The sequence below is a fragment of the Malurus melanocephalus genome, unplaced genomic scaffold (assembly GCF_030028575.1).
Source record: "Malurus melanocephalus ecotype Western Australia unplaced genomic scaffold, MMel_1.1 scaffold_40, whole genome shotgun sequence".
NCBI lineage: Eukaryota > Metazoa > Chordata > Aves > Passeriformes > Maluridae > Malurus > Malurus melanocephalus.
This window is the reverse complement of record NW_026623272.1, coordinates 799,677-943,855: the sequence shown is the minus strand read 5'-3', so window position 1 is coordinate 943,855 and position 144,179 is coordinate 799,677. Positions and strand designations below refer to the sequence as shown.

The following is a 144,179-nucleotide window of genomic DNA, read 5'->3' as shown; positions in this document are numbered from 1 at the left end:
TTATTGCTCTATTTCTTASATCATCGTCTAGCAAATGAGATGCACTTTGAAAGAACAAAACATAGCTGAGATACCAGTGTGACAGCACATCAAATGCACAACCATAGAARCTTCCAGAAGGTATCAGAATCATGTTCTCTGTTTGTGTCTGCAAGAAGCACTACTCCTACATGGTGGGACAGAGAGGCATCGTGTACGTAATGTAATGCCTGGCGTGTCATTCTGTTCAAAAAGAAACATTTTCTRACCACTGAGTAAACTCATGCATATATAAAAGGGAAAGTTACATAAACCTTTAGACTGACAAGACTACTTAATTCACTGAGTAGTTGTCATGGGATGAATTATAGCCCCTGGGCATCTCCACAGCATGTCCACTATGAGCAATGTCTAATGAATTCTTAGGTTGTTATGCRCCACATGCCTTTGCCTATATTGTGCAAATGGAATGTAGAAAGGGGCTACACTGATAAGAATTCATTCACTTGGTCATTGAGGGTATCTTAGAGAAACACAGATAAGGTTAAGGTGTAGGCATAGTGATTGCGACTTTTTGTCTGATAGTCTTCTAACATCCAGTGTTTCATTATTCTGCAAGTTATTCTGTGATAAAAATAATGGAGGTATGAGGCACTTTTTTCTTTGTTTTAAAATTTAAGCTGCTATTTTTCCTTTATATAAAAATGAATCAACTAAGATGATGACTGTTAAGGTAATTTATTTTAAAACTTTTTCCAATTCTGACCATTCTTTGGCTTTTCTACTGAAATTGATAATGAAGATATCAGAGTGAAAATGAAATTTAGCCCATTCTGTCCTTAATGTGACTCTGGTCAGATTGACAAAGCTGTTGTTATATATTTTCACTTGACAGTGTTTTGAGGAGTACAGTATATATAACTTTTCCTTATGAGGTTGGTTTTTTTTTTTTTTTTAATCTAAGATGCGCTTCTGCTCTTTCCTCATGCAGGATTGGTTGTATTTTCATATAAACTCCCTCTTCTTTTTTCCCCCAAATAAGCAGTGTTATCAGTCTAAATTTACCTGATCCTGAAGCTAAAAAACTCGTATGACTGCTAATAGGAAAAAAAGGAAAGACATAGAGCCTRCAGTTACCATGCCAACACTGTTCCCTGGGGTGTAGCAACGCAGAGATGGATGCTGTGAAATTAAAATCTGTGTGATAGGTAGGAGGAACCTTTGCATGTGACTGTGCACTACTTGAAGCTTTCATGTACATTATATTTTACCATTTGTATTTTTAATGTTATGCCCTAATCCGATCCTTGTTTTTCCCTTCACTCTCTGTGTGCACATTATTGTTTCTTATTTTTGTGGAATGAGGGAATTTCGTGTTTCAAAACATACAGTGTATACAGTAAGTTCCATGAAAAATGAGTAAAAAAATGGGTAAGATTTGATGAAGAAAGAATGGCTTCTGACTTGAATTCTACCTACCATTAAATTGTCTCTATAAAGCTCTTAGAGTTGTACTCTACTCTCACCTCAGATGTGTACCGTCTATTTGTAGTGTTAATATGGGGATAAGCAAAATATTTCACAAGAGGACCACTAACAAAACTCACACATGAGACTGGTGCAAGACGCAATTTACTTTGTATTTCTCTGCCTATATGTGATTTTTTTTCTGTGTTTGCTTAGAGCTGATCTTTAGGTACTTGTCAAATATCAAAGACAAGCCTCCTTTTTCTTAATGTACTTGATGTGTTTACCTAATGCTGCATTGTTTCTTATTATATAAGTACTCCTTCATTAGATTCMAGAAAAGGGCTCTGTTCCATATTCTCTCTCCCATTCTGTGCTTTCTGGGTTGAGGGGATGGCAAGAGATTAGGGAGTATAATTCCAAGCCAATATTTAAGAAGGTCGTAAACTAAGACCTTGATTAGAATTATATCTTACAATTCTACAGTATTGTCCCATTTGAATGTTTTCAGTTACTCCTTTGAAAAGCACTTTTTAATACCTTCACACACTTACTTCTTGAAGCAAAACCTTTCTGAGTTAAACATCTCAATTTGTTTTCTTTTTCCCCTCCTGCTTTATTTGTTTCTCCATCCTCCAGTCACAAATGCATGCAAAGCAGAGGCAGAGCTGTTTATAACATGGTGAGCTTGCCAGGTTGGTTTACTTGAACTTTTTTTGAAGACTGTGGATTGGTTATGTAAGTAGAAATTCTGTGGGATATTTTACTAACACTTTTTCAAGTCTCTGAGAGGTTACTTTGTGCACTAGAAATGCCAGTCTTGAAAACTGAGACCAAAAGCAGCAGAAAGCTCATCAGCTCCTAAATTTAAAGTCTGTTTAGATTATTTTGTGGGCCATATTAAAGATAACAGTCTTTAACTCAATAGCAGCTAATTAAAAGTATTTAAATGGCAATATTTCTGCATACTGATTTTTGCTGAGGTTATGAAGCACAAAGTGAAATTCATGGTAACTGCACTTAYATAATGTCCCAATGAGGTTTCCTTCCTTCCAGGCCACAGCTACACTAAGAAATGCTCAGCACAGCTGCAAGTGCACTTTGTCAGTGTTAATAATTAACATTCAGAAAGCAGCTAAAACAAGAACTCAGCCAGAAAGGTAACTAAATCTATTACTGTTAGTTATGTGGAAATATAAAAGGGATTAAYATATGTTGCAATGACATTTAAAAAGCTGGTCTGCTACTGGACAGAAATGTATCAAACCAAAATATGTGGCTTGTGGTTTAGATCTACTGGGTGTAGCTGTGTATACCTGGGGGCCTAGAAATTAAAATGTAAAAGTAACCAAGATAGTAACACATCTGAGTCCTGTCAATCAGTGATTCCTTCTGGGAGTGTTTTTTTCTGAGGTGGCAGCAAAAGCTTCACATATTTAATCCTTTATATTGAACGAGGCTCAATGAAGCTGTTCTTGACATCTGCAAGCATCGTGTTAATGAGGCTAAAGTATAGAAAGGTGGATGAGAGCAGAAAAACTAATTAGGAGCTGCTGTATAACAGCTGTTACATCAAAACATAGCACAGACACAGAAACAATACACAGATGAGGGACACTAATTTTGGATAATAAATGTATATTTTGTGTGTGATGCACATAACTGTTTGTCTCGCATATATGTCTGTCTCAGATTGCCTTATTTGCATAGTAAACCACTTCTCTGTGATGCCATATGAAGAAGGAATTCCTTGAGCATTTGAGGTTGGCTCCTTATTTGTCTACAAAATTTGACTGAAAGCCATGGGAGTTGTAATTCTGACAACAAATATTTTCATAGCCTCRATCCTTTCCTGTAAAATCTATGAATTAATTAAGCTGAGGGGTAAGATCTGGAGTTGTAAGTTACGAAAACTTACTCTTTTCATATTTTTAGAGAATTCCATAGAACTGATTATATTTTTCAGGTCGTAGCCTGTAGGTCCTGTGTATTGAACAAATGTGTAAATGTAATGAACTTTTCCCTTGAAAATATCCATAATCATGTATCAACTCAGCAGACTTTTTCTGGTAAGCAAAGAAATCTTTACCTCTAGTCTTACATCCTCAGTTCTGGATTTCTRTAGGTCTTTTAGCAACTGAATTGCATAATGCCAAATTCTGCAGCTGGAAGTTAAATAAACCTTCTGTTGCCACACAGAATGACCACTTGACATTGTTCTTGAATGCCTGCTGATATTATATTAAAAAGAACTCTGCCATTATGTTTGTGACCCAGCTTGGGGGAAAACTGTTTTTCAAAATACTCATATTAGCTAATGGCTCATATTAGCTAATGAACTGAACAGGCCTCAAATGTAATACGTTTGTAAAACAGTATGTATAAATTTACTTTCTGTGGAGTGTAATGCCACTTTTGCAGCTATTTTAATGGGAAGAGCCAGGCAACAGTTAGATGTGACAGCTAGATGAGTCCTATGCACCTGAAATTAAACTGAAATCTTTAGCCCTAACTAGTGGTTAAAGTGAAGCTTTTTGGTTGTGAATCACAGGAAATCAGCTCACAGAGGATACTTTAATTATGCATTGTCAGGCAGAGCACCTGGAAACATGATTTTAGTAGTAGCTCTATGTACTGCATCTACCTACCTTGCACTGCACAGGAAATGAGCTTGGTATGCTGATGCMTAAGTGAGGACATGCCTCTGAATTAAACCCATCAGGTTGTCTGAATGCGGAAATGAACCACCTGATTGAAARTGTGCTTCATAAATATTAACTCTAACTGCATTGTGAAAATAGAAAGCAGGTTACAGCATCTAGTTAATAAACAGATGCCTTCTCTTTAGCATGTGTTACCCCTTATCCACTTCCAYTTTCTTCAGTAATGTTTTCAAAGATTGGCACTTGACTTTTTCAGTAGTGGATTAGTTTGTCAAATAAAGACGAGAAGCCTGGAGTTTGCAGCTCGATCGTAGCGTGTGCTCGTACACTAATCTTTATAAGCTGAGCTGCTTTCCGGCTTCAGTCCTGAAAGATGTACTTAAAATGGAGATTGTACCTTCCCAAATAAGCCTTGATTTGCAGAGTGAAAGGGAAAATCGCAGTCAAAGAATGGGCTAAAAAGGAGCTGGGCACAGTTGATCATAATCCAGGGCTGGCAGCAGGGATTATAGTAAAAATGTTACCAGCTGTATAAAACTGGCAATGGAGGTCTCTCAGAGGAATMTCTTTGGATATTTAAAGTCAGTGCAGCAGAGTTGTGTGATTAGGACTTCCCAAGATGATAGTGAAGTCTGTTGAATATCTCCATGCAATTCTAAAATCTAAGAATAAAATTAACCTTGCTTAATTACTATCTAAGCAAAAAAGCTACAGTTGAACAGTATGAATTTAAGTATTAATTAAGGACCTCTATAATATGATTATAATTCAGTTATCTGGGGAAAATGATTTTGAGTTTTGTTGTGATGCTGCCTGACAGGGCTTCGTTTCCTTGCTTTTGCTATTAGGAAAACTGTTAGGGTCAGCCCTCCTAGCAGTTCTTGACAAAAACGAAAAATTCCTGAACTCTATAACTTATGTTGATCTTGATATTGGTAAGGAGGTAGCTGTACTTAATGAAGTACCAAATGGTTCAAATTGTTTCTTTTTAAGAAGCATTGTCTTAATGCCAGTGCTTAAAATTTCATTTTGKTAATGTTGGTTGTCAGAGTACTTGGAAATTTTATATAATTGTCACTCTTTCATGCTGTTGAACATGGTTAGCTGTGAAGAGTGTCGTGACTATTAAAAAAATTAAAATAATGGTAATGCAGCTCATCCTGAAAAAATTGATATACAACAGTCACAACATAAGCCATTGACACACTGGGTAGGTTTGGTCCTAACRTACTAGTATTTCATTGTGTTTGATATTGATAGACTTGTTTATAACATAAATTTATTACATTGGAGTTTTATGTAACAACCTATGAAAATATACATCAGCAGCTAAACTAAATATGAATTATTGTAGTGGAGAAAGAAGCAAAAAAAAAAATAAAATAGTGACAGTGAAAGTAATATTAAATTTGGATGAGTTGGGAGAGCTGATAAGTTAAAAGAATGTAGAACATAAGGTGATGAAGTTAARGAGATGAGCAGTTTTAGTGCAAATACATACAGTGCCATAAAAAGAATGCAAATACATAAGAGATGTTATTAGCCATTGTCTGCTTTGTTCAGGGATTTTCTAAAACACTTCATCATGAATGCACAGAAAATGGAAGTCTATGCTGGTGCCCTTTGCAAAAAAAAAAAAAAAAAATAGTAATAACATTTGATCTGAAAACTCTTCTCAGAAGGTTTTGTTTTGCTGTTATGGTGTGAACTACCAAGGGTCTCTTCTGCTGCTGTGTTTTTCCCCTTTGTGTTGCAATTTTTTTCTTATACTCTCGTAGTTCTATTTTCCTTGGASCTTATGCTGTGCAAGTGTTTGCAGGTACAAATGGGCATCCAGGCATGCAGGGTTCAGAAATAACAAATAATAACAGCGTTTTACCTCTTTTKTCTGTACTCTGATGGCAACATGTGTTCCATTAGCACGCTGATTGCAGTGCTCTTGTCAAAATTCCTGGTTTTTGCTGCTGGATTCTGAAAGCACTTGATCAATTGATCTTGGAAAGTGCTGAGCTTTATCCCAAAGTCTTTCATACTTGCTRTCAGCAGGTGAAATTTCTAGCAGTTTGATTCTGTCTGTAAATAGAGGTGAATGAAGCAATAAATGTTGACAGATTTTTACTGAACTAGAGAATCAGGAATATATGTGTAAAAGAAAGTTCCTCTTTCTTCCTGCTTTATCTGAAAAATTAGATGAATAATACAAGGATCTCAATAGGACAGTGGGTGTTTTCCTTGCAGTCAGTTACTAAAAGTATATTTTTTTACCTTCTGGAAAACTTCCTTTACTGTATGCCCTTCACTCACTCAATYTTTAAACTTGTATATGGAAGGAGGATTGTACAATGTACAATGTTTATTTCTTTGTATTTTAACAGTTTGTCTTTTAAATATGTTTGTAATAATAATTTTTTACAATATATAACCAATTTTTTATAATATATAACYTGATTCTACTTATAGCACTGCCTTAATATTGAAATATTGAAAAGGAGAACAAATATGATGGAAAAAGCCAGTGAATTTCTGAAATTTCCTACTAAGCATGGGAAAGGCTATTAGTAAATGGTGTGAGCCCCTGGTGCAAATCTCGAGTTGCAACGTGACAGTGCCAAACTTAGCAGCTGGTGCTTATCTGTATTTCTGACAGAGCAAAGCTTGGATTTCAGTAACACATACCCTAATAATTCAAGTGTTATGTAGTTTATATATGCATTAACAAAGACCCTTTGCAGTTGGAGTCATTACTTTGCAATCCTTTTAAGGAGAACTGTGAGCTTGCTGGTTCTGTGATCTTTATCCTACCCCAGCCTATTAGGGTAAGAGTGGTTGGGTCATTGACGGCAAAAACCTGCTGACAGCTTTAAATAAGAATGACCACAATATAAACAGAGAAAAGTTGTGACAAGGGTGTATTTTAGAGAACCCTGTTATWCCTTTGTTCAGTTTTGCTGAAGTTCGGGGGGGATAGGAAGCAGGGACATCCCATCTTCACTAAGCTGCTGCTTTAGTAAACTCTTTATCCAAAATTGGGGATTTTGCTTCCTCCTTGCCTATTTCTCAGAGTGATTTTACTATCTTCAGCTGTGTTTTGGAATTGTTCAGGCTAATATTCTCTGGGCAGTGCTGTATACTGGGCAGGTTCGGGTTAAAATTTCCTTGATCCTGTAAAGGACAAAAARCTAACTGATCATGTTGATAGATGAGTGAGGGAATAGAGAAAGCAAACAAATCATTAGATAAATGACTGTTGTAGGCTGATACAAGAGGATTTAAATAAGAGATGCTTAGAAGAGATCATTTGAAAAGATAACGATGGAAGCTCTGTGAACCCTGCAAAGCAAAGATGRAGTCTTATTTGAGCTACTGACTTCTAAGGAGATCAGAAAATCCCCCTTTCAATGCTTTGTGTGGGGGGAATTCTTAATTACAAGCAACTTGTTGCTCTTTCTGTAGAGGAGAAACAAAGGACTGATTTGTAGTGTTGGAAAAGTCAGCTGTGTCACTAACTCACTTCCCTGGTGGTTTTCTATCAAAGACATTTTTAAAGGCATTTGAACACCAATCTGTTCTTTGTGTCTTTCAAAAATCCCTTGCAAGAGAGCATCGGTTATTTAGAAAGGTTTATCWTTTGGAAAATCTTTGATAACACTTCATACTGGTTTCACAATTTCAGGACAAACAATCTTAATTAATTCTTAATAGTGACCTGCTTACAAATTCACTCATGCTTTCTCAAATGCATCCTTAGTAATGAGAAGGCCATACTGAATGTTTGGATACCTGATGTGGATCCCTGAAAAGGATGAGTTTTGAGCAGTGTACCCTGAAAGAGGTGCCTAGCAAAGAGGAGTGCTTCAGATTCTTGTTGACTGTTACACAAATGTGTGTTACATTTTCCAGAGTGCCTCTCCATATTTATTGCAAACTGGCTTTGGTGCTGATGCTTTTCTCCATGTTTCCTTACTAGCTTATTCCTACTATCTAAACCATGTTGGCTTGGATCCTTGCTGAAGTTATTTGTTTTCTTGGCATCACGTCTTAGTGGTCGTTTTGTGTAGTCAGGRTTGTCTATCAGACTGTAGATCTGGGTGAGAGATGCTGCATTTATGCCTTTGTTTAATGGTAAAACTAGCTTAATTTTCTGATTTCAGAGCTTGTTAACACAAACTGCGTTTGAAAAATAATGATTTTCTTTTAGTGAAACTGCATTAATAGGGCTAAAACTTGCTTGGTAGCTGCATGACATTTTAAAGAACTTTGTGATTTTTGTGTGCCATGTGGCATCAGTTTACAGTACTCAGTGTCCTTTTTAAGGAATGCAAGACTAGAAGGGACCATCTGGGTTATCAAATACAAAGCCCTTACAATTTCAGACAAACAGAGAGAAACAGACCTGGTGCAGAAAGGTCCACAGAATAGTTTTCTTTCAARTATCCTCCCTTGCCAAAGACGATAAAGTCATTCCTAAAGCCTTACAACAAAGCAAAAAATATTTATTAATTGAGAAGAAAGAAAATTACTGTGTCAGGTTTTATCAAGGCCAAGAAGAAAGGCTGAAGTGTAATGAATTGCATACAAGTTGGGACAAAAGAGAGAGCGCTTACAATTAACTGAGAACAGGATTCAGAAGACTTGCAAATTTTTTTCAGTTTACTTATTGCCAACTGCATTTCTAAAGGCAAAAATGAGCACTACTTGGCACCAGGTTGTGTATAAAGCTCTTACCAGTTTGGAAGGGACACCAAAGCCATTGAAGAATGTCTGTCCAAAGCACAACTATGATTCCAAGCTACAAGGAACATTTCATTTTATGCTACAAATTATCTTTATCTTGGCGAGGAATATGAACTAACAATTATGAAAAGATAGTCCACTAATGCAGCTWTTCATTGTAAGCAATTTTTAATGGGTTGATTTCAAGTTAATTTTGAAAAACAATATCTTTTGTTCAGAGAAAGGAACTGCATGTGTTACCATAACATTATGCAGATCAGCTCCCATTACWGTAGCATTTATTTTAATAGGATGAGGTTTTCCTGCCGTGAGTGGGACAGTCAATTCCTTTAAGAGTCCAAAGAGTATAAYTCTTGTTTCTGTCTCAGTGTCTCTTGAAAGATATATCTTTTTTTCTGTATCTGTGAGACAATGAACAGGTGTATCTATACTTAATGTATTTGGAGTTTCTTAATCCACGGGGGCATGTACTGTATTGAATTAATCTCCAGAATAGATTTACACAAGGGAAATTCCTCTTCCTGGCCCTTTCTCCTTTTCTATACACAGAAGAGAGAGATATTCCTACTGAGTATTAAATATTTTTTATTCTTTGCATATTATCTATGATTACTTTAAATCCTTTTTTGTTTGTTTTAGGAAGGTTTTGTWTCATAAAATAAAAATACCCATATCTGAAGGAAAGAAATAATTTAAACTATGAAGAAGAGTGAACTGGCAGTGTTAAACATGCACCACAGTGAATCGACCAGTTCTTTCCTAGAGCTTTTCAATGAGTGGTGATAAAATAGCTTAACAGCTCTGCTGATCAATATTAATATATGCAAATACATCCAGGAATGTTGATGCACACCTACATGCTCATCAGTTYGTACAGAACAAGTCTTAGGTGAGTAAAGTCAGGAGCATGGTTAGCATGGCACAGTGTAAGTCCCCTCTTGAGGACAAAGTTCCCAGGGCTCCTGATTGGTTTTTTTTTGACAATGTCCCACCTCCTGCTGGTTTTTTTTGGCAGTGTCGCACCTCCTGCCAGTGACCATCTCCTCTAGCTCTTATTTAGATATAGTTTAGGTGAAACTTTYTTAATTTGATTAGAAATTTTGCCTAGCAGAGATTGAAAGAATCGTTTCCACGTGTCCTATTTAATTTATATGGCACCCATACTTTTTAAATTAACAATAGTAACAGATTAGCTAAAGACTGTTAAAATGCCTTTTTAAATTACAGTGAAACACCGTTAGAGCAGTAGGATGGAAAGTTATTTAATAACTTTATGATGCAAACAAATGTTAATTAAAATCATTTAGGTTATTTAATGTTTTCATAAAGTCTGTCTGCAATATAGGAAGTACAGAAGACTAGATAATGTATTCCAGAATGTTAAAAGAAGTAGCAATTAAGTAGTGAAGCAGAATAAATAACAAAAATTATTTAAATTAAAAAAAAATTATGTCTACTTCTCCAGTGTTTGAGGAGGTCTAATTTTTCTTTTTTTTTATACAGAACATTTCTGTCAAGGCCAGTTTTTTGCTAACCCTTGGAAAGAAATAGATTCCGATACTGTTTCATCTCTCGTGCACTCTCGTGTAACCTCAATACTTGTAGGGTTTTGTTGCTTGTTACTACCTACATCTGGGTTAAAAACTGTCCTGTTGGAGAAGAAATTCTGGTTAGCATTTCCAGTGCAAGCATATAAAACAACAAATCTGATAAACAATGAACATTACTGAATATTTGAAAAAATGCTGAAGAGCATTTAMCACCGAATTTCTGGGTGACATTTTAACAGCATTGTTCTGTGAAAGACAGGCAGCAATATCCTGCTGGTTAAATAAGCAGCATTACTGCTTTGTTAGGAGCTTCTTGCATTATTTTTATGAATATAATATTGCTTGCTTCTTTTTTGTTGTTTCTCATTGTTTCACGTTGCTTTGCTATTTGCATGCAAAGGGTTATCTCTTGCTAAGTTCACCTCTTCTCTGCAGGAGACAAGGAGTAGCTTTCAAGAATCCCTTTGACATAATTTAGTAGATTGTACTGAGTGCTAATGGTGCTTTATGTTTTATCTTCAGTATCTCAGGGTGTGATACTAAAYATGAGCTGAGGARTTTCAGCAGACTCARACTGAACAAACCTTCTCTGGTTAAWAATGAAAAGCMCAGAAAAGACTGAGAAGCACCTTGGAGCAGTCAGAGCCTCTCCCTAGGAGATAATGAGGCTGGTATAAGTTAACTCTAACATTTATGTTTTCCCTCAGTAAGGTAAAGAATTTGGAAGAATTAATTTCTTTTAATTCCTTCTTCTGTTTACTATATTCCCACATGCAATTAGATAGATTCAATTTTGAAAGAGCCATTCTGGATCTCTGCATTTTCACAATGGTCTCAGCTCTTCTGGTAGCTGAATTCCAGCTGGTTGCCTTTGCTGAGAAACTGTTGAATGAGGGTTCAGTTACCGGGGATATTATGAATCAAGGGATGATGCAATTCTGTCTCGAGGGTCTGATCTTTCTGGGAATGCATTTCTAAGAAGGCCTCAAAGATTTCAGACTGAAAGGTGAAGATTGCCCTACAAGAGACAAAGCCTAGATGAAGGAATATGAAAAATAATTGCAGCTCTTACRTAGCAGCAGGAGCTGCCTGCATAAATCTGATCTTTCCCTCAGTCCTTAGGTCATTGCAAGTGGTGCCCTTTCATCTGTTTCTAATGATAATTCGCTGGAGGATTCCAATGTGGGTCTTTACAGTGAATATTATATGAATATGCTGAAAACCTCTAAATGGTTCTTTGGGGTATGTGTATTTATTTGTTTTGTCATTATTTGGTTGGTTTTTTTTTGGGGGGGGAGTGGGTGGGAGGGGGAAATAAATGCAAAATTAAGTAGATAACAGTGTATGTCTTTAATGGAAAGAGTTATGGATGCTCTGAGCTGCTGTTCTTGGTTGAGCCTTCTCTGTGATCCAAGCAGAGCATCTGTCTTCCCTGTATTCTGCATTTTCTTCCCTGTATTCTGCATTTTCTTCCCTGTATTCTGCATTTTCTTCCCTATATTCTGCATTTGCACTGACACAATGATTCTGAACTTAGGATCAACAGGCTGAGCGAATTAGTCATTATATATGGGTATTGTGTTCTTTCCCAGGGAGTTTAATCAGTAACACCATACACAATTAATTTGAACAAATCTAAGCGTGTTACAGCGGGATCAGGAACAAGAACATATTCCTAACAGTCAGGCAACATCTATATTAACTGTTCAGCTTAAAATTAGAATTAGAACTAAAATTGAAGTGATACCCATTTGCCTTTAACTAATTTCTTAGAATAATCACTGCTGAAGCACATATTAAGCAGTTTCATTAACCTCTAAAAGAATGCCTCTAAGTGCTGCTCTTGGCTGAGATGTTAATATGCTAGTCATGCTGCTGACCTGTTCACAGAAGCTGAATTACCAGCTGCATTTGCATTGATCTGCAGATGAAGAGTGCTATTTCAGAGCTGTGGTGTTCTCCAGCTACAACTGTATGCAGTTATTTGAGTGATAATACAACAAACATTAATTATGTTGATGGAAATGCATCCGTTTTTAATATGATGAGTATAAAATATATGATTTTATGTATATGTGATGGGAAATCTTATACAATGAATCATAATTTTTCCATCAAAGGCACCAAAATAGACAGTTATTGCACTCATAAAAGCTTATAGTGTGAAGGGGTGAGACACAGGGCAAGAAATTGAGTGATCTCAGTGGGGAAAGTTGCTTGACTGGCATTGCACAGCTGATTGTTGCCTCAGAAAAGAAAATTGCCTATTTTCAGAGGACAGCTTCTCTTTGGATTTGCTGACTAGCTGAGGTTCACAGCTCATGGACTCCTGATCAGTGAGGTGCCTCCCTAACAAACTGTGCCTAACTGTGAGGTCTGTCACAGCACAGAACTCAAGCAGGCAAGGCAGCTTGGACTGGGAAATGGGGCACTGAGGGAGGAAGGGCACACAGAGATTCAAAAGCTCCTGTAGGGGCAGGTGACAGATGCAGGGCAGTAATTCACTTTGTTTTGTGTCCTTACCCCAGCTCCTGCTGCTGGGAAGTTTCTGGATCACTGTCTGCTTGTGTCACTGTGTCTGAATGGTTGACAAGGAGGCAAAGGCAGGGTGGGGTTTGGACTGGGACCATGGATGCCATGGATGTCAGAAATGGTGAAGCATATCTCAAMGTTTGTGAATCAGTGCTTTGTCCCATATTGGCTGCCATAACCTGGTCATTACTCTGGTCATGAAGTTTATCCTCCTGATACAATAGAAAGAATTAATGCAAATGATGTAAAGTTATTGTGTAAAGTGTTGGGTTACTGTGGAGAGGTCACCCTTTGTTCCGGCCTGACAGTCCAGTTCGTGGCAATGATGGAATTAACTGTGTATTTGAGATGAAAGCTAGTGACAAAACACATCTCTGGTTCATTCCTGTCACAATTCTCTTCAATTTAGCATGTCTTGAAGGTAGGTTATTAAGCCTCAAAGTGGGTAGAAGTGCTAGCTGAAAGCAGACATATACTTAAAGACAAATAAGTAGAAACAAGGTGTATTAGCAGTACTCACATGTTTGTGTGCATTAAAAGAAAACTGTGAAACAGAAAAGGTTAGGCAGAGTTAAGAAGAAAGATTTCGGTTTCTTTCTGTGTGAAGTATTTTGTTGGTAATTAGCTTTTTCTTGGTGTAGTTATACATAACCTGTTCCTGTTGGGGGAATTCCCATAAACTAATAGTATTAATATGATGAATTCAGTTATGCTCCCCCAATGCAAAAAAAAAATATAAATAATTCAAAGGATCTTTTAAGAAAAAAAAAGGATGTGGTCATAGCCCACAGGGAAAAAGAAATGGGGACAAATATATCCAATACCTAGTAAATTTCTAAAATCTAGGGCCAATAGGTTTGTATCATGAAGCAGTTGAGTCACACATCCTGTGTTATGACTACTTTTAGTATTTGATGGGAAAGTTGCTTAGATTATCCATTTATAAATAATTTTTTCATTGAATTACAACATAAAGTCTGTCCTAGACTCACCCTAGAAAACTGAAATTGCAGTAGTTAAACTTCATCAGCTTCCAGCCTTCTTGTATGAGGCATGGTATCAAATAGTCCTCAATTGTTCCTCATTCAGTATTACTCAAGTCCTGTACTCTGAGATTATTTTGAAATAYAGCACTGGTAMTGATGARCATTAATGTGCTTTTTCAAACATTYTGTTTCAAAACATATGCCAAGATTACAAARGAAGGTTYTTCTGAATCCCAGTGGGAAGGTTGCCTAGGGAGGTCCATGCATGGGTAGAAAAAAATAYRAAAATATTTTAAATTGCTTTTAGAAACTTCTCCYCAGAAAGCCAATAAACCTTTCTGTCATTTCAACTTTTCATATATTATACTGAGCACARTATAGGAGAGAAATGGTTTGGGTTGAGCTTTGTCCTATAAAATAATCAGTTTCTGTGCTGCTGGAGGATTTCAGAGTTTGAGGTTCCTGATCTCTTTTTCCTCTACCAAATCAAGTTTTCCTTTGAAGTACTTTTTTTCACATGGCTGTTGCYACAACTAGATAATATGAGTTTCTTCAGACACTGACATGCATTRTAGCTGATTTTGGCATCAGCTACAATCTGCAAAGGGGTTAGACCTGGCTGAAGTGCTTGTTGCAAATCTGTTGTGTAGATTTGTGGGTAGGAGCACTTGTAGGTGGACTTGGTGAAGAACTTTCAAAATAGGGTCCCAACTTAACATATACTGGGAACTGTGAAGTATTTTACATAAAAATGTCATGTATAAATGCATGTTACATAAGCACAGCAAGCAGCTGTAATGTAGCTGGGGAATGCAAATAGCTTCTGAGAGGCCTGGGACAGGGAACAGCCCACAGCTTGCCTGGAGAGATCAATGTTAATTACAAAAGCAGTTATTTCCTCAAAACTTGTTTATCAGAGTTGTTGCAATTGAAAMGAGGAATGAATGTGATAAAACAAGGCAGCTATTTGGTTTCCAAGAACTATTCACAAACATAGAATTAGTGCTKTTATTTGTTGTTGTTCTGCTTTGTTTGTTTTCAGATAATGCTGCAGCTTGGAAAATACTGGTTTGTAGAAAATGGGAAATCAGTAAACCTGCACTGAAGTTACAGTTGACTTCAAAGAACCCCTTTGATTCTGGAGGAGTGGGTTTGGGACTGAAGAGAATTGGCTTTGAATTTATTTAGCTTCTATTCATGCCTTCCTTTTATTCTGTTAGGTGCTTATAGTTTCATTGATCTATCTACCAGTGGTGTATATAAAAACATGGTGTACCAATGACATAATTAATATGCCAAAGAGCGTATGAAGGCACCTTGACAGGTTTGTGGTTTACCAACACTGGTTTTAAAAGATTAGGCTGAAGCTCTCCAACTGACCTACGTGARTTGTTTACTCAGTCTCTCATAATGCTGAAAATCAAGTTGTTATCAGCTGAGTGAGCAGCAAAGTGTTGCTATCGTCAGTGCTTACCAGTTGGGCTTCTTTGCCTTAGTGAGCCAGTCATAATTTTCAATTAGTTTAAGGATAATAAATTCAGAGAGCAATTTTGATCTCAGCTACAAAATTACTTGTTTAAATGCGTAAGACAGTTTGAGATACAAGGGAAAAATTATTCATACATAGAAAAAAAMCCCCAGAAGACAAACTTTTTAAAATTTAATAGCAGAGTATTTTTTGTCTTTGGAAGGTTGAAATGGCTGAATCTTGTACTTAATGTACAGGCCTTACAGCTTTTGCCCAGTAGTATTTTCCATCAAGACAGATCAATAATCCTTTTAAGCAGAATGAACAGTGTTAGCAGCTGGTAGTACCTGTGCTCAGTGCTCTGGGCCAGCTCRGTGATCTAAGCCCTGACCAGCCTGCTAACACTCACTACAAAATGCAGCAGCAATATTTAGCAAAAATATCGTGGTTGTTTTGGCTGTAGGGCTYGAGAGTGAATGAGTGTGCTTGTCAATGAAAGCCTTCTGTTCCCTAGGAGAAGGTGATTCATTTTAGAGTAACTGTGGAGCGTGGATTGTGCTGCTCCCCAGGTATCTCTGTGATAGCACTCTGCTACTCACAGCTAAGGCAGTCTCCTGATCATATTGCAAGTTGCTGTTCTTTTGGTGTGCAAAGTTTCCTGTTTAATTGCATGGACATAAGTGATTTCTTGCCACCCGTAGCCAAGGCACAGTGGAATTGGAAGCTCTCCTGTCTTTCTTCTACAAAATAGTTTTGTGTCACTTACACCAGGCCTCAGGTCTCTTGATTTAGCAGATAAGCACCTGTCAGATTCATATAACAAAATCAGAATAGAAGTTATTATTCTCTTTTGTGAATTCCCTTCACTAGAGGTAGTCCAAATGCTTTATTTYTTCAGTTTTGCTGGTGCATTTACTGCACATAACAATAATTATCTGAGATAAAAATCTACTGTACTTTGACTCCCATTGATAGTGAAGCTCATTACACCCCCATTATAATTATTACCCTGGTTATGTATACCTTGTTAAACACTTCAAAGCTGGCATCCAGGGGATGCTGTTTTAAGCAACTATTTAAGTGATCAGGATGAATTATGTAAGATGTTAACAGTATGTTCCTTCTACATCACTTCAACTCTTAAAAAATTTGGGGTGCACATTAGTCAGAATTATACAAATTATATTATTCTTAAAGTTCTCTGACACTTTCCCAGTATGCATTTGCTTCACTAATGCAAATTTACCCCTGGGAGGAGTCCTACCAAAGGCAGTACAGAGCAAAGGCCAACAAAGGGTATCTCTACCTGCAATACCCCAGGGAATGTATGTCCTGAAAGTTTAGCATAGGCTRGGGGCAGCCAGCAGAAGTAGAAATGCAACTAATAGCTAATAAGGATAGTTTTAAAAACCAACAAACCCAAACATTTGTGGTTWTCCAGTGAAGCTGTACCATTCAAGACATGGACTCTTGGCTATTTATATGTGAGAACTTYAGCTGTGTAGTGTGAATCAGATAACCCAAAGCCACAGAGATTACCAGTATCAGAAATCCTGCTTTTCACAGTTTACACCTTTTTCCKTAACATTTCTTTGGCAACTATTCTGTGACATGCAGGAGATAATGCAAACTTAGACTGAAATATGATTTTCATTTCAGTGCTGAAGAGCTTCACTTCCAAGAACACAGCATTCAATATATGAAAGCCTGCTTTTCTATTAAAGACAATTGAATTTTTAGAAATGTATTTCTGCTCTGCAAAATGACTCTTAAAAATTGAATTCTGAAGTGAATCATAGGGCAAAATGAGTTTATTTAATAGCAGGACAAGACTATGTTGGTTTGGAAAATGTAGSAAAAGTCTCTATAGTTTAGGCTTTGCTATTGACAATTCTTCTCTGGGAATGCTGTACTGTTTAGCAGTTGCATAAACCTAATAATTTACACAGGTATTTTATATGTCTGAAGATGCTCTTTGAAAATAATGGACTGCATAGGTAGTCCAAAGAATGAAACAAACTTGRCAAGTACATCAATGCAAACCCCTATTTAACTTGCTGTAATAGAATTGGTTGTATGGAGTTTACTAAAACCAACTTTTTAAAAATAGTTTGTTGCTTGTACTGAGAATATGCATCAGAGGTGTGGTAAAAAAAGGCCATTTTTTTTTGTTTTTCTGATCATATTTGGACAAAATTTTAATGCACTCCCATTTTCTTACACCCCTGGAATAGCAGTATATATCCATAGTATCTTCTTGCTGAACCATTGTAACAGTAAAGCTTCCCTGAGTGATAAAAGCAGCATTAAGATCCAGGATGTTTGCTTTGCATCCTGAAACTAATACTGAGATCAAGTTGTTAATACTGGAGGCAGGTCCAGGCTTATTTTGGAGTCATCACTTCTKATTCTCTACAGTTTTGTTATTTGGACTGAGATCTTATTTAACTTGTCTTATATTGTAGTGTATGAAAATACCATGCATGGAATGCCATGCATGAAAATCTAATCTGGAAGTACCACGCGCTCGTGCGCACAGCTTCTGGTTATTTATTAGGAGCAGCTGTTTCAATTAAACTTTCAGCCACAATAAAAAACTTGTAATAGTTTGACTCAGTAGACATTTTTAAAAGCATATTAAGTATTTAAACAATTTTTTCTGCTGATGACTAAGAGAAGTGTCTAGTGTACCTCGTCTGTTGGTGATCACACAGGAGGGTCCTTTAAGATGTAAACAAACTCTCTGTCCCTCCTGCTCCTTCTGGATGTCAGAGACTTGCTGATTTCATTCTTGTTCTAAGAGTAAATTAAAAAATGGGGTCTAAAATGAAATATCTGTAGATTGCCCTGATATTTACGGATGCATTTAATAACAGAAAAAAAACCACAGACATTTGCTGTATTTTTAAGGAAAATAAAAGTCCACTGTACAGTGAGATGAACTTTGTATCCATCTATGTATACCCTACTAAAGTAGCTGCTCATTTTTACTCATTCCTTGTTTTTATCCTTTTAGATTTTTGTCAGATTCTATTACTGGGTTATGCTACTCTCTTGATTTAGTGGTAGAATRTTGGGTATTTAGCATAGCTTCTCTTGTTTCTTTTCTAAACATGGACCATTTTGATTAACAACGACACAAGTTTGATATTTCAGGTATGTTATGAATTAAATGTGTATTTTGTATACTACAAAAAATRAGGTTACCYTTTATTCTTRTTTTTCCAGAGAGATACAAAAACTTGTGKCTTGGAAATAAGATTCCCCTCTGCCTATCCCACCTCAAATTTTGTATTCACTTCTTTCTACCAAGTTCTTTCCCAACTTATGCACAAAAGCAGTGATGTCTGAAGAGTAAAAATCTTTGAAACATGGAACCTGAAAGGTTGAAAGCATCCAGACATGAGCCAGGATCTGTTCTGCCAGCAGAAAATATGGGAGAYGCTTAGGCAATTTAGTACAGAGTGCCAGAAACCTGGTTCTTATCAGGCAATGTCAGCAGAGTTCAAAGGATGCTTTGTGGCTGAACATTGCTTCCTGTGCTGCAACAGTGAGGCATCCAGAACAGAYCCAGCATGTTCCCAGATTGTCACGATGTCTTGGAAGGCAAGCAGGATGGATCAGCATTTTCTGTGTAATGCAAGGGTTAATTAAAATTGAAGCAAGTTTTAGGATGAGCAAGAAACATATTGCAGTCCTTCTGTTTTGCATTCTTGTGAGACTCAAAAAGATTTTCTTCAAGAATGCCATTTTGGTGGGAAACACATTTCAGAAAAACATTGCAGGGTTGTGGTGTTCTACCCTGAAATGAAGCACCCAAGATTGTAGATGCCCGTGCTTGAAAAGGAAYTGCAAATGTCAGACGCTTTTTAAAAAACAGTTTTTTTGGTAAATTGTACACTTGGCATGGAAATTGGTATGTTAGTCTCTTATCTTCTCATGTAAACACAGTGGTGGTTTTTGAATAAAGGGTAGGGTGAGAGAGGAGAGGGAGAGAGAGAGAACAAGATCACCAGTGCTGGCTCCAGCACTGATCCCACACCCTGGCATGTGCACACCTGGGATTTGTGGAAGGTAGGTTTTTACCACGAAATTTTTTCCACTCTGGAGGCAACTTTCTCACTTCCTATGCAAGCAGTTACCATGTGCAGTTCATTCTTCTTGGCCTGTMTGGAAATGGGTCAGAGCCCTTTGGGGTCAGGGGTGGTCTTGTTTTCCCCGTACTGAGCTGCCCTTTGGTCCACAGCCCATGTCCACTTCTTGACCTCACTAATGTGGCTGTGCTATGTTATGCTTATTCCCAGGACCCAGAACAAGGATATTTGTCCCAGAAAAGTACTGTCTCATCTCCCTTGTGGCCCCTTCTCCCTGAATCCCTGTTCTCCCAGAGCTGCCYGGTGTAACAAGGAGTAGCAAGCGTGTTAATCCAGAGCAGCCAGCGGAGTTTTGTAAGTAGAACCAGCCATGAAGCTTCTAGAGTAAACCTGCACAACATCCTCTCTCTGCTTTCTGAGGGGGGCTTTTAAGACAAGTCACCTAACATATTTTTTTTTAAAAAATTTGGTTTTAAGTAATTCATTCTTGAGTATTTAAGCGATCAGTAGCTTTGTAACATCTGAGATAATTTTAGCTGTTTTATGTAAAGATGGCAACAACTGTTCTCTTACGGTGCTAAGTGATTGGATGGGATAATTAAAAAACTCACATATTGCTTTCTGTCTTCTTTCATGTCTTACTCTGCAAGAGAAAAATATGAGGATTGACATACTTTAGTCTACCAGTGTATGACAGTGAAATGAATTTACAAATAAGTAAACAGAATATTTTTGCTTGAATTTGCTATCATGTTTGAAAAGCTGCAAGTGTAGAGTGCTCTRGGTTGGCTTTTTTGTTGGGTTATTTTTGTAAAGAGAATTTTAATAGACTTATGTTTGGCTGTTTGAAAATATGCAATGAAAATACTCATCCTACCTCTAAGCAATTTGATCATAAAAAGCTTGAGTTGGAATTCTTGCATTTTTGTCAGAGTTGCTTGACATAGTAGCGAGTTTTAGGGGAAGGGCTCAGTATTTCTGTGKTTTTGAGCAATGCTGATTTTTTTATGATTGCCACCATGCAGTTAGATCTCTTGGTCCTGGGGAAATCCTTTGTCAGTGGAGCAGGAAACTGTGATTTAAGGAGTCCAGTCTTGGAGTTTTCATGAAAACTTGTCCAAGTTACAAATTCTCTGCTTTTTCAATATTCCAGAAGTATAACATGAATAAATGTACTTTAATTTTCTTTATAAGGGTAGCTGGGTTTTAATTCAGCCACTTTGTATTTTAATTTCCTTTATAAAGTATTTTGAGAATTGCAGGTAAGCGTTTTTTATAGAGGAACACATATTTATTGGCAGGAAGTTGTCTTAGATTTACTGTAGTAAGGTAACTTTTCTTTGGCACCTTCAAGAACAATTTCAACAGTATAAAAATATCCACTCTAGGGTAAAATGATTACTTTATACTTCTATTGAGCTTAGACTAACCAGAAGCCTAGAGGGTGCTTGAGAAAGTACAGCTTTTCATTTTASAGGGAGTCTGTGCCCCCTTCACAATTTATGGGCAAGGCATGGCTGCAGTCAGGCCTCTGTAGGTTTTACAAAGATGAGTAGGAAAGATTTTATCTCCACTTCTGTCTTGTGCACCTAAAGCCACTATTGTTCCATCTCACTGAGTTTTGTTAAACAAACCATCCACAAAGATCAGATTTATTTAGCCATTATTGAATTACTCCAGCTCCTGTAAAATACGAGGCTAAAGCACACTAAAAGGTRATTTTGTAAATAGAGCCCATTCTGTTTCTATTGTATAAACAGAGCTTAGTGTCACAGATTCATACTTTTGGGGGCTGCAGTCATCTCACTACTGAAGTTCACCAAATAAGGTCTCAAAATGGAGAGTGTTTAGCTTTCCAGGTGCTGAGTGAGATCACCAAGTGGTCAGACGAACATTTTTTTGTCTAAATCTTGCCTGATAGTAAAACTTTTCTGAAAATATTGAGCTGTCTGTATTTGCTGTAATTTTCAGCCATCAATATGCTATTGATTCTACTTCTTACCAGTTCCCAAGGCCATAAATAGGAATTGATAATTTGGAAATATGTGATTGTCTCCTGTACAAGAAGAGACAGTTCTGCTGATTAGTACTTTTTGCATGAATTCTGAAGTAGTTACTCAAACAATGCACTCAAATTTAGGTTTTATAGTAATGTCCTTGCAGATCTGAACTGACATTGGTTGTTGTTACTTAGTTTGCATAACCGTGATATTTTTAGAGGCATTYGTGGCACTGGCCCCTCTAAAATACAACAGAAACTGTCAGTCTGCTTCTATTTCCACTGAAATAAAAATAATTGAAGAAAGTTTATGGAGTCTAGATATTTAGATGAGTCTTCATGCCCTCCAGTGAAGTAGAACTAAATRCCCTTGTAAAAAGTTCCATYGTGGCTTTTASTTGATTAGTTAGSTGATGTTCACAGGCTGGGACTGGTGCACTCACAGTCAGAACAGATTGCACAAAGCTTTGGAGGTATGTTTAAAGTCTGGAGTTGGATTGGTGAAGTTTTCTGGGTTTGGGACAGGCCCAGGGAGCAATTAGTACAGCTGGTGTGTAAACACCATTCTTTGTTGGGAGTGCWGTTTGTGTGTGAAAAGAATACATGAAAAACATGATGTGTCCCTTCTGCATTTATGACTCTGGACGTGAGTTTTAAGCAAGTGTGATCTGTTGTGTCAGGGTGGACTCAGTGTTGCTTGAAGGGATATGAAAGCTTGTTGTTTTCTACAATAATGCATTCAGCTTCAATTTTTCATCCATTTTGAAAGAAAAAAGGACAAAACTGTCATGTTTTTAATGCTTTCAGGTTATAATTGTTTAGATTTTTTTTTAAACTGTGTTTCCATACACTAATTTAATTTTATTTGTATTTTTTATGAAGTTTAAAACATAATCCTRTTTATTTAGGTAGCAGAAGGTGTGTGGGTATGGTTTTTGGCCTAGGAATATGATCTGGGCCTACCAAATTCAGATGATTTGCTTTTGGAAATGAGAATCTGTTGCCATGGCCCACATAACTGTAAAGCTCAGAGCTAGTTTTACAGTGTGATCATAAACAAATTTCCAGTGCTTTGAGAGAAAAGCTCCCATTTGGGGTGGAGGTATGGAGGGCAGCAGGCCAGCCCAATTCCTCTGCAGCTGCAGCCAATCTTTTGTCATATAAAAATGGGATGAGCGCCACTCACACTGTCCTTTTGGTGACCAGAGGARCCTTGGTCACTGCTGATCCATCTCCACCAGGATGGGCTCCAGCCCTGAGTGACCAGTGGGCTCCAGCCCTGTTCAGGTCCCTTAGACTGGTTAATARCAGCACCATATCTCCTTCAATGTACAGCTTTTACAGAAATTCGGAGAGGCATCACTGATAGTCCAAGGGCTCCTTCTGAAAATTTAGCCCAAGTGCTTGATTCCTCCTTGTTTTGAACAGAGATTGCATCATCACAAATCTATTCCCTACATATGCCACAGGCTCGAGCAGCTCCCTGAACTTGTGGGGGTGGTTGGGGTGTTTTTTTTCTGCAGACATGTACTTAACTGCTGACATCACTGCTCTCATTCAGTGAGACTTGTAAATTCACACTTCTTAATATTTTAATTTTTACAGGTTAATTCAATTAACTTAGACATTTCATTTATACTGACTTCTTGCCTGATGGCAGCCCATGGACAGAAGAGACAAGTGCAGAGCAGCCTGGCAGTATTTGATTACCTTCTTTAGAAAGAAGGGAGGGAGTTTAGGCAGAAACTGGTAAATGAACATTGCAATGGCAAGTCTTCAAAAACATTTTCCACCTTCTCTTCTCCTTCTGCCAAATCCTTAGTTTAAATGGGTTCTGYTTTATTCATCACTATCGGTGATTCACCAAATTCATCTTCTTATACCAAAGAYGAGCTGTGTTTTCACTCAGTTTTTACTGAGTTTACAGTTTAAAAGATTTTCATAAGTTGTAAATTGTTATTGATTTAAGTGGAGTTAAGGTGAGACAGGAAGTTCTGCTTCCATTCTCTTAGCCTGCATTGAGAACTCCTTCACAGAATGAGTCCCAACCAGGATTTCAGTTAAAACATCAGGCTATGAAGTGATCACAAGGGAACAAGAAACATCTTCATTAGAGCCACTGACCCCTTGAGATGGCTGCATCTCTGTAATTACAGTAAAATAATCAAGCATGGAAGGCAGTTTTTGTGTTTTGGACTTTTGGAGTAGAGGTTTTTTCCACAAGGTTAGTTGGCTGTTGAACTGGACTCTAATTAAAAGCATGTATAAGAATAATCAGGGGAAAGACACTGAATAAAGGAAAGAAGATTTTATGAAAGTGTGTCCAGGAGGAAAACCAGATGAGAACAATAAGGAAAGCAAAAATTAAGTTGTGGTTTGTCTAAAAGCCTGAATGACGTGAGAGACTGAATGAGAATTCCCTCAGATCTCCATTTCACCTGTGCTCAGTTACATACACTAATTTTTGCTGTTTCAAATGGTGTACTGGGAGCACGCTGTGAGATTTCTCTGCTTCAAATTACAATGACAATAAGGAAATCAAGGTAACAAAAAACACAGCCTCAATAAACTGCTTTTCTAGAATTCATTTTTAGATAAATATTGCTACAACTTTCACTGTAGACCAATTGTCAGGATTCAAGAAAAACTAGTTTTAATGAATAAATGTAAATTATTATGTGAAGTTACTGATAGAGTAACTTTGCAAATCAGTTAGTCACTTCATCAATTTTATTCTGTTTTTAAAGAAATAGCAGTTCTGCCAGTGATTTACTTGTATTTTAAACAAGACMGTTGATATCACCATCAACTTTGAAGAAATGTTAGTTGTCTGAATTTGAAAGTGTATCTTMGTTTCTGAGCAAAAGGAAGTTAAAACTTTTCTGACCCTTTCTAGACTGTCCTCATAACCTTATTATTGCAGCATTTGTTGTTTTTCTTCTGTTTCTCTTATCACTTGTAGACTTGTATTGTCCTTTATTTAGTTTGCAAGTGATGCTGGAGCTAGAAACAGCTCTTTTGATCTATGATGTCTCTAGCATACTTCTGGGCATAATTATAATCATAAAAATCTTTGAAACCTTTCTGCCTGATGTCTCGTTATCGCTAAAGTTGAGATGTTCTATACTGCCACCATAAAAAAAATTAAATAAAGTCTATTTTTAGCCTTCAAACACTGACAAAGTAATAAAAACAACCAAACAAGACTGCAGTTTACGTCTTTGTAGCATACAAAAATATCTGTTTCATTGCAATAACTTAAATTCTCCCTTAATCTCTCAAACCCCTATGAATAAAGCATTGGATTACCAAGTAATACCCTTCATCACAAGGAATTAGGCACTTTAGCTTTAGGCTCCATCTAAACCGTTGCATTAGGRGAGATGTTACTGACGTCATGTTTTCCAAGTTCCTGTTGACTCACATGGTGCCTTCCCTCACCCTTTAAGATCTTGTTGAGATAAAATCTGTCTCTCATGACCCTCTTAATTCTCTTTTTTTTGGGTGGCTTTGAGGCACCAGCGTGCATAGGATTTTCTAGCAWGGGGTAGGAAACTTAGTTCCTGCTTGTGTGTGTGCCAGTGAGTCTAACAGGGCTTTGGCAAGTTTGGGATTGCCTTCATCTGTGAGTTAAATAAATCAGGATAATAATTCCCTTGCAAGGAGAGTGGTTTTAATTAGGACCTTGATGTGTCAATGTCTTCTGTCTGCAGCATGCAAAAATTTAAAGGACATCCAGCTAATGATTCCCTCATCCCTTTYCTCCAGCTATCGTATCTTAAACCTTGCTGTGGTACCAGAGTTTTTGTRCTTCTGTGTCATGAGTTGTGGGAGTTCTATTAGAATTCATGGAATAAAATGCATGGAATACAAGTGTGTACTCAAATCCTTATTGCCTCCTCGATTCAGCAGGGTGGCAGTGAGGAATGCAGCTRGCAGCTGGTCAAAACCTCCTGATTTTGAAAGATACTCTCTCTTTTTAAGGTAGAGGAAGTGTAGGAGTCTCCAATGTGGCCTTGAACCATCATGCAGCTTTTAGTGTTTACAAAGAAGCCTATTTTTGCTAAAAGTTGTTAAAAGAAACCTCAGTCRAAACCTATTTTCTTCATAACATGCTATGCAATCTTATCCCATGAAAGGATTTGTGATTGCATTCATATTTCTTTCATTTTCACAAATACACATGATAGCATGTTGGACCTACAGTAAGGATGAATTCTTTTTACATAGTATGTCCACATAATCTGGATAATTGCTTTTGTGACACTATTTTAGTTGGGGATTTCATGGTTTGCTGAACAGCTTTATCCTGTAGATTTATCTTGTAGATTATTGATACTGCAGTCCATAACAGAACTGACAAGAGTTGTGTTGAATTGATTTTTTTTTTTACTTCAGCACATCACCAAGCAGGCACTGATTGCTCTGTCTACAAAATTGTCACTTGGTGTTGTGTTCCCCAGGGAGTTGTAACATCCTGTCATCATATACTCAAGGAAACACCTATTGAACACCTAGTTAGGCAATTTTTAATGGATCCATTGTGCTTCTGCATTTTTTCTGGTGTGTTATTTTAAAATAGTAAAAGTCAAATTGACCTTATAGACTGCAACACTASTTCACCTTTCACTAGGAAGGTTGTCAGCCTGAAAGTTGGAATACAAGATTTGCAGTCTGTTCTCACTTCACAGATCCCAAGCACAATGTTCTGTTTACCCTTGGCACTGCTGTAAACAAGAATCTTTCTGGTCTGCTGAGTGATTATGTAAATWCGGCTTTTATAAAGCATTTTAAGCATCCAGTAGAACAAAATAACTTCTTCAGAGTTTTTTTTCTTTTCTAATGGTAATTACATAATTGGATAGGTTTTAGTTTATTTTTTTTCTATCTGATATGGAGGTGGYGGAGTCTCATTTGAGGCATTTTTACTGAAGAATCCTAAAAATCATTCAGGAAAACAAATCTGCCAGGCTCGCCCTTATTATCAACATCCCAAAATGCCTTTGGCAATGAATAAATRCCAAGCATTTGTTATTTGGCACTTGACTTGTCCCTTATTTCTTTGAACTCAAACTTGTTGCATAAGATTGGTAAAGTTATGCTAAGCTAATAATTGAAACAAAACAGAAAAAGCCCCAAACCCTCCCTTGATCCAACTTTTCCAATTTCCATCTAAATAGTTCCATCAGGGAAGGTCTGCAGTGAAACCTGTGTCCCCTTAAAWATAACTGACTGCCTGCTGTTGGCAAAAGGTGCAGGGTGGTGTCATGGCAGGAATCAGCTCCTTTTTCTTTTATCTTCTTTTCTCCCCCTGACACTCCTTTTTATTTTTAGTCCTGTTTGGGGCACTTTCTGACTCTTCCTTTCCTATGATTTGTGTACTAAGTATTTCGTTATGCTTTTGAAAGCATTGATAATTTTGTCCCCATCCAAACTGATTTTTCTCATTCTATTTTAAAATTTGATTTGTATCTCCAGTCAGTTTTTCTTACAAGGCCCTGTCATAATCTTACTAGATTTTTCTTCTTTTTGTAAGATCAGGCCCCTAACAACTTGATGTCTTAGGTTCATCATGGTATTTACTAAGTACCTCACATCAGAATTTCCCAAGTGTCAGACAACTTTTGAAATATAGGTCGACAGAGGAAAGACATGAAACTGTTTTTTGTATTTGGTTACTGTTGTTTCCTTTGAAACTGAAAATTGGAATTTAAACCAATACTGTTAATTATGATTAATTTCTATTATGCTTAAGTATTCACTATGAAAAAAAATGAATCTGCTTTAAACTTCCAATAACTGTTACTTAAATATGTTTTTTCTTTCGTTTCTACAGATTTCTGTTTTGCTCCTGGAGAGTTTCGTTATGGCAGCCCCCACTGAACAATGACATCCTTTGACAACTATAGATGCCAAAAAGCCAGACGAAAACAGTGGCCTTGTTTCATTTTTACTCCAACACAGTGAAATGGTGCTCTTAAGGTTTTGTTATTGACTCTCACTGGAAAAAACCCAAACTCCTGACAGGACCTTTCTTCCCCCAGCCCTYTCCCGGTGTTTTTATGCATGCTTGACCCAGTGACATCATGTAGTAGGCCCTGAAGTGTTGTCATAATTGAGTTGCAATGGTTTTATACACTTCTCCATTTCCCAACAGCTTTCTGTCAGTTCTGCATTCTTTTTCCTGGGGCCTGATTTTCCCATGTTACTGGCTAGCAGACAGGCTCGTGGGCTCTTTTGTTCCAACCACCTATGAGAAACGTCAAAGAGCAGATGACCCATGCTATTTCCATGCTCTCTGCATCATCATTACCACTCCCATCTACCTGGCACTCCTGGTGGCCTCTCTTCCTTTCGCTCTGATTGGATTCTTGCTCTGGTCCCCGCTGCAGTCRGCCAGAAGGCCCTACATCTACTCCAGACTAAAAGACAAGAACCATGCCAACGGAGCCACGCTGCTCACTGAATGGAAGGCTGCAGGGAGTGGGAAAAGCTTCTGCTTTGGCAGTGCCAATGTCTGCCTGCTGCCCGATTCCCTGGCAAGATTTAATAACGTTTTCAACACACAGGCCAGGGCTAAAGAGATTGGCCGGAGGATCCGAAATGGGGCAAGCAGGCCGCAGATTAAAATATACATAGATTCTCCTACCAACACATCCATCAGTGCAGCAAGTTTCAGCAGCCTGGTCTCCCCCCAGGGYGGAGATAATCGTACTGTTAATGCTGGCATCAAAAGGACAACATCAATGGAGTATAAAGGAGACAACTGTGGCTCCAACAATGGCGAGGAGAACAGAGAAGATAAAGGGGGAAGTGGAGAGSCAAATGAGGGAGAAGAGAACACCTGCATTGTGCGTATCAATGGAGAGGAGAACGGCCACATGTCAGACACAGAAACAGACACCGTCAATGGCCAGGCTCGTGCCAGCGGCCCAGCAGAGCCCTCACTGGAAGGTGATGCAGACATCTCAAAAACACCAAACCACAAGCAGAAGGAAGGAGATTCTGGGAGTTTAGACAGCTACTCTGCCTCACGAGAGTCCCTAGTCAAAGTCCGTGTTGGAGATGGAACAGTGGACCAAAGCACTGTCAACAACAAGCTCCTCTACAAAGCTTCAATCATGAAGAAGACTTCCGTGCGGAAAAAGAAACACACAGATGAGACCTTTGACCACGAGATCTCTGCTTTCTTCCCTGCCAACCTGGACTTTCTGTGCTTGCAGGAAGTGTTTGACAAAAGAGCTGCRGAGAAATTGAAAGAGCAGCTCCATCACTATTTTGAATACATCGTCTATGATGTTGGGGTCTACAGCTGCCACAGCTGCTGTAGCTTTAAGTTTGTGAACAGTGGTCTACTTTTTGCCAGCCGCTATCCTGTTATGGATGCTGCCTATCACTGTTACCCCAATGGAAGAGGAATGGACTCCTTGGCTTCCAAGGGAGCCTTGTTTCTCAAGGTAAGAGCCTTTTTAGAGCTGTGAATATTGTAATGAATAAAAATTCATTGCAAATGATATTGTATGCATTATTTTCTCATTTCTGTTAGAATTCAGAGGCAATATTCAGATTTAGATTTCCTGATAAAGCCTAATGGGTTATAGGTATAAACCTGTATAGGTTTTGTGGCCTAAAATGCTGAATTAAAATGATAGGTGCATGAAATAATGAGGGAGTTTTGGAGGTAGAATTCAAGTATAATTTCAAGAGTCAAAAGTTGAAGTAGTTTTCATGACATTTTAGTTTCTTTCTTTACAGAAATCTCTAATAAAATGCATACATTCTAAGCTTCATAACATGAATACAGTACAATGGAAATTACTGTTGGAAACCAGCTTGTGCTTGTTGTGTGTTTGTCTGGCAGTCAAAAGTCAGTCAAAAGTGCAAATGAACGTGAAAGAATTGCAGTGAAGTGTACGGCTACTCCTCTCTCTTGGTTGCAAAAGTATAAGTGAGGAGAGATATGAAGAAGAATAAACAAGACAAACATGCCTGGGACACCGGGGAGCACAGAGCTTTTTTGCTTTATTAACACAGTTTACTTTAATTAACTAATGGTAGGGAGAACAGGGAGCCTGGGGTTATATGTCTGTAAATCACGAAAAGGAGAAATAAAAGTCTGAGTGCAATGATTTTCTTTTCCAAGACTAGTGGCTGTTCATGTCTGATTCTTGGGGGAATCTGGCTGTGCTTTTTCTAAACTGGAAAGTGGGCTCTTTTAATTTAATCAAGAATCAAAACATTTTGCCAGAGATCCAAGTCTGTAGACCCAAACTTAGAAAGATCTGAAAATATCCAGAATACTGAATTTCAGATTTTGTGATTTAATCGCAGTTTGGAATGGGTTTCACTAACTAAAAACGGAACTTCTTTTCTAATTTTGGCAAGGTATATCAGATGGTCAAATTATATGTACTTTCTTTCTTGTCACAAGTCCTCAACAAAAGCCWTAAGCAACCATTAAGAATATGGATTGTGAATAAGGATCAGTGTAATCCCTGTTTGTAGTTCTTCAACAAAGCAAAAACTTTTGGTATTGTGGCTTCTGTAAAAAAAAAACCCCAAATATTAGATTTTTAGTTCAGATAATAGTTCACTATTTCATGTACATTTGACATAAACAAAAGCCAATCCCTATCTGAGTACGAGTTTCCAAAAACTGGGTCTAAGCTTTCTAGGTTGCACTCTTATGTGTTTATAAACAGCAACAATTTCTTTTTTTTCATCATAAATTGCTGCAAGCTAAAAATAAACATAGATGTTGTGCACTATAAATACTCCYGGGGTCACAAGGACTACCCTTGAACATATGCATAAATTGGGGATTAAGAGATTAAAACCAAGCTGTTTTTAACTGCCCATTGCTGAGTCATTGATTTGCCACCCTGCTCGGCAGGCTGCAATGTCTCCATTTCTCTTGCAGAAAATTAAGCCTCTTTTCAAGATTCCACTGGGATGATGAACTTAATTATGGATCCAAGTTGTTAAATAATTTTACAGTTGAGCAGGGAATAGAGGCCAATTATTATGAAGTTCCAAAGATGACTCCATTCTTTTGGATGTAACAGAATTCTGCCCAGCCATAAGACTATTTTTCCTCCTGTCTGTGTCATTCTGATATACTGTTCTTCATACCTTAAATATTTTTCATTCTGGGTTAAGTCTTGACATGAATTTACTTTCTGTCTTAACTGTACRTTAAATGACCAATTGTACAGGTCATTTCTTTGATGACAACATAAAGCAGGAGTAATTATTTAATTTTGTCTTTGAAATAAAGTAGGTTTAGAGGTTGTTTTTCTTGATGTGGTGCTTAATCAGCAACTGAGTGGGTGTGGACTCCAGAGACAAAAACTACACACGGTAAGGAAAAGCCTGGTTTGTTTTTGAAGTCAGTGAGAATCAATGCAATAGCTTGAGAAGCCTTGAGGCTTTACTCTGGGTAGCAGGAAGCTGGCAGAGRGTATCAGAGCTCTGCTTGGCAGGTGTAGTTCTGGCCAGCACTCTGCCTTCCCTGAGTGCTCATCTCCTGCTTCCAGGTGCGACTTTTACTGGCTCTTACTGAATTTTGGATGTGTATAATACCAGCCAGTCCCACATTAAAGTTTCTCTGGTTTTAAAGAGAGTAAGAGAGCCTTGCTCTTACAGTAAGAGTGTCTCATTGCTTCCCACTCCACAGTGGGATGGAGTTGAGTCTGTCCTATGCAAAACCTGTGTTTTTAAGTTCCTGACTCCTGTGGAGTGCAGAGTATTCCCACTTCTGAAGGGCATCAACTGAGTTTTGTTTTGGAAGGATACTTCTGAAGACTGTTCTCCTTGCAGAGYTTCCATCTCTGAGTAAAGGAGCAGTTGCTCTCTGTGTTGGTTAAAAGCCAAGAAGTTGTGCAAAACAACTGAGGAGAGAAGACTCACATGTTTTGAAAATATGGATAAAGCCAGTTGATGTYTCMATTCATGGGGAGGATGAAGCCTTTATTCAAATTATTCTGAACCTTGAGAAAGACCCAACATCTAAATTCAGAAGAATGTTCAGAGAAAGAATCTGWTTCTTGTTCAATAAGCAKGMTTGTCTCCTTACTACAAATATAACYGTCAAGGAGATAAATTAAAGRTTTAAGAACTAAWTRTTTAAAGGAAGTTGAAATATTTTGAAAAAGGCAAAACTGCTTTGGGGGACTCTGTCRCAAAACAGATCCCTTCTGCCCTGGTATAACTGCACATTTTTTCATTTCAGAATGGGTTCTGTTTCCAGTGAATAAGAAATGCTTTTCCAKTGCCCTCATCTTCCCTGCTGTGTCTTCACTATCTAGATTGTAAAGTTCAGGTAGAGATTTGGAAGGATTTGAGAGATTTGCTTAGTCATACAAAATTATTTTACCTGAGAGACTTACAGAGCTCAAGGATTATTATTAGTAGCTATAATAACAATCAGTTCTTACCTACTGCTTTTCATTCCTATGTCTCAGAGTACATAATGAAGAAAGGTCAATATCTGCTTAATAGAAGGAGAAACTAAAGTACAGRAAGGTAAAGTGATTTGATTGTGGCTTAACACCTAGGGTGTCACAACCAAGGAGCCAAGTTGGAAGTCAATTACAGAGGCTTTTAGCACTGTTTCATGCCACATTACAGCTATTTGGAGACCTATGCAAAGGGACTCTGCCTCTGTTCTGCTCCTAAGGATGTCTGCCAGAAATGGTGCTGCTGCTGGTGTTTTCCTGACAGAGATCAGACTGRGTTTTCCATCTGTATAGGCTGATGCTTTCCAGGTCAGGATGAAGACATGAGGTGATGTAGTTGTTGTGTGAAGTCCATTCTGCAAAGCTGGAGGACTGATTTGCATTCAGCACTTGGAACTCTTCCAACTCCATCAGAGTTTCTGTCTCCAGTGTGAGGGTCTCACTGGGATATAAGAGAAACAGAAAAAGTCACAGAATAARATGGCTTATATGAAGGGGGGRAATGTCACATCCAAGTGACAGTTTCATGTCTGAAGTGTTAAACCATTGTTCCTAGTTGCCACTAAAGACTCGGAGGAGAAGTTAGCAAATACATAAATCAGCCAATCCATTTTCATACTTTGACAGTCCTGGCCCTTGGGAGATTCTGCCGTGACTCTCTGTTCTAGTGTTGCATTTCACATTAATTTAAAATGCCGAAGAGAAGAGCCCTTGAGTCACTTTGTAGGTTTTATAACTCCCATTGTCTCTGCTGCTGCTCTGCTGCAGATWGAGGTGGGAAGTGGGACTGGCACTGAGAAGCTGCCTTGGACAGCTCTGTCTGTAGTGTGGAGCAGATTGCAGTGCTCTCAGCTCCTCTGCAGCTGCTGGTTTGACACAMACATAATGTTAAAATGCACCGTGGTTTGGATGGATTTACAGGSAGYTATAAAATACACATCCTTTTCAGAAACTARTGTTGATTTTGCAAATCAACATTGTCAAATCAAGTTTAAAAGGTGTCAATGAGTGCTGAGCAGAAATTTTGTAATGCATCATCTGTCTGGAATTTACTAGAAGGTTTCAACATGCCAACAYCCTTCTTTAGACTGAGGATTTGGTGTGGAGCCTTAGCTATGCTCTGCCAGGGATGCTGTGGAAGTTTGGACTGTAGTGCAACAGAACTGGAAAGCATCCTTAACCTGACTTGGTGAGTTTGTCCATATTTTTCCAAGTGTAGCAATCCAAAAAAAACTCACTTCTGCTGACAAATTTTRCCTTTCTTATCCTTAAATTGTAATAGTTGTAACTGTAATGTAAATCTAGGRTATCCAAGAGGTGTAGATGTGCAGTCTGAGTAGGGAGGTGAGTGAAGGAGGCATCATTCTCGAAATGGCTGTTAACTGAGGGGAGAGTTTTTGGAGGCTTCTTCTTCCCAATGAGACTGGGAGATGCAGAAGGATGTTGTGTAGAAGACTGTTCTTCCTACCATTCCTAAAAGGAATCTATTCTGGTTTTTGACATCTGCCAAGAGAGTCAATTTTAGCAAAAGTAAGAATTCTTAGTTAAAACACAGTATGTGAACATAATGCAAAACTRCAGTCTGATGTGGGAAGTTCGAACAGTTAATAGTATTCTTCAAAATCAGAAGGAAAGAAAAGGCCTTGTGGATTTTGCTAAATTTCTGGAACTTGTGTTTAATTAACATTAATTCCTAAGGTTATTAACAGATTTACTTTTCAAATTCTCTGAAAATGAAGGCTGTTCTCAGGGAGTACAGTAATTGTGGAGAGAACGTGTTATTATTCATTGCTTAAAGGAAACCTAGCAACCTTTGCTTTGTGTGCAAAGCTCAACTTGTTTTCAAAAAAGCTGATATGGTGGTAACAGATGGCAGAAGGAGCAGCAGCCCTGATTGCAAAACTGCTTTGAAGCACAATTTTTACTGTTTTCTCCTCTTGAGGAGCCTGCTTTKTGTGAGAAAATGAGGGTTCCCTGAATTAACCTCTGTGATTCTCCTTTTTGATGTTCCTGATGCAGATGCAATTCGCTTGGGTGATTTAAGCTGCCTTTGCTGTCCCAAGCTGGCTCCTGTGAGTACAGGGGCAGCTGCTGCAGTTCCACACCGTGTTAGAGGGAAGCTTTGGGACCTCAGGGTTGCACAGAAAAGGGGAATGGCTGCTTTCTGACCCCAGTAAAGCAGCATCTAGAGTTTTGCGTGGTTAGATTTTCTTGTCCTTGATCAGCTGTCCAGTGTCTACAGTTATCCGGAGATGTATAAAGGAAATGTCTAGTGCTGCTCGTGAATTTGTTTAGATGACTCTAAAGCTGTGCCATTTAAGGCAGGAGGGTAACCTAAACATTGTGCACATGCTGAGTTTCTGCTGTAAAATGTTAATGCAGGAATTGGATGGAGTCCAACAAACTGTCCGAAACTTTTTAAAAAAAGAAAGAAAAAGACCCTACCATGGCACTGTACCATGTTCCTTCACTTTGATATAATTAATGTTATTAATCACAGTCCTTTTCCCTTCATTAACAGGGACAAATAAAAACTGTTGTGCAGAATGAAATACAGATTTGAGAAGATGTGAGCTGTGGGCTTTATCCTCTTCAGAAGAGGAAGAGCYCTTCATTCGTGGCACCAATTTGCAGCCACTTTCCCCCACACATAAACTTAATGAAGCTTTGCCAAATAACAAATTCTCYGAGTTCATGGAACAGTAATTGTTGTCATGTGAGAGGTGGGAAAAAATAGGATGCTGAAATAATAAAGGGAAAATRTAGCTAGAAAGAATTACAGAGCACCACACAATTTTGAGCTGACTTCTATAATACTTTAAACTTCTTTAATTTAATATATGTAAATAACATGTTTATAATAATAAATTAGTGATTTAACTAATATGTCTTCTTTAGATGCTGCTACATATTTCTGAAGGCAAAAGGCAGAGCTGTTAAAGGACTGAAAATAAGTTAGATCTTTTTGCACCATGTCTAAGCTAACTAAAAATACATCTTTCTTGGGAGTTATGACTAATCGAAGTCATCTCTGTGGGACAGGAGTGTTTGAAGTGGGAATGTGAGTAGCTGCAAGTTCTTCTTGGCACCTTGTCTTAACAGTAACAGGAACGAGGCCTTGGCACACAGCTGCACTGGCTGTTCCAGTGAATTTCTTGTGCCAACTCTCCTGCTTGTATGGGAAATATGCTGAAATAGGAAAAAAAGGCCAGGAATGGTTGATACAATTTGGGAGATTACAGAAATGTTGTACTGGAAAGAAAACAAGCTGTTTTTTCCATTTCCTTCTTTTCTCTGGCTTGCTGTTTGCTCWTTATAATTACATTGGGTTACATAATGCCATCCCCACTGCAGTGGAAATYGGGAGGTACAGAGCCTGTGACCAGCACAGCTCAGAGCATCGACCCCGAAGGCCTGAACACAGAGTGGGAGTGGAAATACCACTGCTTGTGCATGTGCACTTGCTTTATCCACAGTAATTCACTTGAATCTCAGGCTCTTTTTAAGGGAGATTCCCTTGAACTTAATATTGGCCACACATGGTAAGATGAATTTTCTGTGGAGTAAGTCACTGTCACATTGATGGTAAACTCTGTTTCTGTGCCTTGCACTTCCTCTCTGTCTGGGGTGTTTTATTTCCAACACAGTTACTCAGTGCCCCTGTGCAGATGATGTTCTTTACAAATGCAATGTTCATGCTTTTGTTTTTAGGGAGAGAGGGGATTTTTCCCTAGAGCATGCAGGGGTGCTTTCAGCCTCATTAAATTTTCTTCATAATATGACMATCATTAGTGTGGTTCTTGTCATGACTGTGAATTTGCTTCCTGTAGAGCTCTGTACTTTGGTCACTTACCCTTTTCAGAAAATCAATGAAGGGAGCAGTACTATGGTTCACGTTTATCCCAGTGGCAAAATTGGCACCTTCATGGTCACCTAAGTGGATAAAAAGGATGATTTTGCTCATTTAAAGGCCAAAATGTGATCAAACTCTGGCTGAAGGTGGAGCTAAGCTGTGGAGATCCCATCTCCCTGAAGGAGTCTCAGTGTTACAGGAGGTTATTTACCTTTCCCAGCTCACTGGCCACATGCAGATCATGAGGTGACAGATTTTGTGGAGAACTTTTGCCAGGASTATGTCAAAATTTAACTCTCATCTGGTTTGCATACTAGGATTCTCTTCCTCTGAAGGGAGGGRTAATGGCATATGCTTGGACTTGTATGTAAAGAACTCCTTTGTTTTGGAGGGTACACATTTAAGAAACCATCTACTTTATTTTGGATTTTTTGGAATGGGTCCTTCCTGGCAATGTGAAGTTTCTAGAAAATGTCACTAAAGATTAAGTTCTCCTCATAACCAATGTTTTGGATTTGTGTACATATTATTGGTCAGTATTTGAGACTCCAGATTGGTTCTTTAATCAAGTGAGATTTCTCATGCACATCTCAAATTTTTAATCATTAAAGAACATTTCCTTCCAAGCACTTGATGATTTACTAACACAGCAATGACCTGCTTGGAGCTGTTTTTCAAGGTGGTAAAGAAATACCCCAGTACCAAGGTAGCATTCCCATGGGTTTTGTTTAATTAYCTGTTGATGTTTCTCTTGACATCCAGATGTGATAGAATTGTTTTGCTCTGCTGGAACAGATRTGTGTAAATATAAACTCTTAAGAGRCAAGGTCTTTGTCAAGTTTGCAGCTTTGTATACTTACAATGCTGGCATATGGGAAACATGAGATGTGCAAGATTTTCCAGTTAGCTCAGGAAATTCCCATGATAGCAAGCAGTGTGATTGAATTTAAAGTTATTTTCCCTTGCTGTAGCTCTAAAATTTCAGCTCTTGCCACTTATTAGGTTTTTCTTTCCTGTCAACAAGAATCTTTCTGTCATAACCTTGTTGGCTTCATTTCTTTCATGAGCAGTTTATTACCTGAAGCCAGTCTCAGTGGAGGACAGACCACTCCTCAATCATACAGGACAAGCTTTTGCAAAACAATTCTAGGAATAGACCCGGTTTTGCATAGCACAGCACAGTCCCAGTGTGGTCTCTSCAACAGATTGTACTAATGTACCATGGCCTAGAGATGAAATATTTTAATAAAAAGGACTTGATGTCATGTCCTTTTGTGTGTTTGACACAGCCAGTACTTGGAAAACAGAAATTCAGAGTGGTCAATTTTGCACTTGCTTATTTAATTTGCAGGTAGGGGACAAATATAAATATGTAGCAGCAGAAACTGGCATTTTGGATTCCAAACACACCCTTAGTAGGATTTTCTCCTTAAGGGAAAAGATCTCTTTCCCATCTGAATTGAGCTTTTTCTGCTCYCCTCCCAAGAGCAAATAAAATGTAATGGTCAATGGTGTAACAGGGATCTGAATCCACTCTTAGCTCCTCAGTGTTTGACTGCAAATGTAGTGGGAATTGGAGTATATCTTGCATATTTCAGCATAATTTTGAAAAATGCTAATTTGTTTATGTGAACATTATATAACTGGGGTACTTAATTAAACAAAAATAGGTGTTCTCAGTTTTACTTTTACCTCTAGAGTTTAACAGATTATCACATACCTTTTTCCTCCTGTAATAATTACCCTATTTTAAAACTTTGGGACCTTATACTTAGGTATTTCCTTCCTAGACATTTCCATACACATAGAAGAGTGGTTCATGGCACAAATAAGACTGTGAGATGATTTTTAGAAAGCAGCACCTGAAGCAGCATCCCTGCAGAAGGGTGGTTCAAGAAATGTGTTATTGACACACAGCTACCAGTGTAGAGCAGCTGAGGTGAACTGCAGTCAGGCTTACGGTGACAGAGCCACTCTGGCTTATTTGTTTACGAATATTTCCTTTGTAAATGTGGCTGTAGAAGTTTCTCCTGTGTTAAGCAGCTAAGATTACCTTTGTGAAGTGCTGATGTGGTTCGGTGGCAGTGGAGCCTTCCTGCCAAGAGCCACGTTGGAGCTGAGCTGAGGGCTCAGTGTTGTCTCCCTGCCACGTGGCTGCCCCGGCTGAGTCTCCACCACATAATACACCCTGGAAAATACAGCAGCTAAAATAGCTACGGGACTTGGCCACACTAAAGAATGGTTTGATGCAGAATTGTAGGGCTTGGAATATTTCAGAAGTCAAGTAGGTTTCCTGTCTGCACAGCCCATAGTCCTTGTCCATCTGTGAAATACCAAATTAGACTGAATAAACAGATTTTTCTTCCTGTTTTACTTCAGATCCTATTTAATACAGTAGAGCCTCTACTCTAGCTGGGAGCTGACTGGGAGGCTGCAAAGGTATTTATTTACTCTCCTTGTAGTTGTCACAAATATTTGCCTCCATTATGATTATACACTAAATATACTGTGTCTAGTGTCTAGTTTCCATCAGTATTGCCACTCGAAAGAAACTGCAAACCCCCCTAAGAGTCGAAAAAGCTGGAGGAAATGTGAAATCTGGGAGACGAGCTGCTTTGGATGCATTTCCATGCTGGCACTTTCCAAGGAAATTCTAATTATGTTAATGTCTTCAGCACTTGCTTTTGAGCTTTATTTTTTTAATTAGCAGTGTGTTTCTGAAAGCCCCTCTCCTTTCCCCRTGGGGCTGTGTGTTCCAGCAGGGCCCTGGGCACCATCCCTGTGGGAATTTGCTGTGCTCAGCCCCCTCCATGCAGCACAGTCAGGCTCTATCCTGGGACCTTTCTTGCCATTCTTTGAGAGCAAAAGATCCAAGTCCATTTTTAGCACAGATCTGTGCACACTGAACAATACATATTTATTTATGATTAATAGAAATTAGTATGATCCTATGCATAAGTTGGTTGAGAAGTACCAGGCCTTGTCAGGCACTCCATTAAAGATGCACAGGAAATTCTAAAGCTAGTTTGAGTTGGCTTGTTTTTCTCAATTGGGCTATAATTYATGTTTGGATGCTCAGCTTTTAGACTTAAATCTTTTATGCTTTTTGAATAGAAACACTGAGATGATTCCATCTGCTTTAGTCAGTAAGGAGATTATAAGGAGCACAGTCCTGCCATAAGGCAGAACACTTTATGTGCAGTGTTTTCCTTCCAGAGTGGTTATGGTGGATGACATTGAAAGGTGAGTAACATCCACACTTGTCCTCTGCTGCAGGAGACACTGCACATTTGCAAACTAGTGGAGATTTTTTGTAGTTGAGGGATTTTTTTTGTAGTGTTGAAAAGAAACCCTGATTTTGAATCACTAAGTTTGGRAAATATGGTTCATACACCTGCCTGTCCTAGACAGTAGAGGAAATAAACTGTTTTCCACTTTTCTACTGGAACAGCATGTGCTGCATAAAAGAGTTGGAGAGAAAGCTCCTCCTGATGGAGCAGTGACACTGAGATGTTCCGGCAGCCCGAGGGAGGAGGGAGAGGTTTGTGCAGTGAAATTCCTGCAGCAGACCCTGAGAGCCACAGCAGAGCTGCCCATCCTCARACTGCTGCAATCTCCTGAGTTTAGGAGCATCTCCTCCTGTGGGGGGTGCACACACCAGTGATTGCCTGTATTTTCCTTGTCTCCCTCTTCCTCCCTGAAGCAGGTTAGCTGAATGGGAACAGCAATAAGAACACCATCAATATCCATTTGTAAAACTGTCTAAAAAAGGGCTGARCAGACTGAGGACACAATAATGCTGGTTGTTTATTACCTACTCCCCTGGCTGGCACAAACCCTCAAAGTTAACAAGGCATTGTTAAGTACAAATGACTTCTAAATTCACTTACTGCAAAGCTGCCTTTTCAGTTATAAAATGAATCAGATGGTTCTTGGATAGCTGAAAAACAAGAAAACCAACCAAGCTGACAAAATTGTGTCTGTATGAACTGGAACTCTGCTTGTTGTTTAGAGGTGTCAGATAAAATTTGAGCCTAGCCTTGTGAAGGAGAGTCRTCTGTGGTGTTTTCTGAGCCCTGGGTACAACCTTCCTCTGTGGGCATTTTCTTTAATTGATGCAGTGTTGCCACATGAACTGTCAACAAGAAAACCATACACTCAAACTGGTTTCTCGTCACAATCCAAAACCTGATCCCTCATCACTGSGAATTTTGATTTGCAGCTAAGTCCTGAACTGCCAAAATCCTCACTAGAGATGAAAACCTAAACCAGAACTTGATCCTAATTTGCTTGTGTGTCTACCTGCAAGTGCATTTTTGAAAGATTGTAGCTTATGATTTAGATGAGAAATTAGACTACCCTCCAGCTTCCCTGGAAGCCATTCCTCTTCTGTAAGAACAGRAGCCCACAGAGTATTTAATCTGTTTGACAGACATGGGGGCTGCTGCTGTGAGCTGAAGGATGCAAACACTGCTGAGTACACCAAGGTCCCCGACACCTTTSCAGAAGAACATAAAAATCCATCAAAATCCAAAACTTGCTGTGGAGTGGAGAAAACACAATCAAAACCAATATTTATTTCGTGTTTCATCCTTTTCCCCAGACACCCTTGGCACTTCTTCTTTTTACATTCTAGTCATATACAGGTACYAAGAATTAGGCTGCTGATAATATTAGGCTGTTACCATGTACAGAGGCTGCACAGACAGGCTTGGAAGCAGAGTTGGATGAGCTCTTCCATTAATCACCATTTTTCTTTCTTCCCTTCCAGGTGCAAGTGGGAAGTACACCTCAGGACCAAAGAATCGTGGGATACATTTCCTGCACTCACTTGCAAGCTATTGCAGGTACTGTCCTAAGATCCATGTCTCAGTCTGTCACTATTTCCAGGCCTGTGCTGGTATTTTTGTGCTCAAGGAGCAAGAGTGTTGCCCCTCCTGTGTTTCTGACAAAGTGCAGCGTGCGTTGCAGAGAAAGGTAGACAAGTTAGACAAGTATCCCCTRCCCTTCACATATTCAGTCTCAGAGTAATTATCATAGGGCACAAACAAAAAATTGAGAACTTCTCTTTGCTCCCTCTTAACCAAGTTTTGGAATTTTAGAAATGCATTGCTATCATTGTTACTCAACAGCATTTAACAATCCATTCTATGAGTATCAGCATATAACCCAAAATTTCTTGGTACATGATTGTCGCATAATCAGAAGGTACATGCTGGGTCAGTAATTCTAGCTGCTGATTTCTGGTAGAAAAAGCCAAAATTCTCTGGCTTTTGACCTGTAAAATTCATCCATAAATGACTTSCAAGTTAATTAATTGGAAAATTCTCTTGGACATATTTTTAAAAGCACTTCTGTACTTAGAGTAGGTGTAGTAATAAAAGCCAAATCTACAAACCTTTACTTTGCGTATGATCAGCATTTAATTGAGCCAGAGAGTTGAATATCCTTCATTTATTKAACACGAGTGTGATGGTTGTGCTGCTGGCTGCTGGAAGCAGCTCAGCCCTGTCAGAGGCTGCTGACAGCCCATGTGCTGGGACCAAGGCAAGGCAGGGCTGCACATGCCTGGTGTGCTTTGAACCCGTGTGGCAGTGCTCCTGCTGCTCCATCCCTGCCTCACTCACAGGGACTGGGGAACAAAACTGCCACTCCCTCAAGTGCTTCAGAGAGACTCCATGGGTCTAAGAAAGATTAATGAATTTTTCAGTTGCTTTTTAACAATGTAGCATCTTTCTCTGCTTTTCTATTTTTAMCTTATGGTAATGTACTGTGAGATTGCTCTGGTGGAGCAGAGGTKTGTTGCTGTTACAGTTTGGTTTAGTTTTCAGTGTTATGGTTTTTGTTTCTCGTTTTCAGTCCTGTTCCTTTTTAYCACCTAGTCATGTATTCTCAGTCGTTGATAACCACATTGTGAAATCCCTAAATTATTAAAAAGAGGGGGGAGGGAAGAAGAATGGGGAAGTAATGTTCTACTTTCAAAGTCAACCTAAAGTTTCTTCAAGGGTGAAATACAACCTTTTATTTTTCTGCTTCATATTTTTAGGCTTATCTGCTTCAAACTAAATTCAGCTAGAGCAGACAATGATTTAAGAGTCTGTCCCTAGATATATCATATTTGTTTATGTAATGAAATGGAAAACTGAAGTTTGTAAGTTCATCAGAGCTGTGCTTTCTGATTTGCATCATTTGATTCATAACATTTCACACATTAAACAAATTATCCAAAAAAMCAATTTAACAATGTAAAGATGTGTATCTGTAAAATAAGCAGTGTTTAGAAGGTCAGCCATTTAAATCATTTTGTCACAGATGGCTGAGTGCAACCTGGTTTCCCTTCTAGGATACATGAACTTTCACTTGACAGTTCCGATACYGGTGTAAGAAGAAAGTGAAATGATCCAACTCCTTATGGTCAGGGACCAGCTACTAATGCTTTTCTCAAGAGATGTGCTGGCTCAACTCTGTTCTGAGTGACTACTATTTTTTCACACCCAACCCTCAACTTTTCCAAGGAAGGTAGAATTAGATGTAGCTTTTCCTCTCAGATCTCTGCCTGATATCGGTTGCTGCTATGAAGCAGCTCTTCATTTCCACTGTGGGAATAGTTGCATTTTAGTGACAAATGAAGGGACCCTTTATGAGRTTTGATGTAATTATTTTCCGTGGGGCTGTTAGGTTCACATGGTTCTTTTTTGTCTTTTGATTAGTGATTAATGCTGTGGACAGGTTTTGCTGCCTTGAGTCCACCCACATCCTGAGTCCTGTTGAGTCACGGCTCTCAGACAACCCAAGCCATCAATACAGAGTAAGACTCAAGCTACTCCAGCCCCAATCCAAAGGATGTAGCCTGCTGGATGCTCTCTCACAACCTGTTCACAACCCTGTTCTGCATTTAGTGTGAATGCATCCACTGGCAGTGCAGCTGCTGGGAAGCCACACTTCTCCAGCCCCAGATTCAGGCTCCCAGGCCTACACACAGCTGGAGCAGAACTCAGCACYGACAAATCTCTCTCAGTGTTTGAAATTGTGGTGGTGCAATCAGGAGTAGCTGAGCATCCTAAGGCAGTGATTCCTGAGATGTTTCTGAAATAGCAGAACCCAACCAGGGCAGCCTGTCCTTCCCCCTCCTCTCAGCTTGTACTCTACTTGACTGGGACCTGACAAAGCTGAAAAGGAACCCAGCAGAATAAAAGAGGCGAGCTCCTTTGGGGGTTTAGATGGTTTGTTCTTATTTTGGTTTATTATGTTTTACAGTGCAGGGGTCTGCACACAGTCAGGTGTGACACAGTCTCACAGCTGAACTGAAGCTTTTGGTTTGTGACTTGGAAACAAGTTTTCCTTGTGACTGAGCTTTACATCTGACACTTTACAAGTTTCTTTTACTCTTCTTCCATGMCAATACATCCCATACAGCAGTGCCTTCACTACATCTTTTAATTTCCTCTGACTAGGCCTTAGCTGCTTTGTTCCACCACCACAGAGATAATTCCAGTGTCTTTCAGGGCAGGACAGAACAGTCAGTGTGTAGCACTTGCCTGAGCTCTAAGTGCAGCCAGGGTTTCACTGGAGTGTTTTCCAAGTGAATGGAAAGGGCAGGCATGATTATTCTACAATGAACAAAGGTGAAGTATTTATTTATGCTGGCTGAASTTTCCCATATTACCCTTTCATCCTTCCACAAAATTTGAAGCTGAAAGGAGCTTTCAGAGAATTCAGAAATGCTGACTGCAGGAACCAGTCACGACACAATTATGTGCATTTTTCCAGGCCAGTTACTGAAGAAAAGAGTGCAGAGCAATTAACACAAATGTGTATTCTCTGGCTAATCCCTGGTGGCAGTCAGTCAGATCACTGATTCTATCTGAATGTTTCAGAAATTGAACCTTTGTTGGGAGTTACTACCTAGTTCTCTTCTTGTGATACAGCATCTTACTGATGCTATTTCACTTCAGCAGCAGTTTCTGAAATGTCTGTTCCCTTGAGTGTTCTGGATGCAACTTTGGCCTTTCCTGGGTGGCCGAGGAGTTCACTCATCTTCATCTCCAAAGCTGCTGATCWCTGGGAGCTGCTGAGACTCGGGTCTGAGTAGTAAATTTTTGACCTGTAACTTGTTTGCATGTGGATACATGCAGTACCTGCTGAGAGCCGCAGTGAGCTGGATAATACCAATGTCAGAAAACAGTTACATTCGAGTCATTTCTCACAGGGATCCCATCCTGCATCCTGGAAGTGTAGCTGTCTTCATGCCCCTGCTCCCAGCCAGTGCCCTGAAGCACAATTACTCCTGTGACCTCTAGTGGGGATAGTCAGGGCTGCCGGGCTGTCACAAGTCCTGCACTTTGCTAAAGACAGATGAAAGTCATGTTCCCAGAGCTCCAAGGCTGCTGTTCACCTGTCGAGCCCTGAGGTTAAAAGCTGTRCAGGGCTGTTCCAAAGGCTCAGCATCCTCAGAGAGAGATGTATGTCACTATGGAGTTAATGTTTCTTTAGTGACAACAATGAATCTTACCAGACCCAACATCATTTTGCCYGTGTGTCTCTTGTTTTTCTCAAGTTTTTTCTGTTTTGGAGAATTTTCCTTTTGTGTGTTTCACTTGAGTGGTTTTGCTACATTCTTCAYGCTGATCTGGGACAGGTTGCTGCCTGAGTTTTGTGTCCATGTGGTAATGGCCCTGTTTTATTACTCACGTGGTGAAGCCATGCCAGATGGATAATTCGTAGAAAATAAGTAAGATTCCTTGACCATTTAGGAAYCTAAAAGCCCATCGTAGAAAATGAAGCAATTTATGTAATTGGGACTTTGTGGGAAGATTTTACTGCATTCTTGTCAATGAGCACCATGCATAAAAGTTGTGTTAAGAGGAAACGGTGGCATGTCAGAAGAGAGTACAGCTTAAGGAGAGGAGASAGGAGAGGAAGATTCAGATTCTGCAAAAGGAGGACAGTCCATGAATTTGAATGAGTTTCAACAGGAATGAGAGAGCTGGGACAGCTTCAGGAGGAGAAGGCTCTTGTCCAAATGTGTAAATACTGATGGGAGGGTGCAGGGAACATGGAGGCAGCCTCTTCTCACTGGGGTCCAGTCACAGGACAAGAGGCAGTGGGGACAATCTGAAATGCCATTTAAACAAAGGAAAATGGATTTTATTGCAAGGATGACAAAGTACAGAACAGGCTACCCAGAGGTTATAGAGATTTTCAAAACCTGACTGGGCATGGTCCTGACCAACCTGCTATAGGTGACCCCTGCTCAGGCAGAAGGGTTGGACTGGATGATCTCTGGAGGTCCCTTTCACAAGCTCATACATTCCATGAGTCGAAAATTTCACCCCTATCTTTAGCTCWGCAGAATGGATCCGTTTGTCACGCACACCTTTTGTAGTGCGTGTCACCTGCTCCAGGCTCTATTTATTCCACACGACCTATTTCCTGTGCCTTTGTTTAGCTCCATCCTCACTGTAGGGCTTTCTTGTGCTGTCATAGCAAGGGGCTTTCCCAAGAGTCCTTRGTCTGGATTTGTTTCAAGCTGTGTGAGTAGGGTACAATGTAAACCTGAGGTACAAGTAAATAGAAACTGCAGGTTAGGGAATGGATCTGGGAAACACTTGCATCTGCTTATATATTACAGCTCAGCTGGTAAAGGCTTGTTAGGAGTAACACAAGTGGAAGAAAAAAATCAGATTATCTGCTGTTGGAATAACCAGCCTGAATAGATGAGTCAATGTCAGAACTTACTCAAAACCCTCTTTCCCTACTCATGGTCTTTTCAATATTTCTTTGAATTATTTAGCATTGTATCACATAAYCCTTGGTTGAACATTTCTGACTCTGTTTGTATTTAACTGTTGCTTTAACACCTTCCTGCTCATTCTGGCCCAAGATGATGTTGAAATTCCACCCTTCCCAGGATCACAGTGATAGAAAGATGAAGCCCTAATGGCTGGAGCCTGTGTGCTCATGCAGTGACACAGCTCATGCTGCAGAGCTCACTTTTTAGGAGTCTCTAAAGRGTCCTGGTCACAGCTGCAGTTGAGACAAGTCATTAATAAACTGTGAGGGTCTAGACTTAAATATTCACCATCTCCACAGTGGCCTCTGAAAGCAGCTCTGGACATACATAACTGATGTTTTAATTAGGTTTCATGAAGCAGTAAATTATGTTAAAGTTAAAATTCTACTCAGACTAAGTAATTGGGGGTTTGCTGCTTTTCCTTCTGATTCTGGCATTTGAAAACAAATATTTATTTTGAAGAAAAGTAGTGTTGTTCTGACTTGATACATCTTTAAAAATCTGAAACAAGCAAAACTGTAGCTGTTACCTACAGGGACAGTGAAAACAAAAGAAAAGGAAAGACAATACGATAAATAATTGTTTCTAGAATGAATCCTTCTGCTCCTTTGCCCACATCAAAATGGTTTGATGTAATCATTTTAAGAGAGAGACAGTAATAATTATTTATTAGACTTCATGTCACATAATGTGCTTGAAGTTAAGTGTGGTTAGTTGCTGTAATTAAAGAGCTGTTTTGTGCATCACATGGTTCCACAAACAAAACCCATTTGGCAACCAATCAATCTCAGCCCTTTCATGTAAAACAGGCACATCCTGGTGTAGCTCCCCAGAACTGGTGAAAAGAGTCTGGTTCTTTATTTCTGAATTCCTACCTACTTAGACATGTTTCTAACATGTACCTTTTAAAGATGAAAAAATCCTTCCCGTTTAGAAATTCTTACTTGAACATAGAGCCATTCCTCAGATGGACTACTACAGCATAAGTAAACTGAATTTACCACTGACGTATTTACTGTTTACACATGGAAGTTAAACTTTTCATTTTTAAAAATTARACAGTGAAGCAAGATCAAGTGATTTACCCCAGAACATACTGTCTATTTTGTCTGATGTAGGATTTTAACTCTGAATTCYTGATTATAAATGTAGTGCATCACATTTTCCTATGGCAAGAGACATCCTTTTGTCTGCAGCATAGGGGACTGACTTGTCTCTCATTTCTTCAGACATRCCTGATTCCAGAAGGAGATATTTAAAACCATCAAAAAGTGTGATTCCTAATGACCTTCCTAACAGGCTAAGCACCAGGACTKCACTACTGGCCACACCATTTCTTATCTTGCAGCTTTTTTCTCAGGATGTTTGCCAAGAGCTCAGCAACTCATACATGGATGAGTAACATTCTTAAGAGATCTTACCCCTTGTTTTGGTTGTTTGTTTGCTACAGGAGACACTACTGTTCGATGTGAGCARCTGGATATGCTTCAAGATTGGCTGTCTGAATTCAGAAAATCTACCTCCTCCTCCAGTACAGCCAATCCAGAGGAGCTGGTGGCTTTTGATGTGCTCTGTGGAGATCTCAACTTCGATAACTGCTCCTCTGGTAAGACAAGSTTTGCCTTTTCCTGATGTCTACCAGTCCTGAAAAGGAACAGGAATGTTCTCCATCCCTGTGGATTATAGCAGTATATGACTATATACTAAATTATGAGGGGTTTTTGCAAGGAAAAACTTAATTGCTACAGACATTTCTTAAGTAGGTATGAGCTTTAAGTGTGAGCTACTCCCTTTGGCTCATCCCATGAGCTCTGTGGAGTTATTAAGCATGATGGGTTTTAAGGCACAAAGAGGAATAAGTTGTGACTTGTGGTAGCAATAATGAGGACAGATCCAGTGGTTTAGCTTTACTTGAATGAGGAAGACACTTACTGCCCTACAGTTTTAATTATGATTAGAGACATGTATGTTATGGGATTTTTGTGGAGAAAAAGTAGTAAATCCATGCAGTTAAAATAATTTGGTAGCACATATATACAGACATAGGAAACTAATGCTGCAGAGAGAATTCAACATTGCTGAATCAGTCTTGGAAAAAAAATTAACTGACGCAATGTACTTCTGGGTTTTTTTTTATTTTAAGAAATGTTTAATTTGATTTTTTTCTTTTAATTGGATGCTGAGGGTACTAGAAAAAGAACTCCACAAACCATAATTAATGGGTGGTGAGTTCATAGAGATGGAAGGTTTTTCCAAACATAAATATTATGATAAAATTAAATTGCCAACAGGGAGTGCAGAGYGTTGTGTCTGTGTATCCTCTGTGCTTCCCTGCTCTGTCCAGCTCAGGGATCCAGCAGTTCCTTGCTGGTTTGGAGCTGGCACATGGATCAGTGCCTGGGGCTGAGGGAATGCTGAAATGCTGCCACACAGAGAGCACAGGGCAGGGACAGTGGACAGGGGAGCTCAGGCTGCAGCAGCCAAGGTGGGAGTCAGCAATTCAGATCAGGATTTATGGATGAACAGGTGAATTTGTGAACATGCACCCAATGGGGATTCTGTCTTTATAAAATGTCTCAGGTAACTGATGTAGAGATCAACAGCTGTACCAGAAGCAAATGTAACAAAAAGCATTGTATGATCTAAAAAAACCCCAGACTGTTGTCTCTAATCTCATTATTTGTATCAGACACTCAAAATGGAGGATTTTAGCAAAGCTGGAGAAATTGGGTAGAAAAGAACACCAACCCCAGCCCTTCTCTCACTCATTTACAGCTCCCAGGTACAAACAGTAAATCCATCACAACTTCAGATCCAAAGTGAACTCGGACTGGTCTGAGAGCACTGGCCAGTGCTCTGATGGTGGAGGTGAACAGGAAATGGCTACAGAATGCTGCAGTTAGGCAAACACAGCTTAGGTGAACTATATGTGAGCTGTTGAGGGAATACAGGAAGGAAATGGTGAATAACAGCTCTGCAGCAGTGCTGGGCAAGGGAGGCACAGGCTGGGGACACAAATAGACACATCTGCTGTGATTTGACCATTTCCCTTCAATATTGTTGGATGGATGCAGTGGCCTGSAGGCAAAGGTGTCCATCAAGGAGATAAACAATCTGCTGCAAACTAAGTGGGAGAGTGCCCAGTCAGATCACAAATGGAGAGTGAATGAATGGGCTCTGCAGCATGAGGAGTGAGATGGGAGTGAAGCTGTGAGGCAGAACATATGGTCAGGATTCTCCACCTGAGAAGTGTTGGCACTCTACCCAAGATCTTGTACAAGAAGCACAGAGCATTATTAATGCAATTCTGAGCTGTCTGTTYAATGAAAAAGTAAAAATAATGATTTGCTTTTCCAAATAATAGATGTAAATGTTGCAACTACAGCTAAAGAGGATTGGAAAACAGGTTATAAAAATTAATTTTATCTTTGCTATCTCTGATGCTTATTTACATCACCCTCCCCTTTAAAATATACCCAGCCTTGGAACTGGAATTAAGCTGGCTATTTAATTTTTATTTTTAGATTGCTTTCTTTCCATATGCACTAAGCAAGATTAATGCAATGTTTTAAAGTTCTCTCCTCCATTTTTATATTACTCATTGTTTTAGGGACATTTGTTAGCATTATAGGTTAATTGAGCATCTTAAGTTTTTTAAAAGCAACAATCAGCTCCCTGTAATTCACTTTATTATTTTCTGTATCCTTTCCCACTCCACAGACTGATACAACAGCTAATTAACGTTTCAGTGAATACCAAGCTTCTATTTTTAATTATATTGACAGTACAGTTTTCAAAGATCTTCATGAGTGACCTTATGCTTATGATAAATTTTCTGCAACTCAGTTTTCCCCTCCAGCTTTACAGAACATTGTGGCAACACTCGAACAGGGAATTCACACTTACTGGGAATGTCATTAAAAAGCCACTTACTGTCATGTTGCTTTGGACTGACTTGTGTAAAAAAGAAAAAAAGCCTTCCAATAAGATGAGTGAAGTTTTGGGTCGTCAGCTGTGACTTGTCATGGTCAGTGCCCCAGTTGTAAATTAATAATTTTTAATCTATCTTGCTTTTGAGGGAGATTCWGTAGATGTATGATACGGCAAGGGAAAACCTGGAGAAATGAAAAATGGCAAAGMTTTCATCTGCTGCTTTTCCATAAACATTAAACAAACCCACTGGCTGCTTAGACAGAAAGAGCAAATCTCTGCATTGTCCACCCAGCAGAACTTAGGGAGGGTCAGTCCTCCAATCACCTGCCACGACTCTAAAATTCCCTGAAAAATTGGCTTTTCAATCTCCTTGCAGTTCTGAGAATGTTCTCAAGACTGAGAGCTTGCTGGGAAGATGTAATGAGACAGATGAGCTGTCAGTCAGCTGTACTAATGACTCTGAATAACAAAATGGTAAACGAGCCCACAGCTGTGAGCACAGCACTGCTTCMCTCCACCTTTTGGTTCTGAGACATCAGCAGCTTCTCCACTTGGCACCACCAGCATTTTATACAAGATTTGATGTGATCCTTGCTGTATGAACTGGGTYCTAAGAGACACAGCTCACAGTTCAGAGTTGTGTGTCTGGTTTCCCCATTTTCACMCGTGCTTACGTGCTCAGTTGTCTTGGCATAGACAGTGACAAACACAGGCCAGCAGCAGCTCCAAACTCAGGTGAATATTCTGATGGTCCCAAGAGAGAACCTACAAGTGCTGCTAAGACATTCTGCTCTTGTAAAAGGTGTCAGCTGGAGGGAAGTTTGCAGGAACTGTTTGCAGTTTCCTTGCTATTTAACAGTGGAATTGTAGCCGTTGGCATTTTCAAGTCCCAGTTTGTTTCCTGGCTGTAATGACTGCATTGATAAGCAGCATGCACAGAACTGGAACTTGCTGGTTTGTGCAGGGTATGAAATGCTGGTGTGTGCATTTTTGTGGATATCTTACCAAGTGATCCTAGGAGCTTGATGTGCTGTGTGCTTTCCATGCAAGGAACACAGTAGCAATGAGGAAGAATTTAATTTCAAGTTGATAGGTCATGCTGATTATGTTTAGAATGGCTTTAATGCTGTAGATAACATCACAAGCAAGTTATCAATTKCCTGTCCTTTCTCTTATCTGTTGTAGTTTGGAAAACATTCAGTCAGGGAATTCTTCTGAAGCAARGAAAGCATAAGGTTTTATCTTACTGAGATGTGAAAATATGCCCAGAAACAGCCATTTCCTTTGCCATTGGGAAGCCAACCCAGCTCTCCTCTGGGTGTTCTATCTCAGCAAGAGTTTTGTCCTGTGTAAGCAAAGCAATGGCAGGGGGAGGAAATACATTGGAAAACTTTCACTTCAGCTTAGAGAAAARCTACCAAAAATATCTTTCATAGAAAAGACTTCATAAGAAAGCATAGGAAAGCACTGTTACAGCAAGATTTGWGGGGATTTCTGACCAAGGCAAGATCCTGCTCTGCAGCAAAAAGCTACAGCTGAACTGATTCACATCAAACCTGGGTATTTATGCTGAGGAGAAACGAGGGCTTGGTGTTTCCCTTGTGAGTTGTGCACAGGYTCACAACCAGCAGCTGATGAGCCTTTTCTTGGGGTTGTTTTTTCCCTGCAGAGGACAAGCTGGAGCAACAGCATTCTCTGTTTACACACTACAAAGACCCGTGTCGAGTTGGTCCTGGGGAGGATAAACCTTGGGCAATCGGTAAGAGCAATCTCTTAGCAATCTCTTAGCAATCTCTTAGCAATCTCTTAGCAATCTCTTAGCAATCTCTTAGCAATCTCTTAGCTCTGTGTGTGAACATTTCCTTGTCTGTCACCCACAGGCAGCTCTAAGCAGCAGCTGCTTCAGCTGATCAGCAATAAGAGATGGTGGAGAACAAATATTTATGAGGGGTATTTCTATAACACAGATTTTATAGCGCTTAACAATATCTTGTGGAATGATAATTAAGAACCAAACAGAAATCTTGAACTTCAGTCCACATTCTAGAACTCATGTATCAAGCTACSTGAATGCCTTCCCCACATATTCTACTTTTAAAAGAATCTCTAGATTACTTGGAGGGCAAGGAAGTATCTCCAAGCAAACAAAGTTTCTGTACTTTGTGCATGCAGTGAAAGCCTGCAGCTTCTGATCAGAGTGTTCCATTTGCTGCTCAATAAATACTGTCAGTGAGGATGTAACAAAGCAAATCAACTCTACGAGCTTGTAAGGTTTGTATTATAAAAGATTTCCTGGAACTCTGAGACATTAATACCTGTTGAGACTCAGTTGAACTTGCTGAAGTTTTAGAACAGGAATTAATATTTTCTCCAGAAGAGCTTTAATAACTGTGAAGATACTAAAGATAAGTAGAGCTTTTTAATAATGAGGCTTTATGGTAGCAGAAACACAAATGAGAGACATGGGGCTGAGAAAGTGGAAGTGTGGAGATATTGGAAAGGTGATGGTAGGGAGGTCTGGAGAGAGGAGAAATGAACCCAGTGTGCTCTCAGAGCAGTCCCTCTGTCCCACACCCCTGTGCCTCTGGAAGCTCCCAAGGAGCTGTGCTGGGACACTCACATCTCCCTTTCTGTTCACAGGTACCCTGTTGGATCCTGAAGGATTATATGATGAAGAAGTGTGCACCCCAGATAACCTACAGAAGTATGCAATTCCTACCCTTCCCACATGTTTTAGACAGTTCTGTGAAAAGCAAGTTCACTGCATGCTGTTTAACATTTCAGATGTTCAGATTGAGAGATATTTTACGGACTGAAAACAAAACAATCACTTTTTTTACCCAGGGTGTTTGGGCTAGAGGATTAAAGGGGAAGGAAAAGAGGCTGATTCTCGAAGTCAAACAGTATTGGCTTCAGTGGGTAAAAAGATGAGCTACAATCAGCAATCAGTGTCTGTCTGTCTCCAGGGCTGGTCCTACCTGGACAGGCCCAGAGCACAAGAAACTCCAAGCACTTCCAAAAAGGGTACAAGGACAGTTTGTCTGAAAGTCTTTCTGCAGGCAGCTGGTTCTGTGATCACAGCACTGCAAAGGGCAGCAACAAAAGGAATTGTAGTTTTCCCAWATAAAAAACCCATAAAGTTCAAAACACCACTCCCAACCCAACAATTACTTAAGAAAACCAAAACAAAGCWAAAACAAAGAAAGWAAAARGAAACAAAACCCAAACAAACCCTGTGTTTTAAAGTGACTGTTTCAGACAATGTGTCACTAAATTCCTATTGGGGTATTACATTTTATTCCCTGAAGAAGTGCTTTTATTCAGCAATTAATTTCCACTGACAAGTACAGGACTGATTACATAGGGATGGTCAATAAAGAATTAAGAATATTAATTCTGCTACTTCTGGGTAGGTAGAGCACCTCAGGATATGATAACTGGAAAATAATCCTGAGTGTTGGGAACAGAACATATGTAAGACTTCTTGCCTACTAAATGTGGCTTTCAATTTTCTGCAATGTGTTATAATTCTTTTGCACTGATGAAAAAACTGTCTATGAGACTGTGATAGCCCCTGGCTCTTTCTGCAGCTCTGCAGGGCTCTGCAGGAGTGCATTAGGTGTTGGTGCTCAGGTATTGGAGAAGCCGTGGTTTCCACGAGGGCTGAGGGATCCCATCCTCCTGCCTCTGCAAGGGACTGACAAACAGGGAATTTGCAAAGAAATGCAGGGAAATTTAAAGCAATTAATGGAATCTGGGCTTTAAAGACATTGAAATGTTAAATAGCACAGTAGCTGCGAGGCCCTGTCTAGCTAGCAAATATCATTCATATACACAGCAAACCAGGGGACCGCCTAGAATTGATCCATTCTTAAATTTTTCAATAATAAACCTTGATGAAGCTTTACAGACATTTAAATTRGCAATGTCAGCTATCCAGATAATTATTTCTTCATCAGCACTCTTTTCTARTTTATAAATAAAACCAAGTCATTCACATTACTAAAATAAATAGGCCATAAAAGCAGCAGAACAACTTGTTTTTAACTACCTCTTTTGTGTTAAGTACAGCATGCGTAGAACATTGGACTAGAACAAAATACTTGGTACAAATAATGAGCAAGTAATTTATAATTATCAAACAATTAATTAGCTACATGTAACAACCTGGGCCCTGCCACAATCCTAACAGCCACACAAGCTTCTGCTCAGAAAGRCTTCAAGAAATGCACACAAATAATCCCATTTCACAGAGATGATTGTCTTCTTCAAGTTAAGCACTGGAATAAGCCCATTTTCATCCCTGAACCCAAGGCAGGCCTAGGAGAGCATATTCTAGCACAGCTAAGAAAATATTTCAGTGTAATTTTTTTCCAGTCTCCATTGTGGGACAGGGGTTCACAGTTCTGGGCTAGAGRCTGCAACACCAGCGAGGAAAATCTTCTGTAGCTCAGCTGCTTCTGGCTGGAATGAGACATGGTCCCTCAAGGTCTGGGATGAGGGAATTTTCCTTTATGGCTCCCTTTCAGTCACTGATCCTGGTGCTCCTTTGCTCACTGCAGCTGGGTCAGCTCTACAAAACCAACACAGGGATGGGGTTTCACAGTCCAGCTCCAGGTTATTTGGGATTGAAGGCCTGCAGGGATAAACAAAGTTCCAATTATTTTATTCTCCCTTTCTTTGTATCCTATGAATTGAGACAATTATTCTGATAAAATTCAGGTGTAGTTGTGCAATAATTAGAAATGTTCCCMCAAATTGTCAGTGTTTAACTGTCAGCAGGGCAGAGCCAGCTGTCCTTTACCTGTGCCTGCTTCCTGGAGACACAAACAGCAAACTCCTGTGCACACAGGGGTACAAGTTCTCAGCAGCAGCAGMTGCATGCACATTTACAATTTGCTTCCCTCATGTGTTTGAAATTCACATTTCCCTTCCTTGAGCACTTGTGCAGGTTAAGTGAATACCCAGCACTGATGAACTTTTTAAAAGACATAATTRAAGCTGAAACAAATTCATCTTTTAAATTAATGCAAATAAGATTTGTTTTTTCAGTAATACTGCAGAGCTACTCAGCAGTTTCTTCTACTTTGTTACTTAATTAGCTTTGCCAAATATAAATATAACTTTTGAAAGAGGTCAGTACCATCAAAGAACTTGCTTCCTTGAACCTAGAAAATCTAGGGAAGTGAATCATTTGCAAGAGCTCTTCAGAGAATCAAAATGGGGTGCAGACAATAAGCTAATTTAATGTGAATTATTAAAACAAAGCAACACATAAGAGAGAGTTTGCTTTCATAAACTGATTACAATAAACTCTAAGAACCCTCAAGTCTAAGTCTAAAGGAAGGTTAAGAAAAGTTCTGATCAAATGACTACGAGATGAGAGTTTTGTCATTGTTACCTGCTAAAGCMCATGAAGTGCTTCTGGAAAGTATTTATTGACCCAGACTTAGAGATTGTAACTTTACTGAGGCCAAATCAACTGCAGCCAGTCCCTACCAGGGATTTGGGGAGAATCTTTGGTAACACATAAATGGACAGGATGAGCAAACATTGAAACATTAAAACTTGTTTTGTTTGTTTTTTTTTGTTTTTTGTTTTTTGTTTTTTTTAAATGAAATAGGGTGCTGGAAAGCGAAGAAGGAAGGAAAGGATACTTAGTCTATCCCACCAGCAAGAACCACAGTTCCAGTCAGAAGGGGAGGAAGGCATCACTGAAGGGGAACGGGAGGAGGATTGACTACATGCTCTATACAGAAGAAGGTCTCTACCTGGAATGGAAAGTGGTGAGTTTCAGAGTAGCCAAAAGAGCTGTAACTTGCACAACAAACTTGTCTGAATGGCACTGCAGCCTGTTCTGCTTGGACTGATATTCCTGCTCCTGGGAGGACCTGCTGCTTTGCCACTTCTGCATGCAGGTACCATGTTTGTAAAGTTACTAAATAACAAAGTTGAGTCTAAGGATTCTGGCAGCAGCACTGGTAGAAGTGCTGCTCTCCAAAAACAACCAGCCAACCAACTTTCCACTCCTTTMAAGCTTCTGCCAGACTGTTTTCCTGATGCTTTTCCCATGCCTGCAGTCTGAATATTTTTTAATCTTTTCAAGTGTCTGGATGTTCTTTTATGCCTGTGAGAACCTACCTGAGTTACAACTCTGTGATATGCAGGCAGAAGCTGACAGGAGCCACCCAGAGTGAGAACTTGTAGGGTGCAGTCTGCTTCCTAGTGTAGAACCTTGTACAGAGTCCCATGATAAAAATGAGGAGCTCATTCACWCGTGTTTACCATACCCTGCACATGGATCACCTACTGCAGCACTGCAGATGAGTCTGTCTGGAACAACACAGATRTTACTGTAAATGGAAAGAAAAGGTACAAGAGATTTCATCCAGACAACTCAGCTGGGTGCTACCAGTGGCTCACCTGCAGCACTGCCATGCCMTGAGTGGCAGTTCCCCATTAGCCCAGCCAAACCAGGCTGGTCCCACACCTCTGTCAATACACCAAGGCAGTTCAAAGAGGCTGAGTCCTGGTGTGTGGAGTGACAGACTGATTTCTCAGCTCCTTTTCTTACKTTTGTTTTCCTTTTGCAGGAAGTGGAAGAGTTCAGCTTTATTACCCAGTTAGCAGGCATGACAGACCACCTGCCAGTAGCAATGCGCCTCATGGTGTCTACAGGAGAGGATGATCCTTAAAACTGACAGCTCAGAGAGACTGGAAGAGGGAAACACGAATGATATTTCAAAAATACCAGAGGATAAGAATGAACTATTCTGGTGCCACGTTAGGAAAGATGACCAGACCTGACCTGGGTTACTCCAAGTACCAACAATATGGATCTAAAAAGGGAAGAAATGGAAGGGGCTGTGGCCAAAAGCCACCRTCACAAGTGGCTCAGGCAACAGGGCAGGCCTGTCCTACAATGCTTTCACTGTGGACCGAACGGAACCAAGATGGAAGTCCTAATTCCTTCTGAACCAGTGCCATTCTTACTAAAACATGTTTTTATACTAATATATAGCACAATTTAGTTTGTACTTAGTCTGTGAGTTAGTGCTGCTCAATGGTTTTTTGCATCATTTMTTTGTCTAACTACGAAGCTGCAGCTTGTTCTCTTTCTTTAGCCTGTGCCAGTTGTCGTAGCGTGCTTGCAGCAGCCGCATGCGCCCGCACTGCATGCACCGGAGAGAAACCAGCCAGAGGATCCCTGGGAACGGCAGCAGGGAAGGGAAATCACAAACCAGAGCCAGTCCTGGGACTGGCACACCCTTCTGTCAGTACAGGTAGACCTTAAACCAAACAACTCTCTTCCATTTGCAGATCAGTATCTTCCTGTCTGATTTAAGGATAATTAAAAGATTTGGAATTGAGACTTTAAGAACACAGTTCCACCCTTATTCCAGCTGTGTTCCCACTGAAATTATGAACTGTTTTGTCTGAATGATGACTCCAGAATCGGGCCTTCAGCTTTCTAAATGCAACTTATTCCCTTAAGAAGAAATAGTTTCCCTGTAATGTCTTTTCTTTCCCATGTGTGGGACAGTTCTGAATTATGGTATGGGATATGTATGTTACAGTAGAGTGAATAGATTCCTGTAGTACCATTGGTAACACCTGAGCCAACATTCTGCCTTAGCTAGAAAGGATAAGTGGGAAATGAAATGTAAAATGCATGCTAGATATAGAGTAAAAATAAACGTAAGTGACATTTGGGGGGGAAGAAGTGTAGAACAATGTATGATTGATAAGGCAGAATAACCTGACAATTTTCTAAAGGAATCAGTACACTTAAAGGGGAAGTAGAATGTGGCCAGCTGGAGAGTAGAGAATAGAACTGTGACTCTTGGCCTTAGGTATCTGCTTCCCAGGAACAGAGGCTGTTCTGATGTCTGTGAGACACGACTCTCCATTTGTGATGCACTCACAGACTTGAATGGGGCTCTTGCCATCTGATTCTTAGGKTCTTCCCACTAAAGCTCTTCAAATGTGGGGCTCCCCTCTGCCATCTTGTCCCCATGACCTGACCTACCCAGCCTCTGTAACCTTAACAAAAATAATGAAAAACTGAGAATCAGGTCCATAACRAGACTTGGCATTATTTTTAGGGATTTAATTTCAGAGGGTTTGTGTTGTTGGGAGGACAAGGAGACCCCGTCTGTTTTAACCATTACTTAGTTTCTTCTGCCTGTCTTTTATCAAGTTTAGTATTATTTCCTCTTGCATTACAAACTCCCTGTGTTAAGAAGAGTTAATTCASTATTAGATGTACTCCATTAAGTAACCTGTTTTAGTTATGCTGCCCACAAACTCCTGAGGATGCTCTTGTTTTGGTTTAGTTTACACCTGCTGTGAATCAGCTTGAGCTAAATCAGAATAGATCTAAATTAGAAATGTCAGTYTGCACAGCCTCTGGTACTTGCTTAGTTAGCTACAGTAAACAACAGAACTTGTACTTAGATCAGCCTGATTTTGCAAATAGTGAAACTCTTAAGAGTCATGAGAGTACAGGACTAAAAGTATTGGCTAATTCCAAGGAGGCAGCAAGGCCACTGCTCACACTCTCCCTCTGCACCTGGTCTTGACACTTTTTATGCCTCATTATCCAGTCCTGGGGTCCCTTCAGCAGAGACTGCCTCTTAAAAGTGTACTGTGCCAAACCGTGGGGTAGTTTTGAAGTGTAACCCATGGGGACTCAAAAATGGAACCAGACTCAGTTGCCCTTTTTATAAAATTAAGAATTCAAGTTTACAGAATCAGAGACTTTAGTGTACTACCCCAGTGCACCACCATATTCCCACTTTGTATGTCTGTCTTTATACAGAGGGTGCACATATGTGCAATGTGTTTTTCTGGTTTCTTATTGCTCCACCCAATTCAGAAAAACTTATACCCAAACCAGTGCTTTTTAATCCTGTTTTCTACCTTGCTTGTATTTTATTAACCTTTTTTAAAAAACCCAAACAGTACCAGTAGCAATTTGTGTGCTGTCCAGCAGCTATTTCTCAGTAGTAAGACTAACTACAAGGTATGGTATTTTTAATAATTTTCCTAACAATGTAAATTACAATTTGATATCAATTTCACCAAGTATCAGTTGCAGGAGCTGAATTTGACACTGTGTGGGATACAAACATAAAACTACTGCCAAACAATGTTACATTATTTACAGTAAAACTAACATGGTCTAAATTACTTYAAAATTCGTCCTGTGGCTTTGTGCTGACTAAAAATCAGCCACTTCYGTCAACTTTTTGAGACATGTTGAGAAATGTTTTTTTCAGATTTGAAGTAAACTTTTAGACTTTGATGCTCCTAGTTTCTCAGTGCTCAAGAATTGGCTAGCTGTAAAATGTTCTCTTACACAATACACGTACATTTAACCAGTGTCAGTAGTTCTTTCTACTTTACTGTCTTAGGGATCTGGCTTTGCTAGGGAGTGCTGCTGGGAGGTTCAGCATTGTGGCACCACTGTACAGATGCTCCTTGGTTTTTTGCATTGATCCTGTGCCTTCTGATGCCTCGGCAATGCTTGCAGGGGTCAGAGAGTGTCTGTGGCAGTGAGCTGCAATGAACAGGCTCCCCCTTCCAGGACAGTGACCTCTGGGAGGAAAACGAGTTTTGCCTACACAACTCCAACTACCACAGGTCCACACAACCTCCCACAGAGAATCCACTCAGATAGTGCTTGTGCTGGCATGGAATGAATCATCACAGCCCTTAGGCAGACACTATAGAATAGAATATTTGAATTTAAAAAAGAATAAATAAAGAGCCGGGGCTGGGGGTGATGGGACCACGCCCRGGAGATCAAACCCTGGAAAGCTTTTTTGGATGTCAATCCTATTTTGCTTATGGATAGCATGACCCAATTTATAAGTAGAATGTTATTTATAAGAAATCAAGTTAATCTTACTCTACTATGCTTATCCCACTTTGTACTGGGATTTCAGGCATCTTCAAGAAATGAGTGATAACACTGTGCTTGGTTTACTACCTGCCCCTCAGCAGGGATACTGCAGACAAAATGTCATCTTTTTATAAAAGCTAGGTAACACCTTCAGTTTCTCCCGTTCAGTTTGCATTTTACAACAGCACCTCTACAACAGGTGAACAAAAGAGGACAGTTGAAAACCAAGCATTTCCAGAAGTTTTGAAGGTGTCAGGTCCTGACAGAGTTGGTAATTTTAGATCACTTGARAAACACACCCTAGAGAAGGAGCCACTGAGCACACGGAGATAACACCCAGCCTCATGCTGGAGGAAAAGGCATTTAACTCATTCCAGTGGTGCTCAGTTTTATTCCATCCCAGCCTGGACACTTGGTAGAAGCTGYCTAAGGCACCCAAACAGAAACTACCAGAGCCTGGCTCCAGGAGAAGTCTGCAGCCCAAGGAGATGTGTCCTGCTGGCTGCAGGAGGAGTTTCCCTGCCTTGYGCCAGTATCATGACAAAGTTTATCCCAGAAACACTCTCAGTTAGTCTGGCTAGACCCTCTTGTTGGGTAAGACAGTAAGATTTAAGGAACATACAATTCCAATAAGGAATTTTTTTTTTAATGGCCTTTGTTTGGTGGTCCAGATGAAGCTGATCCAACTGTCCCCAGTTTGGTGTCTGAGCTGCCCTGGATCACAGAGCAGCACAGCAGTGTCAGCACATATCATCAGCTCAGAAATGAAGCAGTTTTACCTCCTCCTGGCACTTCAGGATGAGGACAGAAATACAATTCAAGCACTTTGAAAACCTCCCACTTTTATCCATTATGAGGGTCAAATTGTTACTGAAGGTCTCACTTTTCCATGCCATCTTGTTTTAAATATAATCTTGATGCTTTTAAAGACTTGTATTATTGCTGAGGTTTAGAAGTCCTATAATAAGAATAACCTTTTTTTATTTCAATGATTTTTCGGTATTGTATCCTTCTGGAACCTAATGTTTTTATATGGTAAGCACACACCTTCTGACATTTTGTTATAAATGTATTAAAAAAAAAGGAAAAATTTAAATATTTTCATTGGTTTCTTTACCTGCAAGAAAACCACAATCACCGACCTGATAAAAACAAGGTATTTTAAACAATATGGAGGGGTTTTTGTCTTTTATTGGTGCTGAAAGGAATAACTGGTTGATGCAAACAAGATAATAAAATTTCAAGGCTCAAATGATTCTGTGCAGTCACTTTCTCTGCTTTTGTGATGTGGAGTCTGATGCCACCAACAGAGATCTGACTCCAAATCACAGTCGGGTGGGTGGGTCAAGCACACCTGTTCTAGTGAAGCTGCAGAAAATAAATTGTGAAAGAGGAGCCCTTTTAACAGCCCCTCCACTCCCAAACCCCCCTGCACAGACACCCCGAGCAGTTTTCCAGGTGTGCAGCCTTCCTGCAGAGCATTCCCTGTGCATCTCACACCAAATCCCTGTTTTAAGGACAAGGAGCCTGCCAGTGCTTGGCCCCAGCCTGCAGAACAAGGCAGGATGCARGGGCACAGCTGGGCACCTCAGCACTTACCTGGCCCCTGAAATCAGGGAGAGCAGGTTTTTATCTTTGCTGTCCAGTCAAAGATAAAAAACACACATCCACATTCCCTACAAAATTGTTGATTTAACAAAACAATATCAAGGGAAAAGTATCCATTTCACTGGTTTAAGCTTTGTGAACAGTCCTCAAGCTCCTTTATTAAAGGCAGTAGGGAACCTCTCCTTGAAGAATGTACTTTTTCCAGAAACAGAAAAGATGAAATCAGTGGAATGCAAGTGMGTTAGGAAGAGCACAGTGCACAAGTTTCTCCTCATTGCCTCAGGAAGGAACCACCCCATCCTGTGAGACAGGACATTAGAGATGGATTTCTGCAGCTTTCTTCATTGCTGCACAGGTGATTTTTGTCTGCGTTCTGATGCCACCATAGCATTATACTTTGACAAACTTGATTTTCCAGTGGCAGATTCCTGGATTGCCTCTCTTGCAATACCTGACCTATTTTCCCGTTGCTGCAGTTTGTTATTATGTGAGCAGCTCRTGAGTGGGTTCCCTTCTGTGAAGTGCCAAGGAACTACAAGTTAAAAACAGTAATTTCTGGGATATTTGCATATTGCAGWCAGTTACAAGAACAAGTACAGAAAACTGCAGCTCCTTCCTGCTCCCTGTGCCCAGGAGTTGCAGTGTAGCTCCTGATGAACTCGTGCCCACAGCTGCCTGTGGTCAGCACTGTAACAGCAATGCCATCTGCCTCTTTGGCTATTTTACAGRCTCTCTTGGCAAAGCACCTATTAAAACACAAACCTCCCTATCCCACCGAAATTCCTGCTCAGAATGCTGCTAAAACCATTATTCTTGTAGCCCTTTGACTGTGTAATACTTTGATGTAGCAATTGTCCTTRTTGCAGCAAATTCAAGTGGCTCATCTACATTTTCATGGCCTTTCAGAAAAAAAAAATCCACATTTCCCATCTACAAGTCCTAAATCTGTATGCCCATTTTGTTCCATGCTTTCCCTGATATTTAGGGAAGTCTCCAAGAAGCCACTTGTGAAATCAGTGTGAGGCTTGCTAGCAAGACTGGCAGGAGAACAATCCACTTTCTCATCTTTTACATTATGGTAAGTTTAACCACTGCTCCTTGCAACCATTAAATGTGGACAGGAAGAAACATGCATTAATTGAAAGAAAGATTAGAAGAAAATGCGAGGAAAAAAAATCTGAGAATAGTTACACAAAAAGATCATGGAATCTCCATCAATATTTAACTTATGATGTATATTCCTCCTCCCCAAACGCCCTCAAAACTCTTTTCTGAGTCTTACAAATATTTYATACTATTGCAGATCACATGAGCTGCTGAGGTTATGCTCAGTCACTGATACCTCCACTGTGATATCAAGAATCACATCTGAAGAGTCAACTAATCAAAAAAAGCAGATTAACTGTAGTAGAAACATGCTACAGTTTTCCTGTGTGCTTTAAAGGACGAGATACTTGCATATAACCACAAAATACAAGGCGCATTTTCCACAAGCTCCTATTAACACACAGCTTTCAGCTGTAAATGGTGCATTTCCCAGAACACAGCCCCTGCTCACTCTGCCCCTCTGGCAATCTCTGAGCTGATGCTTCAGCTTCTGTTGCTCCCACAGGTGCATCTCACCACCTTACAGTGTGCCCACCACTGCCAAACTCTCTCTTTCCCTTTTGTAAGTAAACCTTTGATGTCTCCAAAGCCAAACCTACAGAACAACTTCAAAGTGCTTCAAGTGCCACAGTATTTGGTAGCCAGGTGTGTCAGAATATCCTTTGTCTGTGTAAACACTGCAACAAAAGGCTAAAGCTCCATGCAGTTTACCCTGTTACACTACAGCTGATACCCCAGGGGTTTTGCCGAGCTAAAGCTCCTCAAGCCATGACAGTTTGTGTCCAAAGCAACCAAAAGCTTTAAAAGTCCCGTTCCTATTTGCAAATGTTTTGATTCTTCCAAATCCCAGCAACAAGCCACGTCAGTGTGCTGAGCTCAATAGAGACCTTAATGTGATCCTGAATGCTGCACTGTCATTAGGACACGGAATATTGATATCCCTGACTGCTTTGCACCCGGCTAAAATGGAATTTGCCTCACAGATACACACATTAAACACTGTATTAGCTACTAACTGATAGAAATCCCACTGCTTAATGAGACCAAACAGGGTGGTGGCCAAGACACTGCAGTGTGAGAGCAGGGAGCCAGAGCTGCCTGTACAAAGGACAGTGATGTGTCTGCAGAGCCAGGGACWGACCCCACAGATGTGACCTGGGACCCACAGATGCTGAGCAGGATCCCTCATGCAGAGTTCAGGACACAGCTGTGCTAAGAGCTGCTTTATTCCACAACAATATTACTGTAATTTCAAGATTCTGCATTCAGGGATGTCTCATTCCTGRACTGTTCCAGGACACRCTGGATAAGACCCGGAGCAACTTGATCTAGTAAATGACATCCTACTCATGACACAGGGCTTGGAACTKGATGATATTTAAGGCCTTACATTGCASCCAAGGTTATTGTAGGATTTGATGGATTCAAACAGGTGGAGGGGTTTCCAATGCTGCCACATCACATGCTGCAGTGTCTGYTCAGAAGCCTCTGAACCCTTTGGCAGTGTGATGTGGGAGTTCAGAACCTGAAATTCCCCAGTGGCAGTGTATCTGATCCCACCACAATGAACAGAAAGAGATGAGCATGATGAGGGGAAGATGACATCTTTCCACATCAAAAGTAATTAGGCACCTTTGTTCTCATTACAGAGGTTTGTGAACTCATAAATGAGCAGAGGATTTGCAATTTGAACACCCAGTCTTGCTACACTTTGGGTTATATCCTCACGACCTTTTCAGACCTGTCTAGGTGTAATTGTCACCTTCTTTGTAACAGTTACTTACACACTTTCAAAGGCCAATCCAGAATATTGAATGCTCAGCAAAATCCAGCTGGATCTTTCTCCACATTCAAAATGCTTCTCCTGAGTTCMACTGCCACATTACCACCAACTTCAACAAAGCCAACATGGAATATTTTATATTGCTTAGTAAGGACATGAGGATATCAAGGAACAAAAGGCAGCTTCAAGGTCTGCAGGACACCAACCAAACAAAAATCCTGGGCTTAGCATGGTGCCAAGCACTATGCTAAATATATTTTAATGAAATATGTACCACACAAGACAAACTAATTCTCAGTATGCAACATGGTCCAGTATCTCAGCCCTAAAATCAGACTGTTATGAAACAGGTATTTAAAACTCYATTTTCTGTTATTCCTTGGTTACATTTAATTCCTCTTTTCCACATTGGCCAACMAAGTTATTTATAGCCACAGCAAACTTAGACTTCTAACAAAACTTGTCTTGTATGCTACAGTAAACACATAAGAAGGACTTCATGCTGTAGCCACTTCATTATAAGTGTTCCTGAAACTGTGTGCCACTTTTGAACTCACAGTGCTTACCTGGTGAGATCCCTTTTGCCCAMAGCTGACCTCGAGTGTCCTTTCACCTCACTGCAGAAACCTCACCGTGCTGCAGCTCTGTTCCAAGGTCAGAGCAAATTGGAAGCTGTAAATGTAAATTACACACTGGCAGAAAGAAACGCTGAGTCTGGTCAGATGCTGGGCAGTGGCTCCACACCCAGTGTAAGAGGTCCTTGTCCAGGCCTGGATTCCTGGGMTGACAATTAGAAGAAGGTTTCTGACCACAAGACCAGGAAAGTTCAAAAACAGCTTCCAAATGACCACAATGGAATGCAAAACAAACAAAAAAAAAAGCCTCTCTGAAAGCCCAAAGCTTTTAAAACAGAGCTGAATGTATTTTTACAGAGAGATTCTATGCATGAGTCCAGCTGCAGGAAGAGACTATACAGAACAACCCAGAAGGTCCCACTCAGTCCCWTGTTTGGTTTGAGGACAGAGAAAAAGTACAGAATTTCTTCTGCTTCTGGGATATGCTTATTTATAAAGGGAGCATAATTATCTATTTGGGACCCTCASTTTATTATTAAAAAAAMCCCCAACACTGCTATTTTTATTTATGTTTTAAACATGGACAGAACTGGAGCCCACAAGCAGAAACTCTTGCAGTWTGAATAGCTGCTTGTCAAGGCTGTGTGAGAAGACTGTAAAGCACAGGAGGCAGGGCAAATGGAAGGAAAAGAAATGGGAGGAGATACTGGATCTGCAGATACACTGCAAAGGCAGCAGAACATCTAAATAGATTTTTAAAAATGCAACCAAAAAGTTAAGTACATTAAGAAAGATTAAATGGCCCTTAATTGCATGGGAAACATTCCCCAGAACACACTGCTGACTGGTTCTGTTGGTGACAAGCATGACTACACCTTGCCTTTATTTTTAGAYGCGCTTTTTTTGTTAAATCTTATTTTAAATGTAATTATTTGATTAGCTGTTGCCCAGCCAACCCAGGGAATGCAAATACAGACTGTCTCAAAAAGAGAGTCACAGCTCTCAGCTTCTAGGGGAGGTAAACAATGGAGCAGTGTATCTCCTTCCCAGCTAGAGGYAGGGACACAAGGGGAATATTCTCCCTGCAAGCAAAGGGATATAGGCAGCAGCATCCAAGAGAGCAGCAGGAAGCTGGCAGTGGATGTAAGGCACTGCATCGATCTGAACAGATGATCTCCTGTGAGAAAATCCCAGTATTTATTCAGGCAGGCTACAGGGCCTGCCTGACTGGCACAGAGAGACAACAAAAATAGCTCCATTCTGAAAGGGGACACATCTGCCATCGAGGGAGCCCTCAAAGAGAGTGGGATAAACAGCACTTGAAAGGGCCCCATCACATCCTCACCAAAAATTCCTGTTGATACCTGCACTGCCACTGGAACATTCTGCCAACCATTTCTGTGCATTAACACACCCACAAGGGGTCACCAGGAGTTCAGCCTGGGCACCAACCTGGCCTGGCAGGAACTGCAGAGATGGTCTGAGGTCTGGTGCCCCTCCCTGCTGTTTCATCCACGGCATCTGTGAGCATCAAATAAACCCCTCAGCCTGCTAGCACTGCACTCAGATGAGACTGGCCTTCAAGTGCCTCGTGTCTGAGACAAGCACAAGAGAAAACACGCCAAAATTACATGTTTTGTCAGTACAGACCCATGAAACCTGCAGAGCAGAGCATCCTGCTACAACAGCCATAAAGGCTGTTTTGTATTGAAATACGAAGAGACAGSCTTTCCTAGATATTTCTCTTCCTTCTTCCCTTTTTGAAGATTTTTTTTGATCTATATAGCAGGGTATGTGTCAAGGTAATACAAGAAAAGATAAAAACGTATTGTTTAACATAGAAGTTGACTTTATAATTCGTYTATTCCACTGTGCAACACAGAAGAAGTTGCTAGTTTTTGTTGAGCACTAGTCAGTATTATGAAAAAAGTGAAAGGCCAGGAAAGGGCAGGAATCAAAAACCCTGAAATCCATAAAGAAATTTATTTAATGCATGAAGAAAAAGAGATGTGGCTACCCAMACAGTTTCACACAAAACAGAAACACACAGTAAGCCATCCTAATGAAATATGCCAGCAGTTTTCAACACAGAGCCATAACACAGGAAGGCTGCACACCTGGAAAATTGAAAGTATMAAGAGGCACAACYTTTTGAGAATAAAGGGTTTCTTTGAACCAGMTAGAAGAGGCCCATGCCCTCTATTCCCCCAWTGTCACACATTCAGATAAAGCTTTGGGTTTGCACATCAATTCCAGAAGCAYAAACTTTAGATGAAATGTAGTTTTAGGCAGAAAGAGCTTTTGCTGAAGAGAGGTTCAAGTCCCTAATTCTGGAAGACTTCCTGGCTTGCTTTCCCATCAGCATCTGACCACTCTGCTCTGCTCTCAGGACCAGCCTGGCCAGCAGGGACACGGGAGCTGCAGGAAGCAGAGATGGGCACTGATTTTAAGTGAAGCCAAGGCTCAAGAAGAAGCAATGCCAACAGGGTCACTTAAGGCACCATCACCTAAACTCCACCGACAGAATAAAACCACCTGAGCTGGAGTCCAAAGACCATTGATACTCAATAGAAAGAGGCAATGAGAAGCATTATGGAGAACTCTTATACAGCATCAGCTCAGGAGGGAAGAGACACAAAACACCACTGTTGATTTAAAACAGCAGCAACAMAAGCAGTCAATACCAAAGCCACTGCCTTGGCCCCCAGCACGTCTCAGTATGCCAGGACACACACGTGGCAAAACAGTCAGCAAAATTATACGTTCTGAATGTTCTCTTCACACCAGTTCATTACCCCTGTGTGCTCTTGGTTCCCTTGGGCTGGAAGSCACACAGACACAGCCACACAGACTCAACACATGAACTTTTGTTTCTCAAGTCCCACTATTGCTCACAAAATAGAGCCAGCCCCTCACCCAATGATCGCTCCCCTGTGGGCTGGCAGCAGGAGCTGACACAACTTATTTTGGTAGGACACAGCCTGGGGTGCTGGGATGCACAGGGAAGGGTAAGGAGAATGTGTCCATCCTCCCCTGCAGCTCAGACCCTCAGGAGCCCGGCAGGAAGGGGCACAGGGGCACAAAGCTCAGGGACATCCCTGACCGTGTCCCCTCAGCTGCCAGTTTATTCCCAATTCTGGATGCATTCCCAGCCTTTCCACCCCACCCATGAGAGGGTGTCTCATCCTCTGTCTCAGCCCCTGGGTGTGACATTGCATCCTCTGTCTCAGCCCCTGGGTGTGACATTGCTGCTGCCTGGCAGGCAGGCACGAGATGAGCCATGCAGACCTGCTGTAGAGTGCCTGCAGCCATTCCTAGAAACACTGCAGCTGAGCAGGAATGTGGCGTTTCGGAGTGCCGCAGTGAAGGCTGTGTCTCCCTCCCACCTCATTCATCCTGCAGCTTGATTTATTTGCTGATTGTCAGGAGTGTGAGTAATTGGTTTCTTAGATACCCTAAGAGGAAGCCAGCAGGCGCCTTATGTGAGGACAGACACAGCAGGATCCACCACCCTGCAGAAGCAGCAGCACACTCAGAACCTGCAGCACCCACTCCTTCTCCCAAAGCATGAGTACATCGCTTCCCTGAGGGGTGATGTGCAAGGCAAGAGAGAGCAAAGGCTGTGGAAAATGACAGGAGTGAGAGGCACAATCCACAGCAAAGAGGCTGCTAGCTCRTCAGGCAGCTGCACTTCAACAAAACCCTGAGGAAGAAACAGAGCTTATGTGGCTTTTGTGTAACTTAAGGCCAAGAAACCCTGGGACTGTGCCCACACCTCTGTGAAGAGCAGCCAGACCTGCAAGTGCAGGCTTTCCCCTGGCACACAGGAATCAGCTCAATATCATCAGCTCTCATTCATTCATTACTGCCCTTATCCACAAAAGAGGCATCTTCAGGGCTCTCAAATCCTAGAAGAATCCTGCTGGGGGGGRAAAAAAAAGTGGGTCATCTTCATGACAGCTTTTGAAAACAAAACCGAAGCTCTACAGCTTTGTAAATACATGTTTATACAAAATATGTCATTTCTATATAATAAAAAATTACATTTTACATGTGTGTTAAAAACCACGTGGTTTTCATTACAGAGCTATCCAAGGATTTACTGCCTCTGAGCCTTTATCTGCTGCATCTCGGTCAAACCTCATAAGGCTGCATCTGAAATCACACTGTGCTAAGAAAACAAATGATTAAAGCAGAGCTAGGGAGTCAGGGGATTAGTCTCTTCTGCAAGGCCTTGAGCAAGTCATTTTTAGCTCTGAGGCTCTAATCTTATAGTGAGCCTGGGGCAGATGAAACACTCACACACCCACATAAAGCACACTTAGTTTTCTTCTCGTCTGAAAAATAGAGATGACAACACATACCTCTCTGAGAAGCATCTTAATCACTAATCTGCATTAAATGCTGGGAAATGTGAAGTATTACAATGATTAAGTACCAAAGCAAATTAACATTTTGCAGTGTTATCAGAGTCAATAAGATAGAATGACAACACAAGCACCCATTGTATTCAGCTCACAATCATCACTGAAAAAATCCAACACTAGGAAGCTGTAATAGTCTCTTCCCACCCTAACAACCAGCTGTAAGTACAAATAGAATACAAAAGATGAGTGACTAAATGAATTAGTCYTGAACTGCATCCTCTATCTTGTTAAGTGCAGGAAGCCCACACAGAGCAGTTTCAAAGGGACTAATGAAGGAGAAAAGCAGGCTCCAGGATCTCAGTCTTTGAACTGCCCAGCCTTCAGACAAAAGGTACCAGTTCTGCAAAYAAAGGGACAAATTTTGCAGCTGCCATGACTCAGGAAACACCCTTTAACATGCAAGACTTGTCCTTCCTTAGGACCATGACAAGTTCACTATCCTAAGAGTACTGTTCACTCTGTGTATTCAGCCTGAAATAGTTTGCTGCCTGTGTGCTTTAACAGTAGGAGCAGGTCTGGATTTGATTTACTAGTACTTGTCAGCTTTTGCACTACTTTTCCACTTCCATGAATGTATGTACGGTGTATCTCATCACCATGAGTGTTACTGGCACATGAGACAGCTGAATTGCAACTCTCTGCATTCTCCTCATTTATGATGTGCTAGAAATTCAAAAGTGGGCTCTCAGCACCCTCTTGTGGAGCTGTGCTGTGGTAACCAACACATCTTGGTAAAATTTCATCATAATTCAAAGCAACAGAACAGTTACTTCTGCAGCAAAGCCAGAATGGGGAAGTTAAATGTGAATGGCAACACTTGGTAGTTTATTATGATTTTTAATACCCGACTAAAACACACGAGTGCAAGCATCTCTTGTGGCACATTGAAAAGCTGCCCAGCTATACCCTGGCTCTACTGCAATATATGAACTGTAATGCTGTTAGTTTAGGGCTGGCAGAGGATCCTATTTCTATTATAACGTGTGTCTGTGCCTGCAGGCCTAGTCAGGATCAAAGCTGTTGTCATTTATAAAAAAAATTGCCTGTGGTGGCAGCACAGAGTAAGTTCCTTCCAAGAGAAAATAGGATTCTTGCTCAGCTTATTAAGATGCCCATGGCCAGCAGCTCTTCCAGCTCGGAACATTCACTGCAATGCTTCTGTCAGGTCTGRGAACAAATGGGAGGCTGAATGCTGCTCCTGGGTAATGTGTTTTTGACAAAGTGGCATTCCTCCCCCAAGTGCGTACTTGCAGTAAAATGCCCCGTGGAAGAGGACAGAGGTAGAAGCAGTCTTGTGCTCTTGCACACATTTCTCTTGTATAAGAAATGGCCAGTGTCCCTCTGAGAGCAGCTGTTTTCCACACAATTTACTGATCACATCAGGTTATGATGCCCAACCTGAAGAGCTCATGTAAGTCAAGAAGAGTGGTACATACAATAGTCCTAATTACACACACATGCAAGGTAAGGGCTTGCCTCAACATAACAGTTCCCAGCAATTTTAACCAAATCCTGGAAGCAGTTGCAGAGCCTATCTAAATGCCCAAACATAACCAGAAAGCATTAGTGATGTTGGTAACACTCACTATGAATTAAAACATGCACAAGGTTTCTTGACTATATCCATCAGATTTTGTTCCTCTAAGGAACACAAAGATGCTAAAATATGCTCAGCATTCCATCCTTTCAGTGTTTTTTTTATTTTTGGAAAGCAGCAATGCAATTTCTGCTCCAGGTATACTGAAATTTAAGGTGTTCCCCCTCACATGCACATAGCCCTCAGCTCAGCCCTGGGAGCACAGTTCTGCAGGCTGCTGTTACTGCCTCCAGCCTCTGCCCTTCCCTTTCACTACACCCAACCCTGAGAACCTCAACAGACCCAACTCTCACAGCCCCAAGCATGTCCCTCAGTCACCATCCCTAATATCCACCACAAGGGCCATGTAACTTCAACATAYGTAATACTGATAACAAAATACAAATTCCCATCAGTGTGGTTTTCTTCCCTTTGGCATTTTAACAAATATGTTTTATTTCTTCTTAGATAGTACAATTCAGGCACATCGATACACTGCTACCTTTGGGAAAGCTCATACTACACAATAAAATACTGTGAATTTGGTTGTGTTTTTGTCCTATGTTACTTTTAAACATACAAATTCTAATGCACTGCTGTTGATTAGTTTTGTGTTCCTTATGGAACACTGTGCTCTTTTGCTGGATCCAGAATGACTTGTGCAGTTAGATGCACTTTCAGAACTATTCCCACTGCAGAGCAAGAACAGCAGCTCATGCTTTCTGTGTCAGGCCAGACATAGGAGTCACATCAGGAGAAGAGCAGCTGTACAATGCCAGCCTTTTTCAGCCTTGCAAACTGTGCCTGTGCCTTTAAAAAAAAAAAAGGGCCAAGCCTTAAGTAAAGGCTTGGCCATATTACTGCTGCCTTTACAACTGTACTGTGTACAACACATAATCGATTTGCCACCAYGCTTTCTGTAGGCTAGGCACAGTGTATCAAAATTAAAAACTGTTTCATGAACAGCAACCTATATTTTCCAGCAAAGTCTAAGATAGTCTAAAGCATCTTAAAAGTKCAGTTTTGAAAAGTGAAATTCAGAGACCTCAGCAGGAGCTGCAGGGTTTCTGTTCATSAGGAAAACAGTTCTAAAAATTTACCAGTATTTCATATGGCTTGTGGGTCTATAAATATGATCACACCATTAGGAAAAGAAGCAGGAAAAGTTCTTACTCACAAGGACGATGTATCATGGTGACCAGGAAAGCAGAGTAGGGGAGGCTCCTGCTGCCTCATGCCTTCTTCAYGGTATTCCTTTCACTTTGCTAAAGYTGCTGCTCAGAGGAAACAGGAGTAGCTTTGGGAACAGTTATCCCTGTGGATGGCTGACATAATTTGGGACAGGCAGGACATTGATTTTCTATCAAAACCTTAATAGGTCACACATACAAAACAGATACACCAATTGATTGTTCATCTARAGCAGAGCTCATTTCACACAATGCCATTGCTGCCAACGTGACCTGGAGAGGAACTGAGACATCTCAATAKTAGACATGTACTACTGCAGAGCACCTTACAACGTAGCCAAACTGGTGGGTAAGATTTACACCTCTGATGGAATGAATTTAAGGCCATATTTTAAACATGTATTGACTATTGCGTATCTCACAAACATTTGCTTTTTAGACAACTCTTCCTTTTGTTTCTGGTCAGACTGCCATCAGTTTGTCACTTCCAATTAATTTGAATACGAATGTTTTCTAATTTCCAGTCACAGCTTTCCAGATTTTAGTCACTGCTTGGCAAATGACTCTTCAGGAATGCAGCATCTCAATACTCCAGCAGAATGTCAGTGCACCATACTTTCATTCACTAGCCATTTCAGCTTAGAACCAGCCACAACTCAGACAGAGCAGCTAAGCTGTTTCCCTCTCCCTGTTAAATGTACTAATACACATGTAGYTTGACTTGGGATTTCTTTTTGTGCACTCTGGAGATAATTTTTCTATCTTAGAGTGACGAGAGCAAAGCCTAAAAATAGATGTGCTTAACTCACTTTTTTCTAATGTCAGTGTAAGGCCTGGTGTCCTCATCCAATAATATGCCACRCAATAATCAGCTGTTATTGTTGAGTCAACTGTTTTGTGGCTCCATAACATTATATAAAATCCTGAAACAGATTATTAAAACCATGTGTATATATGTACATAAACCCTGACTACAATAGCTATCCCTAAGAAATGGTTCCTCTCTAACTGTATTTTGAAAACAAATCCAAAAAGGTTAAGTATGTATCAGAACAAAATAAATAAAAGAAATCCTCTGCTGTACAAAAAAAAATACTGTATGTTTATTATAATCTAGGAATATAAGCAAATGGAAAGTATCTTATAATAGCTTAAAATCCATGGCAATCTCTCCTGTCTTTGTGTCAAAATTTATAGCATATGTGACAGCAGTAGGATCTGACAGAATTTCTGATTCAATAACAGAGCTGAAGAAATAAACAGCTTGCTTGCAGTGGGGATTCCATTCACAGTTTCCCTACAGGAGAGAGTTAAAAGTGAAAGCAGTCAAAATCTACAATATTATTACTGTAYAGCAACAATGCAGTAAGAGTTCTTRTTCCCAGCTGAGCACACAGTTATCAACAGTTTATCAGCTACACTGCCATCCACTGTACTATGGAACACATAACTTGAAATACCATCTGCTACACCACACACTGAAGTCACTGAGTTAACGGTGGATTTGGCCAAAGAATATTGAGACAGGATACTAAAAACACTCCTTCCCCTCCAAATTTTTGCTTTTATTAAAGTGAGATGAGGTATTTATATGAATAAATTCTACTTTGACCTAGTATCCCATTTAAATTCTGAATTTGATTCCAAAGTAGGCAGCATTTGGATGCAAATCAGACTCTCTCATTTTAAGGTACATCCCCTGCTCCCCACAAAAACACAAACACTTTTACTAATTCTGACTACACAGTATTCAAACTGTGTAACATGGGGCACTAAATAAYCCAAGCACATTAAATAACCCAACAGAGACCCACTGCAATCCTACAGACTTTGACATAGTCAGTGARATTGAAGACATACCTTTTCATTTGGAATTTGCATCAGTCCTGTACTAACGGAGATATCGGCAGCAAGATGATATTCCATCCACAGAACTGCTCCATGGCTCTTGCCTTTCCTGGGGAGAGGGGCAGGATAAAACATGTCACTTTACACAATATTGGCAGTTTAAATATTGCACTAGTGTTTAAGTGAGAACTGTAAAAGCATGAGCAACTTCTTTCCTTGAAATAAAGCTGAACAGCTGACTCGTTTGGTAATTGGGCATCAACTTTTAAAGTATTTGTAGATACAAGATCTAAAAAAGGCAAGGAAGAGAACATGTCATAACTACATCACTGAGCAGCACAGCCACTTAACCAGCACTGAATAACATGGCATAAATTACATGGCATACTCTGAGAACTTCCTTTTGAGACCTCAGTTTCTATGAACTCTGAATTTAGGGGAAATATTTACCACACATACCATGTCATTTYAAGTGCCTGCTCTACCAGGAGCAGAGGTCACACCAGTGTGCTGCCTGTAAACACAACTGCTGCAAAGGCAGAGACCCCACACAGATGGCTCTGGAGTCTMTGAAAGATTAATTTTGTTTAATGAGAAACACAGCAGTGTTTGAGYTATGTAAGCTCAAGATAGTAAAAAAATAAAATGGTTTGGTTTCTTAATTTTTAACAGTCTTTCAAGTTTGAACAGCATTAAGCACAATCCACTGCTATATTAGAGTGAAAAGTGTCTYAGAAGATGTAGCCAATACCAAGATTGACAGGATTATAGTTAGAAGGAAGGATAGCCTATACATTAAAAGCTATTAACAATAATTTTAAAGCTATTAAACATAATAATTTATTAATTATTAAACAATAATTTGACATGCTAAGTTACAGCTTTTTCTGTAAGTACTCAGCAATAGGCAGCAAACAAAGATTAAAAACATCTAGATAATGTTTTATTTTCTCTAAACTATATATTAATCTATCTAAATTTTAAATCATGGTGACAGCTAGTAAAATGTTATTTTTTTTAAAAGAGGCAATTTATCTAATCTAATAATATCTAATATTACAATATTATTGTTATAGCCTACTGTGAATAGCCACAGGTAGTTTGTGTCAGAACAACTTCCACGGCCTTAGGTCACATTATTAAAAACTGCCAAGTACATTCCCACCACTGAAGTGTAATACACAAAGAGCTTAAATAGAAGATAAAAAATGGATGATGACAAAATATTTACTGCATTGAGAAAACTGACCGTAAGAGATTTACAGAGCCCTCTGTGCTGAGACAGTGCTGTGGTACAGTCCTTGTGAAGTCAAATACCAAAACTTCCTGTGGATCTGAGAGTGACTTGCAGGGATATTCCCACAGTGGGTGAGGTTCTGCTTCCTTGGATTCCCKAAAATTCAGAGAATCCTGAAGAAAGGAAGGAATAAAATTAACTGAAAACAAYAGAAATGCAAACAGTCCATGTTTTCAAGTTAATGATGGGTCCTAAACCCAGAGTATTTATACAATAAAGCTGCAAGAGGRCAGGATTGCACTTAGGCGTAAACATGTCCTACATCCACAGCCCTCAGAAACAGAAATGGGCACTTTCAAAATACAATGCATTGAAATTTTCTTCTCCCTCAAGATGAATTCCACAACTGCCCATATTCCTCCACAATTACTGTAAAAGTAATCTCAATGGCTAACTCAGATATGGAGATTGATAGCCAGCTCTAGAAACAGATAAAAATGAATCTCAAAGAGTGGTGTACTGCCTAATACACAAGTTTTTCAACAGTCACTAAATGCTTTATTAAGCCAAACTGAATTTTTGTTTTGCTGAGACTTGTGCTGAAACTATTTTTCTTACTTTAATCATATCATCCATAGTCTGGACATCAAAACCTTCACAGATGCCACATGGACTCCGGATTCTCCACAAGTCCTATAAAAGGCAACAGGATTTTGTTTGGCTTTAGTAAAGGAAACAGGAAATCTTAAAATAATTTTAGCTGTAGCTTAGACATTTGATAGCAAGCCAGTTTTAAGTGGATTTGTGTAAATACCTTCAGAATCTCACCTGGAACTCCACAACCATCATGTGCAAAGAAGCAGACTGAGGTAGGACAGTGACATCACTGGCAAGGTGAGTGCTCACAGCTGTCCTGGCATACCAGAAATACAGGTTATGCCATGGCAACAAACTGGTAGTGAAAAACGGCTCCCCCACAAGGACAGAAATCTTGGCAAAGAAAGGGAGAGATAAAAAGTATTATTTATAATAAAGACCAATAGTTCACACCACAGGCTGCTCAGATCTTCCAATAGCTACCAGTTCAATATATTAAGTGAAATCATCTAGATAAAAACTTCTACTGCTCCATAGTGATTTAATTACTATATACTGCACATATAGCACAYTGGACATTGGTTTGTGGGTTTGGTTTTAAAGTGAGTTTTCCTGCTACCAAGTTTGTGAGAAAATATTGCAGTTTAAATTTAGAAGGCTTTGTGTAAGTCATACAATTCTGAAGCTTTTAAGATACTGATATTACTTCCTGATAGATTGCAATCTTCTTGAGTGGCCCGTGAAAGAGCTACAGCCTTGCAGAACATGTGYAGTTAAACCAGTTAAACTGCCTTAACAACTGGTGCAATTCATACAGCAGGGAAAGTCAGACCCTTCAAAAACAAAGCAACTAACAACCCTCAGTCTTTATTCTCCATCAATTTTAGTGGCACATGGTGTGAACCATTTACTCATTACATTTTATGTGAACTGGATTTTAACAAGATTCATTGTGATTACAGGGGCACAGCAGGAAAGCAAGATTCCTTTTTACCTTCTGTTCCCTACCAACCCCCCAAAATTCAATATACTCTAACAYACCTTTTTATCCTCCAAATGAGAAGGCTTCAGCAGCTCAGGACGCACTTCTATTATTTTGATTTTATCTTCAAGATGATTTGCTTTAAAAAACTAAAATCAAAAAGTAGCACATCATCAAAAGCCACAGTTGAAACTCAAACCCATACCAAAATAGCAATTATTTTGAAAACAAATGATAAAAAAGCCCCAGTAGCCAGAAGAAATTTTTTAAGAGCTGCCTGCCATAACTCACAAGGATGATCCAAGTCTATTCTTGAAGGATGCACGCACATAGAACAATGTGTCATGCTTGGGGAACTATAGCATATGCCCTCAATATTGTTTCAATTAACTGTATAAAAAGGCAGATAACATAAAAGTTGCCTCACCTTCATTCATTTGAGGCATATAAGAAAGATAATCAAGAAAGGTAAGAATCACTTCAACTATGAATACACTGCATATTTAGCCTTTTGAGTGCAGGTTTGAGTCCTCATTTGCCCACCATTCCTGTTTTTGCACTGCTGAGCCACAGGCTGTTGCAGACCTTCAAATATACAGTGTCAACTAAAGGAGCCACAGCCAAATGATGGCTTCAGGACGCTGCTTCCACTCACTTCTCAGGCACCAGCTGCCTCTCCTGAACAGCCTCCACTCCAGTGGCAGAGCCTTCTGTGCCCTTCCCCAAGGCAAGCAGCATTCCCAGCTTGTCTCAGCTGGAAGACAGAAGTGCTGGATGCTGTTTGCCAGGCAAGCTTTGGGATGCTGTCACTAATCCTCACAAACAAACAGCCTGGCTTTTATCACCAAGGCAATGGCAGCAGCTCAAGCAGAAAAGCCAAGAGACATCTGCAAGGAGAGATCCAGCTTGCACAGAAAATCGAATACTCACTTTGTCCATGACAGAACAGGACACACCAGAGTTTTCTAATGTAAACACCTAAAGAAAATACACAACAGTTAGTCAAACAAACGTAATAGTTTTTAATTGAAAGAATATGCAACCGAAGAACGAAGGAACATTTTGATGCCCTAGTGAGCACAGTTCATAATATCCAGGGAGCTATTCCACAACCCACTATCACGGACAGTTTAAACTACAAAATACCCCCAATAACTACAGTTTTAATAACACTGTTTTCACAGCCATACAAGAAAAAAAACYCTCAACAGAATGCAAATATTTATTTTTCCATTTTTAAGTTGCACACAGCATATTAACACTTGCTCTAAGCACATATTTACTCCTGAACAAATGCAAGCATATTGCCAGTGTGCCAAACTGTAAATATTGCTTAACATGACCTGACTGTATCACCTAAAAAGTGCTTAGAAGCCTTTTGCAGTAAGAAAAGAATAAGTTTTTTATCCAAAAAATGGTGAATAGTTAGGCAATATGCTACATTSCTCAKGATTTTATTACATAACACATTCCCAGATATTCAATACAACTGTAACAAATTTTAGTTTAAAGAGTTCCGTGGCATCAAGTAAGGCATTTATATGTGAGACAGGCAGGCAGCTCTCAGCTCTCATTTACACACAGACTCAGTACTCTTACTGCATCCTACTTYGCTCTTACAGATGTTCCACTCAAGACTAGATAATAAAAGTAATTATGGAGCATAAGGTAAGAAAAGACAAAAAAGGAAGAAAAGAAAAAAAACCTTGCCAGACATTTAGGTCCTTAGAAAGAGTGTTTCCAAAAGCACCAAGATACAAGACGGCAAACTGGAAGCAGTGGGGAATGAGGAACAGTACTTCCCTTTGGAACTACACATGGTAAATGTCAAATCTGGTAATTATTATCTTCCTGGACTTCAGCTTGACCAGAGCATAATTTAATCTCTYCTTCAACACAATGTAAAAATAGGACAAAGTACTGTACCTGCTTTGCTCCAAGATAGTGAGCCAGCACAGGCAGCAGACTGCCATCACTGATACAAAGGCAAACACTATCTGTTTTCAGAACCTATAAAAAATAAATACTCATTGTTATTCCAGAGGAAAAAGTTTTCTGCATTTGACACACTTTCATATCAATKAATGTAAAACATTCTCATGTAATGYCCTTGGCTTAATTCTGAAAAAGCTCAAGAAKGTATTGGACATCTTTATTCAACTACCAATACTACAGGTAACAAACACAAAGAGCTGCTACAAATTCTAGGCAAAAAATGGCTGCTTACCATTTAAAAATGTAATACCAAAGTTTTCAAGACAAAAATGTAACTTACATCTGCTGATGGAAAAAAATATACTTTGCAAGCAAAGTCCTTTGCAGGGGACAAACAAATTCCATAAATAATTACTGCAAATAAACCAGTATGTGCATCATCACAGAGGCCAATAAAACCTGCAGGCAACAAGCACTCACTTTCCTCAAGGCCTTGAYGTATTGGCGTGTTCGGTTCTGATCATTCAACTCCCCAAAGCGAGGTCTGTTCCAAAGCAGATGAGCAYGACACCTACAGACAGGACTCTCCACATGAACATCTGCTTTATGCTCCTCCTCAGCTGATTTATTCTCCTCTTCCCTGTAAAAAATTTCAGTGAAGTATGAACTACAACATCAGTGACATGTTTTTGCAAAAAAGCACATCCATGAATTTTGGCTGATATGCACAATAATGCCTGTGAACTCTGCTGTCACTGTTTCAAAGTTATTGGCTGTCCAGAGACATTTTTGTAACTGCACTTCCAAATGAAGAGAGGCCCAAAAGAATTTTCACCTTCTTTAAAAGACAAAACCAAGAACCAGCCCCCACCTTCCCACTAACTGTGATGACTGGATACCCAGGATTTACTCTTTCAGCAAACAGTTATTTGTTTGGATTACTAAGTAAAAAAAGGTACAGAAAACTCAGACATTTTAAAGCTAGCACTAGTTTTAAAAAATGTTAGTTGCCATTGTGATCACAACCAACATGRTTAAGTGCTTTTTAACCTGAGCAGAAGGCAAGAATCTCAAAAAGGCAGTTCTGACCAGGAAAACAGAAAATGGAAYAGCAATTATTTAACTCCTTTACCTATATGCCAGCCCAGCTAGCATATGTTAGGATTTTCAGGAATCAACCAGGAGTGTTTCATGTTTGTCACAGCTGCAACAAGGTATAATGCAGGGACTTGCAGTCCAACTGTGATTTTATGCATAATGTGTATTTTCCACCTGTGCATTGCCCATAAGGCAGCCTTTAATATTTTTCTAGCTCTCTATAGGTTCTTATCTTGCTCTTCTACAAATGCAAATACTCTTAAGAGCAGCAAATACTCATTATGGACTAAGATAGCAGYCTTTTTCACACACAGACTGTTACCTGGCTTTCTGCAGGTTATACCACACAGAGTACTCATCACGATAGGCAGTCAGCAACAACTTCTCACCCTGGAGAACTGGCTCCTCATTTGGAAGAAAATAAACACACTGCATCCAGTGATCTCTCCACTGAAAAGGGTTGATATACAAAGCCTTAAGAACTCACTCATAAATAGCAAATGGAAAGTAAACAATTAGCAGGAAATCCATTAGGAAGAATGGGCACAACKTTGAGGATGCATGATTAATTTAAAGAATCTTGTTCAGGTTAGCAAGGCTGAATAAAAACCAATATCACATATTGAATAATATTGATTTCCTGCAACAGAATAAGCCTGAGACCATTGGCTTGCTCACTAATCAAGCTTCCATTTCAACCAGATGAAAAATAAGCCAAAATTGCTTTGTATTTATTAATGCTATTTCACCTCCAGAGTTCACTTRTGCTAGAAACCTGTATCGAATTGCTGACAGCCTCATGCACCTAGAGTTAGATCACTTAGTGTCACTCTGATCACAGCACAACTACTCTGTGCTTCAAAAGGCTGCAATTGTCCCATGCTGAGTGGTCATTCTAAGCTGACTGAAGACCTCCAAGTCTGATAATTCCTACATGGTTAAGTGTAGAAATCAATCATTTTGTAAATTCCTTTTGACTAAGTTCATCCTACTAGCAAATACATTCACACAAAAACACAGGAATCTGACTTGATAGTAGTAATGTTTCTTTAATTATCTGTATCAATACAGCATTTTCCTACACCAGCCTCTTTTCTTCTTTTTATGAGTATAAATATACTACCATAAACACGACACTAATTTGGAAATCTAACAGAAGAACTACATGGAAGCAAACCAGAGACTAATATTTTAACCAGGGATAGAGACTAGTTAAGGAAAAATACATGGAAATCTTTATTTCTTTAAAGTAAAAAAGTAACAGTATCTGGAAGAACGTTTCAGTCTTTACGCTTTACATAAAAGATTACTCTTCACATTTAACATTAAAAAAAAAAACCTTAAAATGGGCACATACTGAAACTAAAATCTCTTCAATTTGCTTATTTAGCATCTTCCAATACATTAAACATTAGCAAATTCAAGCAGAGCTGTTTAAACCCCCCAGCACTCAAAAGAGTTGCTCAGTTATCTGACAATGGGATCTGAAGGCTCAGTATTTTACCTGCAAAGCAGAAGTGGGGTTTACCCAGTAGGGAGCCATTGTGCAATTTATCATCCCAGAGGGGTCCATGTCAATATCCCACCAGGAAAGTACAATCTGTGCCTTGCCWGATTTCACAGGCTCCAGCTGCACTCTGTAGTAGGTAGAAGCACTCTGTACTGGCTTRCTGAAATCCACACTGCAGAGAGAGAAGCATGAAAACTGTAAAAAGAAATAGTTGAGCGTTCTTCAGAAATCATCACCAGCTTCTTAYGCTGAATGCACAACTTATATGAAAGGCCTAACAGGATAACTTCATTTTGAACAAAACAATGTCTGCATTACCTGAACATTGTCACCACATCACTWAGGGTAGTGAAGTCACTTGAAGGCAYCTGGTTCAGCTGGATATCACAAACAGAGGGAACACCTGGACAGTTCTCCATTTCTGAAGGGGGAACAAGAATTTTTTCACCATCCTCTGCTTCAACACGAACAGGAAAGAGTTTCTTCCAGGACCACATTCTTTTGGATTCCACTAACTGGACATACACTGTTGCCCTGTGAGGCACTGCCTCACATCCTTCCTGAGTGTTCAAAACAAAGAGTAAACACATTCAACAAGTTTGACTTGCTAACATGAGTGAAAACTGCATCAGTTGAAATGCAAGCTCATTTAAAGGAAAGGTGAACTGGGAGCTTTGAAATCTACACTGCAAGTTATTTTGGAGACTTTAGTAACATCAGAGCAATTTGTCTCTCTGTGAAATACAATCTACCCTCTTTGCTGAGGTTCAGCAAGGCCRGATTACTTTATTAACAATACAATATTATCAGTTTACTAGCCTCAGTTAAAACTGCATTTCCATTCSTCTTCTGAAATAAGAGATCTATCCTGAGCTTCTCAAGGCAGAAAAGCTACTAAACTATCAACAATAAAAGAGAATGGCTGATTGCAATGAGAAAATAAGAAAAATACTGGCTCAAATATTTATGCAATGACAACTCTGTATCCATGTTTAAAAAATAGAAAACATATATGTTGTCCTAAAAATCCCACTATAAACTAAGAGCAAGCTACAAAGCCCAAAAACAATACTTTAATAGAAAAAAGATTAATTGCAATGTAGAGTTATATATGGAGAGCRGAACGAAGTTGTGGAGTGCTATTTTCTTTATATGTAAAGTGGTGAAAAGAAACCTAGAAACCTAAATAAATTTTTGCCATCCACATATGAATGAAAGGGAAACATTAAAAAAAAAGAGAAAGCACTAAAATTTTACCTACAGATCATACGTCCAAAACACCCCAACTAATTTAAATACATTGTTTAAMATATTTTCACATATGGAGTAGCAAGAGTAACATAGGAAAAAACAAACAACGAATAATGAACCAATGGCTGGGAGGTGAAGCCCATCAAATTTAGGAGAATTAATTTTTTAAAAACATCTTGGAACAAAGAYGTTACTAAGGAAAGCTTCAAATCAGAACTGAATGCCTTTATGAAAGATGTTAACCAGCAAGTTATTGGTTTCAAMGCAAAACAAGCAGGTGTAATTTCAGAGCCTGTGATTTATTCTAGGAATGAATCTAGTAAATTATTCARTGAATAAGAATCTAGCAGAGCTTATGGTGTATTTACCAAGGGATACAGAAGCCTAAATTCCGTATAATCTCTAGCCTACTTCAAAACAGGCAGAAGAATCTCTCTACTGATAGATGTGACATACCTCCTATTTTCTTACCTGTACAAGGTATTTGTGTGCATGCTCATAGGWTGGTAAAGCTCCTTCTCCTATCAGCTCTGTATCAAATAATTCTGTTACCAGGATGTTTGCCCGACACTGCATATCTCCATCTAAGAGACACAAATTAATATTGCAATATTAAGACTTTATGTAAGTGTTTCTGAAGATGTTATCCTGAAAACACAAGTAATAAAAAATTTGTTCCTGTTAGGGAATCTGCCTAAGACTGGAAATTATTTTCCATTTGAAATACAAATGACTACTGAAATACTMCTAGGAACTTTAAAGTAAATCTCTAGTGTTACTTTTTAGAGTGTAAAGTATCATGGAATTGTTACGGTTGGAAAARAACTTAAAGATCATCAAGYCCAACCACAACCCAGCACTATCACCATGTTCATCACTATACCATGTCCTCAAATGTCATAATCACATGATTTTGAACACTTACAGGGATGGTGACTCCCCCTACCCTAGGCAGTCTGTTCAATGTTTTACAACCCTTTCTGGCAAAAAAAAWTCCTAATCTCCAATCTAAACCTCCCCAGGCAGAATTTGAGGCYATTTCCACTCATCCTGTCACTTGTTACCTAGGAGAAGAGACCAACCCTCTGCTGGCTACAACCCCCTTTCAGGCAGCTRTAGAGATAAGGTCTCCCCTGAGCCCCCTCTTCACCAGGCTGAGCCCTGCTAGCTGCTCTCAAMGGACTCATGCTCCAGCCCCTTCAAAAGGATTAGCTTGTTTTAACTGAAAATGTACAAAGAATGAGTACTCCTTCAGGTACTTGCCAATTATTTTAAGCCTARCCTATTTTTCTCACCTGGGCCAACTGTGACTTCAGTGGAATGCTTGTTGATTACTTTGATCTTGTCAGAAAAACCGTTTTTCTCCACAATCTTCACAGCAGCATTAGCCATGGGCTTGAACACCTGTGAACAGCAGCAGTGTAGAAAATACATCTTTCAAAAACTTGGTTAAAGTACAATATCATACTTGAATTTTGATAAAAATTAGATAAAATTGAATAAAAGGAAATGTGCTTAGAAATCYTGATCTGTACATTTACAGAAACTGTCCTAAAAATAAAAAATGTGCTACACCTTTTCCACTATGATCTTTTAAGACTCAAGTGGTTTTGACGCAAGAGGCTCAATTAAAAATAACAAATGCAGCCAGTCCACTGATGGTGCACTGAAGCTAAAGAAAGCAGCTGTGAACACAAATGCAGAACAGGTGCAAGTGTTAACAAATGCTCACCTCAATTGCATAGCAGAAATCYGCCCCAGCTGAAGCTGCCATCATGGACAGGAGTCCTGTGCCAGTCCCTATGTCCAGCACAATGGCTTTCTCACCTCTCTCTTTCACTCTGCTCACTGCWGCACGAATACCTTGGTAGTACTTCACATTCTGTGGAGAATAAAAACATCAGCAACCTTTTATCCATTTATASTTTTAATTTCTGTGTGGAAACCTTGCATTCTCTGACAGTGAGTTTATAATGAGAAAAAGGCCTACAGACACCCTTTATGCCACACAGCCACACCAAAGCCATCTTCAGCCACAGCAACTGTATCTGGCAGTTCATCTGGCAGGACCAGTCCATTAAAAATACATCAATTTTCTTTAGAGAGTTCATATTATCATTGGTCAATCAGCTATTCATAGCATATGTATGATTTCCAAAYATGATATATTTTCTGCAGCAAATAACAATAAGATCCATGGGAAATACCACAGATTTTCTGATTAATTTTCTGCTGCAGGACCTCTCAAATAGTCTTATATTTCCTATGACAGTACAAGAGCTAAAGTATCTTGGATTTGGATTCCTCTCTTCATCTACCGATAAAGGTTCATACATGAGAATTAACCAGTGCAAATCCTGGGTTTTGGTCACATCCCATTGAATGGAGCTATAAGGAAACCAGCATTAACAACAGAAAAGAACCAAATCACCTGTCAGCTACAGGACAAAGATTGATACGTATGCTAATATTTCCTTTATAAAAACCTATCCTAAGACATTCTTCTCCAATGATTTATCAGGCATTTCCAAGGAAAACACAACTCATTTTGGAAGGTCTGCAGGACTCCTTTGCGAACAATTCTAGTTAACAAATTTGATACATATCATTCCAATATAGCTGTTGTAATTACTCAGACACAACTGCTATCTCTGCATGGCTTATTAAATGCCTGATCCCATTGACATGTTTTAATTCCATATGAATTCGAGCTTCATTGTGGAGGCCCTACAAAAGTCTCTCAAAAGATTACTGATGGAATGGCTGACCAACAGCTAGAGCASAACAAACATTTAAACTATTCACTCCAGACTTCCTCGACTGTATAAATGGCAGAATAAAACACAGAATAATAAAGCCAGACTTCATTTACACTCCTACAGAAACTAAGATGCCCAGCTTCACTTTTACAGCCTTTGGAATTTCATCTAATGAGTTCTCTCTGTCAAAAATGTTAAACACAGAACAGCAAAATGAGCTACTGAATATAAAAATGTACTGCAGAAAACAACAGAACAGTAAAGTCAGATGTAAGAAGGYATCTGTTGATCTAAGAGCATGTCTGGTACCTTAGAGTACATCACAACGTCATCATTTAATTCTTCAGAAAAACCTATATAACATGCAGTGACAGCTATTCAAGAGAAATGAAATGGCTTTTGCCTCTGTACTTACTCTGTCCTTATCGTGAAGCATATCTGCATAGCGTGACCTGCCATAAAAAACATGCCATTTAAAATACTCCATTCTGCAGAGCAACTGGCCCCCATTGCCCATAAATGCAAAAACACTGACACACTCTTTGAGCATCTGAAATTAGCTTTTACATGAACTCATGAACCATGGGCACAAATCCTCTCCAAGGCATAGACCTATCAACAAACAGCTGTGAAGTACCACCTGGAACAGATATAGAGTCATACTGGGCAATGAAAGACAGACTAAAAATAACCTATTGTTTACTACCAAGATTTAAACTTCTTTGGTCCCYGTTTCTTCATGAGTTGCACTACTCAAAAGTACCCCAAAATACATCCTCCCACCTTTTCTGGCTGTTWCATGAAGGTCTTAAAAAGCTAGAACAGGAACAGACAACTGGCTGTTTGTTGCATTTAAACCTGCTTTTAAAAGACATTTAGTCAATGCAATTTGCAATGCAATGACAACTCTGTCATTGCCAATATCATGATGAGCCCCAAGGAAAACATTAAAAAAATTAGAAGGAAACTACTTGGGAGAATAGTTTACAACGTTTTACACTGACAGTTCTGCCTTGTACATCACTGGGCCCCATTTACTGACAATCAGACCATTCTACAGTCTGTTCACCTCATGCCCTTGGAACTTCTACAAAGACAGACCCCCAAACTGTCATTAAAAAACAGCTGGATTTGCTCATTTTTTGGTGTCTTTAAGGGAACAAGCAACTACTTTCTGAGCATACCTCGCAATCTCCTGGTGGTAGTCATAGTCCTCACCCTCTTCTAACCACTCCATCGAACCAGTGGTTGGATTAGCTCTCCCACAAAAGGTCTTCATGATCAATCTCAATTTGTATTGTATTAYTTATKTATTWWKCRCRKKYWKKYTKSYTKYKYTTSMKTMWAWWWMAYMMAMYAMWKRYTGKSWRWRRAMAAAAAAAAAMWAAACAAACCAACCATAAAACTTTCAGTAAAMACAASAGGCATCCCTCTAGCTCTGGTTACKTGTACATTTCCCCTACTACACCTGCCTTGGCCAGAMGTATTGGTGACTGCTTYACGCTTTTTTCATATGGKCGTTTTAAGCTAAAATCAGTCAAYTAGTYCCAAACTGAGGGGACCCTGRAGATCATCTAGTTCCAACTCACTGAGAACAGTGCAGAAAAAAATACCCGGCAGTAAATCCTTACAGAAAAACACCTCCCCGGAGGTGAGGCACGTCGGGCCGGGGGCGCCTCTCTCCCGAGTCCCCACACGCTGCCCGAGGGGGAACCTGCAAACCCCGCGCCGGGGCCGGGACAGGCCCGGCCCTTCCCCGCCTCAGGAACGAGCTGCGATGGGGGACGGCAGAATGTTCTCCGCCATCGGCTGCCTGTAACTAGCGCAGTGGGCCCGACAAGCCGCGGGCTCGTCCCTTCCTCAGAACCTCAGGCCGGCACCTCCACAAGCCGCATGTACCTTCCCCGGCCTCCGCGTGTGCCTTCCCGGCCGCCGCCGCCCCTGTCCCGGCGGGCCCGCCCCGCCGCCCGGCGCTCCCCGCGCGAGGTGTGGCTGTGGCTGTGGCTGTGGCAGCGCTCCCGCCCCTTCCCGCCGCGCCATGGCGGCCGTGCTGCGCGTCCAGCGGAAACGCGGCGGCCCCGAGCCGGCCGAGGCGCTGCTCCTGGCCTGCAAGCGGCGGCGGGCCGAGCCTGTGGAGACCAACCTCTTCAAGCTGGTGGCGACCGTGTCCTCCAAGGTACCGGGGCCGGGGCAGGCCGGGCCGGGCCAAGTGGGCCGGCCGGTGCTCCTGGAGGGGTTTGGAAGGCAGCGGCKCTCTCTGGGTGCTCCTCGCGTGTTTCAGGCTCCCCTGTGGATGCGGTGGTGTSGAGAGTAGCCCGGCCCCGGGCAGAGCCGTCCTGTGCCGGGAAGCGAGGGCACGGCGGCTCCTCCTGCGCTGTGACAGCCGCGGGCCCGGCAGGTCCACAGCCACAGTGACCACGGTGACACTCGCTTTTCTATGCTTGGAGACTGTTTTCCGCCTAGAAACTACAGAACAGGCAATAAGTGAAGGCTGAATTTCTGCTGTGTGAGATGCTGAAGCTCAGCCTACAAGGATAACCACTACCATCCAGCATTCAGCCTTTTATATTGAATAAGACTGGTCTGTCTTAGGAAACGGTCTTCATAGGACCCTAAAAAGGATATTATGCCCTAAGTTTAGGTCCACTGCAGTCTTCCAAAGGGGATGCATTTTTGTCCGGAGGGTTATTCTGTTCCACAAACTTATTTAAAAATCACACTGAATCAGTTTTAGGACTTTTGTTCTGCTTACTTCTCCTCATAAGAAGGGAGTATTATGATTGTTGTGTTGCTTAAAGCAACAGTAGAAGTCACTTGCCTATTTTTAGGAGTATTGGTACTGCAGTTCTTAATCCCTTCTAGGAAGAATATGACTTGTTTTGTTGACGGTGTCATATTCCTCCTCCTTTTTGTTCCTTTTCCCCAGAACGAACCAGTTCACAAGTACGTTAAAGATGCGATCACACGAGACAAGGCAGCTCAAAGYCTGCGCCCCTCTTTGGGAAGCACTCAGCGAATCCTGCAGGAACTCCGTTCTTCCAGGCAAGTGAAAAGGAAGGAGAACCGTTACCGTGTGATATCCAGCCATCGGCCAGACTGTACAGAAACAGCTGCACCTGCCACACGGGGCGAGGCTGCRCTCGATGGGGACAGGTCAGACTCTGGAGCACAGGAAGATGCTTCACMAGAGGAGAGCAATGCTGTCGATCAGAGTTCTGATGGCTGTGGGAAATTCCAGCTGTTTGATATTGTACAAGAAGAAGAGATGGTGGGAGACTCCAGCATAACCTCTGCAAACCCACAGGTCAGCCACGAACTTAACTAGTGAACTCAGTGTGCTTCAAGTACTTTGGTATCACTGTTGAGTGGTACACATGGGCAGACTGCTGTAGGAGTTTGCTTGCTTTGTAAGTATTCCACTGTTTAATGGGAGCCTTAACTAGATATTTGCAAGTTGGAATGTTTCGGAAAAAATGAAATTGAGATGGTATCAGAATTTTCCTCTTAAATTTTTTAGAACTAGCAGCAGGTGTTGAAAGCAAGAAGTAAGTTTTCTTCTTTGTTCTCCTAAGTATTAAAAGGAAAATGAACAGCAGGTCTGTAGCTGCTCCTCAGAACTAACTAGTTCAGGAGACACCACTGTGAATTGGACAAAAAGTTCTAGGAGTGAAAAGCTGGTGCAAAAAACTGCCTATGTACATCTCCAAGTGCAGGTCACTGAAGCAAATACATTGCAAATAATTAATTAGAGAGGCGAAAACATGAAATTTCTTCTATGCTAATGCTGAAGTAAGGAAACAAAAACTGTATCTGTAGGATCTGCCAGCCTTCTTCTGTTCACCTGTCACATTTCCATTGTTTCTCCTGCGCACTCTCTGTACCGTAACCTGTTTGCATATTATCCACACTACTCTCTGCACACATTCCCTGCAGTGCTGCAGGTGTAATGCTCTGCACAGCATGGGCTGTCTTAAAACTTGTCTTTTCAATCAGTGTGCCAGCAGAAAAAGGAGTCCTATGGAGCTGTCACATCCCTTTCAATAATTTCTAATTGAAATTATTAACTGGTCATGGTTTTCTTTTATTATCCGAATTATATACTACTGAAACATGYACAGTACTACAGTAAGTGGAAATTTTTGGTGTCTTTCTGTTCTAGGTTGCCAATATTCTAAAAGCATTGCAATGGAAAGTGTTTCAGATTTCAGCGTGGCATCCTTGGCTAGCTACAAAAAAAGCTGTTGGCTGTAAATAAGACTTTGCATGCCTATAGTGAAAATACCCTTTTTTTTCCTCAGCAGAAGACTGATCCAGATACAATTCTTTGCAATGCAGTAGAGATGATCCGTGAGCGTTTAAATCTTTCTGAAGACGGTAAAAAAGAACACGGTGACAAAGAAGATGAATATGTTTACGACATCTATTATAAGGAAACATCAGCCCCTGACTGGATTGAAAATATCCTTTCTGTACAGCCCTATAGAGAAGAATACGAATGGGTAAGGGTGTACAAAAAACAATCTTTCTTAAATACAAAGGTCACAAATAAAAGATGCTTTAAGTMCTACCATTAAAAGTTGCCATGCCAAGAAAGGTCCTGTAAGATGGATACTACATGTTTGCTCAGTGACTTCTTCATTAGGCCTTTTGTAACTGCCAGTCCCGTGTTCCTGCAGGTTACTGCTCAGGAAATCATGACAAAATGGAAGGGATAATGCTCATGTAATCAGAAGAACCCATCTGGTTTCAAACTGCAAATTAAATTTTGTTACACAAATGTAAACTGAAGCAATTAATATCTCGCTTGTGATTAGGAGGCAGCCATTAAAATGTCATTGTAAATGACTAAATGAGAACAAGAGCAAGGGGGGGACACAACTATTTTAGTATTTGAGGACTGTAATCTTCATATGAGTTTTTTTCGTAATAAATTGTTCTTCAGTGACTGTGGAATTAGGGAGTTTAATGTAAGCTTTAGTCTTGTGTTGCATAAATCCTGTGATCAGTAGACTTTTGTATTGGAAACTTGAAGCTACATTTTCTCTTCTTGAACTATTACACTATTGCTGAAGTGAGTAGGATTAAGTTAGACATTAACATTTAAATGCTGGCGTGGAACATACAAGTGTATGAGTTAAGGATGTATGAGTTAATTGATTTTTTTTCACCTATAGCAGATTTGAAATGTTATGGTGAATATAGTGATAACTCAAATTTTTGTGCAGTGTACCTTGTGTCACTGCAGAATTCCTTATGCCTGCCCTCCTGGCTCTTTCTGATCTGTGTAGTGTTGCACAGGGGGATGAAAACCCACAACATTCACTATAAATACAGACACTCAGCATTAYGGTTTGTGTTAACATGCAGGTAAATGATGATCCTGGTCCAGAAGAAGTGTATGAAGATGAAGATGATGAAAATGATGAAAATAACTGGCGTAATGACTATCCTGAAGAAGATGAATTTTTTCCTGAGGAAGATGGAGAAAAAGGTATGCCTTTTGTAAATGCTGTTTGCTTTCCTGCTGTGCACATGTACATTCCCTTTTTTACACGCTATCCATAAAAAAGCAACTTAACTGAGCATTGTTGGGGTAGCATTCTGCACTTATCATGGTGATATCTGTGTAGAGGAGGATTATCTTCCTTGGATTGAGAAGAGATACTGGTATTTTTKAAAAGACAAAATTGAGAAGTCAAATTGAAGCTGCTGCAATTGCAAAGGTTTCCTGGCTTAGAGAAGGAATCCATGACTTGGGTCCATATACTTGTGAAACMTTGCTTCTGCCTTCTTAAGTCCCTAAGCCAGAGTACTTCAAACACAATTCAAACCTCTCCTTGTACAGAAGTTGTTTGGACTTCATTTGTTTCTCAAGAAGCTTAAACTAGTCTGATTAGCTTAATTATTCAAATAAAAAGAGGGATAATCTAAAATTTGATGCTTTCCTTATAGACTCTGATGAGAGCTTCAGTGATGAGGAACAATGTTACAGGAGAAGAACATGGGACAAATACCGACAGGAAATTTTGCAGGAATTCGGATACGATGAGATTGAAGATTTAGGTTCTGACTAACAGCCTGTTCGTGGAGATGAAATGCACACTGAAGGTGGAATTCTGCTGCTGTAGGAGAATGTACTCGGAGCAGCCAACTTCAGCTGGTGGATATTAAAACAGTTGGGTAGGAGTATGGCCACTTGACAACACAAATTTTGTTCCAGCCATAAGATGCTGTATGCTTTAAAATACAGTTTTCTGCCCATTGCGTGTGTTGAGGTTCTGAAGGGACTTTTAATTTTTTTTTTCCCCCAAAGCTGCATGCCCAAGAGTTTGTACCTGTAGCAAATGTACCTCCACATATATGGGGATACTGTTGGCAACAGCCCTTCTAGTCATGACTAATGTGTCAAGTTTCACAAGAAGRTCAAAGTGTCTGCCTTGATGCCCAGTAGAGGTCCTGGGAAAAGGCAGCCTATCTTAGTGGTTTCTACTTCATTTGTTCCTAAGTGTCAAGTGACTTTCTTCACAAGTGTTTGAGCATATGAAATGCCTTGTCCATGACTCTCCACAGTCTACTGTTGGAATAGAACAATGTGCATTTAAATTGTAAATAAAAGGGGTTTTTATCAAGTTTTCTTTACTCATTTAAAGATCAATGAAGTTGGTACAGCTGAATCCAGGTCACCGTTTTAATTTGCATTCATACATCTTTAAAACAATTCCATCATACCTGTTCAGACACGCAGAATATTTCAGTACTGTCCTACTTGATATAAAGAATACCTAATTGGATTAGCTGTTACCTGCTCAAGATCATTTATGAACTCTAGGTTGCAGCAGTGACTTAGGCCAATTAGTTCTGACTGGTAATGGCAAAGTAGTGGAGGCAAAATACTTGGTTTTGTTTGTTTCAGAGAAAGGTTAATATCCAGTGCAAATGTCCAGATATCCCCACTATTACTCAAGTCACTGATGCAACTTTGGYGTACCATTTGAAGAATGTATGGCTTCAGCCATAATCTTGTAATTACAAGATTTAGTTCARCTGAAATGCACAAAACCCCATGTGGCCAAACTCAGGTCAAGTGAGATAGACATCCTGAACTAAGGTAAAAATTCCAGGTATGCTTTTCAAGTACATCTCACTTTACTTGCCAAACAGGCTGACTTCTTGYTGCCTTTTGCTGCACCAAAATTTAGTGTCCTGATTTTAGGCTTACAGCTTTSGAATTACAAAGACTACAAATCAGCATGTTTGTGCTGCAACAGTATTTTTTACTTTTCTTTTCTTCTACTACTTCTTCTTCTACTTCTTCTTCTACTAGCTTTTCTTCCTGCTAGTCAGCTTTCAAGCTGCTGCCACAGGGATTTCTGTGAGGTTTTGGATGGTTATTTTCTAGTGAACAGTACTGAAATTTACAAAGGGAATTTTCTGACTGCTGAGCTAACTCGGGCTAAGGTGTGTTCACTGAAACAGTTCAAAAATAAATGATTACAGGCTTCAAACTGAACATTTTAATTTTGGAAATTTTATAAAACCTAGCAGAAATTGGCAAAGTACTAACAAGTTAACAAGAAAAAAAAATCATCAACTATAAATCAAATCTTTAGTGACCAGGTGTTTTGCTGATTAGATCCTAGCTACAGTCAGAAACATTTCTATGTACCATACAGAATAAAATCCTCAAAGGGGAAAGGTTGGTTCAGTCTTTAAATAATGGAGAACTTCATTAGTTTTTCTGCTCCTAATGATAAATTAGGTCGTTTTTTGTGASCAGTTGTCTTCTGGGATAAGAACTGAGTGCAGAACTGAGATAGCACAGCAAATCATTTCATGCAAACATCCATCAGAATTAAGCTGGAAGTGACTTGGTCTTTGGAGTCAAAGTGGGTTTTAGTCTAACTTAATAATGCATTACTTTACCATCTGGTTCTGCAAAAATCTAATTTGATCTGTTAGCTCTTATCATTTTCATACCAATTCTGAAGAAGAAACAGTATTGACACACAGCTTGTGTGAGTAGGTAATGAGTAGGTAATCATTATCCAATGAAAACATGCCACAGTTTAGGGGCATGACCCAAGGACACGATCTATGTTGGAATCCATCTGCAAGGAAGAACATTTTCAGCATTTCTGGAAGACCATCGAAAAGAGTTTTCCTGTGTCTTCCAGTTCTACCTCTTTTCTTTTCTTTTGGTTTTGTAATTGCTTTGTCCTCCCTCCTGCTTCTTGTAATAGCTTTAAACTTTAGTTGGATTTGATTTCTAAATTAATTTCTTCATTTGGGTCCATCTCTGTTAAAACACAGTAACAGAGCAGCTGCATGTTTCGTGTGATGACACCTGCACAGGAAATGGGAGATAGATCAGAACAAGAGCCACCTATCTCAGCTGGGGCCAGCTCACCACAACCCGTTCCATCAACACGCCATGAGTCACCTATTTACTCTTCTTTCCTAACGACATCTCCAGCTAACAAAGAAACTTACCCATAATCTTGTTAATAAATTGAGGTCTYCTTGATGCAGGTAAATAGACTCCCAAGAAATAGAATGGAATTCCAGATAAAGCAATGGCAACTCCAATCATTGAATTTACAAAGTCAGTAATGAGTGGCACTACCACCAGAAATACTGTGCATATACAGAATATTATTGGGAAAGCCAGACTCAGCTGCAGACAGAAAAAACAAAACACAATGTTAATAAAATATTCATTGTCTACAGTTCCAAACATTATGACACAAACTTTTCTCTCTGAAACCCACTTTGTGAAATTATCTGCTCTTCCTCTCATATATCTGGCTATTTAGGACCATAAGCAAATTGAAGAATGATTCTTCACAGACCTGTTGCTAAAAATTGAAAAATAATCAAGTATGGTAACTGCTGTGCTGAAAGAAAGTGCATAGTGACATGAAGTGTTTTTAGATAAAACCAGTAAAACTTGGGAAACGAGAATTAGTGATATTTTGGAATAGAATATGAACTTMAAGTATGAGAAGGTTCATTAGAGGATCAGGTATCATTGGAGCTAAATGCGATCTACAGACTGAATGACCTAACCCAAGCATTCCCAATCAGATTTCTACTGCAAGATAAAAGGTTAACTGTATGTTAGCCTGTTGAGACACTCTCCAGTGGGCAGACAGAAGGAATACTGATTAAACTAGCATATAATAATAGAGTATACTATTGCAACAATCTCATTCTTACCTAGCAGATAAACTGACTTTCATGGTACATCAAATGAAAACCATGCTTTATGTCCTGACTTAACATGTAAGGTCCAGATTTTAGACAATACTTGTTTATTATATGGAAAGCAGGGATTTTAAACAATTGTGTAGGAAGTATTACCTTAAGAGGTCTGGGCCGATCTGGTTCTTTCCACCGTAGATACAACTGCCCAGCAATAGACAGACCAACAAAAAACCAGTAACTGAAGCTAAAGTAATTAATAAGCTGGAAGACATCTTCCACGGCGAGGTAAATAAGGGTCATAAAACACTGTCAGAAAAGAACAGGAGTGAAAATGTAAAACCAGAAGTTTGAAACTTATTTATGTTACTTTTTGCCTTTAACGAACACCTTATACTCTTTGATGTTTGGTATCATTTTATACTTCAAAAAATCACTCTCAGCAATCACCTTGATGACAGTATATTTTAAGTTGTCTCTTGTGATTTAAGTTTTCCTTTAAATAATTGATATTCATGTTCTGAAGAAGTTGTCTTAATTCACTGACTGGATCTTAATAAATTACATTGTGCATCAGGGGACTGGGTTTCTCAGAGCTGCATTTAGATGCAATAAGGATCTGAGAGAAGCACTTTGGGTTATAGAAATTATTTATTCTTGAGCAGCAGAAATCTTTTAGATGCAATATCAGTTATTAGTTGCTGTTTCAATTGGCTGAAAATGCAATCCATGGCATACAGAACACATTTCTTAAGGCATAGTCTTCTGCTAAATTGATGTTCTAATTTCAGCATGAAATAGAATATGTACACAGATTACTTCTTTTATACTTTTCTCGTGTTATTTTTTATACATATATATTTGTGTACATTTTTCTACCCCTGTGTTGAAGCTCCATTTTGAGGGAAGCTGTGCTGTGTGTCTCATCTAATCAGTTGAAAGAAAAGCAATAACAACTTGCATTGAAGAGCAGTGCTGGCACAGGTGTGAACCTCTTTATGTGGATCATCGACAGCAGATCAGGAAGGTGACCTTCCCGAGATCCGACAAAAAACAGCCTGAAAAAAGGCAGTAAGAAAAGGCTTGTTAAGGCCATAGGCAAGAGAGAATGAATCTAAATGTAAAATGTAAATGTAAAACTTTTGCTAGTTACATTCACAATCAGTACTGAAAGAAAAAGTTGTACACTGTATCCTAAACTTTCTGACTGCAGGTTCATAGCAGTAGCAAGTTTTTAGGATATTCCAGGTACAAAGTTTTAAAATACTGATTTTAAAAGGTCAGTAAGTCTCAGGTAAATACATTTGAAAACAAGAACTTGCTAGAATTATACTATCAAGTAATATGCAAGGTAATGCAAATAATCAGAAGGCCTGAGGACTCACCACACAGACAAAATTATTTTGATCTTTAATTGTGCACTGCCTACACTCAGGAATGCTTTGGGAAAGCAAGGCAGTGTTAAGGGTGTGTGTACACACACACACAGAGGTTTATTTAGATCTGTTGTTTTCTTATGGCTATTCCTTATAGCTTCAGTTACAAAAGTATTTTTGCCACTCTCAGATCAGTGTTAACAGTAACATGTAAAAAGACTCACGAACATTTGCCAAACTGAAAGAGAGATGCGCTACCTTGATGATGCTAAAATTGAGGCATTAAGTCCACCAAAACAAGAAAAGGCGACAGCAATGGGAATTGTCCAGCTGAGGACACCAAATACCTGGTCAGCAAATGTCTGATGAAAGGGAAAAGAAAACGAAACATGAAAATATCTGCAAAAAAGAATATGTAAAACATGACATCAGAGCTTTTGTAATATATTAGTATGGAAAAAATAATATAGTAATATAGTAGGTATAGTCCATAATACAGCACAAAGAACCATATAGCTTTCTTACTTATTTATGGATTCTAAATAAGCACAAACTTCTTTAGCTGAGCATCTGAAGTCATATTTTCTGCTCACAAAAATAATGCTCACAAAGGAAAACAAAATGTTTTGAGTTTTCTTACCAATCCTACTATATTTTATTATCTAACTGACCCACAGAACTCATGTGAACATTCTCCAGATTACTGAAAATGAGAAGTGCCATATTGCAGTGGGTGAACACAGCCAACATCATGACTACAGTTTATAGTCACTATTCTAGGCATGTATTTCATTTTCCTTCTTTTGCAATTTACTAAGCAACACATTTTCCTTTAGCTCCACCTCAGGGCAGGGTCTCAGGGCTCTACTCTCATAACTTTGCAAATGACCGAGCAAGTGATCTTATCAGCAGTCATTTGTTAATGTTGCTAGAAAGTACTGCAAGTAACTGTGGTGACTGTCCATGGTAGAGCTTTGAAACCAAGAAGTCAGGAGCATTAAAGTTTCACAGCAAGTGGTAAGAGGCACTGACTGCCAGTGATCTGGGTCTATAACAGAAATGGGTAATAATTTGCAACATACTGTCCTGGTCTATTCTGTTCAGCCTCCTGGACAGAGAAAAAAGGGAGAGAGATGTAGAGCATCAGACAACACATGAAAAATGAAGAAATTCAACTCRTGAAGACTGATGGGTATTCTAACTCCCATCTTGGTTCTGAGCATTGTACATATCTGGACATTAGCATTTGTGTGAAGGTAGGGAGACACCCCTCGTGCTGTGTTCAGAGGACATGGGTAGAAGCCTTCCCACCTATCCCAATTCTACCTACTGATGACAAAATCCCATCCATGATTTCTTTTACAGAAGCAAACTAACTTTTCTTTTTGCTGAGCAAAAGAATCACGTCTACATTACACAGGATGAAGTCACTATTTATCAAAACAGAAAGGTACATTCTTATGTGTAAGTAGTAGTCAAGCAAACAACAAAGATTTGAACATTCTACACCTTAGCAAGTAGCACTAATTGAAACTTTTTATGAACCTTTCTCTAAATCACTTTATCTCTCTCTTGCTTTATCARCTTCAAGACACTCAGCAATAAAAAGCATATACAGTAGATTAGCTTTCTGCAGGTTTGTCTATTGTAAGAATTTTCGTCCGTTTTACTATTTGAGTATTTTGAAACAACTCATCCTTGACCTCCCCTTCAAAGCACTGGTCTTCATCATATCATTTATGAGTTAAGGAGCTCAATCAAAGGTAATTAATATTCAGAACTGGCCTTTATTGTACCATATAAAAATWTCTAGATTTAAAAGTGGTCAAATTTTAATTACTCCAGGAACAAGATCGTCAAGACCAGTGCATTATGATCTATCTCCTTAGCGTTTCTGTAGGTAAAAAAAAGCCTAAATGACTTAGCTTAGTTTTGACGTTTTTTATGTTACACGAGTGCTTGATTTTCATGGGACAAAACCCTTTATATATATGTACATATATGTATGTAATGTCATTCTCTAAACCACAAGATGCTGAGAAATTCACTGACATAAATCAAAGCTTGGCCAGCTAAAGTTTCCTGTTCTTTCCCCCACTGATAAAGTGCTTTATCCAGTACATTATCCAGATTACAGCTCAGAATCCAACTCTGCTGTGTACCATCATTAACGCTAAAAGGCAAAATATATTCCATCCTTTTGTGTAATTTAGTTAAGCCTCAAAGGCAGCCACAATTTCCTGCTGCTAAAGGACAATGCAACACCACGTAATCACTTCCATGGAAACCCTGCCTAATGGTTCAAAGTCAATGATTCAACTGTGTCACCCTGGTTCTCTGAAAGGCACTTCTTTTCTGAGCTCTTTTAGTTTATCCATCTTAGCAYAGCTTCCCTCAAAATGGAGCTTCAGCATAGGGGTGGAAAAATACACTGAGACCTACAGATACTGTAAAAAATAACATGAGAAAAGTCAAATTGACATYATTGTATCTAAAAGATTTCTGCTGCTCAGGAAGAAATAATTTCTAGAACCCAAAGTGCTTCTCTCAGATCCTTATTGCATCTAAATGAAGCTCTGAGAAACCAAGTCTCCTGAAACAGAATGTAATTTATTGTGATCCAGTCAATGAATTAAGACAACTCCTCCAGAACAAGAATGAGGACAAGATGAAAATTCTAATATGCATTTGTTGTAATATTTTAAAGSAATGTTTAAACCTGAACTGCTGATTTCTGAAGCCAAACAGCACCTGAAATTACCAGGCACAAAGCTCCTAGAAGACTTTTTGGTTTTATATATTAAGATACAGAATAAGATGTTAGAGAATTAAGATRTTTAGTAAAACTGCCCAAAGGATAAGCATTTAGATAAGTAACATTAGCAGCYGAAGCTAAAGAGAGAGAAAGCCTATGAATGTAATCTTAYTCTGACTGAAGGAAGCAAATTAGCTAATATCATTTGGAAAAATTTTTTCTCCCAAAAGATGTTTTTTTGCAAGCATTTTTCATTTCCTTTTGAAACATCTGGTAACRGGCCAGTGTGAATGACAGGTACAGGACTAACTCAAAGGTTATTTCCATCCTGTGATTTACATCCAATTTTTCTAAGATATGCTAATGTTGTTTCACACGTCTTGGCAAACCACAATCATTCATATGAGCAGTAAAAACCACAAACCATATACAGATCAAAATGCTACAGATCCAATGTATTCTGCATGTTCTACAACAACTATTGATTCAGCCTAAAGCCTAAATAAGTAATTTCCCTAGATCTGTACAAGTCAGRCTCTTCAAGAGAAAGAGTAATGTAGTGACAACCTCTACCTAACACTCTCATTTCCAATGGACTTTCTAACGCTGCAGTTGGGATTCCAGACAGAGCAACGGGTGGAGAAACTTCAAGAGCTAAACTTTTCCCTAAGTGAGCTAATGCAAAAAAGTATTTTAATTGAGAATCATCTAAAAAAAGTTCAGCTTGGTTTGCCAAGTAGATCTGCCTGCAAAATGATCTTTCAGCAAAATAAAACTGAAAGGTATCAAAGTCTGGCTAATCTGTCTAGTGATAATAATCAGCTTAATATGACAGTAAAGACCCACGACCCTTATGCAGGTGTTTTCTCTCACGGTTTCACCCTCATTTATGACAAAAAATCAGCCAAGTTCATTACTACTACTCAGACAYTTGAGTACAAATTTATAAATCCTTCAATGCTCTACTTTCAACAGATGCCAAGAAATGACTTCTCTGAATCCCAGCTATGGTCTCTTGTAAACAAAGACAAACCCAAAGATCTCCATAGCGTTTCTTGCTGAAAGAGCTACTGAAGTGTAAGTAAAACCAGCAACAATAAACATTCACTCTGTGCATATCAGAAGATTATTTTGCAAAAGAAGGAAGGGCAGAGAAAAGTGCCACTCACTATCAAGTTATCAAGCACACACACTGTATCAAGAAGGGAAGCAGAGGAGAAGAGAGAAGAGTTACTGGTTACTGTTTTCTGCTAAAACCACAATTGTACAGTCATGGATCCTTCACAAATGAGCCAGACCTGGGCTCTGAGCTTTAGCTCTTCACCAATTCCGTTTCAATTACCAGTACTTTTGGGAGTTGTGAAGTGCATTTATAAAAACAAATGAGCTGGAAATGGGGGGAAGAATGAAGCATTCATAAAGGTATGTGGAGGATGACACAGGAGCCTACCTGGAGGCAGCTATAAGCAGAAACATTTAGTCCACCATAACAGGAGAAAGACACCACTGTGGTTATGGATATCATCTCAGCGCTCCTCTGAGAGAGTCTAAAGAGCAAGAAGGATCAACAGATTAAATTGTCATCTCTGCTATTGTCTGACAAATTCAGTAGTCCAGACTTGAATGATAACTGTTTCTAACAGCYTGGAARCAGAATWTTCAGGGGCTGATTACAGATAAAGTTCTTTTATGCTCTTCTATCCATTGGATATGTAAGGTATACATAGATACATGCACACTGTAGGATGTGCACCTGGAATTGTTCCCCTTAATTTTGATTTTTTTTTTTTTTCAAACCATCATAAGGGAACACTAATGAAAGAAGAGGCTTCCAGCCATGCAMTTCTCAACTGAACTGCCCTTATTTCATCATGACTAAAATGTTACATTACTCCCAGAAGAATGGTCAAAAACTGAATTACAGTTTTGTTTCCAGGCATGAATAACTGATTAAACTAGATTTTATTTTTATCTTGGGTTAGTTTGATCTCATGATCATCAGCTGTTAACTTGTGAATGATTTGCAAGAACACTTTTTTGTCCTTTAAAGGTCCAAACAACAGTTCTATACAAACAGGCTGAACTAAAAGCAGCAGAAATCCCCCACATCCAGAGCTGCCACAACAAAATACACAGGATACTGCCTYACACTCAGTAATTCAGGCACACAGTGAGTAACAAGATTCACATTCATGTTACAAATCACAGGATAAGAACTGTTTCATCAAACTTAGCTGCACACAAGAAGTGCACTTAGAGACACACAAGAAATGTCAGACTACACTGAGAGTGGATGAAGCTACAGGCACATGCTAGGCTGACAAAGCATGGATTGGAGGGATAAATGCAAAGGGAATGTTGTCTAACATGAATGAGAAACTTATACAAAAAAATACTATAAGGAAAGTTTAAAAAGCATCTACAGAGCCTCTTCATGTAACTCTCTTCAAGATCCCATTGGCCAGGAGCTTTTTCAGGCTCAATTCTATAACAATCTTATCCTGAAAATCATACAGAGCAGTAGAGGGATTTATATATAGATATATATATACATATATTAGCCATCTGACTGATGTTTTGGAAGAACAATTAATTCTGCTTTGATGTTTCCCTTGAGGCAAAGTATAAATACATTTACACATTACAGGAAAATCTGGCAGTCAGAACTACAGTACGTTTTCTCTATTTTGAGCTTCTGAGGCCTCTAAGGTGCTATTTCCTAACAGAAACAATTTTCCTGATTTATGGCAATCAGGAAGCTGCACATAGAAAYAAAGCCACTGAGCAGATGAAGTTTTCTCCACTGCCATACATTACATTGTCAGGACACTGTATAACATCTCTCCCCATCAACCAAATTACATTTAATGTCACATATACCGAAGAMGGAGTGCACATCAACCAAAAACAGTTAGAAAATTGTAAAGGAGCAAAAGAAAGTTATTTAAATGTTGGTGTTTCTTGTAATTCTCATGTCAATCACCAAGCTGTTGATCAATTCTACTCATGCTCTCCTTGTATTATAGGCAAGGCCCTTACTGAGAAGAAGGTACCCATGCAGTGCAAGGTCCAGCACAAAATTCCTGCTTCACTTTTAGGTCACTGAATACAATCACACAGTAAGAGAAATCAGTACTTCTCRGCTGCATTAATATATGGCATTCCTATTGAATTGAAGATGTCTCTGTACATCCCACAGTAAAATTTCCAATGTCAGCTCCAATAGTAAAACAGTTCCACTTGTATTTTTCATGGAGGTAAAACAGTTCCATTTATATTTCCGTGGCAGTGTCGAAGATATTTGATCCAAACCTTCGCAGGTGTTTATCCTGTACTTAGCATTTCTAATGGCTAGCTAGCTGAACAAGAGTTCAGTGTGCTCCCAGTCTCTTACCTGGATCAAATTGAAGATATTACTTAGCTTGGGACTCCAAGGCCAGAGAACTTCCATGGAACTGGGATCGGAAGTGCTGTACTGGCAGTGAATTACAACCAGCTCCCAGAAAGAAGGCAAATGACTCATTGAACAGCTCTCCCTCTAAAGGCAACTGGCTGCCCCTAATGAAGAATTGTTCATTTGTCAGGTATGGAATGTGCACTTTATCCAAAGAAACCTTACTGAGAAGTGCCAGTGCAAGCAAAGAATAGGAACATGACACTGATGGCTAAGGACAAGCAGATTTTTCTCTTTAGAAAAATAGCCAGTGAAGCCAATGAGGGAAGTAATATCCAAAAGGTCTACGAAGAACTTAAAAATTTCTATCTGAATTCAGTCAGAAAAAGAGACTCAACATTTATTAGACTATACACCAAAGAAGAATAAAACAGCAAAACACATGGGCCTCCCACATTCCAGTTATTGAGGGAGCATGGCAAAGCAAAGCAAGTCTGCTCTAGAACACAAGAGCACCAGAGTGAATTGATTGATCTACACTGGACTCACAAGATGGCATTCAAAGATGCAACCGAAGTTGTCCTCTTTAGCCTCAGTTTACTGACAAARTTGTACAGCTCCAAGATGTCTATGCAGGACAACTGTTTCTTTCGAACACTTTAGCTCTTCCAAGTAAAAGAAGTGAGCTGTCAAATATCACCTACTCAATGAACTCAATCAAAAACCATAGACATGGCCAAACACAGGAAGAAGGCAGCAAGCCCTGCACTGGCAGCCAGTGTTTCCCGTTAGCAGATAAAACCGCGCAGAAAGTACTTGTGGAGCCAGCTGCCACCTTCACAAACAAGACACAATAGTAGTCTCAAACAACAAAAAAACGGCTGTTCAGTGAAAGGTGAGAAAAAGAGTCTGCTTTTCTTTGTGTTCCTGCTTCACAGTAACTTTCATATGCATAAAATATAACAGCAAAGATTGTCATGGTTTGCATAACAGAAGGCAAATGTGAAAGTCTGACAGGAATCATTGAAAAAGTGAGTGATTTGATGACCAGCAACCATCTGAAGAGCATCTGCAGAACTTTTAAAGTAGCTGTTGCTGTATTAGTTAAATTTCTTCAACAAAAAAGCTTTAAAAAATTAGTTTCTTAGCCTCAGCACTGGGGCTATACCACAATGAAGTCTTAAAAGGAAGACATTTTACCTATTTTTTTCCCATATAATCCCTTGGTATGATATCTTTTGCCTCACAGTCACCAAGAAAAAGAACACACAAGGTGATGTGGAAAGATACACTCATACTTCTTTTACTCAGAACTTTTAGTCTATTCAGAAACCAGAAATAGTTTCACCCCACCCCTTTACAGCWCAAAGCCTCTTCACTGAAAAGGAGAAAGCTACTCCATTCCTTGTCAAATAGCAACAGGGAAAAATTAAATTTAACTGCTGCTTTACTACAAAAAAAGACTCTAAAATGCAGCAATATTAGTACCATGTTTCTTTAAAAATYCATTAATGTAATTTTCACCCTACACCAACCTCCACCAACTACATAAAGGGCAGTAATCCATAAGTAATCCATAACTTGTATCACGTGTAGAATATGTCAGCAGGTGAAAGTGGCTCAGWTTCATCAGATTAGTTTTTTTGAATAGTTTAATTCTCACCTCCTTTCTTTATTCATCCACTGAATACAATGCYCTAAGCCTTCTTAAAAGATTCCATTGAGGATAAAACTCTTCCACMACCCAGAGAAAACTCACCATAAAGATTTTTACATTTTTGTATTATAGGAGGCTTTTCAAATACAGTCGCTAGCTCTTTTTCCTCCCCTGAATTAAGTATTTGAACTTGAACTGCAAGTGCACTTTTAAAGCAGTTCTCAAAATTAATGCCCCTTACTGCTTTTTGGTCCACAGCGTTTAGCTTCAGCAAAGTCTTTATAAAATCATAGCAATTTAGGCCTGAGCTTCACATGTACAGTAAGGTTTGGACATTCATCACCTTGTCTTTATCTGGTCACCAATTGCTGTAATGCTGTCACTTGCTGTGTTTAGCAACAGGGACTGGGCAGACCCACAGTTAATCACTCCTCCAGTCTCCCAGGGTGGGGCAGTTTTCCTGATCCTTCACCAAACAGCTGAATAAACCTCTGTGAGGACAAGGGGCAGGACAAAAGCAGGCACAGAATACTCTCAGGGGATAGGCTGGATTAGAGAATTTCACTGCTGTCAAAAGAGTGTACTTTCCRTATTTTGTTAGGGAAAAAACTGTGCTGCTTTACAAAAATCAGGACAGATAGAGCAATGTGTATTGGCTTTTTGATTTGTCTGGATTAAGTAACTACAGAGAAGTATTAAAAACTCCATTATCTGTCACTGGAGGATACTTTATATGGATACTACAGCCTACAACAGAAATAAATTACCCCTTAGCACATGTTTATTCAAAAATTAGTATTTTCTGTCCTTGTTTTGACTCACTCTGAAATGTTTTAGGAAGCTTTCACAATATATTTCATGAMAATTTTGTATTTGTATATTCCTGCTAAAAAGAGGTAAAGAATTAAAGTTTATTTACTTTCAAAACATGTTGAAATAAACATTTGTATAACTACATTTGAAATAACAAGTTACAGCCCACATTTACCATAAACTATTTTGAAATCTTACACTAAATACAAATATTCCTGAAGTCTGAGATAAAGTCAAGTGAGTGCTTTTGTTAAACCGTCTGCCCATATATCCGAAACAAGAATTTCCTGGTTTGCTAAGCCGATTTTTAATTATAATAATCCTCTGTGGGAACAGAGCACATACTTCCTTCATTTTGATGTATTTAAAACTGTCTGCCCACTGTCTAATTACTTATATTTTAGAAGCCAACTGGGAATCTAAATGGGAGGCAGGGTATTATTTCTATACCTCCAATTTAAATAGCCAAAAAGATAAAATTTTCCGAAGTCTCAACTTCAAAGGATATAGCAACTAGAACTATCCAATTAATCCATTAGTTACAGGGAAAAATAAAAACCCAACCCTTTACTTTTGTTTCAAAATTCGTTTAAGTATAACATAATTTTACCASCTTTTACTTTAAAAAGCTCATATATTTTAATTGGATTCAAACTTCCTTCCATATGCAAAAATAATGAATTTCAAAATGTTAAAAGTTGTTGAAATGAATACGGTGTTGGGAAGACAGTGATGATACAAAGGTAAACTGTCATGGCTGAGCTGCCACACACCCATTTACAGACAAGCTTTGCACTCACCATSAGCTCAGAGCAACACTGCTCCAGGTTTGGAATACTGCAATACGAAGGAACACAAAGACAATCATGTACTAAGGAGTCTTAATTTACAATTAGCTCTAAGTGCACAAGCCTAATTAGCGACTTTGCAAAGTACACTAACAAGATGCATCTGTGCTCCTTTTAGTAAATCTGGTAATATTTTATTATTAGACATGATTTTATTAACATCTTTCCTACTTAAGATTAAATTATTTTTGATGAATTCTTCTGTCCTCCTGTATTCAGCAAATGTGAAGTACTAAAATAAACTAGGGATTTCTCCTGTTTTGTCCCTTAAAATGAAATGCACCCCTAAAAGGTGCAAAGTTAATAATGAAGCAAAATGCCACAAAATCAACTTACCACTGCTACAGCATCACTAAAGAGAACAGCTTGAGCATCCAACACTGTATAGTAAGCTATGTTGGTCATAATATAGATAATAGTCACAATAGGCATAGATACTGCAATAGCCAGTGGTAAATTCCTGTAAGACAAATAAAAAAAAAAAAAGAAATACTCCAAAACCCACAACCACAGAAGAAAAAAAAAATCCATTAGTAACAGATTAAAGTTATTTATTTGTATTGTTCACAATAGACAGGAAAGTTATAAAGTCAGAATAAAGTTTAAAAAAAAGCTATCTTTCGAACCAGTGTTTGTTTTAAAACTAGAAATTCTAATATAGAAGACATTCTATATTTCTATATTCTATATTCTAACTTTTACAGTAATTTAAAACCTAAATTATGTGTAAAAATCGATTCTATGCAACTGCTCTTCAGATACTCTAACTCCAAAGTTTCCAGATCTGAAACAACAGCCTTCAAACTTACACACTTTAAATGATTTCCCGCTATCCGTGTTTATTACCACAACTTGAACCCGAAGAGGCAGAGCTCTGGGTATGGGGAGTGGGGCTGTCCTTCCAGCTAACACTTCTAGAACTGATGCAGGTGATCTACTTAACCAAACCCCTGTTCTTATCACCCCTGTTGTCATCTGCACTCACTGCAGAGAACAAATGAACCAGGCTGCACAACAGAGATGCAGATCTAAAACTGCTGAAGAGCTGTGAACCTCAACATGTGGTGTCTCTTACTAGCAAACACATGCCTAGAAAGTAATAAAAARAAGTCAACAGGAAAACACTGCCAGCCTTCAGATGTAAGCAGATGCAGTTCCACAGAAAGAAACTACAGAGCAGAASCAATTTTTTMATGTTAAGGTTTGGCTTTTYTCAACCTTATTCTTCCGTCAAAACYCACARGAATATTCAAATGTTTTAAAACAGGGAACAGAACCAAGAGTTTTACTCTCACATTTGCCCAGTTTGAAATCCAAGGCAGCRGGGGGACAGTGATGTGCATTTGCCATGAACTTTGTTTTCTGCAACAACAACAAAAAAAGGCCAAACAATGAAACCCCAAAGTGTAAAAATTACCAGTCTGACTAGAACTTTGAAACTTTCCTCAAAAACTTTTTGAGGCCCAGAAGTCCAGCTGTGTCTGTCTGCTGCCATGGGAACAAAAAAACAAACACACACCACAATACTCCATAAAAATCAGTAAATTAGTAACTGGGAGTTCTGACTCTTCTTCCAGGTTGCACACACACAGCAAGAGACACATGAATCCCAGCACAGAGAAGAAACAAGTAGAAAACTGTGAGTTTAATTCAGCAATATTACGCAATGTAACAAAAAGCTGAAATAGCATTTTAAGGACTTTGCATCATCCAAACTTAAAGCCAAGGAACTATGTCAAATGTAACCGGTAGATTCCAACTTTTGGGTGGACAAGCATGAAGGCACTACCAATCAAGTGAACATGAAAAATAGATAATTCTTGCAGTAATTTTGTAGAAGTCTGGAATACCTCATTATTCTCAAGAGCTGTCAATGCAGAAAGCTGAATTTGAAGTTCAGTTTATCAGCTACTGTACTACCAAGAATGAAGCTTGTGTAAGGCACTGATGCCTATCTAGAGCAAATGATTATGAAGACATTTTCATGAGCTAAATATCCTGTGAGAAAAGTTGTTTTTCGAATACATCTAATAGAAGAATTATCCAACTGTTAGGAGAGAACAATATACTAACTTTAAAAAGAGGAAAAGGCATTGCAACAGTACTCAAAAAAAGGAAGTTCTTGGCAGAAAAAAAGTGATTTGAAGGACCAAATGACTGATGAAAATACAAAACATGTGTCTTCTGAATATGTATATCAAATTTTTGCAAGAGGCTTTAAAGAAACTGTTAATCTGGAATTCAATCTGACTAAAAATAACCATTTTTACATAATACTTATCTACTATTTTATCTTCTTAATAGGTAACTTTCCTGGTTAGATAATTGCTCAGCATAAAACTCAACATTCAACACAGAAGAGAATAAACTGCAAAAGTCAAAATCTGTTGGGAGAATTGGAAAAGAAAAATCTCATTCATTCTTTATCATTCAGCTATAGCAATCTGAGCTGTTGCTTATAATAGGATATAAAAATTATCCGAAGAAGATTCTATTCTAACATAAAGGTATCTGCTTACAGACTTGCACCTGACCAAGATGAGCCAGTCACATTTTTAGAGCATAAATTAATGGAAAAAATTAATTGACATTTTTAAATATTAAATCAGAATGATCACACAGGTAAACAGACTACACTTAGCTATCTCTTTCACTGCAATATTGATACCTATTATAATAAACAGTAGCAACATCTTGAACTGAAAGCTCTGCATCCAGCATCCTGCAATCATTTACACTTATTTATTCTTACATTTTCTTTTCTTTTTATTTTTAATGGAGTTTAGTAAATCTTTGCTAATGACTGTTCACAGCCTCACCATTYAAGTATAGAGCAGTTCCACCCATTTCTGTGTAAGCTCAGAACTCATTAGTGAATGAGAGCCACAAACCCAGCAACTTGGGAACTGCCTAGGTTTAGAATGCTCAAATCCTTTACCTTTCTGGRTTTTTGATTTCTTCTGTTACATAATTGAGTGTATCCCAGCCAGAGTAAGAAAACAAGGCAGAATATAGTGCAAGGGAGATGTCTCCAACATCAGAAGAAGATCCCGCAAAAGAGTTCTCAAAGTGTGACACATATCCTGTGTGGAAGAGATGCAATGAAGGACAATAAAATACAGCAGCAATGTTTTTCAATGCGACACACAACTACAAAAACACTTTAGAAGACCTAATTCCTTCAAATCTGCTTATTAAGACCTTTTTTTCAATTCTACAATGTGCTTTAGGCATAAGAATAAGCATGACACCTAAAATTCCTAAACATTATTGGGTGTGTATGATACTGTTCTACAATTAAACACCTATTTTGTCCACAATGGTGCAAGACTTTTAAAAACATTAAGTTCACACTAAGCTAAAAACAACTGGCAATGACAGTACTCAGGTTAAGGGCCRTTTTTTATAACATACATATTTAGAAAATAACCCACTCTATTCTTCTATATCCTATGCAGAAAACAAATGTTACTGGTGATTTTAGATAGCAATGACAAGAAATCCCCACACAAACACCTACATGGATGTTTTAGTTTTTGCTATTAAAAACAGAAAATTGAGGAAGATTAAGAGCATGAAGTATTACTTTTACACCTGATAAAATTTTTCCCAAGCTAAAAGTTACATTTTTGGACCCGTATTTGTGAAAACTTGTACTATCTTTTGTCTTTAAGCAAGTCAAGACAAGCTCATCATTCAGAGCTTACATATTTATACTATTTCACATATACAGACACACACAAAACTGCCAAAAACAGAAAGGCAAGTTACTCTGTAACTCCAAAAYATGCCCTGTACTATGCATCCTGAAGTGTTCAGACTCCACTAAAACTGGCCAGGGTAGTATGTGAGGCCTCTACCTTAATGAATTTCTGTTCCCTACGTTTTATCCCAAACAGATACTGCTATTCTCTTGGCACAGACATAGGCAGATGAACAGCTGAGTTAGAAAAAGGAAACAATGTCAAGGAAATTGGACATGAACAAGCTCATTATCTACGAAACAAGCGATGGGCTGATGTGCTAAGGATTAAACATGGTGCTCACATATGCATATTCTTGTTCAGTTCACAGTAGTTACCTTGCTCATGAGCTTTCAACAATAACCAGTTAGAGCAAAGGACACAAATTGTCAGTTTTGCAGGGGAAGACAGACCTTTATGGCAGCTTTGAAAGCAGGATAATTTTCTTAAGCTAACACACCAACAAATTCTTCCCAAAGGAAGGGCTAAGAACAGAACTAAGTTCAGAATTTCTCTAATTTGAAGGCACCATGCCCAACACATACACTTTCTCATTCTGAACAGCTGCAACAGAACTCAGGCTTTGAGCAAAACCACAGCTGCTGTTTCACAAATCTACCTACATATTCTTAGAAATCTATTTTTGCTTTAAGKTCAGACACTTTCAAATTGCACAAAATTCATTTTGTAAAAAATTCAGTTGATATTGCTGCAAGGTAGCATGTTCCTTAGAGAAATTTAACACTTGCTCCACTCCCATTGTATTTTGCTGTCTTGGTATATTGCTGTTTTCACTTCCTTTATTCTATACTGCAGGTTGTAAAATACACAACATTGCTGAGCAATCAGTTATGTTCTTTTACCAAGTTCAAAGTCAATTGAGATAGGATGGATATGTCATGACACAATTTCATGATAATGCCTAACAYTGGTATTATTGGTCTCTTTAAGGTCGCTCTATTATGTTTTAACTGAGGCATTTCATAAAATATACAGAGGTAGTTTACAGTCTTTGGACCAGTTACTCAAGTTTAACTGATAAATACAAACCTTTGGTTTAATTTTACAAGCTTACCCTGGCATATTTTAACAAGTCCGGTGATAATGATGACAATAAGAGCAGTAACTTTAGCGTAAGTAAATATATCCTGTACACGTGTGCCCCATTTAACATAGGCACAATTTATAAATGTTAAAAGACCTAAGGGAGGAACAAAAAAAAAATTAATGACTATTTGAACAATGTTCAGTTTAACTCACTTTTCAAAGATTTATTTGTAATTTAAATATGCACTACTATTATACTAAAACTAAACCAAATATACAGGTACTGAAAACACAACTGTTTCAAACTAAACAGCAGGAAACAGATGTTTTAAACAGTTTCAACATATGGAAGACCTTCCTGCTCTCTGATTGAATTTTCCTAACCTTACCCCTTATCAGCTGCACTCTGCAACTATCCTGAAACTAAAAAATACTACATGAAACAATTTCAATGTATCTACATTGTTCTGAAAAATGAAAGATTATCTAGAAATTCCTTTAGGCAAATATATTAAAGCATATTAAAAGAGTGTGTGCTAAGTTTTTTTATGCTTCCTTGTYAGGCTGAGGACGAGTTCAACATCCATGGAACAGCTGCAATGCTAAGTCACAGGCAAATCTTTTCCAGATTTAGTGACCTGTATTAAAGGAATGTATTGGATGAGAGAACATATTGACCAAATCATTTACAAGGTCAGGTACCTTGTAAATGGTAGGACAAGGGGTGTTGGCTTTAACCGGAAAGAAGGTAGATTAGATTAGCCTTCATGAAGAAATTCTTCATGTGAGGGTCATGAAGCACTGGCTCAGACTGCACCGACAAGCAGGGGGTGCCCCATTCCTGGAATTGTGCAAGGCCAGGTTAGATGAGGCTTGGAGCAACCTGTTCTAGTGCAAGGTGGCCCTGCCCTTGGCAGAGGGGTGGAACAAAATGATCTTCAAGGTCCCTTCCAACCTGATCTTCAAGGTCCCTTCCACTCGATGGCTCCAAAGTGCACACACTTTACAGCTAATACAACAGCAGTCTGGATTTTTACGAACTGGTAGGAAGTAATGAGTATTCTGAATGTATTTGTTCCTCTATCCCAAAATAAATTGGTCAGACCTATATCACAAGATTGTAATGAAACCTGAAATGAGACTTTCAGWTCTCACAAATATTTTGTAGTTGCTGACAAAGCTCATGCACATGCTCAACTTCCCCAAAATAGTTGCCATGGATTTTGCTTTTGCACTTTTCTGAAATGGAAAGCCAGACAACCCCTGCCTGAACTCGAGGGCGGTATATTGAATAGGATTCAGTATCTTCAGTATTCTTTATTTAAYAAAATCCTAATTCTGTACATATTTTCTTAGCCAGGTTATCACTATATTATTGAAACATCTGAGTTGGAAACACATTTCCCTCAAATATCAGTTTTCTCTCTAGCTTGTGAAAGAGTGTTTATATACTACTGTACTTTTTATCTTCAAAGAATTTTCTTGTACTCCGTATTTTAAATATGCATATAATTAAAAACTAAACTTGATTGTTCCAGGGGAAAGGTAGTAGCAAATAAAAATTAAATAAAAATATGCGATATATTATTTCCTTTTCCATAATCCAAGAATGCTATGATACCATTAAGACAAAAATTAGCTTAGCACAACTACCAAACTGAAAGGTAATAATTTTTAAAAGATAACAAAAGAAAGGTAATGATCTGAAAAGTATGGCACTAKTATGTCGGACAGTCTGGCCATGAGGTTCAAGTGAGCTTGCAAAGATGAGGTGGGAAAAAAAAGCCAGTTATATCAAATTTCAAAAGTCAAAAAGACTTTGAAAAGACTGCTGCAGCTCTCAGAGCCCTCAGGAAAAAAAGCAAGTCTGCTCAGTCTCTGCTCTTCAGTATTAGTGATTGCAGTATTTGTTCACTGGGGTTATTGTGCACATTTTTTTAAAGTAACTTTCATGAGGATTAATTATTAGTGAGTTAATTATTAGTGATAAATTATTAGTGAGTTAGAGCTTGAKCTCTACTTCAGATGAAGTGATACTCTATCTGTGATACCCCATCAGAAAAAAAAAAGATAATCAATATCCTGAATAAGCCACATCTCCTCTTTCTTTTCTAAAATTGCTCTCCTGCTTTYTTGCATGCTATCATGCAGAACAGTCCTGATTTGAAGTGTGTGGACTGCTGCTCCTCTATAGTGACTAACAGAGCTGGCTATATAACTACCAACATTTCAACGTTTTATGTGCACACAAAACTGCTTTTCAAAATACCTTTACAACACATACTGTTGTACTGATGTTACAGTTAATCCCAAGTATAAAGAATAATCTTGAATGAACGATATTTTGAAACCACAGTAGTTGAAACCACAGTAGTAACTAAAGCATGTAACCACTGAGAARTTACTGCAAACCAAATTTCACCAGATTTATAGCACAGGAGCCATTCTGCAATAGCTGTTAAGACTACATCACGAGTACTTGAGATTTGATTTATAATACCTCTCCCAAGGGTGAACAATTTTTACCCCCATTTTTGTCATGCAAGTAAGTTTGGAAGAGTTAAATACCTTGTTCTACTTCCAAATGAGAAAATGCCAGTTCACTGCAAGTTATTATTGATGCACTGGAAATTGCTCTTTTCCCTACTGTATCTCAAACCATTGCAGTTCCACTATGGCACAACTCTAAGTTTTGGTACGATTTAGTAAWACATATCCTAGATAAAAACTTATCATTGTAAATATCAAGAAATACTTACATTCACAAGCAGCTGCTATGAGGCGGCAAGCCAAATACGGAGGGTCACAGGAAGGGAAGAAAGGCTGAACAATGTAATTAGCAAAGGTGATGGCAATAATTGCCTGACTAGTCGGCTCAACAATTARGAGCGAGGTCCACAAACGAATAAAAGCAATGAAGCCCCCAAAAGACTCCAAGATATATGCATAGCTGGCTCCTGACTTTGTAATAGTCGTTCCAAGTTCAGCATAGCAGAGAGCTCCAAAGACGGAGAAAATTCCTCCAACTGCCCAAACTATTAAAGACAATCCATAGGATTTGCTGTACATGAGAACTCCTTTGGGAGAGACAAAGATACCTGAACCAATCATGTTGCCTACTATAAGGCTTATCCCATTTATCAAAGATATTTCTTTCTTCAGTTGCAATGCATTTTCGTCTCCATCTCGTGTTCCACTTGGGTCTGTCCTTTCTGATTTATTGACGGGGCTGTATTCAGTCAGTGAAATTTGGGATTTTGTATTATCTGTCCTTTCTGCCATTGTGGAAGTTCTATGAATTCTCCACTTCAAATCGCAATCTAAAACATAATATAGACATTTGAAATCACGATACGTTTTTTTATCCCATGACTTTATCACAGAATCTTCTTTCCACCTGATACCTATGGTTTATGTCAAAGTGACAAGGTGCTTATGAGGCCTATTGATTGAAAACTTTCTAGAACTTTTTTATACATTATCAATATAAGAATGTTAAAACTTTTTACATATTATTGATATACAATAGCTTTCAATATTTCAATAGCCTTTTCATATATTGTTATAAGTTTTTATATACCCATTAGCAATATACAGTGTTATCAGCTGGATGTAATCCAGCCAGCTGGATTAGTACGTGGACACACAGAATCGCCAAGGAGCATAAATCAGAAAAAGTTCCAAAGAAAGTAGACAGGTAGATGCTATAATAAGGAACAGTAGAGAGGACTAATGAGAACTTGGCAGGGGCACAATACAGTCAGCAAAAAAAATGGAAAATGAAGACTTGGAGGACTAGAAAAAACCATGAATATCACAACTGTGCATGCCCTGAAGGCAAAGGTGAGAAGTCCACCATGATGAAGATGATGGTATCTCATTAGAGGGAGACCCCCATGAACACTGAATTGAGGATGACACATGCCCACTTGCAGAACTGGGGTATCATGTATTTCCATACCCATATATGGTGGGGGGCAGTGACAATGGTAATGGAGTACAAATTATTTATTGAAAAATATTACATCACTCATCTCCAACTCATGAATCTTTAGAGACTACGTTCTTTTAAATAATGCAAAGTGAGATCCTTTCCTACAGGTTTTAAAAAGTCTATAGAACAAACAAGGCTAGAGAAGAGAATCAGAGACCAAATCTTCAGTAAGCTGCTGCACATACCTTGATGCAAATCCTAGTTGTCGGCAGACTCCCAAAATTTGGAATAACAGAAGCAGACTGGAGAGGAAGAAGAATCGACAAAACAGGCTAGGTTGAGAAATACTGTGATTGTTCCTTCTGTTGTGCAGCAGAGTAGCGCAAAGCTGTAACAAAATATAGAACTGCAGTCACGTGCTGCTGATTCAAGTGGTGGCATTTGAAGAGTGACGCTGTAGCTGCAGGTAGTTAACCTGTGAACTCCAATCTATGACCTGCATTAACACGTCAGGTTTGCTGTGATTTCAATTACTCAATTGACTTTAATCAAATCATCGAATTGCCTCAGTATTCTAAGCAATGTGTATGCTTCTGATCAATTTGTACTTTGGAAGGTGTTAAGAAATGGGAATGGTTATTAGGATATGTGAGCAAGAAATCAAAAAGCTGTGTAGTTAACGATCAAAATTGCAATTTTACATTTGTGATCACTTAACATATTTACACACTTTTACACTTTTGCTGTAAGTTCTGAAAATGAACGTGTCATATTTTCAAATGGCAGTTRATGTTGTAATAATAGCTGTAGTATTCTTGTTTCTTCTATGACATTTGTTCAGAGTGAAYTGCCTTGTGAAAAACATTTGCAACTCGTGTCATATTGAATGGTATTTTTATGGGCCACAATAAATTGAATCCACTTCTTTTAAATCCACATCTTACAGTCAAATTAGTGATGAAAACATCTGCTTTGATTGTTTTCTATGCCGTTTTGCACAGGCTTTCTGATGATTGCATATTTATAATTGATTAATAATGATACACATTTCAAGATAACTGAACTTCCTCTTGTAAAGCAAACAATCTTGTGATTATATAGGGCACATGTCTTTTTGAAGACTTAGCTCACAGCCACACCAATAACAAAAAGTCAGCCCATAAATGGTTGCAAATGAATTTGGCACAAGGTAGATGGAAGAGTACATAACAAGAGAAACAGGTAGCAATTGGTGCAGTAAGTTTGTTTTGCTTTGCTTTTGCAGTTTTGGGCACACCTATCTGTAGAAACTGTGTGCATCCCTCTTTCCTACTTAATTTAATTTTGTTGGAGGTGCCTCATTATAGCACTCAAGCTTTTAAGTTCTGAAATAGCAGTGATTATTTTCTGGAAGTTGGAAAAATTTTAGTCTAATTATAAGTGTGAATTTGATGCCTTCTGATGCATCTCTAATGCTACATGTTGACTTTTATGTAAATGATAAAATGTGTATTTAGTAATTTAGCTTATATTTTCTAATATAAAATAATCCTAATATACTGCAGCTAAAAATACTATTACAACTACCTCTAATGCTGCAAAAGCCTGGCCACAGGACTGCAATGGCTAATACAGAGTTCTGCCTTCACACAAGCTAACATGCATTTCCTCACCACTCACCCTTGTGTCTTAAACTCTTTTGTTTTGCTGATTATTGCAGCTGAGAGGAAATCTTTTTGCTGATATGTGTAGATTTTTTTTAACTGAAATGATTCTGCTGACTCTGAAATGACCACAACAGAGTGACCTGAAACTAGGATCACTTCACTGTTTCACCAAAAATATATATTCTGGTAAGGCTGATCACACCTTGGCCAGATATCAGTGGAGCTAATGAAATCTAACATGCAGTTAGCAACGTACGAACACTGTATTACAGGGTGGCCCTCCTCCAACAGGAGGGAAAGAGAAACCATCTGTCAAGAACCCCTTTCTCCCACTGAGCAGAACAGTTGTCAGTTGTCCGACCTGGGATGAACCTGCAAGTGACCAGGGTGAACACACCAAGCTGTTAAAAGATTGCTGTGTTTTGCTGTGATTTTATACAATACCTGCTCATTAGCAACGATTTCTTGTGTTCTTTCCCATCTTCCATAGTCGTTGATTGCATAAAACTCTTGTTGCAACATAGCTTTACATACAAACTTCAGCTATTCACATGTACCAGATGTAAGACTCCTATTTCTGAACACAATTGGCCCTATGAGGAAGACTGAAGAGTGCTCTATACAGGCAAACAGCATCAGTCTCAGGGAATTAAGCACCAATAGAGCAAAGGCTGTAAGTCCCAGAAATGCTTATTCATTGCAGTGTATATATTTAGGAACTCCTCACTTACGTGGGAAAGGCTTAGAATTTGTCTAGGATGTGTTTTTCTTGTTTGGTGAGATAAGAATGACTGTATGAAAACCAAGTTACTGTGGCAAATTTTCTACTTGATAGTTTTTCAGTATTGCAGCAAGTCCTATTTTGTATTTTCATGTATTTCATTATTTTTGTATTTCCGAGGAAAAAACAGAAGCAAGCTCGAAACAGGGACTTGGTTGCAGACAGTCTCGATTTAGGCTGGGAGCTCACGAAGCTGCAGCAATGACAAGAACATCTGGTGAAATTTACACAGTAAGCCCCTGGTAAAGACAAAAGGGACAATAGCAGAGTTTGTACTTTTCGTGCTGGGACAGAAAAGTGAAAACCTCTCAGAAGGGTGGAAAATAATGCCAAGAGGCATATGTGTACAGCCTTATACACCTATGTGTACTCTTTAGGTGCAACTTAAGAGGCACACCTAATCAGGTTAAACACATGATCAATCATACTCACTTCCAAACACAGGCTTGCAAAAGCTTGCTGGCCCCTAAGGGTCTCACTAAGCCCATCCTAGTGCCCTGCAATAGCTCGCTAACACAGCAGTTACCTGCAACCACCAAAAAGCGTCTTTCGTGAAGAAACCCGTGAATCACCCTCGAGTCGCCATAAGCACGACTCCAGGGGCTGTCGCCATCGACCCTAAGAGACTCCCGCCACAGAAAGGTGTCATTTCCACTCTCGGTGCCCGCTCCGCCTTCCAAGCGGTGGTAACTCTCCTTTTCTATATAAAMATAGGCGCAGCCAGATTTCAAGCCTTCTGGCCACACCGGGGAAAGGAAGTGACTGCGTGTTCCCGCCTCAGACGGGGTATTAGGGCTGGGGCAGTCTCTAACGAAAATAAAGAAACAGAGAGAATTTATCATGCTATCACCGCCACTCGCAGCCATGAGGGTCCCCAAGGCCGCCGCCCCAGATGCTGCAGGGCAGGCGGCTCCGGCGCCCGCCATCCCCCGCGCTGAGACCGCTGCCCGCCCGCCTTCCCTCACGGTGAAGGGAGCTGGAGGCAACCGGGGGTCCCGCCAAACAACACCGTTGCTGTTCTGGCCGGCAAGGCGTTACCTCGGGCCAGGCGTCTCCGGATGCTGCTCGCCCGTTGCACACGCGATGGCGGCCCCTCCGCCCCGCCCCCCCCTCCCCTCACCGCCACCGCCACCGCCCCTGCCGCCGCCGCCACCTCCCCGCCCCGCCGTTGTAGGATCACCGCCTCCGTCACCACCTCCGTCACCACCTCGGGCCCCTCCCCGTCCAGCCCCCGCTGAATTCGGCTATGTTGGTCTCCCGGACGGCGAAGCCGCAAGAAGCCCAGCGGCTCTGCAGGGGTTGCGCCGGACCCCTCGGTACCCGCTGGTGCGGAGGGAGGTGTTTGCAGGGCCCGAACTCCCCCCTGCCCCGCGGAATTTGCCCGTTCGTCGGCCCCTCCGTTACAGATGGGTGAGGAGAGCCGACATCGCCTCCCCCGCCGCAGCCGGAGCAGGGGATCAGCCTGCCCCTTTCCCTCCGGGGCACGATGGAGAAGAGCCTTAGGGCTGACGGTACGGGAACGGCGCCATTCCCGGCCCGAGCTGGGGGCCCTGTCCCTATCCCTGTCCCTGTCCCTGTCCCTGTCCCTGTCCCTGTCCTCATCCCGCGCTCCCTCAGGGCCGCAGGGACACGGAGCTCCTGTGAAGTTCCGCCGGACGACGCTGCACAAAGCCACACCCGCATGAGTTATATCCGTATGAGTTACATCCCTGCTCGCCGGGGTCGTTTCRAAAAGGAATGGGATCCCATGTTTAACCATGCCGCATTTAACGCTTGAAGTTGCGTTACACCTGAGAGATCCTCAGGCTGGGCACTGACCGGCCTGAGAAGGTGGAAACCCTGAAATCTGGCGGTATATTGGGTTTCTACTKCACAGGTCGTAAGTGCCAGTGGATATAGGAATGAAAATGGAGCCCTTAGAACAGTACCGTTGATGCATTCCATCACCCAAGAGGGGCATAGCCGCACCCAAAATTGTCTCTGTTAAAATACATGAAATGGGCCTCGCAGAATCGTGATTAAAAGTAGCCCATGGTGCCCGAATAAAATAGTAAGGAATTGGCCGTTCAGTAGATTTATCTGGTGTAGCGTAATGAAAGCTTTCTTGCCTTCTTCTAGCAGGTTAATAGCTTGATCCTGTTTGAGCCACTAAACCCCGGCCCACAGCCCCATCTTAAGGTTCTTTTACTGCCTTTTTTGCTGTTCCCTGAGAGGAAAGGGGTGGCCGGTGCCTGGAAAGAACAACACTGCTCSGGAGACAGGATAGTGGTTGCCTCCCTCGAAACAATTTAATTACCKGTCCCTCCCCCAGTCCATGGTTATTATCTGTAACCTCAAACAGTAAGTCAGCGGTGAAATTTTTCAAGTGGTTAAAAACCTTAGGGGCAAATAAAAMATGTATGGCTGTAAAAGAAGAGGGAAAGGCAAACTATGCACTGTAATACCCATAAGTGTGCTAGTAAATGCAGTGGTTCTATTGCCACCAGCCTTACATTTCTGATTTCCATCCTTCTTCCTCTCAAAGGTTGTGTGTTTTATCAAGGAGTTGTTTTGCTTCATGGTCACAGAGACCATGTGCTGCCAAGAAACTGCTGCCCTCATCTTTATCTCCAGATATTCATTACACTGTATTTGAATAAAAAAATTCTTTTTGCTAGAAGTTGGCTTTTTAAGTGTACACAGGGAAGATAATTGCATTAGACTTTATTTTAAACTGCAAAGCATCATGGCAAAACAAGCTCTCCTTTGCAGGAGCCCGATCATCTTTAATTACCTTTGTCTCAACTGTTTGTTTGGCTTTTGTCAAACACAAACTRTACTAAATCTATTACCTGCTAAAGCTACTGACAGTGTTGCAAAGCAGGAAACAAAACCAGTCTGCTGCCTTCTAGGAGCTTAACAGCACTGATACGGGACCTGTTTTTTTTAAACCACTTATACAGCACTGACAGAAGATAAAAACGTAGACAACATCCCCAAAATATAATCAAATTCTTACAATGTGAACCTGATTATTGTTACAAAGATAATATGAACCAGAAAGTAGTCATTAGATGCTAGTAGTGTTTTAGTCATTGCTGTRCAAGTGTTTTAGTCATTGCTGTACAAGTGTTAGTGCTCTGTGTTTTGTAGTACAGGATTTCCAGGTAGATGGGTATTTGCAGCAGTCGTCTTGCACGTTAATCAAAAAGTGGATTAGGCGTGAATGTAAAAGATGCAGCTGATGTCAGTTGCTGTTAGACTGCCTTTTACACTCTCTCATGATTGAATCTACTGAAGACAAAATTCACTCTTTAAAAAAAATAGACTTGTGAGCTAATTATAAAACTACCTTTAGGAACAAGAAATAGGTAAAAAATGCCCATTTGTGGGTTTCTAAATAGAAGTTCACCTTCTGAATGATGAAAATTTAGAACACTATCAAGATTTGTATGAGAGATCCAAGCTCGGACAGCATCATAAGGCTAGACAATACTTCTAAAATGTTTGCAAGTGAGCAGAAGCAAACTTAAGAATAATCATCCAGGTAGATACTTTTGTCCATTTTGGTAAGGTTCATATTTTACAAATTGCTTTTTCCATTTTACTATGGAAGCAAAATGTAAGTCTTACTTACTTCATTTCTTCTCTTGTTACAGATTACATAAATTGTATGGCTCRTCCCTGATGCTCCATAAATGGCCACTGGTAAGTTATGTTTATACAGGAGTGTGTATTCTCTAAGTGCTAGCAGACAAAAAAAAGCTTTAAAGGATTTTGTTTCTGCTAGGATTTTGTCTGATACAAATTTAATCAAGATAAGATTTATCTCCTTTAGCCAGTGAGAACAAAGTCAGACTGGGTTTTGGTGAAATCTGTGAGTTTTGCCCTATCTGCTTTCTTGTGTCTGACTAATAYTGCCACTTACATACATCTTAGAAAATGTAATTCAACTCAAAAAGCTTCAAGAATAAAAAAGCAATTAAATAGCCCTAAACAAACCAAATTTAACTAGCATCAGATTACAGGAAACTGAATGCACAGTTAATGATATTCATTAAATGGTTTTAGAACATGATAAAACTAAGGTAAAATTGCTATTAAATATAAGTGAATTTTGAACCTTATATATCAGCTTTGTGCTTGTTCACAAGTTTATTCTCTCTGTTACAAGGGGAATGTGCAATACATCAAGTTTTTCCCAGTTAATTTTGGGAGTTTATTTGGAAAAAAATAGTCCTTTGTACATATCCTTGTTTTAAAACAGATGGTTTGACTTATTGTTTCAGACAACTAAATCATTCAGCTTTGAGACCCTACCCTTTGTTTATACAAATTGTCTTACCTATATTGAATTAACTTCATGAGCATCTGGCTATTTGTTAATGAGAGTGAGTGAATCACAGTCTTCATTTTCCTGGAAATAACATGGGAGTTTGAATCATTGTTTCACCAAGTCTTACAATGCTGCAGGGATTTTTAAAGATAATGCTCTTTGTCCATGTCTMTTTTGAAGGCTATTAAAAGTGATTATGTATAAAAACAAACTAAGGAGGATTTGTAGCTGTAAGAAATAGATCTTAAGTATTTTTTTCTTGTTTCAGGTCCCAAATTAGTATGTGGGTATTATGATTGAAGAACACGAAGTTCTTAGTTATAGTATTTGTAATGCAATTCCACAGAATTTAAATAAATTTCTTCTGGATGAGACAGTTTAAAGACATCTGTTGGGTTGGGTATTTTTTTCATCTTATGTAACTCTGGCCTCCTGATATGACTGCTCAGACTTTCTTCAAAACAGCAAAGTTCCTTTCTGTTATAGATTCCTCTGTATTATTTCCAGTGCTTTTTTGATATGCTTGTGGCATCTGTCTTTCTGATAACAAGTAGGAGTAGGAACCTTAGAAGACTCTGATCATACTCAGCAGTAGTTGCAAGGATACTCTGTTTGCAAGCAGCTGGTTACTAGAGGCTGAAGCCAATGTCATCATTTTGTTTGTGTTATCATGCTGAGTCCAAACTTGGCCATTTAAATACAACCAGATGTTCCTTAGCAGAGCTACTTTGAGTGCAGCATTACASTACAACCCCATCGGTACTGATCCCACTCTTCTGTCTTTGYTTTTRGTGCACTCCTGTTACTTTTCTCTTWATTACTGAATTACCCTGARATGTTTGTACAAACCAAATAAACTTGGACCTTTAATGAAGTTCTCTGCCATTTTATTTAGATAACTTATAATAATACAGTACTATACAGTGCAGGAACAATTGTTGGATGAACAGATAGTAAGGGCAGCCATWATTCCTTAAACTTTCAGACTTCTGCAGGATTCTGTAGTTGTATTTGACCCAAATTTAGGTTGTCTTTAAAAGTAAAGTTTTCTAAAACATAATCCCAAAGACCTTGCTTCATAGATTCCACACAGAGTGTGCAAATCAAATATGCCAATGCATGTTGACCTAATACATTTTGCCTCTAAGGCGAAGAGACTCGTGTACATGTGGTAAGGGTGACAAATGAGTTCTAATTCAGAAGTTTGTATAAACTCTTGGAAAAGAAAGAACCATGTTTCACAAATGGAAGATCAGAACACCTTTGAAGTTTTCACTCAGTTCTTGCCCAAGACTTCAAGTTCCACGAGGAAGATTTTCAGAAAGTCTCACTATTTGAAAGTACACTTTACAAACTGAGATGTAAAATGCTTAGAGAGTCTTTAAGATTAGGGATTAATTGCCAGTCCATTTGCCTTTGCAGTAAATAGCATAGCCCTATTAATGGGTTTAGTCTTTTATCTGCCAGCATGGTTGTTCCAATTTCAAATTCATTCTTTGCTAATATTAGAAGGCATCCAGCCCTAAAATTAAAATGATGGTTGACTTTGCTAACTTTTCAGAAGTGATTTCTCAGCAGGCTATTTGTGAGTGTTTTGCACTTTGCTCCTTTGTTCCCCACTTGGCTCTTGATTACTTGGTGTGTACAGTATCCCAYAGAGCAAATCGTAGTGAACTAATTAAGAACTACCAAGAGTTTCCCAAGTTATGCAAGATCCCCAGAACTATGAAAAGCCTTTTCAGCTTCCCAGTCACATACTGTGAAGTGCCATAAATCAAACTTTTGAAAACACTGAAAGCTATGCTACTCACAGGTATACTTTAGTTCCAGAAGAAAATATTTCCTTTTGTTAAAATGTACTGCTTTTTTTTTAGAGCTATTTTTTCTCTGTTGAAATCCTACAAATTACCAGCGTTCTGAATACCAGTAACATTAATGAAACATGATCACATATGAGCATTGGTGACACTGTTGTCTTTACTTTTACATGAGCCTGGAAGAGTAAGTGAGGTGAAAGCAAGCACTTGGGCTTTAGTGTCAGAGCTTAGGCAGGAGGATAAAGGAAACTAAACCTCGTGGTTRCTTGTGTCATATTACACTCGTGGATGTCAGGGAGTTATTTTTACCTCAGTGTCACTAGTATCGGAAAATGTGGAAGACCTCAGCTTATGTTGAAGCTATAGGAGATGGCCAAGTTATYTGTAAGAGGTTCATCAGTGTCATCTCATGCAAGAAACTTTATGGTTGGAGTCCCGCAAGTGTCCTCACGCCCCATGACAGTCACTTGGTCACATGGGTTGCTCAGTGTCACACTGCATGAACAGCTCTGCCCTTACTACAAAGAACAAATTTTATTACTGAAGTGTTGTATCATTGGGGAAATTGTTTTTTTGGATTATTCTATGCTAGAATGGCATAAATTGTAGCTAACCATAAGGTGTCATTAAAAGAAAACCTGAAGTTGTATTAGGTACAATTAGKTAATTGTACTGAAACTATCAGGAGACAGCTACATTGCATGCTGTTGGAGTTMAACCCAATATATAGCATACAGTAAAAAATTACAGCTGTGAAATCCTGATAATTGCCTTTTGTTTTGTTCCTTAAAAAGGCTTCCTTTGTCCAATAAAAATATCTGTGATTAAATAGCCAGCTGAAAAAACAAACAAGAAAACTTCTGTCTGCATGCCCAAGCATATCCCAAAGTCTCAAATTTATAGTGCACCTTTCCCTCTGCAGCTGTGTCTGTGCACAGTCATTGGTACAGTTAACTGGCGCTGTTACAAGCAGGAGAGGTCTGGCCTCAGGCCGGGTGCACCTTGTGCTACTGAGGATGGACAGAAAGAACATTGAACAAGAAATGACAGCTTTCACTGATGGGGTCTAACTTGGGTGAAGAATCTGACAGATTTTAACCAAAATAGTCTCAGACCAGCTAAGAACACAGTGGACTTGGCAGTGTTAGGTTTGAAGTTAGATTCGATGATTTTAAAGGTGTTTTCAAGATGCTTCTCTGATTTTAATAATGAAATTGCTATACTGATAGGCTAGTAAATGGAATACAGGAGAACATTCTTACTAAATACATTCTTACATTAAAATGCAACAGCTGAAAAGTTAAAATSCTRTTMTATATATCACRTAGAAAATKAAATGTAATTTTAGGTTTGAAGGAYATGATATAAAACAGYATCCAAATCTCTCCTCTCTTGTACATTTCATGAATTCTCTACTAAGTGAGAGTTTTTGATAAACAAATTAATCTGCAGGTTTGAATACCAGCATATGATTGATTTCAGTGGAGAGAAAAGGTTTCAGCCAGAGTTGCCAGACTGCATTTGAACCAGCTCTGCAGGAATCAAAGCAGAAGGGAGGAGAGTGGAGCAATGCCTTGTTTTGCAGAAAGCTTCCCTGAGTTGAAAYATTTTGGCTGTAAATCTTTTCATCTCGTACAGGGTTTAGTAAAACCTGTCTGGAACATGCAGTCTATCAGAAAAACAATCAAATTTCTGTGTGAGGTCGTATTAGTTCAGCACAAGTAAAAACCTTTTTTTTTTTCCATTATTTTGTTTGTGTTTTAACATTGTATGCCATAAGGGTTTTTTCTAATGTTCCTGTGGTTTCATGCAAAAAGAGGGAAGAAAATACATTATTGTGAAGTGGCTCTCTTGGTAGATGCCTAATGGAYTGACAGAAATCTTGCTTGATAAAGATTGCATTTTAATAAAAATGGAAAAATTTTCATTTTATTTGAGAGAAGATGACCAACCATGGTCTGCTGAGAAGCAGAAATGTAGGGGAACCTTCTTTTGTTTTTAGAATTGAAAGAAACACTGTTTCTAAAGGGTCAAAATAACCTCCGGGGCACTTTAATTCAAGTTATCTCTGTTCCATCATCCTGACAGATGACTTGCTAACAGGCACATGACTTCACAGGTAGGTGTTAGTGGAATAAATAGTGATTGAGTTACAGGGCAGTTATAAATATTCATGTTACATAGCTCCCAGCAAAAATACGTTTATTTTCCCCTTAAATCACTTCAAATGTTTATAGTTTGCATAATTAAATTAAACAGKCTGAAAGAAAAGGCTTAGTAAATCACTGGTTTTTTTACATTAATTTCATCAGCTAAAGCACTTTTGATCAGATAAAAGAAAGTTCCATGAATATTGCTAATTTCTCTGGGTGTGGGGAAGGAGCTTGTCTTCATGATGGCCTTCAAATCTTTTTTAAGCCCCTGCTTGAAAGCCAGTCSTGAATGACAAAGCACAAGAGCAGCCCAGGTACTCTGTTTCCTCRCTGCATGGTCACTGCCTCTGCTCCAGACTCTTTGTGTGCCCTTCATCCCCTATTTGCTAGACCAAACACACACAATTTTATCAGTTTGTCCTTAACATAAGGTTTCCTCACTGCTTATCAGCTTTCCTCTCTTCTGGGTTCTCCTCAGTCCATGCTCAGAGCTGAACYCTTTTAGTTCTCCAGCTAAAATTCCCTGCATGGAATGACAAACAATGGTTCCTTTGGCACCTTGCACACACAAGTGAACACGGCAGGCACTCATCTCACTGTGTTCTTCTTCCAGTTCCCTGTTCTTTTGTGACAGGGGGCTATCACAGCACATGGAAAAGGCATAAAGTCAGCTTTCTTGGGAACATATTTTGCAGCTGTTACAAGGTCCAAAATCTTATACAATTGGATTTTTAAAATAATTTTCAGGTGTATTCCTTGGTCACGTTCCTCATTTTTTTCCCACCACCAGATAACATTCTAGTGAACTGAAGATAAGCTTTGAGCCCTTTTTGGTCAAAGGACAACAAATTTAATGTTAGTAGTCATYCTGTTAACTAACATGGCACTTTTTTCTTGAAATCTAAAGAAAGTACTWATTATACAGAACTTTCTGGAGTACAGTCAGGTTACTTCTAAGAGGCTGGAATTCAGGTATGCTTTCTGCTTGTATGAATATTTCTTTTGCTTTGTGGAAAGTTCAAGTACAAGAGTTAGAAATAGGTACTGAGATACTTTGRAATGTTATCACATTTCAAGGGGTGAATAAGTTTTTATTCTAAATCACTGTCATTTAATTTGTCCTGGTTGAACAAGTCCAGAAGTTCTTCAACTGATGCGTGTTTTTTTCTGAAAGAAGAAAGGTCAGCCTTCAAGGCCAGTGAAAATGGCAGTTTGAGGCTATATATTTCTGTTCTATTACTTGCATGTATTCTTGGTAAAGAAAAATAGAGGCAGGAAATAACAAAATGCTGATCACAAATTTGTCATTTCAGCACAAGAGCAGGAAATAGTATGTCTGAGCTTCTTATCCACATTTTTCTCATGCTCGGTTTAAGCAAAATGCTGAACAGTTAATATGTTCTTGCAGCTATGCTGACTTTAGTGTAACTCAAATAACTCATTAAATATGTTCTTTTCTGACCTTGTCAGATAGTTTAATTTATGGTGGACTTACCTTCAAAATCCAGGAGTTTTGTTTAACTCAGCTGACATGCCATCTGTCAAGTCAACCATGTGCTCAGTTAGGKGAATGTAGTTCCAGGCAAGCAGTGAAGAGTTTACTTCTCTAGAATAGGAAAAAAAAATCACACTGTGCTGCAGGTTTTTGAGCACCAGTGAAGTATTTTGCAGAGGAGGAAGGGGGGTGCTGTGTGCGAGAAAAGAATAGGAAATGTAGTGCAGGGCAAGATGTCCTGAGGCATAAAAGACCCCAGCAATCTCAGAGACAACATGTATTACTGGAGGAGAGCATAGTTAACAACTATGTAGCACTAAAATCAATAAATAGCAATAAAGAAACCTAAATTTACTGCGCCCAACTTGATGATGCCTGGGTCCTTCCCTAGCATACCAGGCCCACAAGTATTTATTTATGCACTTAACCTTTCTTACAAATCTTCACATGTGATGCTCAAGTGACGAAACCTGGGCAAGCATGAAAAAGTTACAAGGTTGTGTAGGATTCAGACTTGAAACAATAAGAACCCCTGAGGTTTAGAATGTTTTAAGTTTTGTACATTTTAGACTTACATGGTGTGAAATTCTTCTGTGTAGATTAGCAGTCAGTGCATTAATGCATTTTTGGAAATGTTGTAGATTAGTATTTTGTGAATATGCACTTGTTATCTTCCTCTGGTGTTCTCTGGAACTGTTTTTAACAGGCACTGGTAACAACTTTCGAGTGGTATTTATAGCTTTGTTTGCCTTGCTCTCTACTGGAAGGACTAATCTCTTAAACATTTCGTTCCAGTACCTCAGATTAATTTTCCACAAATCAACTTCAAACAAATTCTAGTGCAGACATTCTTGCATTGCAGAAATTATCTCATCTCAGATAAAAGTGTGGTTTAGGTAGGACAAAGGGCAAGGGACAGTAATCTTTTTGCAAATCAGCAAAAGATAGCTGTAACCAGTGTCAAGAAGAAGAATACATTTCAGTAAGTCAGAAAAATAAACATCTGCCTACTCTCATTGCTATTTTTAAAATAAATTTAAATAGCTTAATAAAATTGGTAAAATTTGTAATTTTTAACTTCTATTAAATCAAGTTTTTTCTTTCTGAATAACTGCAACAGGGTTTTACTAATCACTTTGTAGGATCAGTCCCTGAAGTGACTTTTTTTTGTTATTCCCTTTGCTGTTTTCTAGAGATACCCATGTGTTATAGTTCCTTCCTGCAACTCCAGTTATTCTTCACATTCAAGCTTTGTTTCTTCCCATAGAAACTAAAGAACAATTTGATTCTTCTATCTTTACTTTGGCTTAGTGCCATTTATTCTACAGTGTTTCATAATATCAAGGCAATTGCAGAAAACAGAGGTGAGGACAATGGAAATCTTAGCTAATGAACAAGCTTGGGCAGTTCCAAAATACCATAAGCTTTCAGCAGTTTGATATTTCACACCAGTGAGTGACATGAGACATTGATACACAGCCAACACGTTACAGGCCTTATGAGAGTAAGTATTYTTGGTGAGAAAAATTGATGCTGGTTCCAGTTTCRTATTAAACCTTTGTATATCAACAAAAGTTTATTTCAACAAATGTGCAGCATCCCTTCAAAGATACCACACTGGACAGTTGTACTCCCACAGTGTTTTGATGCCAGTTCTTCTATTAACAGTTAGGACTGGGCATAGGTTTGGCATCAAAGTATATTCTCAAGTAGGCAGCTGCTTCCCRAAAAGAGCCAAATCTGTTTCTGTCAAAAAATGCAATGACAAAAATTCAGCATAGCCTGCCAGGCAGCACATCTTTCACAGGAATATAAAGTGTCCAGCAGAACAACTAAATGGAATAATTTTGAAAGTTGATACTAAGTTTCAACAATATTGCCCTTTTCTCTTTTAAAAGTCTGTTTCCCACAGGTAAATGTTTATCTGTTTTACTGAGTATTTCATGCCTTCTAAACAGTCAAAACACCRTGACAGCAGTTCTTTTCCTCACAAGCAAGGCATTCTTTTTTAGCAGGCTGTTAAAAGCTCCCATTTAAACTGTAGATTGAAAAAAATTCAACTGTGAAATAAAAGTTTAGCTCCTTTAATAAGCAAAACTATTGTCAACATATTTTGATAGACATTGATTTTAATTGTAATAACATTTTAATTCAAGGCAGTCTCAAAGTTTAATGAAGTCATGTAAAAAAAATAAATTACATTTATGGTTMCAGCAGCATTGGACCTGAAAGTTCTGATGTAACAAATTTCTTATCTCTTAAGTGAGATAACACGTCATTACTGTATTTAAAAACGCAATCAGCCAAACTACTGAACTCAATGAGAACTTTAAAACTGCAGAGAGAACAAAAGCAACACAGGGAAACAAATAACATGGGTTTGCATTTGAAATACCTGTAGATAGTAGGAAGAAGGAGGAAGGGGGGGGAGATTGGGAGAGATGACATTTGTCTTTTTGAGTAACCATAATGTGGGATGGAGCCCTGCTTTCCTGGAGGTGGCTGAACACCTGCCTGCCTATGGGAAGTGGTGAATGATTTTCCTGTTTCACTTTGCTTTTGTGCAGCTTTTGCTTTATCTGTTAAATTGTGTGTATCTCAGCCCTTGAGTTTTATCACTTTGCTGTTCTGTGCAGCATAGTTGTCCGCTGGGGTTAAACCACAAATGTTCTTTTTGGCTCACACGCGGTGTGAGGCTTGAAGGGTTCAAGGTAACAAGAGATTTGATTGGAGTGTGCTGGATCCCATTTACAGCTGCAGTTGCTGTTTATCTATTGACAGGCTCTGGTGCTTGCCATGGGGCGTGTTTGCCTTCTGTACACAAGTGTCTGGTGCTTGTTAGTGGCTGCTTTGTTGCTTTCACTGCCTGCTGTGCCACTTATCATCTTTCTCCACTGTGCCTGGGAACATTTTGATAACAGCAATGTTTCCGTGCTGCTGTACTGGACGGGCTGGAACTCCATGTGAACTCCAAGGGTCCATGACCTGAGGATGAGTTCAAGCAGCAGCAGGACTCTCCGAAGCATCTGTGACCGTGGGTAAGTCCAGGCCAGAGCAAGAAAGCTTCCCATCCTGTCTCCCATTTGAGTACAACCATGACAACAGTTCAGCAGAACCACTGTTTGAAAATGGTCAGCTTGGCACCTCTTCTGCCTGGTTCAATTTTACATTTGAACTGCAGACTCATTTAGAGAGATACACAGATGTAAGGTATTGACGTTTTTCCATTTAATGAATGCTCCAGGTCCTACCTCTCCAAAGTACTGATGTTAACTACCTCTRTATTTYCAGAGCATATGACTGTGAGGATATAATTTTTATGCATAATATAAAACTTCCAAGTCATATAAGGCTTTACTGAAAAAAATATCTCTTGATTCTCTGGATCCTTTCATTCTAACAGCTGGCTCATATATGAGCTCAGTGAAAGGCAGTAAATTTTTTCTCCTCAACCAGTACTCTGTTGTTCCTTATTTGGAAGGATTTACAAACAACCATTCTTCCATAGAGTGACCTCCAAAAAGCCACGGTTCATCTTCCTTCTATAAAAAATCAAGGAAATACGATGTCATCTCACTTGAACTCTGTTTTCTCTTGCACGTATTGCACTTTGCCCATCTCTGAGGTCTGAATCAGAATTYGTTACAGCAATTTTTGCAATTTCTGTTGGCAGTGATTGACTTGACCTTTTAATCCGGTTAGCTTTTTCCTCTACAGGACTAAAATCATGGGCTGTAGGAARAATTGACKTTAGTCAATGGGTTATGAGAAATTMACATGAATCTTTGTTATTACAAATTATTAGAGCTCAGATGAGTACAACGAACTGCAAAAAAAAAGTCACAACAGCAGCCTATTTACCTTAGAAGGACAGTCTGGGCAATGAATGACTTGTCCCAGAGGACTCCATTTGTTCACTGAAAGTACAGTCACTACAGCTTGTGCTGCCTTCTCCCCGAGGCACAGGCAAGTGTCCAGCAGTGCCCGAGCACGCCCGGTCACTGTGGGGTAGGAGGTGATGGTTTCATAATCCATTCGCGACAGTGCTTGCTGGGAGCGAAGCACATCGAGGATGTGGTTGAGGCGTCCTTCTGTCATGCACTTCAGTATGGTCTGTCTCTGGCAGGCGAGTATTCGACAGCAGTTTCCTTTGCAGCAAGGATCTTGAGTGAAAAGAGAACAAAATGAGATAAATAAAATACCTTTTTTTCTTCCAGAAGCTGTTAACAAGTGATAGCATCAACACCAKAGATACAAACTCAGTAGAGGAAGGAAGGAGAAAGAGTTAGTTTGTATTCCATGTTTGAAACTAGGCCAAAAGTATTTTCATCTTGTGTTTGAAACTCACGAAGATCAGATTACAGCAAATAGGGGTTTCTAAACCACTGMGTGCTTAGATTGCRTCAGGGGAGATTTTCAGGTCGTGCYCTATTCATCTAGCATCTGTATTTAACATTATGCAAAGCAGCTTGGCTGGACACAGATGAGAAACTTTCTCCTGTGAAGGTGGAAGACAGATAACAGGTACTGAAGTGAGTGGGAGTGTTTGAAACATGTAGCATAAAACTGGGAAAATGAAGATATATCCAAGCCAAACTAGTAACAAAAGTAATGTTTTTGTCYTGACAAAATGGCCAAGAGCTTTGGATTCTGTCCTTCACAAGCTGATTAGAATACCTAGTATTAACATCAAGTTTTTTAGTGTACAATGAATACTACAAACCAAGAGAAGATTAACAACCAAAAGCCATATTGCTTTGGAGAACAGGCCTCTGTCATTCTGGCTTCTGATTGTTGCCACTAGAGTTCTGTGATGAACTTTTCCTGCATGGTCTAGTCTGTTGATTCATCCAGAAATTATGTCATCACTCAAGGAAATGGCCATGGAGAAGGATAGCTGGGTAGACTGAGAACAGTTCAAGGCCAGTTTGCAAAAAAGTTAGCCAAAAAAAACCCTCAGAAAGGTTCACCCACTGGCAAAGAGTCTTCACAAATGAAAGACTGACCCTCTCTGCCTCTGTTCTGCAGGAAGACCTGAGGCTGTGTCACTGAGGGAATGAAGGATCCTCTGTCAATTGATTCTGTAGTCAATAGTTACTTTTGCAAAGGTATGCAATACACAGCTTAGGATTGCAAAAAAAAAAAAAATATTCCATACTTAAACAACTAATTTATTTCACGTTCAATGTGTGCTATAGTTTTTATATTTTTATTGCAGTCCTTTCAGAACTGTTCTCAGCCCCACAGTGGTCCTGGAAGAAAAGAATAAGCCAGTGTTCATAGTGGTCAGTGCCTGAACTTCTGAGAACAGAGGAGCAGCTATACACAAATAGACATTTATRTCAAGTTAGAATCAGTTATTACTCTAAATACCTGAAAATGTGCACAAAATTTAGAAATATCTGTGTCCTCTAAATTTTGAACAATTTAATCACTAAGATCTGGGCAAGGTGAATGCCTCCAGCTCAAACTGGAAACGATGCCTTACCTGTCACTGCTTGTGCAAGGTGCATTGGTTGTGGTCTGTGCTTAAAAGCCAGTGGTGGGGAGTTATGCTGACTGCTCTCTTTGCCCGCGGTTGAACCAGATGAAGGAGTTGTGCAACAGCAGCTTGTTTTTCTAATCTCAAGACCTGTGTGATCTAGAAAAAGTTTAAGATGAGCAAGATTAGTCCTTTGAATTGAACAAGAAAACATTTTATATATGTCAGCCACTGCAGGAGACTGGAACTGAAGACTGGCTTGAGAGCACTTACTAATGACCTTGGCTCTTGTTAATACATCATTATTYCTAGGAAGWTTTTGGCATAAATTGCTACRCACATCTGACTTTTCCAAGCTGTAGGAATTTGTTGTTGAAGTTATGGAACATTTTACTCTGTCCATTTGTCTGATGGCTATTGATCAGAACTAAAGTGCTTGGAAACRCAGGTGTTGCTACAAGTGAATTGACTTCTGATGTCTCAACTTTTGTACCCAAACGCATGAGAAATATAGAAAATTTAAACATTTGGATAGGACAAATCCACATTGGAAAGGTAAAGCAAGTTATCTGTGTAGGAATGGTGGTTATCAGGATTTATTCACACATTCCTGGCAGCCTAGCCTTTTTAAAACATTTATTAGCAAATTACAAAAAAAAAAGCAGTTATTCCCGGTGGCACAAAGCATGTGATTCCCAGGAGAGACTTGTTCTGTCAAAAGCAACAGGCAGTATTTGATGTTGAGAGAAAGGCAGCTCTACATTTACAGCTCAGTATTTTGATCTATTTATTTAAGCGGAAAGGTTTGTGGTGTCTCTGGTTTCCTGCAGTGAACTCGTGTTTCACATGACACCAGTACAGAGCACAGCTTTACTCTCAGAAGTCACAATTTTACATGAAAAATACCCTTTCATATGGAACAATGAGAAATATCTGTCCTTTTTTTATAATGTCTGRAGCTGAATATAATTCAAGATAGAGACCTTTCATTGCTGTTGCACTCTGTGGGGTAGTATTTGCCAGACCCATCTCAATATTATCTCTTCCTGCATTATTCAGACTGCTATCAAATAGAAGAGTTGACAAGCTTGGCACTACAAGAGGAATTTTCTTGCTGATTAAGYGGTTGTTTTTTTGTGGACAGATGATCTGAAAGAGATCAAAACAGAGAAGAGTTATCTCCTTGGTAACTTTTGTTCCAAAACATTTTCTAAACAGGAGAGGTTCAAAACAAACCTTAAGAGGAGAGGGTTGTTTTTGCAAGAGGAAGGTCAGAGTGAGCTGCTTGGAACGAGGTAAAACAGTGGGGTTTGTTGGATGGAGTTATCCTGGTTTTGCCCAGATGTTTGCATTATGCATTGTCAGGGCTCTCAGGAGAAATAAGCAGCTTATGAAGTACTCTGTAGACTGTTGTGCCATGAACTCACCTCTGAATTGCAYGTGACTCTCTGCAATGTGTACGTTTCTGAGCCTTTGCATGCATTAAGCGCTCTCTCCTGGAAGAAATAAAGCACAGTACCTCCAATAAGGGTGGATGTGGTTTGTTCCATTCACAGCTGTCAAAAGCTAGAATTATACTAACATAACTTATACTGACAATATATATTATACCCTAAGGGATGCTCATATATGGTAACAGTGAATTGCACAGATCAAATGAGCATACAATCTGAAACAAAATTCTACCCTGTTACTGTTTCTGGTGTTTCATATTTATTTTAAAACCTGGTTTTGAATCGTGCAGGGAAAGGTGAAAATAAGCCTATATTGAGAGAGATTGAGATAGCTATAACATGTTTTCCTTTAAGGAGCAGGACAGCATGGCCATTCTCTCTTTAGTGTGCCAAACTCTGCAGTAAGKATGTGTCAATACTTGTGACTTGTTTCCAGTTTGTACATCCACAGCAGATTTATTGACCTATTGTTTGATTTTATCAACAGTTGTGAATTAATCAATTTTCCAGAAACTTCAATATAATTTTCAGAATAATTTTGTGTTTATCAGTTCAGTTGTTTGAATAACAAATAATGGTCACTAATAAAATAAATCTTCACAATTTAACAAATTAAAAATTAAAACCTTGCTCAGGGGAGATTGAAGCACTAGATTATGAAGTATTTGGGCAATCTTAAAGAAACTTCAACAGCAGTAAAGTAAGACTTTGACTCCAACTATGCCACCTGTTAAAAGATTGATCAAGTCTATTCTATAAGCCCAGAATGTGATTGCAACATATAGAAATAATCCAGCATGCATACACAACACACAGTAATGAAATAAACAACACAGCATGGATTGTGTAACTCCAGCTAGACTCTGCGTCCTTGTTCAAGGGCCAAAACACGTGTGTCATTGTTTTCCCACAGTGCCTAAGTTAATTAGCTAGGATGTAGCTATATATTGGTGGCAGTCACATTTATGCCAGGTATTCCATGGTATTGTAAGTATATTCGGAGTTAGCTCTATYCTCTCAGTGGAATCAGAGAGCCCCTGAGACCCCAGGATGAGCAGTGTCTTGTGCCTTTACACCTGGCAGTTTAGAGGCAGTGAAGGGCACAGAACTGAGCTGGTACTGGTATTGCTATCACAGGTACAAATGCTGTTTAAGTTTTGAACTAAATGGTTTCTAACCRCTGCACAGAAAAATATTGTCCTTGGTTCTAGCCCTAATCTAGCAGTATTTGAGCAGATGTTTGTTCTCACTCACATGAGTTTGCCAGTCTGACTCCAACTGGTGACTGGAAAGAAGTTATCACAGTTTTAAAATAGCAGGTAAACATTTGGCTTATTTTCTAGAAAATCTCACAATATATATTCTGCAATTTCTGAATAAACCTGAAGTGCCAAAGGWTACTCTCCATCTCTCTGGTATATCCATTAAAACAATTAGAACAAAACCTTTCCTGGTTTTGGATCACAAAAATTACAATTGAAAAAATTAAGTAATGCCATTGTAGAAGAACAAGAAATTTTGCACTGACCTTTGCATCCATCAAATTGTAGATTGCTGCAGAGATCATCYCCTTATTTATACTAGTCAAAACGCCATTTAGAAGATCTACACATTCTGCAGGGGTAATAAAACATTTAAATACCACATTGTGCAGGAAAGCATGTATATRCTTAGGCATCATCATATTGCAAATAACTTTACTATTATATTGAGAAACTGGATGAAGTAGAGGAAATTAGTTTTATAGAACTTCCACCTCATACTTTATAGGAAACAAAATTTTGGAGACAAATAAGTCCATTTCTGGTGGGAAGCTTCAGTTAGAGGAAACATCAAAGGTATTCTGCTAAAGACCACCTTCAGTTGTTGAGAGTGGTAGAGCAATGCTCCWATAAAGACTGTCTCCATTACATATCTTGCACAAAAAGCAAATCCTGAATGTTACCTGCAGTTTGTGGTCTATAATCTGGTTCTTGGTGCCAGCACAGRGCAATGAGGTGCAGCAGTGTATTCCTCTCAGGCAAATTGCTTGGTATGAACTTTTCTGAAAGGCCTGGCCGCAAACTGCTGCAGATTCCTCTCAAAACATCAAGCAGGGTTGTTTGACCTACAAATTAAAAAAATATTAAACTCCTCAGAACTCTTAAAATTACATGCAGTATAAGTCATTTTGTGTATTTTAAAACAAAGACTGCTTTTTTAAAAGGAAAAATATATTAATACTCTTGTAAATATATGTGCTAAGCTTTAACAAWAGCTATTTGTACTTATTGCAGCAGGACATTTCAGGATAAAGAACTCTGTCCAAATACTGAATCACAAATTATTATGTAAATTTGTTCTGTAAACTACWTGCACAGATACCTCAGGAATCCGTTATTGTTCTAAGCAGAGTTTTATATAAAGCCTTACACATGCATTATGAGAATAGAACAAAAATAAGAATTGCAGAAAAAAAAACTTTTAAAAAAATCCACTTTGAGCARCCTGAAGATGGCAGTCATGTGACAAATCTGTTGACAAGATTTGGACAATACAAAGTCTGACATGAACAATAAATACCTTCAAAAGGTTTCTGTCTGCTTAGGGTCTCCCAACACAGGATTCCAAAGCTGAAAAAAAAAACCACAACAAAACAGTGAAACACCATTCATTGGTTTRCAATCTCTATGTTTTCATTTCCAAGAGCAAGTTTATTGCTTTGAGAGATGGAGTTTTTCAAGACAAAGTCTTTCCAAGTCTTTTYTAATTTGTTGAGATCTTTTTTTCWGTTTTCAACTGAGTTGCTCTTAYGAAATCATCAGTTAAATTTTTTTATAAAGCTTCCTGAAACTAGGTTCCATTAGAATTGTATTTCAGGTTAACACCTTATCTCCATTTGGTCTCATGAATTTTGGAACCTTCTGTTCTCTTTTATATTTTTTGTTTTGTTTTCAAGTAATTTCAGTATCAACTGGATTTTTCAGTGGGTACCAACAAACACATCAGTTAATATACAAAAACTTGATTCTTATGCACTATGTTTCTATTTTCTTCAGMAAATTTTGTTGGGGATACGAATACCTTTTTCCTTTTTTAACATCCTAATAATAGTAATAATTACAGTGTTAGCATAGATCTATACATAACCCACAACTCAGGCGATATAAAATACAGTTGTGTGATAAAAGAACGATCTTCAAAATCAGAGGCAGAAGAAAGGAGGCTGCTGGAAGAGACARAACAGTCCACAGATGAGTCAGAAGCAAAGCAAGCAAGAGGGGAAGAGGCAGTTCTAGGATAAACATATCTGCTTTTTTATAGATATCGCGGTAGTGACTACAGTATTTAAAGGAGCGCCCTCTTCTGCCTTTCACATGAAAATCTGGAAGTGCTTTTGCTTACACTCTGTAGGAAAGCATTAATGTAATGCGAATGTATGTGTAACTTATTTCATGTATGACACAAACTTTTGTTTTCTCTGTTGCACCWCTGTACAGATGCACACCTCTCATGCACCTGAGTGACATCTGAGCATATTACTATATTTTTGGAAACTTAATTATGCTACATTAAAGTAAGACTCCACTCTTCCTGTGCAAAACTTGTGTTTGAGAACAAYATGAGTTTAGTCACATCATTTATAGGTCTCTTCAAGTCTGTGAATTATTTGATTCATCTTAGACCCTGCCTCTGTGACAATAAAGCAGGAGYTTAAATTTGTTGGTTTGACAAAAGCTCAGAAATCAGAAGAGTGGTCTCCTTCAAAGTTATTTGTAGTATTAGCCAACAGCTCTGTGTGCTGGTCATGATGATGTTTGTCCATCCAGACCAGTCACAACTGGAAGTCCTCTCATTTATTGTGGCAACCACAATGCAGGTAACATGTCCAAATGGATATGTGGCAGTAGGTGATCTCCCTCCTTTGTATAAATCCCTTTGTTAAAAAGTATGAATGCTTGAGTGGCTCAGTTATCCCAGCAGAGTTCCAYAGGACCTTAATGGGACACTATTGAGGGAAAGGTCTTATTTTTACCTGGGCCTGATCTAGGCATAAACAATTCTTTCTGAAACAAAAGCCAATGACAGTTCACAGTTAAACTGTGTGAAGCAGTTATGAGGCTTCTAAATATATCTGAAAGTTTTGGCAGCTGTGTCACACTTTAAAAACATTTAGGTCCATTATATAAATATTTATATGACTGAGTTTGAGAACAGTTCTTAACCTTAATATCTTATTCACCAAATATGGGGATTTAAAATTTTATTCACTGCTGTAATTGGCCCCATGTGGAATACTATCCTACTGCATTATGTAGGTCTGGCATTTTTACTGTGATGTCTTTGAAGATAAGTATTTTGGCAGCATTGTGGAGTAGAGCGTGGACTAGATACGATGTGCTTTTAGAAACTCCACTCACCTGTAAATATCACCTTCCTGGGAAGGAAGGCCTCCTTCAAGTACTTCAGGAGGGAGATACACTAAATCCTGGCAGTTTCTCTGATSACAGTTCTGCAGGTCTGACCTCAGTTGCTGTTTCCTCCAGCTGGTTAGGCCATAATCTGATATCTAGAGAAATGGGAGACAAAGTGATTTTAGTAACAATACATCAAGTCTTGGTATTAAATATTGACTATTAAGATCAATATATGCAACAATAGAACAGTCACTGGATTTTACATTACTGGACTAAAAGTAGAAGCTCCCACCTTGGCTCTGTACTGCACATCCAAAAGCACATTGGAAGGTTTCAGGCTGCAGTGGCAGAGAGCAGGTTCAAGGCTGTGAAGATGATGCAGCCCCTCAGCTACATCCRASAGGATCCTTATGAGYAGGGGAAAGGGAAGTTCTGGGTACAGTTGATGCTAAGTAACACAAAATACAGGTTTTGGTGATGGGAAATTGTTACTATTCACATTTATATTTGACAACAAACAGAGCTACAATATGGAAGAACAAGCAGAAACTGAAGAACAGATTGTGGCTGCTGTCCATCATTTACATGCTGATTGTTCTTTGTTGGCTGATCTTGTAATTAATTTTACCACCTCAAAGATGACATCTTTTATCTACCTCATGGATGAGCGAGTGGAGGGATCCATTGTTCATCCATTCAGTCACTATCCCCACAAGGCTGTGGTGCTGGTAAATCCCAAGGAAAGGCAGGACACGTTCAGACTCACAGTGTCTGACACTTGCTATGTCCTGAAGTAGCGACTTCCACTCCCTGCAAAATATAAAAGTTAGAGAGGTTAGACTGAAGAAAACTTCAGCAAGAGATGAAGTGTAGGATGTGGATATGAGAGAGAACCATGTGGTTGAATACAAGCAGGTATTATTTTACCAATAAACCAAATATCATATAATCTTCCAAACAATTATAAGAACATGAAGCAGTCATACTGTAGTGTATTTTTCTAATATAAATTTAATTTTTCTATTTTAAAATGAAAGACCTCTGGATGCTTTAATAGGAACATAAGAGCATGGTTTGAACCAGGATTGAAGTGTGAAGGCAGGAAAAAGCTGGAGTATATTAAATGCTAGATTAAGAATAAAACAAGGATTTTTCCTTTATTGTTCCCAAGAACTTGTATTCTTTTGCCATGAGTGATATCCACATTTATAAGGAAATTATGTGTTTCCATGCTTTCCATGCTTTCCACATCTYACTGCTGTGTAACCCTGGCCATTACCTTCCCTCCTCCCATTTCTTCTGCTCTCATCTGTACATGCTGGTTTAGATTCAATTCAACTGAGGTCTCTTTAGGGACCTCCAGAAAAATAACACCATAGCATGCTGKTATTACTGATCTGGGTTGGTAGACATTAGTATAGTAGATAATTAACAGCTTCAGGATTAACCTTTGCTTAATAAAAAATTGTAAAACCTGTAGAGTTTGTTTCTCAGTAAAATTTCTTCCAAGTTGCCTGTTGGCTAGTCAGGATATCTAGGAATGGAGGTGTGMTTAGGGGTCAGGTGATCCTGGATGTGCCACGATTTGTTCTGGTGCCACCACTGCAGGTCTGGGCTGCCCATCTGGTTGGGCAGGTAAGACACRTACCTGTCTGTAGTGTCCTGGCTGGTCAGCAGCTTCACAGAGATGGGGATGTTCCAGGAAATATGAAAGGCTTTGAGGGCAAAGCCTGAGCCTGTCCTGGTCAAGGTAAAGCTTTCCAAATCTTCCTGGGCTACCACAGGTAATGGATTGGCCATTTCTTGATGGCTGCCTTGGGGGAAAAAAGTGGCAGAAAAGAAAAGTTTTAAGAGGTTTTTTGTCACAATTACCAAAGCACAGGGAAGTTGCACCACCCCTTACTCCCCAGAAAACAAACCCAACAGCTTTTCTTTCACTGCTCTGTGTCAGACTTTCCTTATGAAGAGAGRAAGAATGYACTAATTGCRAAGGAGTGTCTGGACCATCATTTGTCATTTGTGGCTGCAAGGTGGTAATTAATTGCTCATCATTGTTTCTATTGGATGACTTTGAAAKGTTRGACCATTATTTATAATATAAAACGTGATTTTAAAGTGATACTGAATTATATAAACAACAAACTAGCCTCTTATAGATGCATGCCAGGCAAATAATTTCTCCACTTCTCATAAAAAAGGCARTTATTCAGTAACTCGTGTCAGCACRTTCTGCATCATTCTTGCACACACCATGTGTGAATGCAAAAGCAAAGTAAAAGGCAAATTTCCTACTATTGTGAACTGTCAAAATTCTGCTAAATGGAGTTGTGTCTATACAGGAGACACTAATTTGGGCAGTGCAATGTCTATCCAGGACCTCTCCAGGTCCAGCTGCAYGCCTTGCACACTTTGTATGSCAACACAATGGGTTAGAGACAACTKCAGAGCATTACAGTGTTCTACTCTAATTACATCTGKGAAGCTCCATTAGACTGGAGAGAGCCAAAAAGTGAGTGGTAAAGGAGGAGAATAAGCAATCTAAGATAACAGATGGCATAAAACAGATGGCACTGGTAAGGATGACTGCAAGATCAGTGGTCAGTGAGTCAAAACTCCTCAAACTGCAATAGTCCCTTTGGGGTCCAGTAGCCCAGGGCTAGAAAAGAAAAYGCAAGGGAACTGAAGTGATTGTGAAGGACTGTTGAGTGAGAATTGTGTCCTTYTACATGTGCTCTACAAGAAGTCCTCCTGGGATGCAGAAGGCCTCAAAGTCCACATAACCTTTTCTCCACAAGTAAAATAGAAACAAAAGCCTGAAGCTAATTTTGCCTGTGATCTTGGCTGAACTGCTTCTAGTTCATGAACACTTTATTGTTGGTTAATCTCAGTCTCTTCCTGCAGGCAGGTTCACAATCTAAGCTCAGTTTTGCCTCTAACCACAACCAAAATGCAAAAAGCAGCAGCTGATTTACCAGTTCAACTTCAACCATATTTGATTCTGATAGGAAACCACAGTTGAACTTTTTGCTTTCTGTTAGGTTATTGTAGTTTGAAAGCAATAACTGCCTTAGGTRCTTTTCTGGGAGTTACCTTTAAGAAGATATGGAGCTGACAGGTTAACAATTTCATAAAATTTGAAAAGGTTCTTCTGAAAGAAGATAGTTTTCTAAATGAGCCATTTGTTCCTTAAAGTTGCAAAGACAGACCMCACAAATCTACCAATACTGAATATAAAGGAGGTAATCAAAAGGCTGGCAGAAGCAAAATCATGTTTCATTTTTATGAGATACAGCAAAATATAATAATTTAAAGAGCAAAAAATACCTCAACTCCAAACGTAGTACAAGGAAAGTAAAATAATGATTTTACCATCTAAACCTTTCCTGAAAGTATGTACTTTTATTTAAAATTGAATGAAGTAATAATATAAGCATTTTTAAAACTCTTGCTAACTGGCCACTTAGATAAAAATTGAAGCTAATCATCAGCTCCTATTTTYRATTTGCGAAATCTAATATAACTAGRGWTTTTTTWAAATCGAAAGGAAAACCACTTCAATCTTTAGAGTTACAAACCATGTTGTGATTTGGCTAAGCACCATTCTCCCTGTGTCCAAATTTCTACATCTTTGTATTGTAAGGTACCAAGGCATTCTGTCAATAGTTCTGCTCTTTTGAATGCTTTTTCTTTTAAAATCTCATTCTCAAGCCCCCAAACCAATATTCCATAGGTGACCTATGCAAGGAAAGGGTTTGTATTATTTTTCAGTAAGACACTCATAGTCTTGGATAACTTTGCCATCCTCCCCCATCTGTACAGGCAGGGGCATGAAGAAGACTGCTAGAAAGCCATTTATTCCAAGTTTCTAATTATAAGGTAATTAAATTAATTAATAGCAAAGATGCTTCCTTTCTATGAGAGAAACTCTAGGTTAATATACAGATGTCTCAGTGAAAGAAACTGGAAATAAAAATCAACTTACCTCTGGAAATACGAACATAAAAACTATGGAATGATGGAGTGAATCTGCTGTGGATACCRAGTGCGAGTCAGCTTTGAACTGCATTCAAACCCAGCTCCAGTTTTCCTGCCGGTGAGTCAGCTTGGTTGTTGATCTCTCCTTTTATTGGCTGCCTGCAAACATTCAACATTTCCTGGTCAGAAATACAAAATGTAACTCTTTAGTGACTGCAGATGAGAGCGATTACAGAAAAACAACTTGGACAGCTGTTTTTTCACAATGAGGAATAGCAAGAGGGAAAGGTGTGTAACTGTAAAATACCATATTGGATACAGCCCAGGTGTGGAATTATGTGGAGCTGTGCACAGACTGTGCAGCCAAGGCTGATCTCTGCCRTGGGTCAAGCTGGCAGCACAAGTTAAAAACCCTGTAAACTTTTTAAGCCAGGCTGATCTTAAAAGAGGAAATAAATGCTGTGTTTCTGGTAAGAGGGTGGGCAGACTTAGGATACTGTTGGTTACAGAGAGGTCAGGTTCAACTGGCTGTCAAAMAGCCCTGCTGAAGAGGATGTAGGGRTTGGGGTGAAAGTCAGGCTGCYCATGAGCYAASAGTGTGCTCTCATCTTGAGGACAAAATTACGTGCTGGGCTGCATTAGAAATGCAGTCAGGGAAGTGAGAAGTCACTGTGCCTCAGTACTCAGAAATGGTGAGGTTTCTGCTGAAACACTGGAGTCAGCTCTAGGGCCCTCAGTTCAGGGAAAATGTTGACAAACTGGAGAGGAGGCCACACACAGCCATGGAGATGGGCCCTGGGGCACACACCTGACAATGAGAGGCTGTGAGGGCTGGTCTGGCTGCAGCAGGTGCAGGAGCCTGAGGGGATATTGATGATATTCATACAGCTGCTTGATGTCAGCTATGAATACAGGTAAATTCCTCTCCACAGTGGCAGATAACCATCAGTGGCATAGGCAGATGTCTCTGCTTCAGAGATTTTAGCCAGGTGTTAGAGAAAAAAATTCACCAGGTGGGTAATGCAGTTATCCAGCTGGGATAGGCCACTCAGGTTCCAGAATCTCCATCCTTTAAAGGTTCTCTAGACTTAGCTAAACAAAACCATGGCTGACCTGGTCCAGCACTGCCAGCACTCCTGCCTTGAGCAGGAGGCTGGGCTAGGAAATGAAATAAGTCTGGTGTATCTTTATTTTGTGAAAATTCTACAGGGCCTAACTGTGTTCCTGCTAGGCCCTGGCATACACATTCCTGCTGAGGGCTGGTGGGACTGCGGGGTGCAAGGTGGAGACTTTAAGAGAGCAGTTGTTTCAGGTGATCACATTTTACGCAAACCAGTGCCAGTCAATGAGATTTGTGTCCACAGACTTTTATTGGTTTTGGATCAAATCCTGACCTCCCCTGCTCCCTGGGAGGCAAGGAGCAGTAAGGGTGTTAGCTAAACCTCCTGTGATCACAGGAAAGTCCCTTAGATCATAAAATCATGTGGCTGGGGCTGTGTGGCCTGAGGCCATGTGCTATTTGCTGCAGCTGGAACTCTGACCAGCACCAGCTTTCTCTGCCCAGCACATCCCTCTAAAAGTGAAATTTAGTATGAGGGAGAAGAAGTAACAAAGGTGACAAAAATGGGCTGTAACAGTCCTAGAGAAGGCTGGAAGCATGSCAGGTTATATTGCTGGGGCTACAGGATGCTCCTCCCCTTGGCTTTGATTTATCAACACCACATTCACTTTTGTCCATAGTCTACACTCCTGTAGAAAGTATTTTAAAAATGTTTTCCTCTTTATAAGGTGCTGRCCTTTCTGTGCTGACACAGAATCCCAGACTGTTCAAAATCCATACAGCTAATTAAAGAAAGTTCTTCAGGGGAGCTTTGTAGACAAATTTAAAGGAGTTAATTTTACAGAAATTCTTTGACACTTAAAATAGTTTTAGGTACTTCTGTATTATTAGAATATCATGTGCTGGGGAAACAGTACTAGAACAATCCTGCATTTGTTTACTCCTTTTGACTATTGTTTTCAGCTTAATRAAAGCCCTCCAAAAAAAAAGCCCCTTATAAAACCATAAAGCCTAATTTTAATCCACATGTGAAGAAAGCAGAAAAATAAAGCCCAATTTGCAGTGCAGGTCTGAACTCATGAAACACCTTTATTACTGAAAATGTTAATTTAAAACAAAAACCCTCAGTATTTTACCTATATATAATTTATCCAGCCGCACACATAATATGAAAGCTTTTAAATAATGGGCAAGGAAATAACTTCCATAGGCTCCCACAAGGGCTGTCTTGTGCAGAAATCAGAAAGATTTCTAAACTAAGAAAACAAAAGTTTAGTTTGACAATAAATTGTGGAGTTTGTTTGGATTTGGGTTTTCATTGAAATTACATAAAATACTTGGTATAAGACTTYGCAGCAAAGAATAATGGGTAATACAGACATTGAATCTTTCTCATGTCCTCTGCATAGCATTCATTCRTTGCCAAATTGCCAATTTAGGAAGCCAAATGGATATTAGAGAAGGATGGACATTCCTGCTCAAGGCCATGGAGAGACTGAGTTCCACTGAAAGCACCACTGAGTGCCTTTCCAGCCATATGGAAGGGGAACAGCAATGAATAGAGAGATAATCTGAAGAGCRCTTAAAATGATCATTTTGTGAGTGCCTGCAGGATTCCTTTTAGTGAGTGAATCCAGTCATCACAGGAGGGTTGGAATTACACAGAGCTGACACCATCTGACTATAACTGCAGGAAGAATTCCAAGCATATGAACATTCATGCTAAATGACAGCACGAGTCTTTCAGAAGAGTCACGGATCTAAAAAAAACCTGGAGACCAGTTTCTATTCCATTCAGAAGACAAACAAAACTGACCCTCAGATTGTCAAAGAATGAGCAGTTAAAAACCATCATATTTAYTTATTTACTTTTCGAAGTATCCAGATAAGGTCTTTTAGAGCCTAGCCATAACAGTATAAGAAGAACTAGAATTTTTG

The 144,179-nt window shown here is 39.3% G+C and overlaps 5 protein-coding genes and 1 long non-coding RNA gene across 12 annotated transcripts; 3 read left to right on the top strand and 3 right to left on the bottom strand.

The window, feature by feature from the left end:
* The first annotated feature begins 27,312 nt into the window (after nucleotides 1–27,312).
* Nucleotides 27,313–60,655, top strand: SMPD3 (sphingomyelin phosphodiesterase 3). Its single transcript, XM_057364605.1, has 7 exons — nucleotides 27,313–28,929; nucleotides 40,554–40,629; nucleotides 47,026–47,181; nucleotides 51,178–51,267; nucleotides 52,149–52,212; nucleotides 55,132–55,294; nucleotides 56,102–60,655. Exons 1-7 carry the CDS (start codon nucleotides 27,598–27,600, stop codon nucleotides 56,201–56,203), a joined length of 1,983 nt encoding a protein of 660 aa, XP_057220588.1. The 5' UTR covers nucleotides 27,313–27,597; the 3' UTR covers nucleotides 56,204–60,655.
* Nucleotides 60,656–72,760: 12,105 nt separating this feature from the next.
* PRMT7 (protein arginine methyltransferase 7) lies at nucleotides 72,761–86,207 on the bottom strand. Of its 2 annotated transcripts, XM_057364603.1 has the most exons (17): nucleotides 86,083–86,207; nucleotides 85,314–85,350; nucleotides 83,872–84,021; nucleotides 83,435–83,543; nucleotides 82,611–82,723; nucleotides 81,207–81,448; nucleotides 80,883–81,060; nucleotides 79,701–79,828; nucleotides 78,761–78,920; nucleotides 78,272–78,355; nucleotides 77,276–77,323; nucleotides 76,405–76,494; nucleotides 75,595–75,756; nucleotides 75,385–75,459; nucleotides 74,779–74,939; nucleotides 73,542–73,638; nucleotides 72,761–72,978 (listed from the first exon to the last, which is right to left on the bottom strand). In XM_057364603.1, the coding sequence occupies exons 1-17, from the start codon at nucleotides 86,175–86,177 to the stop codon at nucleotides 72,823–72,825; spliced, it is 2,085 nt and encodes a 694-aa protein (XP_057220586.1). In that variant the 5' UTR covers nucleotides 86,178–86,207; the 3' UTR covers nucleotides 72,761–72,822. The 2 variants fall into 2 exon arrangements, with proteins under 2 accessions (XP_057220586.1, XP_057220587.1); XM_057364604.1 differs by lacking the exon at nucleotides 75,595–75,756.
* A 689-nt stretch (nucleotides 86,208–86,896) lies between these two features.
* SLC7A6OS (solute carrier family 7 member 6 opposite strand) lies at nucleotides 86,897–93,364 on the top strand. 2 transcript variants are annotated; one of them, XM_057364602.1, is made up of 5 exons: nucleotides 86,897–87,074; nucleotides 87,825–88,202; nucleotides 89,200–89,397; nucleotides 90,266–90,389; nucleotides 90,851–93,364. In XM_057364602.1, exons 1-5 carry the CDS (start codon nucleotides 86,937–86,939, stop codon nucleotides 90,970–90,972), a joined length of 960 nt encoding a protein of 319 aa, XP_057220585.1. In that variant the 5' UTR covers nucleotides 86,897–86,936; the 3' UTR covers nucleotides 90,973–93,364. The 2 variants fall into 2 exon arrangements, with proteins under 2 accessions (XP_057220585.1, XP_057220584.1); XM_057364601.1 differs by having other exon boundaries at nucleotides 89,197–89,397.
* On the bottom strand, nucleotides 89,395–117,193 carry SLC7A6 (solute carrier family 7 member 6). Of its 2 annotated transcripts, none has more exons than XM_057364598.1 (11): nucleotides 117,132–117,193; nucleotides 113,912–114,054; nucleotides 112,492–113,052; nucleotides 109,761–109,886; nucleotides 107,881–108,025; nucleotides 105,279–105,402; nucleotides 95,734–95,837; nucleotides 95,061–95,157; nucleotides 94,259–94,408; nucleotides 93,389–93,572; nucleotides 89,395–89,578 (listed from the first exon to the last, which is right to left on the bottom strand). In XM_057364598.1, the coding sequence occupies exons 3-11, from the start codon at nucleotides 113,012–113,014 to the stop codon at nucleotides 89,469–89,471; spliced, it is 1,563 nt and encodes a 520-aa protein (XP_057220581.1). In that variant the 5' UTR covers nucleotides 113,015–113,052; nucleotides 113,912–114,054; nucleotides 117,132–117,193; the 3' UTR covers nucleotides 89,395–89,468. The 2 variants fall into 2 exon arrangements, with proteins under 2 accessions (XP_057220581.1, XP_057220582.1); XM_057364599.1 differs by lacking the exon at nucleotides 89,395–89,578 and adding an exon at nucleotides 92,219–93,242.
* Nucleotides 117,194–117,314: 121 nt separating this feature from the next.
* On the top strand, nucleotides 117,315–121,266 carry LOC130572717 (uncharacterized). Its single transcript, XR_008965253.1, has 3 exons — nucleotides 117,315–117,604; nucleotides 119,732–119,780; nucleotides 120,677–121,266. It is a non-coding gene; the product is annotated as an uncharacterized LOC130572717 (long non-coding RNA).
* Nucleotides 121,267–123,564: 2,298 nt separating this feature from the next.
* Nucleotides 123,565–141,313, bottom strand: LOC130572716 (receptor-interacting serine/threonine-protein kinase 2-like). Of its 4 annotated transcripts, none has more exons than XM_057364596.1 (13): nucleotides 141,189–141,313; nucleotides 138,855–139,020; nucleotides 137,863–138,016; nucleotides 137,499–137,654; nucleotides 137,210–137,358; nucleotides 135,372–135,421; nucleotides 134,755–134,916; nucleotides 134,338–134,423; nucleotides 132,783–132,851; nucleotides 132,339–132,504; nucleotides 131,362–131,514; nucleotides 129,735–130,036; nucleotides 123,565–125,984 (listed from the first exon to the last, which is right to left on the bottom strand). In XM_057364596.1, the coding sequence occupies exons 2-13, from the start codon at nucleotides 139,004–139,006 to the stop codon at nucleotides 125,937–125,939; spliced, it is 1,647 nt and encodes a 548-aa protein (XP_057220579.1). In that variant the 5' UTR covers nucleotides 139,007–139,020; nucleotides 141,189–141,313; the 3' UTR covers nucleotides 123,565–125,936. The 4 variants fall into 4 exon arrangements, with proteins under 4 accessions (XP_057220579.1, XP_057220577.1, XP_057220578.1 ...); XM_057364594.1 differs by lacking the exon at nucleotides 123,565–125,984 and adding an exon at nucleotides 126,977–129,415; XM_057364595.1 differs by lacking the exon at nucleotides 123,565–125,984 and adding an exon at nucleotides 126,977–129,415 and having other exon boundaries at nucleotides 131,362–131,505.
* Between the last annotated feature and the right edge of the window lie 2,866 nt (nucleotides 141,314–144,179).